At 44.6% G+C, this 144,179-nt stretch overlaps 4 protein-coding genes, 1 long non-coding RNA gene and 1 pseudogene across 6 annotated transcripts in view; 3 read left to right on the plus strand and 3 right to left on the minus strand.

The window, feature by feature from the left end:
- Positions 1 to 54,123: 54,123 nt before the first annotated feature.
- fam20ca (FAM20C golgi associated secretory pathway kinase a) lies at positions 54,124 to 86,422 on the plus strand. 2 transcript variants are annotated; one of them, XM_062452142.1, is made up of 12 exons: positions 54,136 to 54,982; positions 55,139 to 55,253; positions 55,357 to 55,613; positions 57,186 to 57,367; positions 60,363 to 60,441; positions 79,777 to 79,869; positions 81,892 to 82,007; positions 82,941 to 83,121; positions 85,300 to 85,409; positions 85,647 to 85,728; positions 85,967 to 86,026; positions 86,149 to 86,422. In XM_062452142.1, the coding sequence occupies exons 3-12, from the start codon at positions 55,396 to 55,398 to the stop codon at positions 86,405 to 86,407; spliced, it is 1,380 nt and encodes a 459-aa protein (XP_062308126.1). In that variant the 5' UTR covers positions 54,136 to 54,982; positions 55,139 to 55,253; positions 55,357 to 55,395; the 3' UTR covers positions 86,408 to 86,422. The 2 variants fall into 2 exon arrangements, with proteins under 2 accessions (XP_062308119.1, XP_062308126.1); XM_062452135.1 differs by having other exon boundaries at positions 54,124 to 55,613.
- LOC134012373 (microfibril-associated glycoprotein 4-like) lies at positions 83,676 to 84,878 on the minus strand (annotated as a pseudogene).
- A 213-nt stretch (positions 86,423 to 86,635) lies between the features above and the next one.
- LOC134012405 (uncharacterized) lies at positions 86,636 to 87,872 on the minus strand. The gene is made up of 2 exons (XR_009928587.1): positions 87,751 to 87,872; positions 86,636 to 87,644 (listed from the first exon to the last, which is right to left on the minus strand). It is a non-coding gene; the product is annotated as an uncharacterized LOC134012405 (long non-coding RNA).
- An 8,500-nt stretch (positions 87,873 to 96,372) lies between these two features.
- On the minus strand, positions 96,373 to 97,627 carry LOC134012358 (microfibril-associated glycoprotein 4-like). The gene is given in 2 exon segments (XM_062452152.1): positions 96,373 to 97,405; positions 97,407 to 97,627. Coding segments are annotated over 2 exon segments (699 nt in total). The 5' UTR covers positions 97,541 to 97,627; the 3' UTR covers positions 96,373 to 96,840.
- On the plus strand, positions 97,393 to 99,569 carry LOC134012389 (extracellular serine/threonine protein kinase FAM20C). The gene is made up of 4 exons (XM_062452153.1): positions 97,393 to 98,290; positions 98,528 to 98,609; positions 98,848 to 98,907; positions 99,030 to 99,569. The coding sequence occupies exons 1-4, from the start codon at positions 98,101 to 98,103 to the stop codon at positions 99,286 to 99,288; spliced, it is 591 nt and encodes a 196-aa protein (XP_062308137.1). The 5' UTR covers positions 97,393 to 98,100; the 3' UTR covers positions 99,289 to 99,569.
- Positions 99,570 to 126,223: 26,654 nt separating this feature from the next.
- The window catches only part of LOC134012416 (retinoic acid-induced protein 1), a 59,831-nt gene continuing 41,875 nt past the window's right edge, over positions 126,224 to 144,179 (plus strand). Inside the window, exon 1 of the mRNA XM_062452154.1 lies at positions 126,224 to 126,530. The gene's annotated coding sequence lies outside the window, so the exon portion shown is untranslated. The remainder of the gene's footprint in view (positions 126,531 to 144,179) is intronic.

Genomic DNA, 144,179 nt, shown 5'->3' on the forward strand with positions numbered 1-144,179 from the left:
CCTGTACAACCGACGCAAGCAAGCACACCCTACAATTGCCCAGAAATTGTATACCTCTCTAGTTGTCTTTGTGCTACTCTGCTGCTAATCAAGGTATATTATGGATCATAGTAAAGTCTACACTTCACCTGCATTTGTCTCCTCGTTCATACCTTACAAAGATATAAGCATCTCGTCACAGAATTACCCACCGAATATGAAGACAGCAGCCAACGTGACGCAGTCTTTGGACAGCCACAAACAACTCCTGGCCCACCATCAGCAGATCCTGGGCGAGTTAACCGCCCCCCTGTGGAACATCGAACAGACCTTGGCTAACATGCAGAGGGCCGGAGGCGCCTCTGGGTTATCTACAGACGAGAACGTGGCTCCTTCCACACCACCGCTACCCGCTCCTCACACAAATTCACCTGTAGCGATGCCTGATCACTATGACAGGAACCCATCCAAATGTAAAGGATTTTTGACAGTCTCGCTGTATTTGGCTGCGCAACCCGGTTTCTACCCCGCCGATCAGTCCAAGGAGGCTCTTTTCATATCCCTGTTACGTGGACAAGCTTTACAATGGGCTACGGCGGTGTGGGAAGGAGCTGAAGCAGCTACGGTGACCTACGCATCTTTCCTGAGTCATTTCCAGGCGGTGTTTGATTATCCATCAGAGGGCAAGGAAGGAGGTGAGCGTCTGCTGCAGCTCACTCATGATGACCAACCGGCGGCTGATTACGCTCTGGCCTTTCACACCCTCACAGCGGCATCAAGATGGAATGATCATGCTTTGCGCACAGCTTACCAACGGGGGTTACGCGACGACATCAAAACCGAACTAGCCTGCCGGGATGACGTCATGGATCTCAACACGTTAATGTCCACGTCCAATAAACTGGATGATATGCTGCGGGAAAGACGGAAAGTGGGCAGTCAGGCTTCGTCAAGATGCTCACCTCACCTGCACACCACACCGCCCTGGTACTGAAGACTTGCCGATGGAAATGGGAGGATCACCGGACCCCTCAAAAGGACGACAATGGCAACGACGGGAGCGTAGTGCCCCACGTCAAGATCACGTGAGCCCAAACCAAGTTCCAAAGTCTTAGCTTTGTTTGATACCAATCCAAATCCATCATTTACCTTCTCCTCTTATGTCTACTGCCCTTATAGACTCAGGAGCGGCGGGCAACCTAATAGACTGCGGTCTGGTGACGGACTTTGGTCTTCCCACACAAAGGTTGAAAAAACCGAGACCGGTGACGTCATTGGATGGAAGACCACTGGGCACCGGCACTATTACGCACTGCACCTCTCCCATCACAATCACTATTTCCACAACACCTCCTCACCAGGAAAAGATTGTTTTCCTGTGCTTTCTTTTCTAAAAAGCTTAACTCTGCAGAGAGGAACTATGGAATTGGAGACCGGGAATTGTTGGCGGTAATACTCGCACTCGAAGAGTGGAGACACTGGCTGGAGGGCACCGCACACCCGTTCCAGATCCTCACGGACCACAGAAATCTGGAACACATATGGGCAGCGAAGCGACTCAACTCCAGACAAGCCAGGTGGGCGCTATGTCTGACCCGATTCAGATTCACTATGTACTACAAACCCAGTACCAAGAACGCCAAGGCAGATGCTCTCTCTCGTATTCATGAGAAGGGAGAGAACAAGGACCTAGGGGGTCCCATCCTCCCCCCAGATCTCATCGTGGCCCCGGTGTCATGGGATATCGACGAAGACATACGGCGGGCGTTACTCAATGCACCTGCACCCCGAAATGCACCACCCAGACGCACCTACATTCCAGACGCCTTCCGAGAAAGCCTCATCACCTGGGTTCATACAAATCCCTCGACTGATCATTCAGGTACTGCCCGCACTATTCACGCACTTTCTCATAAGTATTGGTGGCCCAACAGGTCAGTGGACGTCAAACGGTATGTCGCCTCCTTCTCTGTATGTGCGCAGACCAAGGCCCCCCGACAAGTGCCTGCAGGTAAGCTCCTCCTCCCTGCCAGTGCCTCAGCGACCTTGGTCCCATCTCTCAGTGGAGTTTGGCACCGATTTACCCATCTGACAGTTATACTACTGTACTGGTGGTAGTAGATCGTTTCTCCAAGGCGTGCAGATTCATCCCATTAACCGGTCTACCCACATCATTCCAGGTTGCTGAGGCACTGTTTTAACAGGTCTTCCGACATTATGGTCTTACGGAGGACATCGTCTCGTACAGGGGACCTCAGTTCACGTCGAGGGTATGGAAGGCATTTTGAACAAAATAGGAGCCACCATCAGGATACCAACCACAATCCAATGTGCAGGTGGAATGGACCAACCAAGAACTGGGGAGGTTCCTGCGCAGCCATTGTCATGACAGGCAGGGTGAGTGGGTGGGCAAGATTTCTGCCTTGGGCAGAATACGCTCAAAACGCTCTTGTCCACTCTTCTACATGGCTCACTCCGTTTCAGTGCATTCTTGGATACAAACCAGCCCTTGCACTTTGGACACCTGCCGGAACTGATGCCTCTGCAGTGGATGAGTGGTTTAGACGAGCTGGAGAAGTCTGGGATTCCGCTCACGTTAGACTCCAACGTGCAGAGGCAACGCAAGACTCAAGCAGATCCTCGATGGGTTGAGGCACCTGTGTACCGCCCTGGGGATCGAGTATGGCTGTCCACACGGAACCTCCCTCTCCTGCAGCTGGAAGCTGAGTCCCCTGTTCATCGGAACCTTCAACGTCCTCCGGAGGATCAATGAGGTGGCCTATCGTATACAATTACCGCCTCACTACAGGATCACACCAATGTTTCACGTTTCCCTCCTTTGGCCTGTTCTCCCAGGACCCCTGGTGGATGACGTGCCTCAAGGCCCACCTCATCCTCCTCTGCTGCTGGACGGCCACCAGGTCTACGCCGTGAGGGACCTCCTTGACTCCAGGATCCGACAGGGTCGGATTCAATACCTGGTGGACTGGGAGGGATATGGCCCTGAGGAGCAGAGTTGGGTTCCTGCTGGGGATGTCCTGGACCCTTTTCTTATCTGGGACTTTCAACGCCGCCGCCCGGATTGCCCCTCTCCGCGTCCTCGGGGTCGCCCTCCTGGGCAGCGGCGTCCAGCGGCGTCCAGTGGCGGGGGTCGCGTGTCCGAGGGGGGGTTCTGTCACGGATCCTCCTTCTGCACCCCTCAGACGGTCTAGTTCCCCAGCCTACTGAGTACAGCAGCGGAACACGGACCGAATCACACCTCATTGTTGCACACACCTCATTACCAATTACACACAGTATTTAACCCTGTTCAGACCCAGTACAGTTGTGGGTAATTGTTTTTGTGCTACGCTGCTGCTATTCAAGGTATCTTGTGCTATTATTGTATCGTTTAAGCATATTATGGATCATAGTAAAGTCTAGACTTCACCTGCATTTGTCTCCTTGTTCATACCTTCCAAGGATCTAAGCGTCTAGTGACAGGCAGTCTTTGTAAACTGCATGCTAAACTGAACAAGAACAGTTACTGTGTGCTATTTGACCTACAGTGTGTACAGTGAAAAGGTAATCTCTTAGAGCCTTTATCTTTGTAGCAGCTTCAGAAGAAACCATCAAAGTAGAATTGGATGGCAGGGACAAAGAGTTGGGTTCAGGCGTGGGACACCTCAGTGCTAGTCATCTTCTGGGGCCATATTAACATTTTATCTTACCAAGAGCTCTCTTAAATAGCTATAAAAAAATATTTAGCTGACAGTTTCTTCCTAAAACCTATTCACAAAGCTGCTGAGACAAAAGAAAGGGCGAGGGTTGACCTTGTTGCTATGGATGATATTTACCAGCTTACTTTGCCTACAGTGATGGGTTGATAGGGGAGTGGTCTATGTTCAGGATTTCATCATAGAAATATTGTAAAACAAGGTATCATGTTGCCATATTCAAATACATAAACCCCTCAAAAAAAGTTTGGAAACGTTATTTCGGTCGATTATTCCTCCCCTTCAATAATACCAATTGGTATTGTATTTAATATCGTTGGAAAGCCTGATTAGTCACCTTTACAACAAGGTACAACTTGTAAGGATCGTGCATTCGTGGAATGAGCAACACAGCTAACCGTGTGGGTAGCGGCCCAGAAAAATGTGCCAAAATCCCCTGTAATATTCTTCTGTTGGTATTCACTCTCGTTTTGAGTTGCTTGGTGGATTGGATAATTGTACTCTCCCACAGTAATAAGGTAAAAACAACACATATTGGCCATTTTTACACTTTATTAATTTTACACTGTCAGGGACCACAGTAGTGTGTGGAAGATCCATAGCAGCCACAACAGCTTGGCACCTCCTCCTCATGCTGGTCACCAGCCTGGTCACACACTGCTGTTGGATGGCATCCCATTCCTCAACCAGGATTTGTCGCAAGTCAGCCAACATGTTTGCGTTGGTCACTCTGGCACATACAGCATGCCCAAGCTGATCCCACTTGAAGCTCAAAACGAGAGTGAATAGCAACAGAAGAATATTGCAGAGGATTTTGGCAAAAGTTTTTGGGCCGCTACCCACACTGTTAGCTGTGTTGCTCATTCCACGAATGCACGATCCTTACAAAGCGACGTCCTTTACACCAACGGGAACGTTCTGGGAACGTTCTTGGAACGTACAATTTCTAGATGGGTAGAATCATTTGCTAAGTAAGGTATGTTTATGTGTTTAGAAACAGCATTCTACCTATGCTAGATACAGGAGACGTTAGCATTGCTAATAGGCTAACTGTTAGCGACAATATCATACTTACAGCTTGCGTTTGTGATGAGCATACGGTTGGAACAGCACCTCTTTTCAGCAACAGCGGCTTAGCAAATCCTTCTTTAAATTGTCCAAGGTTTTCATTCAAAACTGTCTTTGGTGAAATGGTTCGAGCAAATTAATAAATGAGTATCGAACTTCACAGGGATCTTCTCATAGACAAAAATCAGCCATGCCCGTCGAGTGTTTGGTTCTGTGGGAAGACTATGACTGTCAGCATTCCCTGTACAGCCTGGAACACTGCATTTACGACCGTGGTTCATTTTCAATATCCTTAGGAAAACTTGGAAAACTTTCTTCTTTCAATTCCCGTGGAAGTAGGCTACACAGAGCCGCGCGCAGATAAACTAGTGTCTGAGATCTACGTGACCTCCATTTATGTTCCTGGGCCAGAACACCGGTGGGCTGGTCTGTAGGTAAATGTTCGGGCGTGACAAAGGGGCCAAAAAAGGTGGAGCCCCGTTGGGACTTCACAGCGGGGGATTTTTTTGAAACCTATCGTTTCACAGCAGCAGTTACAAATTGTGAGATTTGCATAGGAAAGAGGCGTCAATGGACTTTGAGGTTCACCGTATGTCTATTTTACACACCAAACTGTCATTTTTCAATTATGACAAGAAAACAGACCGTTTTCTGATTTTTTTGGTGCGGCGTTCAATCGAGGGCGGCGTTTATTTGAGGGCGGCGTTTAATCGAAGAAATACAGTGTTTTGATTTTAGTGACCAAATCACATTAGGAGTCCTCTTGACTACCCCTAACTTTTCACAGTTTTAGGAGCTGGTTTTATCGCTAAAACCCTTTGTGAAATAGCGAGAAAGAGCGAATCCTAAAATTTGACTGACACGCCCATTATTTTAAAGAGTTTTTCCTAAATCAGCAAGTTAGGAGCTACCATTAGCCTTAAGATGTTTTGTGAAAATGGCCCCAGATGTATAATTTGGTCTCCTACCTTTGTGGCTCCTTTTCAACTGATACAGAGTCAACATGTAGTGTCGCCTGAATGCTAATTCTTTCTGTGTCAAGTCAAATATAAAAATCCCTCAGCACCCTCCTTCCCTCACTAGTCTTCTCTTGTTGTTGGATGAAAGTTTGGATTGATTCAATGTCCTTTTTATGAGACGGGAGAGGCGCAGAGTGGCCTTGTGAAAACATAAAAAACTTAACTGTAGAGCTAACTTTTAGGGATTCTGAATACCCGAGACTGTAATGAGTTATTCCCCAAGCAATTGGGAATCACACAGCACATTTAATCTGGAATCATTTTTGTGGATTCACTTTGAAAATAAATTCCAAACGCAAAGAGAGAAAAAGTCTTGAATATTTAATCCACAGACTTCATCGTGCTTAAACCCATCTTTGAGATTTTGAGATATAATGAAAACATTTAGGAGTCATTGGGAACTCGGCATGGACAAGACAGTTGTTGCCTTAAAAAAAGAGTTTCTGTCGTCCTTGTGTAGTTGTATGTCATAACACAATCATTGACCTCAATCTAATTATTGTATCTGTGGACATATGAGCACTTAAAACTTTCCCCCAGCTATGATTATAGAGCACATACAGGCTTTGTGTTGAATAACAGTAGTATGTCTTAAAACAGAACAAAGGACAAAAAGGTTCCGACCTGCATCAAAGTGCATCAAAGATTTTATGGTATGTCACAAGAACACAACATGCTCAGAATTAATAAGTGCACCTAGGGCTTATGTAGTGGCTCTTTTCACCAAAGACAAGATCTTCAAAGAGCTTTTTACAGAGCATTCATTTTTTATGGAATACATAGTGGCTCCAGGAAGCGGCCTTGCTCCAGACAAGACCTTGAGATTGACAATGAAAATATTCCCAGAATGAAATTATTCCTTTTTCTCTGCAATTTGAAAATAAAATAGATGTTCTTCAATCCAGTGGCACAAATAGTCATAGTGACGAGTCCTCAATGACCACAGCCAGTCAACAAAACATGTTAACCAGGCAAATGTGTACTTATTAATAGATGAACTCAAAGCACCAGTTCAGAATTCTTAACTGGAAGGTTGTGCTTGATTACATGCAACTCTGGAATCTACTACTACGAACATACCGATGTCTGATATTGGAATGTCCTCAATATGTCCTTATCCTTGCTACATCCAGCATAGCATACTCCCCATTACATTTACACATTCTATTTGAGGATACAGTGGAGTTTCTGGAACATTTCGATAAGGATTCTAATTTTTCGAGCCAGTGCACTTTGTGTCGACCACTAATGGCTAATGGAGTAAATAATTATAAAGCTACCCTGCGATAAATCTGATTAGTTTTCTCCCTCTCCCTCCCTCTCTTTCTCCCCTCTCTTCTATCTCCTTCTGTCGCTCTGAAAGTCTTCATTCTAATGTAGAATAATTATTCATACCATATAGCTTCATGTCAATCCATGTACTATTTTAAACACAATTTTACCAACACCTTCCTAAATGTCATAAAGAATAGCTCAGTACCGCTATTTCAAATGTGGTAGAACGTTACCATTACAGTGACCCTGAAAAGGCTGTTTGCTTACATAGCATATACATAACAGTGACTGAATTTTCCACAACAAGGAAAAAAAAAACATTCCTCACAGTGTAATGTTGCTATTGCAGACAAAAACACTAAACATATTTTGTGGACAATAACAATCGTCATGCAATTTATGAAATGACAAAACACTGGGTTTGAATCTGCTTTTGAAGTGCATAAAAGTTATGAATGCATGTGTCTGGCAATTGCAGAAGAGCAATATTATTAAATGCACATTGAAATGATGAGGAGTTATCCCCTTCTGTTGAATGAATTACGAAAAGTGGACATTGGACCAGACAACGAAAAGTGGACATTGACCAGACAACGGTTTAGAATGAATTAATATTGCATTAGCTTTGAGAGCACCTTATAATAGTACTGATGTCCAAAATGAGGGCAGACTTTAGTACGCTGCAAATAGATGATGAAACAATGTGAGAAAAAGTTCAGATTTCAATGCAGAGGTTGAACAAAGAGAGAGCAGAGAGCAGGGTCCATCCTGATGGGCCCAGGTTTCCAATGTGCGGTCAGGGCTGTGGAAGACCACCCTAGGGAAACCTCTGGGACTCCAACCTTTCCTTTGAGGAATCTGGATGATTGCTGTTGATGCTGTGGGAGTTCAGGGGAGCACAGCCACCTTCACATTCCCAGCTTCGAGGGTATGTTTTCCTGGGGGGTTTATTGTTTGTGCTCACACATCCCACTTTTTGCTGGAGTTGGGAGAGGCACCACAAAATAATTATTTTTACAAACGGTTTGGCATTGGAGCTCTGAGAAAAGGAGAGGCTTGTGAAAGTGAGACGACGGCACCCAAAAAGGAAGAAAGAAAGTGAAGTATAGAACAGAAATGGGGACCAGGAAAGACAGAGAGAATGAACAGAGTAAGAATATGATAGAGGGACTAACAGGTGTGAGCACCAGAGGGAAGAAGGGCGGGGATGAGTCTGCTTTATAAATTATGTTTACATAATTATCTCAGAGCCACGGATGATCAAAACAGTCCTTTAACATTGCATGTGTGTATTTGTGTGTGTGTGAGAGAGAGAGAGCATGTTTGCATGGCATCTGCACATTAGCCTGGGGTAGATGGTGCAGTATGAGATCAAAGAGAAGGGTAGAGTAAATATCCATGGACTGAGAAATGTGGACATGTAGTTCAATTATGATATTCACTATGCCCAGGTGACTAACTTTTCTTCAGCCAGCAGCCATGTCGACATCTCGATTTCAGTGGCTGCATATTTTACAGACTTTGATAGTGCAATCTTCTGTAACCTCACTATCATGTTTAACCCTCGTGCTGCCTTCGGGTCACATGACCCAAAGGTTCATAACGAACCATCGTTGTGTTTACCCAATTTTACCCAATACAAAAACAAATACAAATTATTTTCTTTTAACCATTCCAATGTGGGGGGTCTGAGACAGCCCGACAGTTAAAAGAAAATGCTTCACTTTGTTTTTGTATGAGGTAAATTTGTCACAATACGACGGTGGGTCACAATGACTGATGGGTCAGAATGACCCGAAGATAACACAAGGGTTAAGAGAATCGTTGCCATCAGTACTGTACTGTATCTTCCTGTGAAAAATGTTCAGATCCATATTCAGTATAGAACAAGTGATCCCCTAAGAGTTTTGAGTGTAGTTTGATGCAATCTACTTTGTGCTGCAAAGAGTTCAGCAGTAATGTATTTGTTTGTGCCGTCCTTCCTGTTGTGAGAAGAATGAAAGGACCATGTTACAATCTTTATTTATGTTGATGTCAGTCAGTGAACTGCCTAAAAAGCATTTGATTCATGCAAAACGCCCTGCTTGTACATTACACATAAAAACATACCCAGTTCTCCCAATGAATCCGACAGAGCCCAAGGCTCGATACGTGCTCTGCAGTTTGATGCTCTCTCATGTCAGAAATGATAGGGCGCAACAAAACATTTGAATTACAGTAATTTCTTACCAGCAACCTTTCTCGTTTGAATTCCCACGAAAAGGCCTCTGGCTTATCTTCCAATTGGTTCTATAGCCAGTTTAAAGGGTTCTCTCTCTTTCTCTTGTACAACCATCTCATATCTACCCTTTGAATAGGAGAGGCTGATACCAGGTCTTTCATGTTGTTGCTGCTGTATCTGCTCACCTGAAGCAAGATAGGGGGCCACATTTCAACCCAGTATTTTTCTGAATTTCCCCCCCGAAACAAGCAGTGTGTGTTCAACCGCCAAATGCATCCTGCAAAGGAGAGGTAGGGGTGGGGGAAGCTCATGTGAAAAGGAGGTTGCATTGACCTCAGCTCCCCTTCTCAACAGGGGAGAACAAACACTCGAGCGCCAGTCCGGTAGCCATTAGGAGGAAACACTGTGAGCTCTCTCCCTTGAACCCCGCTGCAATCAGTGAATGTTCCTCATTTCCAGCACTCATCTCATTAACACTTTTTGGAACAGGTGCACAAACACTGAAAACAGACACACACACTTCCGCACACTGTGAAAGCACTGTTACACGTACAGACAGTAGATTGACAAAAACACAAATAAAAAGCCAGAATAGACACACGATGACACACACACGTCCACACACCCGCTGAAACGTGCACACAAACACACACACTCACAGTTTGGACACTTCCTGTGCTCAGCAGGTCCATTCTCCCGCTTCGCGTCCAAATCCTTGAGGACACAACCTCCTCCTACAGCTTCCTCCTCCAAGACTTCCTCTGCCTCCGCACAGGAAGTTCCTGTGGTGAGGGGGGAAGGGGGGGGTTGATATTCCGGTTGTCATGACATGCTCTTTAGATATTAATATACTGCATTGTAATCTACAGAGCAAACTTTTCCTATTGTTACAACTGTCCAATATTACTCTTGTTCTGATAGTCTCACACCAAGACACCCTGCTTGAGTTTCTAGTTACACAAAGTAGTCACCAAAAATTGTAATACCACTGTGCAGTTTGTACCATGGCACCTATCTGTCCCTGAATACTGACAATAGGGAGCAGAGGAAATAATCTTGAGGATTTATTTTGATGGAAAATCCAGCTCCTCCATGATCTTAGATTTGTTCACAGCCTTGAGACTTGAGATTTGAGTGAGATGTGGACTCGTGCGGCAGCAAGGTCTCTGATTGTAAATCGGATATTGCCGAGGACATAGGATATACTGTATCCATGCATTTTTACACATAGTACCTCATGACTCACTCCTCACACACACACACACACACACACACACACACACACACACCATCTACAAACATCCTCCTGGCTTAATGTTTTCCTTTTTTACGGCAACATCCTGTTTTTCAGTCAAAGTTTCAGCAACTATTGTCTTGTTCTATTCTTCTGTCTCATTCTATTTGGGCTTCTCTCTCATTCAGAGTATGTTCTTCTATCACCTCCATCTTGAAAGCCAGCTCTGGCATGCCCATTATGTTTTCTTAATATACCTATGTTTGCATTTGTCTTATTAATAAATCAATGAGGTACAAACCTTTTCATAACAACCGCCCCTCGACACCTAGCCTCGCTAACTCCCACTGCACAGAAGAGATTTATGTTAATTCAAGTCCCCCACCGACTGCACCACTACGAGTCTATTGTCTGAAGAATAATTTGGAATGTTCTCCTGCACTCAGGTACACATTATTCCCAGAGCACCAAGATGCCATCTGTTAGGACTATATCTCTGTTTCAGTCCAAACATTGCCCCCCTTCATTTGTACACATTTGCTTTTGTTGAGTGACAGAGTACAGAGAATGGTATGCAATCACAAAAGGAGACTGCCAAAGGAGAGGAGTGAGAGAAATCTGTATGTAATAGGATTTTTTTATTTAGGTATTGCTTGACGTTCTGCACCAAGTTGGTCCATGTTTATCTCCTTCTGTGGATAATGATGTTTACTGGTACTCTTGATTTTACACCCAAAACACAACTGAGGAAAACAGCTTTATTGCTGTGAGTCATCCAATGATTCCAAATGTTTGCTTTGTCTTCAGTATGGGGATCACAGTAGAAGAATGTGTTTCATCAGTCCACTTATACGGATGTGGTACATCCATAGTCATCCATGATAGTCAAAAGGGGATCATTTCTCATGCATGCAGTGGGCATACACATGGCAGGATGTTGCATTCAAAGCCCTCCATGATGTGATATATAAGCTACTCTGTGCCCCCCACGAGACAGACAGGAAGCACGTCAACATGACTCTTTAGAGTTGTTCTCCTCATTAAATGGCCGGGAAAACAAAGATGCAGGGTGAGGAGCTCTCATGGGAAATTGTCCCAACACCTAGTATCAAATACTCCATTTCACCTTCCCCAAGGAGCAGAAACAGACTCACCTACTTACTGCTTGTTGTCTCTGACTGGAAATAGATTATGTAAAAAGAGGTTGCCTAAATTAACCACTCAGTTTGCGACCAGCCAGTGTTTTTTTTATTCTTCCCTGACACCTCAGAGGAACAGGAAGAGAATCAATATTGGCCTTCATAGCATCCCTGCCATATGACATTTACACTGCAGAGATGAGCGCTTTCCTCCTCCTCTTTCTCCCTGCCTCTTTTGTTGTCCCTCTCCCTACCGCTCTCTTCTTCTCTCACTGTATCTCTCTCTGTCTTAGACTCTCACCCCCCCCCCTTTACTGTCCCCCCTTTCCTCTCTCTTTCTATCTTTTTCTCGCCCCCAGCTTTTTAATAAACTCATTCTTCCCTTCTATTTTTCCTCCACGCGGTGGGGCAGACCAGGCCAAGTGGTCCATTCTTTAACATCCAGCTCTGACATTCGAGCCTGGAAATACTCAATTGTCTGCCTTGTTTGTTGGGTTAAAGCTTGACATTTACATGAGCAGAAAATCAATTTGGAGGCTTGGTATAAATCATAATCAATATTAATAAATCCCACACACTTGAAGGGTAGTTTTAGGGCATAAACAAGTGTTGGTCTGAATGCCAATGATTACCTGAGGTTGCATTCGGCACAGTTGGAAGTGCAAAGAATGGGCTAAAATACAATATCATGTAAATGTCTTCAGTAAGAATATGAAGACTGGTATATTATATTAATCCAAACTGGAGAATGGTCAGAGGTGATCATGAAGATGAAAATTGTAAAAAAGAATTGTGGGATTTTGTTGGGACCCTGTTTACAGCTTTCCAGTATTTGGAAATTAGAAGTTACAATATAATCGAAACCAAAGGAACCAAATGTAAATACTTGATTACAGCTGCGGTGTGTGTACAGGATGCCTCACATCATTTCTTTAGGTTATGATGTCATGGATTTCAGATTGTCCTTTGAAAGTAAACAGTCCAGTAAAATGACCAGTGTGCATATTCTGTCCATGTCCATGTTTGGTGTTCTTTCACATCAATATAGGATACATTACAGTAGTATACGTTTATAGAATGTCCAAATATAGACAACCTTACAAAGTAGTTACCTTCTGTACCGTGTTGAGATATATTTGAACTGTAGCCAGAACCCACTATACAGTATTTGTACTATGTGTTGTCTATATACTGTAATCATCTGAACCATACCACAGACCTCAAATTATACACCGCCAATATATTCTGAAACGGCCATTGAAAATCAAAACAGAAGTGTATTATTCTATGAATTATTGAAATGGTGCAATATAAGAGAAGTAGGTGACTAAAGGATCTATTCAAATCACATTTCCATGATTTGAATTTCAAGGAAGTCTGCTTGTGGAATAACCTTGTGTTGCCTTGTATCAATCATTGCTTTATTAGCTGTCAAAGCTTTGTAGCCACTCTCATTCAACATTATTAAACCATAAGGTCCCATATGGACAAATTCTACAGAACGTTGAATAAAGATTCTCGGTCCGCATTGTGTCTTTTGTACATGTATTAGTTATCAAATCAGCCTTTTGATTCACAAGTCTCTCCATCTGAAAACTCATTTTGCTCTATAATGACTCAACTCTCTTTTCTAAATGGTCACAGATTGTGTCTGGCAAAGAAAAGGAATGCATGTAAAATTAGTTTTAGGCAGATGAGTGAACTCATGTGGAGAGCCTATAAAAATGATCAGCTCATAGGCTTCTGAGGGGTCTTCTTATTGTAGTCATGTTCTCCTTTTGTTAATGCTAGTTCAAAGCCAATTTCTTTATAAATATTTTATCAACTACATTTAGTTGGAGGTAACCTTGGAGACTGCATAATATGTCCTGCATATATAGAGAAATAAGAAATGTTCTTATGCCATTAAACCGTCCAAAGTAGACCATCAGGACCAGATAGACTCCAGCCTGACTCTCCAGTGGATTTCAGTTTGGCTTCCAGGATGTTTGGGACACATATCAAACACACAGCCATCAGCAGTTCAGTTTGTAATGGCATCCAATCAAAAAGGGATGTGTTGCATAGGTAAACAAATTCTTCAAACGGATGTGTTTGATTGGGTGTAACCAGACTGTGGAGGAACTCGTCCTGAACACGGAGCAGGACTGTGAGAATTACTGACCCACAGTAAGGAAAGTACCCAAAGGACAGCTCTTCTCTTCTCTCCCACTCTCCTAACCCCCCAGTGAATTGCACTGGTCGTGTTAACTCCAAACTCTTCCAATGACACTTGCGCCTGTGCTGACCCAGTCAACCCCCCCCCCCTCCCCCCCACTAGCCTGCTGAATTGTCACAGACGATTGTGGGCAATTAATACAAACCTTGGGGCAGTTCAAGACAGTCATGATATCCTCTAGTTAAGGTTCCCTGGGTCTCTCCCTCAACCAATCATCCGATCAGTACCAGAGTCAGAGGGACCTTTGACCTTCACGCAGAGCCAATTGCCTACTTTTCTTCCCTCTGCAGTCATGCTTATCGGTTATGTAATTGGTCTGTGTTATTTGTTCATGTGATATAACCTTGTCTAGTCTGAAGTTGCGGATGGTTACTCCATGTGACTTCATCAACTGTGTGATGTTACGAGGACAAAGACATGATTAAAAAGTCTTCGATCTTTATTACGTTTAGAAAACACTCCTTTCCTATTTAAATTGCAGAACCTTGAAGGGCTTCAGAATGGACCAGAACCTATCGTGTTTGAGACAGCTAGCAGTAGACTTTTTTATGAATAGAGCCATCAGTGCTGACTGCACTGCCCCAGACATTGGTTGATTGTAAGCAGCTTCTGATCGTACCTCAGGGAATTGCACTGAAGAAAGTTCGAGCTAAAACAATCAAACAGAACCAAACAAAGAAGAGAATCGTCTCCCCAAAATGTGAATTATTTATTGAGAAGACAACACTGTCAGACCTTGCCAACTTACTTTGAGTGATGAACCCAAGATTTCTGCCTAAGTTCCAGGGCTATTTGCAAAACTTGTGTAGTTCAATAAACTGTTGACTGAATTACTGAAATAAGTATAGAAATAATTATCAGCTAATGTCTTGTAACAGTGATGTGTTGAGAAGGCTACTGTACCAGGTATCAGGTAATTAACTGTAATGTACTCTGAACACAATTTAGCAGTCAAAACAAGTGGTAATTATGGATATTTATATGGCCCTCTAAGTAGCCCTACTGGTGGACTTGAGTGATTGGTTGGAAACCAGTTATTTTTATAAAAGTTTCCTGGGATTTTGGCACTCTGAAGACAGGATAGTACTTGGACAGAATAAGATCACATCCACTGAGAAGGGAATGATTTAATATATATGTCTCTCTTCCAGTCCTTGTGTTTCCATCTATCTTTCTTACACTTCTATAGATCTGAGTGTCCTTCTGTTCTGGAGAACCAACAATTCCTCAGGGACATGTCCATGTTACCAATGGGTGACGTGGCCCGATGCCTAATCACTTCTCTACCTTCTCTTTCTCTCTCTTGCTCTGTCTCTCTGTCTTTTTATTTCGCTTTGTCTTTCTTTGTCTCTCTCTCGGTCTCTTTCTCTCTCTCTTCCCATCTCCCTCTTTCTCTCTCACACTCCCTCTCACTCTCTTTCTCTCTCCTTCTCTCTCAAAGACAATAGCTGGCTTCATTCTGAGAGGACACCTGACCTTTGAGCCCTATTCCAGCCTTGAGTGACAACATTCATTCTGTTGTCTTACATTGACAGGAGGCTACATGTTGAGTGACAGAGGACGCTGCTCTCTCCCATAGATCCCTTGGAGAGGGGTGACCGCAGGCAGAGTGCCATCTAGACAAACACTCTTAAATGGTGACCTTGGCGTTTCAAAAGAACCTTTATAAAGTTGCTTTGAAATCCAGGGCTGCACCAAGCCTGGTCCCCAGCTCTGCTGCCCTCTGAGGCCATGGCTGCCAGGAGACAAGGGTTCAAAGAGTTTTCTAACTTACATTTGTGTGAACTGAATACAGTGGTTGGAACTTGAAAGGCAAATGGCACACAAAGAAGAAGAACATCTCACATCTAAAGTCAGACGTGCGTTGTGCAAAGTCAACAACATTTTTCAAATATGCAGCATTTGGTTTGGTGCAGCAGTACTCTCAAAGCTATGGCATCATCATTGTTCCTTGTAAATTGAAAAACTGTTCTAAGACTAAACATCTTGAGCATTATTAATGTAAAAATGTGTCACTCAGCAGTCCTCTAATGCTTTTGTCCACCCACGTCTCCACTGACTTGTTGCTTGTCTGTCTCTATCAACAAAGGTGTTTCTGAAACGCTGCACAAAGTGTCAATATCTCATCTCTTACTCTGCTGCCAGTATATCATTGATAGGCCATGCGTGGAGGTGTCCCTCTCTGGGGCTTCCAGATTAACCATGTTCTGCAACACTCAAACAATCAAAATGGATGGCAAAATCAATGGGCTCACAAATGCAAAATCCCCCTCCACTTCAGTTTCAACCCACAGAAAAAGCTCAAAGTGGAAGTCACAAACTGTTCTCGATTCAGAATCTGGACACTGACATAACATGTGTCTCTCGATCATGAATTACTCAACTGTGGTTTACTGTCTGTTGTGTTGCCAGAGTGTTGGTCACATTGTGGTCAGATTAGTCTATGTATGTACTGTATTTACAGTTAATTGATTCAGACGTTTTCCTCATGGACTTGCACTTGTACAGTTGAAGGACGGGTCTCTTCAACTGTACATGTGTCAGTCTGGAATAGATTATTTACATCTACATTACTGTGTTACTGTAACAGGAACAGGCTGAAGATGAAGGTCACATTCACTTCCAGTGTGGGGTATTGCACAGTATTGGTCATTATTTACATTTACATTTATGCATTTAGCAGACGCTTTTATCCAAAGCGACTTCCACAAGAGAGCTTTACAAAAGTGCAAAGGTCACGGATCATAACAACGAGATAGCCCCAACATTGCGTGCAACCAAAACATGAAGCATACATTGTGAAAAACCAAATAAGTGCCAAAGGGACGAACCATAAGAGCATGCAGTTAATAAACAAGTCACAATTAAACAACATGAAACTCAAAAAGTGCAAGAGTGTACCTGTAGAAAAAACAATCAACAGTAAAAAATATTTCACAGCGAGTACAAGAATTTAAATCAGTTACAACTAACCAACAAGAGCAATAAGTCTCTCAATAAGAGTCATTGTGATCCTGGAGGAAAATAACATCAGGTCATTATTAGTATTTATCATCAACAGTTCTAATGTGTTTTCATTGCCTAGATCATTTTAGGGATATATGTTCGGCACTTTAAAATGACAGAAAAAACAACTGAATTAAACACATGGCTCGTGTTTAAAAAGAGAGAATAAGGAGGAGGAGAGTGTGGAGAATATTTCCCCAGGAAGACATTAACATTAGGCTTGAGGAGGTGCTTGACCTTCTCCCTCTCCTTCCGTCTTCTGCAGAAAAATTAATGGACGTGTTGATGTGGGCGAATCTCAACCCCTGCTCGTTATGAGTGATTAATATTCCTCGTCAACACAAGGTCGTTGTTTGCCCTAATAAACAGGTTCCTGAATAGTCTAGGTCTAATTACAATGCTTCCATGAACTCCTGCAAGGTTCTTCAGGATTCCAGAAAAAGAAATCAGTCTACCCAATGTTTTTTGTGCAAGCTGGATGATTTTGTTCTAATTACATACATTTTCATCGGAATTGTTATAGTCCTGCACAATTAAAAACATCACTGTGTGCAACAGGAAGTTGGCATTACACCCCTACTCAATCAGTCTACTGTACTGTAGCATAAATCAAAGAGGAATATCCGTAGGGGGGAGGGAGCTATAGAAATGGAAGTGGTCAAAGGTTGTGTTTGTGGGCACTGCATCACTTTTGTTGACACTCAATTGTGCCCAGAAGTAGTCATCTGTGACCCATGAAATTAGATTTACTTATTGTAAATGTCTAATGAGCTAGGCTAATGAGGCTGATCGCAGGCTCACAATGGTAGTAGCGTGTGAGTGTGTCTGTGTGGACACAGGAGCACCACTATCCCCCAGTACAAAACTGGAACGTACACTGTTACTGTAGGCTCTTCTGCACTAGTTGTATGTTGCTTTGTAGTTTGAGGTTTTCATGTTGGCCGAACAAAGAAAACGATGCCGCTTGATCTAATGGTAGAGGGGTAAACTAGACAGTGTATTACCATTGACCCATTTACTCTGTGGGTTAAGTTGGAGCAAGACTGGTGAAAAGAATGTTGGACATCTCACTTACTCTGCCATGATGAATGGAAATTGGAGAGAGAAAGAAGAAGAGAGCAAGGAGAAGCAGGAGTGAGCAGGAAGGAGAAGCTAAAGGGGAACAAAAGGATTGAGAACAATGGTCCACATTCCCTTTTATACCCAACCATCATATGTCAGAACAACCAATCAGACTGCATCTTGAACCTTATTTGTCATGACTACCAGGACAACAGCAAGTTCAGTAACATCCCAAAGTGTATTTCTCACCTTAACTGCAATACCTCACGATGCAATTGAAATGCATAGTCACAATCAACTTCTTTTACATCTAAAAAATCAGAGCTTCTAGGGACTTTCAATGTAGCTGTCTTTCCTTTCACTTCAATCTTACTCATTGTCTATTTGTGTGGCTTTGCTGTAACCTTAGTTTTTAAAATTCTCATGTGAAAAAAAAAGACGACTTGGAACTCAAAGGAGAGTTATTTTATTCAAATGTTCATGGGTCTGTTCCTAATCTCTGAACTGATACTACTTAAGAGATCGATAACTGGCAAACTAACAATAGACAAGGGGATAAAGACAAGCACGATAATTCAGTAAAAGTCATCCAAAACCAAAAATGTTGCCTCATGCCTTTGTACTTTTCCTCCTGGGACGAATCTGCTATTGTGGTGGATGTGGTTCAGTGCTGCACTTCATGGAAGACTGAGACAGTTTGAAGCGTCTTAACGTGCTAGCTGCCAGGAAAGGCAAGAACTTTGTCTCAGCAGGCTAACATTGTCTTTGAAAAGTAAAAACTTAAGTTCGCTAGCTTACCCGTAGCTCACTGAAGAGAGTATGTGTGTAAATCTTGAAGGGTATGCTGGGTTCAGCGAGTGGTCATTAGACTTGCAAACAATGTAGTTGTTTATCATAATGCCGAGGGATGCCGCGGTCACGGTCAGACACGCCTGTTTGTTTCCCCTTGTCGTCTGCCCAGTGTCCTCCACTGATAAATATTCCATTACCTCCAGGGCTCCGTTTAGGGGGTCGAGCCATGCGAGATTACAGTTTGGCCCCACACACACAAACACACACATACACGCACACACAAAACCTACAGTTTGTAGACACACACATCCACATGCACACAATTTACACACACACATACAAGATTTGTGCAGTCACAGACAGCCAGACCACAACACTAAACCCCACCCACATGAGGCCTCAGTGGTGTGCTACTTAAGAGTCGGCTGGATGGTGTCGTCCCAGAAGATGGTCAAGCCTCTCTCTCTCCACCTCGTTTACAGAGTAATATAGTACCTCGCTGCAGACATTATCGCTCTCTTAATGGAGATACTTTCCTACACCTCAGCCTGAGCCCATGCCCCCACACCACCCTGTTTGCTATCTAAACAAAACACGCAACAAAACCCAGAGAACACATTTCACACACTGCCTCTGTGGTCATTTATCTTTGTTGTCGGGCTACAGAATTATAAACAAGGGAGAAATTAATTTAGAGCCCAACACCTCCCCCATCCCCTGCTATCATGAGAGCACATCAAAAGCGTCAGCGAGCACTTGGGTTGTTTATGGGTTCCTTCTTGGCAGCGTTGTGTTTCAGGGAGATATGGAGATCCCTGGAAGGGAAGCAGATTTTAAAACTTTGAGCCATTCCAACAGAGGACAGAGGTTGTAAAGAAGTCAATACGCTGCTTAATAAAGAAAGATAATGAGGAAAAGAGTAACATATGTCACAGTTGGCTAAATATATGAACATTTGTTGGCAGATTTATGGGTCGAAATAAAGGACAGGGCAAGAGCATTTGTTATAAACTTTATGGGCTGTTGATTTGACTGGGAGTTCCACAGGCAGCAAGGTGATTGTGGTTGGGCAAGAATTATCTCTCCTGCATTCACTTCAGCGGAAAGTCTTCAGGATTAGTGAAAGAGAGGGAGATTTTATTTAAGGGGTATGTCTCCATCAGGTGTGTGTGTACATAAACAAACACACAAATAAATACCTTGAACAGGAAAGCACAAACATACACTTTCTCTCTCACACACTTGCACAAACACGCTTTAGAATACAAAACAACTGACACACTTGAAACACATGACAAACTGAAGCACCAAACCTTATAGCACACCAAACTGTAGACCAAAACATAGATATTTTGTGACATGGAAATAAGACTTTAGCTCTCTGTGGTAATTGTATAGTAATTTAAGACCACTTACCATTTTGTGAAGGTGGAGGTGCGAGTCAGTTGAAAAGCCTGTGGAGAGGAGTAACACCATCAGTAGCTTCCTGCAGCCAAATAGCAGGTCTCAGACCACCCAAATGACTATTTTGGGGGTGTTGGATAAACCCTGATGGAGTGGATGAGAGGGTTTCATTCTGTCCAGGATAAGTAGAGGCACACAACGCCCCAGACACCTCTTATCTCTTATTCTCTGTAAGATTCTCAGCCACTAGGAGTGTGTACTTTTATTTAAAATGACCACGAACATACTGTCACACTGGTATTTTTACCTACTGAATCTGCAGACAATTTTCAGTTAATTACCACCACTTTTCTCTAAAGGGCATTATTGTATACTTGTGTGCAATGTGGAAATTATTTTGTTTATTTTTAGTAGAGTTATCTTTGAAATGTTTAAATTAATGCATTTAGCAGACACTTTTATCCAAAGCGACTTCCAAAAGAGAGTTTTACAAAAGTGCATAGGTCACTGATCATAACAACGAGATAGCCCCAAACATTGCGGGTAGCCAAAACATGAAGCATAAATTGTGCAAACTAAATAAGTCCCAAAGGGAAGAACCATAAGAGCATGTAGTTGAACAAGTTACAATTAAACTATTTAACAACATGAACCTCAAAGTAATACTTAAACTCTTGCAGCAGATATCCTTTTGCCAGGTGTCCTTAGTGCAGTTCACATGCTTCACAATGCCACATGAACCATATGGGAACACAATGTATTGTGCATATCTTCAATATGTAATGTGTGTGTGCATTTGGCATTTTCTAATGCAATGAATGGCATTAATAAAGTCCCTAGAAGGATAGTTAACTCAGAATAAATGACCTTTTGGGGCAATTTTCTTGTGCCCCACAACTTCAAATGCAAATGACTTTTGGGGTTAGAATCATATTAGAGGTTAGGGTTAGGGGTTAGGTATGACACAATTCTGAATGGCAGTGAATTTAATCTGTGTGTGTGTCTTCATTGTACTCCAACTGCCTTCCAATGCACAGGGAAAAAGGATGGGTAGGATCTTTGTTTTCACAGAGTGTCTCGAGTCTGTCAGATGTCTTTCAAGCCAAGTTCCAGAGTGTGGATGCCCCAGTGTGGTAATTTAGTCCGACAGATGTGTTTGGAATACCCAATGAAAACATTGATCTGCCATGATCTGACTGAATTTCCATTTGGCTGGCTCTCTGCTGGGCCTGCTGTCAGTTAATGTGCTTTTTGTGGTATCAAGGCACAACCTTATTAGACTTCCCAGTGGTAACCCTGTCCCGCAAAGTCCCCCATTCCCCTTTACCATAGACATCTGCACATTTAATTAGAATCAAAGCAATTTGATAGTGAAAATGTACCGCATCGAGCTGTGCTTTTGCAGGGAGGCCCAGGAACGCGTCTGTAAAGAGAGATGTGCTTGGAGATAGAAACCTGAGGGAGACAGAGGGTGAGTATGTTGATAACTGTTGTATGTAATATTTTATGAGATCCAGCATCGCATCCGTGCCGGTACACTTTAAAAGAACAATCGATAGTGTATTGAAGTCCCTGCTTGTTGCTGTAACACATAAACTGTCTGTTTTACAATTGAAATGTGACCCTAGCTAGCTACACTCTTACTGTCAACTTTGGTATTGCAAAACCTACTGCAAAGTAGCATTGATTTTCTGGCGGTGGACTTTTCCAGCTACTGAATGGCCGAATGTTCTCAGTCCCTTATTCCTGTACGCAGACCAGCATGACTCTTTTATCAGATATTGATAGGGAGAGGTATGAGGGGCCGTGAGGGACATTATTCAGAATACCCTCTCACACACACAACTGAAATGCTCTCACACACACTACTGAAAAGCTATACGCTCACACACACTACTGAAAAGCTCTCATACGCACTACTGAAATGCTCTCACACACACTACTGAAAAGCTCTCACACACACTACTGAAAAGCTATACGCTCACACACACTACTGAAAAGCTCTCACACACACTACTGAAATGCTCTCACACACACTACTGAAAAGCTCTCACACACACTACTGAAAAGCTATACGCTCACACACACTACTCAAAAGCTCTCACAAACACTACTGAAATGCTCTCACACACACTACTGAAAAGCTCTCACACACACATATGAAAAGCTCTCATACACACGTATGAAAAGCTCTCACACACACACATATGAAAAGCTCTCATACACACATGAAAATTTCAGTTAAAACGGAAGGTGTTTCAGTTGAAACGGAAGGTATTTCAGTTGAAACGGAAGGTGTTTCAGTTGAAACGGAAGGTGTCTCAGATGAAACGTAAGGTGCCTCAGATGAAACGGAAGGTGCACAAGGATGTCAGCTCAACCATGTGCTCAACAGCCTTCAAGCAATTTAGCCGAAGCAATGGCGTTACTCAACATATTGGCCTCAGCAGAGACAATCAGAATGCTGTCTAACGCTTGGGACACACCGGCTGCGAAGCGCCTGGAAGCGCCGCGCAGCGCCACGATCGGCTACGACTGAACAAAAGCTGTTCACTCCAGCGCGCATTTCTCCGCGCCGGTCACCAAGCTTTTCAGCTACTCTGAGCTTTCCTTTACGCTGACATGGTACTTAAACATGGCATTGGCTATATCGAAGCATTGATCCTTATCTAGCCTACGTTGTCCTTGTAAAATTGTTGCTGGGGGTCATACGACTACCTATGCTTTTCAACTTCGAGAATTAATTTGATGTCGTCCATCTCCTTGAATTTCTCGCTGATTTTAGAAATCGACTTGGGGGTTCTCTCTTGGTAGGCTGTGTCTGAACGCGTGACAACTCGTTTCTCTCAAACAAACAAAATGAGAGCTTTTCAGTAGTGTGTGTGAGAGCATTTCAGTAGTGTGTGTGAGAGCATTTCAGTAGTGTGTGTGAGAGCTTTTCAGTAGTGTGTGTGAGAGCTTTTCAATAGTGTGTGTGAGAGCATTTCAGTAGTGTGTGTGAGAGCTTTTCAGTAGTGTGTGTGAGAGCATTTCAGTAGTGTGTGTGAGAGCTTTTCAGTAGTGTGTGTGAGAGCTTTTCAGTAGTGTGTGTGAGTGTATAGCTTTTCAGTAGTGTGTGTGAGAGCATTTCAGTAGTGTGTGTGAGAGCTTTTCAGTAGTGTGTGTGAGCGTATAGCTTTTCAGTAGTGTGTGTGAGAGCTTTTCAGTTGTGTGTGTGAGAGCATTTCAGTTGTGTGTGTGAGCGTATAGCTATTCAGTAGTGTGTGTGAGAGCTTTTCAGTAGTGTGTGTGAGAGCATTTCAGTTGTGTGTGTGAGAGGATATTCTGAATAAGGTCCCTCACGGCCCCTCATAGAGAGGTGGCAAACTCACACACACAGGTAATAAACAGTATGCTTGAGGCTCATTAATACATTGTGAAAGATTGCCACTCCCCACACACACACACAAATAAACACCCCCCCCCCCCCACACACACACACACACACAACACACACACATTCCTCACTACATCTCCTTAATTCACACCACCCCTGGGAATACAAGATAAATGGGACCAATAGCTCACCATGGTGCCAGACCTCAGAGACTCAATAGCTGGCCAATTACATGCCTGTAAAAGTCAGGCTGGGTGTTCAGTTCTAAGTCATTAAGACCCCCACCATGGGCCTCTTGGCATGGCCCAACACGGGATTAGCACGGAGTGGCAGGGATCCCTGAACACTGGAACGAGAGGTCAGCCCACCACTTTATTGCTCGAAAGGGGGAATGTGTGTGTGTGTATATGTGTGTGTGGGGGGGGCTGAAATTGCATTAGAAGGCTGTCATGGTCGACTAGAACTACACTGAATGGCCTTTTGTTTTCACCAGGATGGCTGGTCCTGCTGCAGAGGGTGGTTCATGAGACAGGAAATGGTACAGTACAGTGTACCCATGTTGTGTGCAATGTCTCCAACCAATCGATAACCTTCATTTTTCCAAGGCCAAGTAAATCATGCATTTAGGTTCATGTTTGTTGATTTAAAATATTTAGTAAGTTCATACTATATCTCAAGCTCAATAATCCACTCAGGGATCACACAAACAATGCAGCATCAGAAAAACTAAAATATGTGTAGTATTTACTGTATGCCATCCAAGCCAGGAGGTCACGGTCAGTGACCTGTCAGCCTGCAAGCAGTTTCTTCCATTTCTGAAATATCCTCAATCCAATCCTCATTGTCAGTCCTACACCAACCCACAAGCAATCATAGATAAACCACTAACGACTGTGTGCGAGTTGGAAGACTGCTTCTGTTTTTGAAGCTTTTTTTTCAAGGTTCACAAAAAGGCCATACATTTACATTTATTCATTTAGCAGACGCTCTTATCCAGAGCGACTTACAGTAAGTACGGGACATTCCCCCCGAGGCAAGTAGGGTGAAGTGCCTTGCCCAAGGACACAACTTCATTTGACACAGCCGGGAATCGAACCAACAACCTTCAGATTACTAGCCCGATTACTAGCCCGATTCCCTAACCGCTCAGCCACCTGACTCCCATAGTCTTACAACAGTTACGTGTGGGTGACTGTACTGTACAAACAAGCTTAGATAAGGGGTGATGTAGCAATGTGGTTGACAGCATGCCCTTATTTTAGTATACTGATATTAAATGTGATTGTTCGTGTAAGTGCACCCCACGTAACACTTTCATCTTTCAGACTTAGTATACTAATCAGTCCACCGAAGTGCCTCTAAGTGGATCAATCAGCACCCCATCCTAGTTGTTTGGCCGGATGCACCAATGGTATAAACAAAGGTAAGAAGCCACAGTGTTTATGCATGTGGTCATACTGGTTCCTGATCCTGTTCATCCTGAAGTGGGTGAGCTGCATAGTTGTTTACAGCCTATGGTCTGCTTCTCTCCATGTCACCGGCCATCTCCAGAGGAGGGGGATCCCTCACTGAACTGTTCTTCCCAAGGTTTCACACATTTCATCTTCATTTTCCTGGGAGTTTTTCCTTGTCTCCTTTGAGAGTCTTAGGGCCCTATCTTGCACCCAGCGCAATTGACTTTGTCAACGACTTTTTCCCTCCACAGACGCACGTCGGTAAATTAGGCAATGACCTTGCGCTCCCGGGGGCAGTTCAGCGAAAAAAGGAGGCGTGTTTTGGCGCAAACGTTCCCTGGTGCTATATTGGAGTTTCAGAAAAACAATTCCGCCACAGACCATGAAAAACGTAGTGTAAAGTCAATGGCGCGTTATTCAGATGCTATTTTACATTTAGTCATTTAGCAGACGCTCTTATCCAGAGGGACTTACAGTAAGTACAGGGACATTCTCCCCAAGGCAAGTAGGGTGAAGTGCCTTGCCCAAGGACACAACGTCATTTGGCACAGCCGGGAATCGAACTGGAAACTTTCTGATTACTAGGCCGCTTCCCTAACCGCTCAGCCACCTGACTCCATTTAAAGGGCGCATGCTTGGCCCGTGCGCACTGCGAGTGAGGCCAGGGTCTTCTTCCTGCAAAGCTACGTTACATTGTTTAGATTTATTGTATGGCTGTGTTACATTTCTTTCATGTCAATGATTAAAAAGATTTTCATGAGAAATCTCTATGTATGTGAACTTGATTTGTAACAATTGTGGCAATTTCCTCCCACGCCTGTTTAACCGAAGCTAATTTGGGTAGGTTTCTTCTCCCATGCCAATCAGAATCAGAATCAGAATTTGGTTTATTCGCCATGTAGACCTATGTTACACAAACACGGAATTTACTGTGGCAGGAAGGTACAAACAATAAACATATACAGGTCTTAAATTAAGTAAAAAAGTACAATGGTTAAACTAATTCTAAGAACTAAACATCTTACAAATATAACAATTTAAAAATATATATATATATAAAAATAAGACTAAGAATTTGAATGAGCACCATGAGTGGGCAACTTAGTGCAATGAGAAAACTGCTCTGCCTTTCCCGTACAATGTCACTTCTCTATCTTTTACGGTCCCGACGAGAACCTCGGTCTCCTTGGCTCTGAACCGCTCCTGGCGTGGGCCTGGCAAATCGTCCATTATAATAGCAATCCGCCATGGAACAAGCGCGCCTGCTCTTAAAGGGAATGTGAGATGACACTCTGATTGGTTTATAGCATGTTACGCCCAAACCACACCCATTTGTAATGTAGCTAGTTCAGACCAACCCATTTTAGATTTGCGCCAGGCGCAAAGTCATTTTTCCCGCCGGTATAATAGCAACAGCGCCGGAGTCCCGCCCACAAAGTTACTTGCGCTTTGCCTTTTGATACTTGCGTTTCAGATCGTTAAAATAGAGCCCCTAGAGTCTTAGCTCAGGTGAAGTTATATGGACTTATGTGACAATGCTTGAAAAAAGAGCTATACAAAATAACATTTGATTTGAGAGAGATTGGTTAGAGAAATTGGGATGAGCCATACACAGAGCACTGTTGCTGGGTGGGAGTGATGGTGGACATGAGAGGTGAGGTGGACAACATACACCCTAAGAGACAGAAAACAAGTGGGAGGGATAATTGTCTTAGCGGAGCCTCATAAAGCTCCGGTCATTAGAGTTAATCATCCCGTGCTGTCACCTGTGCAGCTGTGATTATTGGACTATTATTGTCACCGTGTGGGCACCGCTCAGGGCTACCTCTTTGTCTCTCTCTCTCCGTATCTCTCTCTGTCTCTTTGTCTGTCTCTGTCTGTCTGTCTCGGCCTGTCTGTCTGTCTCTCTCTCTCTTGCTTAAACTTTCTCTCTCTCAGCTTTTCTTTTTCCTTTCTTTCTTCGTCCTTATTTTGCTTAATAGCTCTCTCTGCCTCTTGCAACCCTGTTTCTTTTTCTTTCACTTTGTTCCCTTCTCTCTCTCTCTCTCTCTCTCTCTCCTTCTCCTTCAGTCCCATTGAGCTGCCTTCTCACACTCCATATTAGTTGAGATCGATGAGGGCCAGTTCTCACAGCCATGTCTTAAAGTGACACTGTGTCCTGTGCTCTATCGATGTAGTATGTGAGTCACTGTCACCATTGACAACAATTGATCATTCCGTGCCAGACAAGCAAGCTTATTTACGTTTTTGGGGGCATATTTTCAGTTAGCAGATGGTACTGTTTGAATCGCGATTCCATCTTCTGCTGGTAACGTCGTAGAATAATCTTCAAAGGGGGTTCTTTATTCATGAATGAATGCAATATGAGTAGGCTAAATGCCTTAAAATATCACGAGAAGGGAAAAACTTAAAAGGACGTTTAAGTCATAGAGATTAGGTCAATTTTTAATCAATTTTTGTCAAATTTATTCGTTTCGATTCAACGATGAGGCTGCCTCTTGCAGGGGAAATGAGAAGACATCTATTTCATTCTACACTTCACTCGTATTTTCAGTTGTAAATGAGCAGCAAAAAAAATCTTTTAAATCTATGTAATCTTTATGAATAATAAGTATGCATTTTTATATAAAATATACAGAAATTTCAGTTGTAAAAATGTCATCCAAAAACGACCCATGTGCAACCGACGCAAGCAAGCACACCCTACAATTTCCCCAGAAATTGTACCCTCTCTAGTTTATCATTGTTACAACAAAACCAAAGACTTATAAGTTGTGTTATTCTGTTAACATATTTAACCATTCATCCTGGATATTAAAAAAAACTCAAATGAAATCACATTTCTAGTGATAAAAAATTAAAAGGTAATAGTCAGCAAAACAATTGACTTTTAACCTCAAACATGTCCTTGCTGACAGCCATCTCTGCACAACTCTGTCTGGCTGAAACTGAAACCTCTGGTCCCCTCAATGCTAATATATAAAAGCTTCCATAGCATTTCATCAGTATGATACTAAGTACCCAAGTCGACAACATTCTTCTGCTGCAGTTCAATTGCCTGGGGGAACGAGGCGAACGGCTGGCCCGTCTTAATTACGTGATATGCGGTTGTTATAAGTCGTGCAATAACACGATGGGCATCTACATTTAAATTCCTGACCAGCATGGTCAACGGCCTCGAAGATGGATTGTCAACCATCCGCTTAGCTGTCACGCAAACCAGGGGCTGTCTGCTAGCATGGCTGGTCAGGTATTGTTTTCGAAAATTGTCGGTGCCTCTGTAAAAATATCCATTTTGTCTGCTTTAGACGGGAACATACGACAGACGACACAGTGCATCTTCGTTCCATAAAAAAGTTGCTTCCGTTTGAGCTCGTAGCTCTACTTCGCTGCCATCTTCACTTTTTTGTCTCACGCCAGTTGTTAAAAAATGTATCGAGATTAGAGAATTACAATTTGACAACCACTCGTCACTCACTACTCAACTCTTGATTTGCCAACTGTGCGCCCCACGAGCTGCAAAGTTATTTATGCATTTAGCAGATAGCAAAACATGAAGGATGTTAACTTTTACAATGCGATTTTTTTTTCAATCAATAATTTGCAGTGGCCCGATCGGACCAGTGAGTTGCTAGTTTAACTGTCCCGACATTACTTTTTACTGGCCCGATCGGGCCATCGTTATTGTCGAGCCCTGCTGTAAGTGCAAGAATTCTTGCAGCCTTGCTCGCTTACTGAACAATTGCCTTTCCTTCTGCCCTTCCAGTAAGAGAGTTAAGCTCCAAACAATGAATTTAACAGGATTATAAAGGACATCCGAAGCATAGAGCATCAAGCTATGAAAACACCTACAGGACAAGGAGGATCGTACACATTCAACAACAGAAGATAAGTCCTTGGGCTCGCCTAGTAGTTCTGCTCACCAGGCATCGGTCAGGTCTGGTCAGGTCAGTGTGAGCAGCTCTGGGACTTGTGGACCTTTGAAACAGGGTCAGGGAGGCAGTCTGGGTCCATGTTCTGGAGGCCTGAAGTAAAAACCCAATTATCCCGGCATTTCAGTCAGGCTTAATTAGGCTTGTCTGATGTGCAGCGGATTCATTATGTTTCTAATTAAGTCCCTATCAGTCCCAAAGAAATAATGGCTTTATGGCACATCAAAACCAAGCCGCAGCACCCTGACAAGATTACATAGCCATCTCTTGGCAATCTACCCACCGCCAGAGTGGAAGGGTATGGGGGCATGGGGGTGGGGTGTTTAAGGGTGGCATCTCCTTCAAGGGGGCAAGTCTTCATGAAGGTTGGGGAGGTCTCAATGAAACCGGGATAGGAGGCTCATCTATCCAACTACTCTAACCCCCCACTAGCCCCTTATGGATATGAAACAGACCCCCCCCCCCCCCCCCGACTCCACAGTAACAGCCGCCCAACCAAGAGCCCAAAAAAACAGTAACCCCCAACCCAGACCCCACAGAAACAGGACCCCCTGTTATCATTCGGGTCTTTATATTTGTCCTGGAGTGAAGACAAGACCAGCTTTACATCCTTCTGTTACCACTGTCTGGGGGAACTTCAATTTGATGCCTTTTGCTTTGGCGCTGAGTAATATTAATCTGTGAGTCCTATCCTGTGGCAGCATTTAAATGGATGTTGAAATGGATGTTACCGTTGGAGTCCTCAGATTGCTGGGCGGGGGTGAGGGGGGGTGGGAATAAACCGTTATTCTCATTTCACTGCAGAATATCAGTCTGCATGGTCTCCATGTCCAACACTATGCTAGTGATAGTTTTGATAATGCTCCCTCAAAGCTTTTAAGGACAATATGAAGAGGTGATGAAGAAGTCAGTAGAAATTACCTTTGCCAGTGCAGCTTAAGATCCATTGTGGTGTCTTCATACCCCATAGCGAGCTGAGCTTTACCAAAGCAGTAAACACACACAAACACACACAAAACATGTCACAACTACTCAACCATACACTGCAGCCTGGCAAGTCCTTTGGCTTCTGTGCAAATCTCCTGAGTCCTACACTGAAGGAAACAACAAACTAGGCTTCATGATAGTTCCAGGCTTGATGTAACAGCAGAAAGCTTTTCTCGCTGAGTGAATGGGAATGAATCCTGATTAGAATATCCCACAGCAAAGGAGAGTGGACTCCGGAGAGAAGAAGTGAGTTTTTGATGTGTTCAGAACATGTATAAAAGGCTTGGATGACGAACAGAGTGATTTGGCTTCTGCAGGATGAAGCCAACATCCGAAATGAGCACTCAACATCAGTGCTCATTTCAACCATAATATGGTCAACAAAGTGCCCCAATAGGACAGTAATAATGTAATTTTTCACACTGATTTTGTCAGTAAAGTTAGATAAACTAAACTTGGCCAGACTATGCATTTTGAGACAAATTGGTGGCAACAGTGGGAGCCAGCATCTCACAAACAGTGTAAAACATCAACGTTGTGCAAAACACTCATGTTCCCCAGGCCAATTTAAATTCAGTGAGTCTGGGGTGAAATCGAAATCAATAGTAGTGAGAATATGGCTCTGGTAATAGTGACCACTGGTCCAGTCACTACTCTAATGAGGAGACTAATTTTCTGCCTGATCAATCATAGTTGTAATAGAAGCCAAAGCATTAGACATACAGTACAGTACCTGAATACTGGATCAGCTAAAACACACTCTAACTCTTAACACACATACAATATTTTATTCAAAAGTAGGTACGATCTAAAATACTCAGGATTGGATGTTTTGCATACATTTCTGCACACATTTAGCTGTCTACAACTATTGACAAGAACAGCCATTTCATTATTGGAGGTAACTAAATTAAAGGGTACAGCATGCTTGGCAATCCGAATGCTCTGAATTGTGTGTCATACCTGTATTATAGCCTGCAGAGATGAGGGTTTGTGTATTTGTATGTGTAGGTGTGTGTTTGTGGGTGAGTGAGAGAGAGAGAGATGGTGGGGGGAGAGAGAGAGAAATGGGTTTTGGGGATATTATTTTATCGTCTACTGGAGCAGAAATATAAGCGACGGCAACTGCTGCTGGGTGACATTTTGTGGAGCGATATAGGAGAGAGAATTAGGAGTTAGATTTCAGGTGGAAGGCTGTAAGGCACGTTCTTGGGTAACTTAACAGCCAATCTACAGTATCTATGTCCCATTATTGTTTTGAAATGTAACTATTGCATGAGCTCTCGCTGTTCATCAGTTCACTTTTGAGAGGATTGAAAGAACTGTCAGAATCAATAAAATGATGGATATTTACAGCATGTCTGACACTCAAAACAGATTTCTAAATTGATTTTTCAACTGACTGTTACAAACATCAAAAACACTGTGAGTTGTACGGAATGAGACTTCACATCCCATCATGAAAACACAACACCAAGAACACACCACCGAAAGAATGTGTGTCAATCCATCAGCAAACAAGTTCAACAAAAATTCTGTTCTCATAAGTGGCTCTTTCTTAAGGGTCCACCTTCAGAGTATGTGCTTACATTTCTGGACATGGAGAAGACAAAGTGTTTATTGTTTGTGTTTTTTTTTTCTCACACCAGTAAGGCCAGATATACCATTGCATATTCTTGGAATGAGGTATGTTCCTGTAGAAAAGTATGGGGTTTTCAGTTTAGGGTGATGTTAGTCCATTCACTGCAACATCTCACTCTCTCCTAGGAAATCAGGCTTGGCAAAGAGGAAGGGAGTTATCAAGGTATTTTTCACTTTTTGGCCAGTGAAATGCTGTCAGAAGGCATTCAACATGAAAGGATACAGAGATGGAAGAATCATATTTCTTCCTTTCGACCGCCACATCATTCATCTGACCCAAGCCTCAGCTGAATGATTACAAATATATTGGCCTCCATGCCTGGACTTCGGCGAATGATGTCTTTTCAGTAGCTGTAATTCTATGCCTTACCTCATGCACTCGCCCTTTAAGATATTGATCTCTGTAATGAGGGCTGAGATTTCATAGCTTTTGAAATCATATACCAATAACTTTACAGATGCTCCGAGATTGGCTTGCTGAACGAAATGGCCTTGCTGTTGAGGATGGACACCCACGATAAATATCAGGGTTCAATGTTGCTTCAGTGTCTCTCTGACTGTTCAGAGAAGAGGTGAAAATCCATGACTCCCAAAAGGGATTGGTCTGTACGGGAGGTGAAATCAAACAATTTGGTTCACTTCAGATCAGATTGTAGTACAAGAGACTTAATGATGATTCACATTTTAGCTGCAACTCTAAATTAGGTAGTGAATACTACTCAATTATAAAATGATCGTTTTATCAGTCCCTTTTTGTTGAAGTAGTTAAAATACATTGTAGGGGATTGGGGGGGAAATGTTTAAATCCCAGACTATTACTTAGAATTACATAGTGAGCAGGTATTATCTTGCCTGGGAGACCACATTTACTGTGATTTAGTCAGCAAACATGGCTGCCTTTTACTTAAAAATATAGCTCCAAGTATGAAAAACAAAAACATGTGGCATTTCATTTTACACCTCATTTAGCAGGCAAAGCAGATAAGCCATTATTGCCTCGTGGCAGAGGGCTTGCTTCCTCAGAAAAGAAGGCTCCTTTAATGGCGACAGAATTAGCAGAGCTAAGTGTTTCACACTCCAAAGGTCAGGAGCATAAAGTGATGGAATATTAGCTTGAGTAACACAAATGAAATCAATTGCCTCCATGGTTCTTGAAGAGCGATTATTCTGGACATGGTGGCTGTGGCAGAGCTTTGAATGATGTCAGAATATACCAACTATTACTAGGGGAAGGAGTTTAAAGCCCTCTGGATCATACCATGTGTGCAATTTAAAATATAAAAAAACTAAAATCTATTAATTGTGTAATATTCTGTGTAAGTGACAGTACTGTGACTGGAAGTACATAGTACTTTCTTTTCAACCAGTCAGTAGCAGTAGGACACCACTGAGTCATTCTAGACCCTGCATGTACCTGCCCAATCAGAGCCTTCTCTGTGATCATTTAACCTGTCTTAACCATTTGTTTCAACTGGTTACAAATAAATTGCCATCATAATTTTGAAGCTTATGTTAAGTGACTTCAGTGCAGGTAAAAACACTTACCCAAGCTCCCTAAACCCCAGGGATTTTATGAAAAGTTTGTAGTGTTGTGTGGGACGTCATTACTGGTCCAATAATACAAAGCTGTTCAACTGAAGCCCCATGGACAGACTCCAGTAATGTCCTCATGCAGACAAGGCCTAAGATCATCTGTGAAATGGGAGACAATCGGCAATTACATTTTCAGAACCCGAACATGAATTGATTGCGGTGATAGAGGAATAAGGTACCTACTTGTTTGACATATTTGATATTTTACTGTACATAATGACGTCAGCTGAAAATGGTCATCTTTGTCATGACAGCTGGGAAAATGTTGCTTAACATGCATTGGACTCATCATATCTGATTGTGAGAGGTGGTTTGATGTACTACAGCAGCTGTCGCAACTCACGGTTCATCCGAAAGTCTTACAGTTAGTATCCATTCCTCAAAGGATTAAATCTTGTTTCAGTTTACTGTTGTTTAGACCCTGTTTAAATAAAACGCCTTCAAGTACCAGAGGACATGAATCACTTGAAACAGCAAACCTGTAACATTGAATCAATATCTGATTGCACAAATGTTGGCCATAAAATGTTTCAATGAACAAATATTGGCATCACCGACGTTGTTTTTACTTTTGAGAGCCATTATTCTGCTGCTTTGCCAGGTCTGTGCTGTGTCAATAAAAACTCTGACATCAGGGCCAAGTCCTGGTGGAGTCTCCTATCCTTCCCCATACCCCAGTCCCATAAAAAAACACAGTTGACAATTTATCATGGGTGAAACTGGATCCATCTCCCTGATGTAACAGTGAAGTGAAGCAAACCTATAAACGGGTTATAAGCCAATTCCAATTTCCATCTCCATCGGTTCAATGTTCAATGGCCAGGGCTTGAGACGTGAACAGGCCTGATGAAGAAACTGTAGGAAAATCCTCTGATCAGTTGTTGCTGTGGTCCCTCGCAATGCCACTATCTTGGATCCTTTTATGTACAAATTCAAACTGTCATCCCTCAGTTGGGGTCTAGATCCAAAGTCTGAGGAACACGCTCATGCTCTGTTAATTGCACAGTCATGCAGAGGGCCGTAGGCTGAACCATATGGGAAGTGAGAGAGTTATCTGCAGTGTGGTGTTACGGTGCTGTTGAGCAACGTCATCACTTCTTGAATGGTGGCATCTGGAGCTAAAGAATAACCAAAGGGAACTGAAGCTAAAAGTTGAGTTAAAGATCCTGTAAAGTAAATTCCATGTTTTGCTTCTAAGTACATTATATACGTGTGAAATGAGGTCCTGAAAGCATGTGCAAAGCGCTAAAACTTAGTCACACTGAAATGTGGAGTTAAACCGAAGAACAGTTTCTCTTCCGTTTTCAGATCAGGTTTTAATGGGCGGAGCCAAAAAATGCCCTATCTACGTCATTTCGCCCTATCTCTGAATGGCTCCTCCTGCTGTACTGTTATTGTAGCCTACATCAGCTAGCTAGCTAACTTCAGGATGTCTCCCACCACCCGCAACTGCATCTTCCCTGGATGCAATAACTCCAGCTGCGATGCAACGCCATTTAAGTTCCCTATTGATAATGAAAGGAAAAATAGGTGGATAGATTTTGTGAAGAGCCACGCTCACGGAAAGCTTCGGATAAACTCCAACAGCCGCCTCTGCACTGACCATTTCACGGCGGACAGTTTTAACATGGACCAGAGACAGACGGGGTTCACCAACACACGGCTTCTCTTGCAGCGCTGAGCCGTACCGAGCATCGCCCCTCCGGCCGTTCATCCTCCGGTCGCACCTGGACCATACACCGCCGCCAGCAGTTCATCACTCAGTTCTGTGTGCTTGTTATAATTATACTAGATATCTTTTCCAGAGGTATCTCTGCTATGAGTTAGTTTAAACCGCTAAATTGATATTAGGCTACTCGGTTTAGAATGATGGTATTTTGGTGAAATGGTAGCTAATGTGTTAGAAGTAGCCTAGTTGGAGAGCTCACTGTCTGCTGTCTCTGGTGTCCATTTTTACTGTTACAGCTCAGGGGAACATTTCATTTAAATGCATCTGTATGTTTCACTCGTTGAACAAATAAATTCTAATTCTATACGGTTTTGTTCGGCTTGACATAGCATCCATTATCTGGGTCGGAGGTAGGCACTAGGCAGCAAGGGGCGGAGCTTCAGCTCCTTCAGGCGACACGCCCCCCCAGTCTCAAGCAGAGAAGACTGCTGATTTTTTCACGATTTCAAACCCTAATTTAACATACTTGTCTGTGTTATTTTTTCATTCTAATTTGGATGGGTAGTCAATAACACATTATTATGTGGTGTGGCGAACTTAAAACTCGTTTCCAGGTCCACTTTACAGGATCTTTAATGAATAAAACCGCTAATGGTTATGTGAGTACGATCGATGCTATGGGAAAACAATGACTTGTGCACATTGTTTATCAAATTCATAATCAACTTTTTGCAACCAACCTACACTTTCCGTTTTTGAGCTACACTTTTAAAGGTCCAGCTTAAACCCAGCTGATTACTTTGAAAGGAAAACTAGACTTTTAGCCACTACTTATATGTGGTAAGAGAACAGCTTCCATTGACTTCAAAGTCTCACTCTGGGAGACTATAATCAACCTTCCGACGTTTGCTTCTTGAGGCATTAACGGTTGGATTTTAAGTGGGCTTGCTAGCACTTAGTGTGCCTCAAATCCTAACCTCTCACAAGAAAGCAAGCTGTGACATTTTGGTCTATATAGGCATACAGGACCCAAGCCAAGGCCAACTGTGCTGAGGCCAGGCTGGTTGAGTGTTTCTAAGCATGGAATGGAAATGCCATTCGACAGGGCTGAGAGAAGCTAGTCACTTAGCACTGCCCTGTGTAATTAAGGCGACTGAAAACTGTGCTGTGCGTCCTGTTTCCTCTCCCTGCCCCAACGCCCCACACACACACATACACACACTCACCAACAGGTATGTAAAAACCAAACATTATACACAACCACAGTCCAGACAGCAACACATCCTGTATTCTCGCAAAGAGAAATAGAGAAAGACTCAGACACAGATAAGTACAGAATTCACAATACAGACACCACACACTGCATCCAATACAGACACACACACACCAACACAGGGACAAAGGGGAAAGGTGAGCTTCTGATCAACGTAGAGCCTCTTTCAATCGCTGCTGTCTGACCTTGATGTTTCTCAACCATTTACATCACAAACCTTTCTTCTGTAAGCCTCGGGGCATGTGGAAAATGTCTCAGTGAGAGAGAAAGAGAGGCTAAGAATGAGGACATTACATAAGGTGCGCCCAAAAGAAATGTTGAAACAGAGCCATTAAATTTTCCGCCAGACGTTTTGAAGACGAAAACAATGCGAGAGAAAGAACTGGGATTCATTCACCAAAGGAGTGTTTTCCTTTATGGTGGCCACTGTCCAAGAAGAGTCAATGTGTGGTTTTCTTCAGTTTAGTTTGTCCCAAACCCTGAAGGGGAAATCCACCAGTTACCAATGCTGACCGCTCACACCCACTCGTCTGGATTCCAGAGGCCAACCTCAGACCGCACTGCAGCATGTCAACACAGCCCCACCATAACACGTCACACACACAAATACATGCCTACCTGCCACCCACACACCCCCAAACACTCACACACATACACACTGGCATAGAAGACTAATTTCTCTCTGAAATACGCACACACAGTGTTCATGCAGGTAGGTGTACTTACACACACACACGGCCACATAGATAAACACACACACCTTCCCTGCCCTCAGATGGCTCTATCTAGGCCCTCCCTGCACAGCTACATACTCTTAAACTGCACCTCAGCACATCTGCAAATCCTCATTTACAACAGAGCACTTTCCCATGAGGCATAAAACATTCACCCCTGTGCATGTACACATGCTAATGCTCATGCATGCATCATGCTGGCTCATGGCGCTAACACAACACACACACATACTCACACCAACACACAAACTAAGCCCCTTGACATCTGTCACTGCTCACTGCTAAACCCAAAGTCAGCATTTTCAACTGTGCCAGATAAACCACAAGGGGAACACACTCTGAGATCTCTGTTAAGGCCTAATTTTATGTATGAATTAACATTGAAATTCATAGCTCAGGGCACAAACTCACAATGGCCTAACTCATCCCCCAACGGGCAGGGGGAGACAACGAAGAAAGACAAAACTATTTTTGCGTCCGCAAGCACAAGTTTTCGTTTGTCACGAATCCCAGGCTTGATGGGTTCAGTTCTTGCCAAAGTTATTACTGTCATAATGGCTTGGCCCGGTTTCTATTCTGGGCCCGTGTTCTGCACCATTTCTCGATGGGTTGTTCCATGCCTGTCCACTTCTCCCTGACTGACTCAGCCAGCGTTGTCTGCTCTGTCACCCAGAGGATTCACACCTTCCACACACGCGCACATTCTTTCCACCTTATTGAAGAAGCTAATGGCTTTTCTCACAACTCAAGTGTTTTCTGCTCTTCTTTAATCCCCTCGCTCTCTCACTCCCTCTCTGCCTCCCCTCTCTCTCTTTCCCTCTCTCTTGCTGTCGTGCTCTTTTGAGATTTGAGATATTTCCTCACGTCCAAACCTATAGAGAGAAAGAGAAGTAGATGGAGAGGGAGAGAGAGGGAGTCATTTGCATACCCTGTTCTTTGAGTGTGTGCAGCAGAAACAAGCAGAAGTGTCAGGCTGATGCAGAGAGAGGCTAATGCACATTATTTCATTGAGTAACACATCCGCCCGCGGAGCCACCAGGGCCCACAGCCGGGGTAATGGCTTGACAAATCAGATCTGTCAGAATGGCCACACTCGCCTTTTCTCTCTTCCCCTCAGGTAAATAGCTAAGTCGACAGTCCTCTGGAGATCACGCTGGGTACGCTGTTGGCCACAGCAGGGAAGGGAAAATTGCAGATATTGCAGTTTCATTGCGTAATTACTTAATAAAAAATAACATAAAGGGTCACCTTTCTGAAACGCCCTCCCGATGTTTAATAAAAACTGGTTAGGGTAACCCTATGTGGTCCACAGGTTGTTTATGTAAATGAGCATCTACAAATCTTTTTTGTCACAATGCCAATACATACTGTACAGTGTACTGTACAGCATTTCACACATTTCTTTGATGCAAAAGCTTATTAATGGAAGTAATTATGTAAATGAGAATTGTGTTTTCAGAGTTCAGTCAAGACACTCACATATTGATTTAACCATTTATTGCAATGGAAGTATGTTTGTCTTTGGTGGTGTGTTCTATCTAAGGAGAAATCTCCCTGCCTTGGGGCAGATAGCATAGCACAAGTACATACAATAACAAGGCAGGGAGCATAGGACAGAAAATCAAATCAAGTTGGCATGTAGCCTATATTTTAAGCAAAATCAAAAGGCATCACAGAGCATTAACAACATCCTGTAGTAACAATTCAGAAAGATAGTATGGAGGTGCTGGGGATTGTGGAGTGTGGCAGTATTTACACAACATGCAGTTAGATAGCAATGCATGATGTGTGAGCATGTGGCCTAAACCTTCGATCAGCACACCTGCAGTGATTGTGAGTGGCGTGCCATGGCCCGAGTGCCATGATTGAACTAGCTTCACCAGCAAAGCGTACAATAGAGTAGAATAGAGCTTTGGCTACCACCCATTGACTATTTAAAATAAAAATGTTCCTGTCCCCTGTGAGAAGTAATGAGCAGTCACAGGAGCACCTGGGATTCTCATAATCCCAGGTGCCTCAGGGATTATGAGAATCGCTGGGATGCTAGGAGGCTGAGAATGCATGTACTCTAAGGAGGGCTATATTTGGCCTACTCAACAATACCAGCCCAGCATGGAGGCCCCTCCCTCATTCTATGCCCTCTCTCTGGGGAGGACACCATAGAGGAAGTTAGCCTGTTAAACATACCCAGCTCTTGAGCAACCAGAGTCTGGAAACTGAGCAGCTAGAAGATGCACAACACTGTTAGTGCTGCATTGTCCAGCACCAGCATTCTAGAGCGTGACGTAGCTGGTTATGTGACACTTACAAAACACATTATCCATTGCTAGTTAGCATAGCATTTCCAGGGAATCCCAGATATTCTTTATACACTTCCTTGCGTGTCTTTGACTCAATTAGAGGGCTCACATTTTCCCAGATAGAGGAGCGTTCTCATAAAATGAGCTAGTATTTGTGTGTGTCTGTGAGGAGTTTTTCAATCCCAAGGCCACAGTGATTTAGGGATTGACTGAAGATGGATTACACAAACATTTACTGATGTCTGTGTGTCAGTTGTTCTGGAATATGTACCAGTAGGATGAGAGAGAAGGAGACAGAGAGAGAAGGCAGAGACAAAGAGAGGCATGCTTATTAAAGTCAACTACTGGAGCTGACAAGGAGAAAGTGAGATATGGACTGAAAGAGAGAGAAAAAAGAGAGTGAAAAAACTGTGTCAAGAAAAAGTAAATAACTAAAAGAAGAGAAGAGACAGAATGTGGAGAGCAGAGCAGATGGTGGGGTATTACTGCATTGCTCTCATTACTTTCCTTTCCCGCCATTATTGTTTGGGAAATGGATATTATAGAAGACTTAATAGCCTTTACCGGCAATTTCCCCCAGTATAATTCCCCCTGTCCCTCTCCTTCAAAGCCAGATGAAACGCTGGCTGCTAAGATGAGGAAGGTGGTCTCGGTGCCGTCAGAGAGAGAAATTGTGCGCCTGGCCAGTCCCCCGGTGTGGTTTATTCTCCTTGCCGAGTGCAATGCATACAAAATCAATAGAGCAATCGGAAAATCCATGAGGGGTAAAACGCTTTCATTAAGTTCCCTTTTGTCTGGTCTCGCCTTGCTCGGCTGTTCTGTGGCATATATTTTACAGTGTCTGACGACTGCTCCAAAAGTAGTGTGTCGTGGACGCAATGTTTCATTTACAATATGTAGTTATGACGTTAGACGCTGACCTAGCTCGAGAATATATACTGGGATATGTATTCTATGTACGGTAGCGTAGCCTATACCAAACACCAACCTTCACTACCATCAGCTACAACAGGTAGAGAACACCAGCTCAGCTCTCTAGGCCCCCTGTGTTCAAGCTACCATAGCTAAGCCCTGCATTTTTTATTATTCAAGGCAGGCTCCTGTTGGTCTTTCATCGGCGGATTGCGAGAATTGGCACACCGCTACAGGCTTAATTGGAATCATTCAGCATCATATCTGTACCTTGAAGTGTAAAGTGTGCGTGTAAGTGGAGGGGTGAGTGGGAGGTCAGTGCTGGTTGTAAGCTATGAGGTATTGTAGACTGTACAGTACAAGGTAGACTGGTACAATTGTCCCATTGTGATGACATCACAACCAGATGTCCCATTGGTAGAATATGATCACAGATCCTCATGGTGTTGCTTTTGTGCCCATATTACCACCATCTGAGCACATTTTAAACAGTTTCCATCTGTTGAATTGAAACTACTGGTGCTGTTGGGATGCCTCTCCTGGAACTGTGGAATGAGTCCCAAATACATTAGGTAGAATTGCACAACTTGGAAGAATCAAAAATCTAGATTTCACATATCTTACATAATGGCAGGCAGAGTAAACCCACTGTATGGCACCCTCACACTATTGCTTTGATTGCCTCCAAAACCTCAGACAGACACACAGGTGTAGAGTAGAGTTAATAATCAAGGATTCTCATTGCCGAGTGAGTCCTTGAATGCTAGAGCAAGCTATGGTCCACCTTTAAGCTGTAACCCTCTCCCATCAGAGTTCACAGTACATTATTCGGATGTTATCAATGTCAGATGAAGAACTTGTTCTTCTACAAGTTAGAGGGCAAGGCTGTGACATTTCAAACAAAGGACTGTACGCCCAATGGACTTTTTCTTTACCTTTGGACATTTTGAATAAATCACAGTCAGTCAAGGAAAACAAACATGTTTGCTTTAGTTTTGTGTCTTCAGGTTGACTCTGAAGTGAATAATGACAACTAGAAAGGGTACCATTTCTGGGAGGTGTTCAGCTGCATGGGGCAGTTAAAAAACAAATCTTTATCACTTCCAAACCTATTGTTCAAACTAATATCAAACATCAAAATATTTGGAGAAAGACATTAATTTTCATGGGTGTACTTACATTTTACAACCCATATGTCTGTAAATTGTAAATAAGTGCATTAGCCTATGATTTATGAAGATTGCATAGATTTAAAAGCATACGTATGTTGAAAAACATAGAATGAACTTTCTTTAGTGCAAGAGGTAGGCTAATGGTGATATGTGGCAGCCTCACATAGTTTAAACATTAACTAAGAAATTGGGCAAAATAAAAATCCTTAAACGGTTTCATAACTTGATCTTCACCTTAAGTTTTCCCCTTCTACTGATATTTGTAAGCATTATATTGCCTTTCATTAAAAATAAATATCTTTGAAACAAGCTGATTCAAACAACATTGTCACTCCCTGGCAGTATCTTAGCTGGATTGCGATTCAAACAGTACCATCTGCATCTGTTTACTGACAATATGCCCCCAAAAACATAAATTAGCTTTAATTATTTTTTTACTGCCTAATAAAACACGTTTGCTGGAAATACATTTTTTTACGCAAAAAATTGAATTCTTCATAAACCTTTCAACAGAACTTTTGCAGAAGTACAAGCAACGCATTCAGAAACGATACGCACATTTTAACAATATACGCTAAAACTGAGGGAGGAGTTAGGGTGGGAAATACTAATAATAACAAATTTATGTGAGATAACAATTGGGAACCTTGCCGTAAGCAAGAACACCTAACTACAGTATGTTATTGTGTTTTGTCAAATTGAACAAGCAAAGAGTGAGGCTGGCAAAGTCATGATGGCTTAGTTCTGAGCACCTTTTCCACCTTAAGAAGTCTCAAGCTAGACCTTCCCAAAGCAAACAAGTTACATATCTACATACTGCAAAATGTCAGACTGCTGAGTTTGTTGGACTACAAAACATCCCAGTTCTTTTATTAATGAGAAAATAATGTCCACCAGCTACACATCTTAAACTTTGAAACACTGCTACCAAACATTTGCAGTATGTTGTTATTTGTGTTTGCGTGAGGTAAAATTATATACAATGGAACACATTCCTTAGGCTGAGAGGCATTGTTTGAATTAATTCTGTGGAGCTAAACCCCGGACAACAACCTTGTGATGGAGTTTAGGCTGAACTAAAAAAGGGCATAAGATCAAAACCCAATTTTGAAATTCCCAGAGGGTTCACTTCCGTCACTCCTACATCTCTTTCCAAATCTAAGGAAGGATTCAAAAACCATTCAATTTAAACAGAAACGTTTATTAACTGCAGGAAACACAATGTGGAATGAATACGATGTAATAATGAGCAATTCGGTAACATCTCAGAAAGGACAGGTCTGAATTATGGAGGATTTTTCTGGAAGAAGAAAGGCAAAGTAGAGACGGCTTGGATGCCATCCATTCTGGTGCATCAGGCATGGAAGCTGGAGGGACTTTGTTTCATGACAGCTGGGAACGATGTCAGCTACAGTATGGAGACCTGTCAGGACAGCTTGATTGCTATGATGCAGGAATATGGTCAAGCCTCAGTCATTAATATGGAGTGTTGTAGAAAGGCACACACTCTACACACACCTCTTTCCATCCAACCATTATGTAAAATGTATGTATTTCTGTGACAGAACATCTCCCTTTTCCAACTTTATTGACTGTGAGCCTTCCTCCTTTTGAGGCCACAGCCTCGGGGATAAGTTCTTGCTAAGCGGACATAAATCCTTGAATCAGACAAATTTAGATCTGGATATTACGAGACCTTTACACAAATTGTTCCAGCAGACACAGATAGAACTCATCTTGTCAGAACCATTTCCATGTATTCGATTAGACATTTTTAGGAGTCTCCAGTAGTTCAGATATAGATGCTATCTGTATTCAAGAGGTTGTTGGAGATAACTTTTATCGCTTCAGTGTAGCCAAGGTTACAGGGTGAACCAATTCTCTAAATTCTGTCAGTTTTTCACCAAAACACCACCACTCCACTCAGCCAATACTCTTTCCTTGTCAATGTATTTTAATGTCAACCACCTCACCTCAACTTGTCCTTATCATCTGTCTACCTCCCGACACCCATTTTTGTTTCTTTACTCTCCCTCTCTCCTCTGGATGTGGCCCTTGGTATGTGACAACTCATTCTGTGTATCAATCCGCCTGTCAATCATGCAACTACTCAATAATTCAGAGCCGTATTTCTCCCGCTATCAGATGGGGAGTGATGAGGGGCTGTTGTTGCGGGTGCAACGCAGCAGGCATCAGTCTTGGCCGTGAAATTGGAGTGCCAGGCAGCCATTAACCTGTGTGGGTATGTACATATTAATATGCTTATTACCTCGCCGTCGGGATATGAGGCCTGTAGAAGGTGGTACTCTCTGCTGGCACTTACAGTAGCACGCAAGGGCACATACAATCACACACACATGCACAAAGACACACACCTGTATGAAAAGCAACTGACACACTCACCCGCATACACACACAAGTATATAGAGTGCATGCACATGCATAAGCACCTCAGTATGCAGAAATACTCTGTACACATGTACACTATACATCTTTAAACACAATGTAGAAGAAACTACCTTATCCTAAATGCACGTTGTCCTCAGCAGGCTGGGGACGATAGCCATATTAATCATATTCTGGCCCCAGCAAAAAGTGTCGGGTGAAACAACCCGGGGAAATGTATTATTGCTTGTTTATGCACAGAATTAATTTCTCTCTCAACCACATCTTGTTTGTAAATGAAAGAAACAAGCCTGAGGTGAATGCGTAGCGTCTGCAGCCGTGTCTCTGTGCTGTGTACAAATCTATTTTTGGTGAGGTCTTAGAGGGCAGATTGAGACGAGATGAATATGCTCCACATACCAATGCTTACTGTAAGTTAATGGATGGGGAAAAAGTGTCCAGAGCAGAATAGAATAGTAGAGCATAGAATAGAATAGAACAGCATTAAAAATAATTAAGTGGAAGCTCAGCCTTTAAAGAGGCCAGTCGTTGCTGCAATGCAACTGTTGTAAATGGATATTTGCACATTAATATAGTGTGTTTCTGTGGACACAATACAGCTTACACCTATAGATATTCAATATAAGGTAATTCTTGTTGACCTAAATATGCGTCTTTATTTCATTGTATGTGCTTTTCAGTCTGTGCCTGCCACGGACAGTTTTTTGCATTGTTGCATGAAATGTATTATTCAACCACAGTTTGTAAGGCCTAGTCATTACACAATGTATTTTTGTTACACACCCATTGAAGGACACTCTCTAGGGACGCGCAGTGCGGTGAGGTCATGTCATTGGTTATCAGAGCAAGCTCAGCACAGCCACTTATGTTATCAGCTCACACTTTACCTCTGTGAGCTCACGGGTTAATGACTGACTCCCGGCCGTTCTGTCCTCTGAAACAACCACTTGTTGATGTTGTTGGGTCACGTCCAGAATGGCAGAGAGCAAAGCATTGTGGGAACTCTAGGGGACATGAGTACTTACTTTTCAGTTCCCTCATGCCTGGGTTATAATGAAGTATATCTGAAAGCCTGCCAGTTAATGAGTTGGTATCAATAGGTCTTGAGTTAGCTTCACTGGCCACCAGAAGAGTCAGTCAATCAAAACCATATTAAAAACATATTTTTCCCTCCAACTCCCCAACTCGAGAGGTCAAAGCAAACTCACTAGAGCATGCTGTTTTGATCAAACCAGGATTTAAAAGTTTCTTCAGCTTCTCAAACAGCCAGCATTGAAAAATGTATTCATTTGTTAAAATCATTGATGACTGTTCAAGGAATATAACAAGCATTATATGCCTTTTGCTGAAATAATTCCTTCAGGAATAAATGTCTGCAGGCCATCTACATTTTGCATGTACTCAACAGCCTTTTGTAATGATGCATTTTATGCAAACAAACTCTCTGTACAAGCCTCCTCGACTGGCATTAAAGTCGGCATCAATTCTGAGAAAAAGAACAGGAAAGAAGAACAACAATTTGCTCTCCCAAACCTATTCGGCAATTACCATCAGACACAAAAAGGTGTCCATCTCACTCTGGTGCCTGAGTGGACAGTCAGCTTTGGCCCTGTATTACCCCCCACCACCCACACTCCAACTCCCTTTAGAAACAGACGACAGCGAGAAGACCGGCTCAGTCTAACTGGTGTCAGACTGTGCAGGGCAAACTGGACCCAAACGCTCTGGAGGCCCCGGCGATTCCCTGTGTTTGTGCCTAATGCTAGCAAAAAGAGACCACTCAATTAAGGTTGTATAGCATACAGTACAACATGATTGCATCTAGAATAGTTGTATGACTGCATGTGGGGTACCTCATGTCACAATAATAATATGGACCATTCAGTAAGGTCCTTCCTGTAACTAACTATATTTTCACATTAATTTTCTATTATGTAAATGCTTCATTCAATATACTGAGTCATTATTAATTTCTGTTTTTTTCTCTGTTTGTGTGGAATAGACCTGACAAAGGAACATGGTTTTGCGATTAGATTTGTGACCCATATGGTAACCACATCAGCCGAACATACAGTTGATATTTCCTGTAGGGTTATTGCATTAACATTTCACCATCAGCCCCAGGCCTTGTATATGTGAGTGATGGTACAGCACTTTACAGCACAGTGCCATGCAACAAGACTTGCCATTGGATAACATTACCACATGAGACTAATGTGTTGTGATTATCAAGCATTCTAAAGGCTTCTATTTAATCACGTGTGAGAATTCACGTCCCATAAAACGTGTCATTGCAATTCTGTTCCAGTTGGAAATGTCATGGTGAAGCAGCTTAAGTCAAGATAATTCTCTTTTTTTGGTTGTGGTCATAGCATTGATGGTAGCAAAATGTAAAAGAACATCAATTCTTCCACTGACACACACCAAGACAGGCTCTAGAACAAGTTTCAGGCGTTCATTCTGGGAAATCTGTAAAAAGTTCCATTAAGTTTTCTTTTCCATCCTTACATCTTAGATAGGGGTTAGGTCTCAAGGTAACACATGACCAGCAGTACATTTCAGTCTGGTTTATGAGACAGTCTCTCTAAACTGACAGACAGACATAACCCCACTGTGCAGCATGAATGCCCCGAGTTGCCCTTTCTAAAAAAAACACACATTTTCCTCCCAATATCCCAAGTCCAGGCCATGGTGACCTATGGGCAGGGTGACATTCCCTGGTCAGCCTGCTCTACAGACTCTGCTCCTAGCGAGGGACACCGACTGGCTGACTTCCCAACAGAAACAACCCGGGAACAGGGACAAGGTCCAACACTGCTCCAGAAGACTACAACCACCTTGCAGGAGGTAGGAAAGGAAGTAAAGAGTGAGGGAAGCTACTGTAGGAGAAGCCTTCTGGGAAATGCGGTCCTCTGCAAATCTCTTCATGGATTCCAAGATATACTTTGTTGGTGATTTATAGAGAACTGTGTGATTTCTCGGTAGCCCACATACTCATCCCTTGAGACGTGCTTCATTGTTTTTCCTGTTGTTGTCCATGTGTTGTTTCTCTTCTCACAACGTACATGGGAGTTGCAGTTCCTGATTTCACTGTAAAGAGGAATAGATCATGTTTTGTGAAAAGAAGCTAAATCATCAGATACTGGGATTATCCCATATAACTTCAGATATTGTTTATATAGCCTCAGGGAAACCTGAGGAGATCAATGGAGCCATGGAGCGTAGAAGACCACAGACACAGCACAGACACCACAACCCAAATCCCTATTGATGTGTGACTGTTGCCCATGGTGACCTGAGGGTCAACAGGAGGTATATCGATCAGGATCTGCTCCAACCTTAATTGGCTGGTATAGAAAAACCGAGAGGAGGTTAAATTGAAAGGAACATTTTTTTTTTTTTAAAGCACTCGCCTGAAGAAATGAACGTTTGTTTCTAGAAATATGGGGACTTTTTCCATCTGACAAACAGACAGGATGAGGTCAGTGTGAGAGGTGTGAGCTTTTTGCTGACTGTCTCAGTCACCCAGGGTCAGACAGAGGGATGTGGGTTATCTGTAACAAGACACTGTTGATGTCAACACGTTGCATCTGGTCTACTGGGTTTGATCGCTCATCGTGGTTGAAGTGATTCAGAAGGACACACACACATGAAACACACATAAAACACAGTTGTATGCATACTGTACACTCACACTCTCAAATCATTACATAAACACACTTTAAAGCAATTTCAGGATTCATACATAAATGACCATAGCAAACACCTCCCATTGGTAAGTATCAATGTGCTCATTAAATCTTTGTTTATTGTGTGACTCATGTCTTTATTTGATTAGCAAACCTCTCAATCTCTTTGGACAAGGGGTGGCCTGTTGCCATTCTGCTCAGCAGGGACACCCCAGTCACCAGCCGCCAATACTGAATTATTCAAATGTAATTAAACATGACTATTCCTCTACCCCCCCCCCCCCCCCCCCCCAGGATCAATAGCGATCATTTCCTCTAATCAGAGGAAGTGTGTCATGTGGTCCAGCAGGGGCGTCATCCTTATAATCAGGCCATCGTTCTGCATCCGCATGGAAACCGCAGATCAAACACACCGATTGCTCCATCTTAACCTCCTCCTTCCCCAGCATCCTCCTCATCGTGATCCGGTCCTGTCTAATTATGGCCTTCCAGGAAGCTGCGGCCTGGCCAAGCATGACAGGCCAGCCACAGGCTGGAGGCCGGCCACAGAGACCTGTTCCCCAGTCCAACTGGTCACCTTCCCCTGTTTACCTGTCTGTTAGCCCCTTAACTGAGCTGTGACATCCAGTGTGTGTTTGTGTGTGTGTGTGTATGTAAGAGAGAGACAGAGAAAGAGAGAAAATAATACGCATGTGTATCGTTTGAGCGAGTATGTTTACGGGAGAGCAATTTGCGTGTGATGTGAGAGTGCTGGCTTGTGTGTTTATAAATGTTTGTGTGTGTGTAGGTGTAGCCAACGCCCTAGACTAACCAGCACATAAACAGTAGTGAGTAGCAGCCCACTGGCTACAGCCCACTACAGATCCTGCCGCACACGTTGTGCAATGCCAGCCTGTTATGTGACCCAAACCTGTGGACAAGAAGTCAGGAGCAGCCAGTTGCAGCCAAGGGCATGTGTCCCGCCCCCCCACTAACTGACACCTCAACCAACCAACCTCTCCATACATCTCCTACATGACCCTGAATGTGACATTCCAGCCCAGTGAGGCAAAGGCTCTTGGGATTTCAACTGATCCTGTCTCATCTCTTCCGACTGAGAGGATAAAATGGAGTCCGAGGGTGGCCAGATTTATCCAGGCTCTTTTCCAGGTGAGGGTGTAGCACTGTGGCTATTTTTGAAATGTTCGCCATATGTTAAATGCAAGTTTCAGGACAGCATTCTTCATGACTGTATTTGATGACATTATGTATATTTTTATTCAATCCCTGAGGTCCCAGAGTCTTGAAATCGAACAGACATGTGACCTTGTTCCCATGACCTTTTACTAGACTAACAAGAGTACCTGAGGGACTTGGTCTTTGGACTCTGTGACCACATTCGCTTTCCATTCCCCTCTAAACATCATAAATTGGCTATTGATTCACTCATTGGCTAGAGAGTTGCTTCAAAATACTAATTTATGTAATTTATGTCCTATGTCATTGAAAGCAACTGTATAAAATATTAAACAAATGTAGAAAACATTCTATCATACAGTCTTATCCAAAGCGATATCCAAAATATATTAGAGTACATATTGTACCAAATTGAAACTGATTGAAATGGAAGATACACACACCCACACGCTCTTACACACTCACTGCACACACACTTAGTACACATTACTCTTGTCTGGGTGAGCATTGATCCAATGTAGCTGGCGATGGGAGCCAAGCAGCTCGGAGCCTCCCTGGAAGGCAGCAGATGCCGTGGGATGACGTCCAGAGACGGCTAATATGACATGGTATTACCACGACAACAGGGCTCATAAAGCCACAATGTAGCGTCTGTCACTGCCAGGGCAGTGCTAAACAGTAGAAGGCTCAATCCTACCTTATTGTCATGATTTTGGCTCTATTGGTATTGAAGCACCAGATGTTGGCCCTTTGGCTGCAGTTTATGTGTATTTGTTGCATTTGAACATTTGATATTCAATATTGTTAGATGGGACCTGTCTCTTACTGCATGCATCAATCATTACTGATGATCAGGAAGTAGTTATGTTAAGGGCATGGCCAATGACAAAAAAATGTACACATCCCTATCAGGAGGGACAGGAGTCATGCTGGTTAATTGAGGGCAAATTCCACTGTTAACCCCCTAAAATCCCTTTCTCTCTCTCTTTCTCTCTTGCTCCCACTTAGAGTGATTCCAACCACCTCCCCCTCTTGTCTTGACATGTAAATGTACTCTAAAGGACCCGACAAGATAGCGCTGTGACCCCTAGCTCCGCCCTACCCATAATCCCTGGAGAAGACACCCAGTCGCTCAAGTCGTATAATGCAGATCCACACGCGGCTTATCTATTGCACCACCCCTGCACTACCCCCCCCTTCCCACACACACCCTCATCACGCACACACACTCACTCACACACACACACACTACATACACACTCTCACACACACACACCAATGTTGCCATGGTGGGTTTTGAAGAGCACAAATCCCTAGCCTGTCAACAGTGCTATCATAGAGCTTCAGTCTTCTGACAAGATCATGCCCTTGCACACAAACAGGCGTCCGTATCGGTGCCTGACGTCAGTGTGCGGGTGGGGAGATAACACCAGGGGCAGTTTGATTTGATTGTCAGGGCGGCTCCTAGGCAATAAAACAAGAGTCCTCTTCTTTCCCGTTGGGTCTCTGTGGCTCAAATCAGGAAGCTTAAGGGAAGGAGCCGCTGTGTGCGATGTGTTTGTCCTGGCCTGAACTGCACCCTCAAAGACAATTTCAGATACAATGTACAGTAATATGAAGGACCTTTGATTGACAACAAGCTGAAAAGACAACCCGAGACCTGATACTGTACATATACATTCCAGTATCAAATCAAGTATCAAATCCCCCCCCAAAATTATAGTCATACAAGCAATGTCACAGAGGGCTTCATATATGCCCAAAGAACTGCACCTAAACCAACCTAAACCCTGAGGAGAAATTCAATACGGAGTCAGAAATGGATGGTGACATTGCAGACTATAGGCCCGTCATGCATCAGACTAGAGATAAAAATACAAACACATCTGTGTTGGTGTGTGTCTCTTTCTATCTTTGTTCCCCTCTCAGTGTTTTCAAGGTTATACTTATACAGCGTAATTTACATGTGCTAGACTAATTGTGCATTGTCTTTCAGATAAAGAGATCAACACAGCAGGACCATGTTGGCATGGGAGTTTCAGTTCCTCATTCTAATTCTCCTCTCCACTGGAGCTGGCACAAGATAAGTTTAAAAGCACAGAGTGTCTTCCAGAGAGATGGCACCTATGGATGACCTAAATTGTCCCTAATAAGCCTTGAATTTTGTCGTTTTTGCTCATTTGTTCTGATGCTAATTTGTTCCCAAGTCAAATAGAGAGAAGCTGCATACAACTCTCTTCAACTGAATGTATAGGATACTATCAAAGTGAATAGTATCTGTAGTTCCATATACAGTATGTAGTACCATACAGTACAGTATTGCTAAAGATTGGACATTACTATAACAGAAACACCCCTAGACTTGACCATACAGATAGCGTATCTTCTGCGTATCAACGAAGCTTGGATGTTGAGCACAGAAAAAGGCAAATCTCAACAGAGAGAGCAGAGATTGGGGCAGGTTCTTTTCCTCTGAGGTACGTGGAGGGTCCCTGACAGTCATCATCAACTTCAGCCTCTTGATTCAAACACACTCTAAAGGGCAATCAAGACTTAGTTTACTTTCTTTGTTTGGCATTATACAGTACATTACTCTCTTTATTTCTCTCTGTCTCTGTCTCTCTTTTTCCAAGTTATGAGTCACCCTCCCAAACCATGCCCTTGTAGTCAGATGACAAGCCATTTGTCAAAACCACATTTTTTAACTGCAATCAGTTCCACACATTATCCGCCAATTACGACATGTTCTATAAATGTAACAGTCACTCATCCTTGTGCTCACATCTTGAAATAATAGTCATAAAACAAATCATTGTGGTCATTAAGCCGCCTAGCCCATCTTGTGACTGGAGCCTAATGCAAGAAAAAGTGTTCCTTCTTGTGTGTTGTAGCGGGTCAAGGGGTGTGGGGTTTCCGCAATAACAAGTTGAATAAGACTTCAGCACACCCAGTCCACTTTCCATGTATCAGCCACTTTAATTCGTAACATACATCATTTTATAGGCCATCCCACAAACAATCAACCTCCCAACGAGACACAGCCTGTCTCGTTGAAGCAGGAAGTCCCTATATGGCTCGGGGGTGGATCCAACGGGCGGCCAGATACCTGCCCTCAGCCACCACTCCCCTCACCTCTCCCTGCCGTCTGCCACAGTGTCTATACGTTTCGGCTGATTCATTAAGATTATTGGCTTGATTAAGGCTGTTTTGGTGAATTTAATTGAAAGACAATTTGAACTCCTGAAGACGGATAACTTTAAAGTTATCCTAATCCACCCTTCTCTTGAGGTATAGCTGAATTTGTTTTGTGAGTGTTTTTCTTTCCCAGCCAACTGAGTCCTGAGGTCAGGCAGTCAGACACAGACACATTCCTCTGTGTCCGCTGTTGGTCACAGCCTGTCTTGAATCTGGAATATGATTCGATTTTCATAAAGCCACAGTTTTTAGTCCACTTTGGGGCCTCTCCTCCTCACTTGCCCTGTCCTCGTTCTGTTGTTCTGGACAAAAAAAGAGTGATCGTTTCTCAAATAGCTCTAGGGTCTGGCCTAGTGTCCTGAGTCCAGCAGCCAGATCAATGCTTAGAACGGCTGCAGCCCACCTAAGCTCACACTAGCCCCGTCAGGGTCAAAGTTCACCTACCTATGGCAACAATATGAATATAATAAAGTTTTGTTGCCAAGGTGACAACACTTGCTCATTCTAATTTTCCTTTTCACTGGTTCTAAAGTTAACCTTGCTGAACCTTGTTGAATGTGTTAAATCAACACAATACAGATACCTCACAGGCTTTCAAAACAATAGCTGTTTTAATGTGTAATTAAATCCATTCATATCCTTTGCAGCATACTCAAAAACAATTGTGTTGATCTGATGATTCTTTTTACACTAGGTGCACATGTGGCTAATTTGCAAAAGCAACATTACTGGGTGCGCAGCACTACAATTCTTTGCTTTTTGCACTGCATTACAGCTTTTTACACTGCATTACAAAAATTGTATCTTGTACATTTGTATTTTTATAACCTAATATAGTTTCAAACTACACAGTTCAGTGGCTGAACAATCGTGTGTGTGTGTTTACAGTTTACAGTTTGTGTGTGTGTGTGTGTGTGTCAGTATACCTACAGGATCTGTGTGTTTCACAGTTGCACTTTCCATACATTCATTCAGAGAGAATCACCCAGCCTGTCACCCCCCTCAACTCTATTCCAGATTTACTTGATAAAGAACCCTTAGTGTAGTTGTCGATGTGATTTGATTTGTTGTAGATAAACCTTTGGTACAGTTTAACTGCAAGAACATCTAAGAGCCTGTTTCTGTATGCCTGGCACAGGATGTGCCAGTCATTTGAGGTCAATTTGTGGACTCAAAGCACAATTCAGAAATGTCCTGTGTTACTCGCAGAAGAAAATTGTTAAAACAAAAGACCATAATTTTTCTATTGCAGATATTAAATGGGTTAATGTCAGTCACAGTTAACCACTGTACTGTTTATATTGCAAGCTTGTTTGGCTGTAAGCAACTGTGGATTCAGTCTACAAGCTCTGACTGGCCCAACTAAAAGTAGCTCCTTGTCTATCAGGTGGGGATAAAGGTGGATGTATTTCCCTGTCTTAGAGCAAAGTACATGCTGAGACACTGACTACCTTCAGTCTTGAACCATAACATCAGTGATGCTGGCGCACAGCTAAATGTTTTGTCTGGAACATAAGATGAACTGGGACGTCGGGCTTGCCTTTGGGAGAGCAATTTGTTTGCTTGTTAGCTTTAAGATCCTGTTTTATTTAGATACACAAATCTGGCAGTGGCATGAACTCTGAGTGGATGCCTCTGGGAGAAGTGACAGAAGCCAAACGAGACTCTCTCTCTGTCCCAGTTAGCAACACGGCCGTGAACAGGCTGCATTTTTCACGTGAAATATTTACTACATTTCAATATCGTTTTATTTCTTCTCTCTGTTTTGTTGTTGTTTTTCTATTGTTGACATTTCACCCTTAGGTACTTGTTTTTATTGCTCAGCAGCCCACACAGTTGAACCTGACTGACATGTGAGTAGGGTAAATAGATTTTCTGCATGAGGAATGTGTTGTATATTTAGCCTCCCAGTCAAAAGGTCTATAATTGGCAGATTGAATAAACTCCATGGCACTTAAGCGGTTATTCATTTAAACCTCTGATGTCTGTGGACTTCCACAGTTCCAGCTTCATCAGCAGCCTGCAATAATTACTTAGCATTTTCTTTTCTTCTTCTTTTTACTGTCATAATGAAAAACCGAGTCCCTTTTTTTTCTCATAGAGGATAACACGGTTCTCGTTTCCGCTTATGAAGCAGGTGTTTGGTATTATTACTGCCAGTACTTTATGTTCAGGTGAATATTTACGTTAATGTAATAAAAATGTGTTGGCAAATTGGCTGAGAGTTTTATAACAGGACAATACAAACTCTAACCCCACTGTAATATTTTCCTGAGACACAAACACAAGCATCTCATTAACCTGTACAGTTCATATAAAACATGTTCTGTAAATCATTGATGAGTCGAGCTGTAGACTAATCCACCGACAATCAGGGTAACAAAGAACAGGTCGTCAGAACGTGGGGCCTCGAGCATCGAACATCATACTGTGTAGTGCAGTGTACGGCACTACATTCAGTAAACGAAGACGCCCTCTTCCAGCTGTTCGGAGAGCTGCAAGCTGAACGTATATCGCTTAAAAGCGTTTTCTCAAGATCTCTTTTCATGCCACTATCGCTCCTTGTATGTGAACGCAGCCAATCTCGTCCCTATGACGCCGGCGAGGCTGGACTCGGTGGAGTTTGATTGTAATATTTAACATACCCACCCAGAAAGCGCACTAGAGTGCCCGACTATCGGACGATGTCAGGAGACAGCCTATAGACGGTACGGGACAAGAAAAAGCTAAAATCTCCACCTGCCAAACAGACCTAGGCTATTCTCTGATTCGACTTGAACGCGAGACAGTCAGTGTCAGTTTCCCTTCAGTCGGCTCGCATCCAGACATATTTCCAGGGGATAGGTGATCACCTGTTATTTTGTGGACTGCCGGGCATTTTTGACACGCAGTAATTTGTTTCTTTCTGAGCATTTATGCTTTGATACTGGACACTGAAACCTCAATTTTGAAGAGCGGCATTGCTTGTATTCTATTCTCTGACTTTTGTCAACAAAAAAAGAAAACTGAACAGCACGCACACTTTCATGCTCAGCATTTTAGAACGCAGGTTTTGAGGATGGAACGGTGCTTCTGATATCCTATTTTAAAAACGACTTGTCTATTTCATCTGGGCACTTATACAACGTAATGAAAGACTACTTATTGAACCATTTGCAACGTCGGCTTCTTCACCTGGCAGAATATGAAGAATTCCAGTTTTTGTAAAAGATCAACGCTCTGTGCGTAAGCACGGAGTTCCTGACATAACACGGATTATGTGCGGAATGATCAGAGAAAATCGTCAAACGAACCGCACATCGTTTTTATTGCGTATTTCCATTTGACATCACCATAGTCTGTATGCCGTTGTTGTGCACCGCTTCTGCGGCTTGAACATAGCTACAGAAAAGTATTTGTATCCTGTACAAAATGATCAAGATGATAATGTTTCGTAAATTTCGAGTGTTGATACTAATGGTCTTTTTGGTGGCTTGCACCATGCACATTATGATAGACTTGTTACCGAAATTGGAGAAGAGGGCTGTAGGACCAGACACCGGGAACGGAGGCTGTCTGTGCGCTCACAATCCTAGCGAGGAGCCGCAGAGCTGGGGGAAGCAACGTGTCAGGTCTGTAGCAGAAGCGGGCTGGCCTAACAAGCACACTCTGCGAATCTTGCAAGATTTTAGCAACGAACCGAGCTCAAATCTCACGTCCCATTCCCTTGAAAAGATTACGGCCACTGGAGAGAGAGCAGAGTCTTTCAAGCGGATGAAACAGTATGTTGGGATCCCGGAAAACGGCAAGCCGCTCATAAGAGATACAAACGGCGGTAGGACCGTCCCCGCTTCCAGTGTCTCGCGACTCTCATCTCTGTTCGACCATCCCTTATACAAGACTGGCCTGCCGCCTCTCACAGACGATGACACCTTGTTCAACGTCAATACTGACATCAGGTTCTATCCGAAAGCAGCGGGGAATCAAGAATGGTAAGCTAATAAGACCATCCACCTAGTCACAGGTGCATTTAACCCTCCTGTTGTGTTCGTTTCACGTTAACTAATACTGTGTTCCCAGTCCAAAATGACCGCCCCATTATAGCTGATTATGAATCCATCATTTACACATGTATTATCAACTAATGTTGTGTTAGATCTTTTTATCAACTTAAGTTCTTGTAAACATCACAAGGTTTGAACTTCTTTTTATTATTAATGATAGGCCTCAATGACCTGAGCTCATACAACTAGTTTTAGAGTAAAAAAATAATGCATGCTAAGATGAAACATGAACATGCACGTGAGGGTCTGGTGTCCATCTGATGAATGGTCATGAACTCAATTGTATACACTATACATAGTCTACCTGATTCATAAATGACCTGTCATTTTAGAATTGGAACCCCATAGGTGTAGTTAAATAAAACACCCAAAATGTCATGAAATCATCAGCATTTATTTTGTGTGTTCAGATGTGGACAAAGTCATGTAACAATCAAATCTAATTCTAATTAGACCGGAACACAACAGGATAGTTGAGAGGTCTGCACAAGCAAATTAGTTCCATTCTGTAAAGTGGCCTTTGACATCATCTTGCACACTCATGCAATGGTTTCTCACTCAACCTACTCTACATTATTAAATAAAGTTGTAACTATTATTTGTTATTGTCACCATAACAATATTAGCTAAATGGGGTATGCTACATACATAAATAACAGTTTAATATGGCTGATGACTCTTCTGGCTGTGCATTACTTCTAGCACCACTGACAGCTTCAGAGCTGTTCTTCCTCAGCTCCATCATTATTTCCTCCCTTATTTCTTTTGTCTTACATTCTCAGGGGACATCATTAACTGCCAGACAAACCCATTCATCTAGTCAACTGCTCTACTCTGTCTTTCAATCTTTTCTATTGCGGGGTGATTTATTCATCCATGTACAAATTGTACTATGCTCTTTTAAGCTCTCTATCTATCTCTCTCTCTCACACACACACACACACACACACACTCACTTTCTCTTTTTTTCTCTCTCACTCACTCTCACTCTCTTCCTCGCTCTTTCTCTCTCACTGTTTCGCTGTCTCTCTTTCTGTCCCTTTCATTTGAATGTAATGGTCTTATGTAATTCTTTCTTATCGGATATGCTCAGGTTGTTATGGATCGAAATTACCTCAAGTTAAATTCAAAATGTTTGTGTTGTGCAAATTTATGATAGTGTAATGATACTGCAACAGCGTTGCACTGATCTGATACTGAGCATCTCACAGCTGTCATGTTGAATGTCTGCTCTGCCTGAGGTAATAAGAAAAGTAAACAATCAGACAATTATCCCGTAAGGTAGCAGAGATAATGTTGTGTAGATAAGTCTGTTTGAAGAGTTTCTCAGCACACAAAAATCAGCACGTTCCCCTATGGGGAATCAAAGCCTACTACCCCAGAGTTGCAACCAAGTTTCACGCTCAAACAAGAGGCAGCATGTGGCTCCCTTAGGCTCTCTCTTTTGGAGAGGTCAGAGTCATCTTCCTCCCCTCTTCCCTTCCCTCTCTTTGTCCCCAGGCACGACGAGGGTAACGATGAAGAGGAGGAGTACCCTCCGACGGGAGAGGTGACTGCAGAGTCTTACCCCAACTGGCTCCGCTTCCACATCGGGATCAACCGCTTCGAGCTGTACTCCAGACACAACCCTGTGCTGGATGCTTTGCTGAAGGACCTGGTCTCCCAGAAGATCACCAGTGTGGGTGAGTCTCCCAGGGGAGAGTCTTCACAGTAAAGGTGAAGGCTTCAAAGGTAACAGATAAAGTGCTCTGTAAAGTAAATGTGTCTCTATGGTTGTGGAAAATAATCTGTCACGCCTTAGAGCATTTATGATGAGTGCGTTGGTGACATTTTGTTGCTGTTGCCAGCCAAATGGGTCAATTTGGTCAAAAACTTGCCACTACACCGTGAATTACTGCAATGGAGTACATCGTAGTATCTTTGAAAACATCTTCAAATCTTTTTTTGTGTTTGTGTGTTTTTGTGTGTACGCGCATGTGTGTGTGCATACCCAATATTACACACATACTTACATCAACACGCTTAAAATAAACCTTGTTGTAGCCATTAAAGCTCCCCTCCACGGTCTCACTGATATTAGTCCCTCAATCACTCGCAGCCCGAACGCAATTGCTCATGCTTGCTAGCGCAGCCTGACGTCGGTGTGTGTATCCCACTGTTCTCCCCCGATCGGCCCATCAATCATGTGTGTGTCCCCGCTTGCTGATGCCCATTAGATGCTGCGTATCTTTTCGGAACAATTCGGAACCCCTGCCTGCCGCTCTCCTTCCCCCTTCACACAGACACACATACACACAAAATGCACACGCATGCAAAAACACATGCCATTATTGATTAGGGATATTGGAGAAATGGACGTTTAGCATTTTTTTTTAACGTTTGATGCAGAGTCAAATCAAACCCAATCATAGCCTTTCTGTACTTCCCTGTCCCTCCCTGAAATTAAGATCTAGGGGTGAGGGGACAAGAGAGATAGAAAGGGGGGGAGAGAGACAGAGTGGATGGAAGAAAAAACTAGTAAATAGAAGGAGCCAGAAAGAGATAGCGTGTGTGTGTGTCTGTGTGTGAGTGTGTAAGTGTAAAAGTGCGTTTGTGCATGTGTGTGTCAGAGAGAGACAGAGGCAGTGGCTTGCTGCTCTGTCTTCAGCATAGCTCATAAATCATACATAGGACACAGCACTCCAGGTGAGAGAAACATGGATTCATCATTACATTACAGACCAAGCTGAGATCCTATAGGATCTACAGAGCCTGGAAGCTTTGTAAGAAAGACCTGAGAGTGGAGGAGTGGCCACTTATTAATTCAGAGGGATGCCTGGATAGAGAGACTGTATCTCTGCTTCTTGCGTCATTGAAACTCATTCATGTGTTCATGCCACTCAGACTCTAGTCTGAGTTAGGCCTAGATTAGATCTAGTTGAATAATGGAGTGTGCTACGTTGAAGTCTTTTTCATCTGGGACTACTGGAAGTTTAGGTATGTATGTGTTGTTTGTGTGTGTGAGCATGTGTTTGTGTGTGTGTGTGTTTGTTTGGGTGCACCTGGTCCTGCTGTAGATGCTGGATCAAGGCCAGGTTGTTCTTATACAGCTTAAGACCACCAGCTACAGTAGGTCCCAGGGATAAACCTTTTTTTAGTTTACATTTAATTTGAAAGCAATTTCTCAAGGGCTTTGGTTAGGTCACAGCACAACAATGTCTGAAAAGGGAGTCAGGTGGCTGAGCGGTTAGGGAGTCGGGCTAGTAATCTGAAGGTTACCGGTTCGATTCCCGGCTCTGCCAAATGACGTTGTGTCCTTGGGCAAGGCACTTCACCCTACTTGCCTCGGGGGGAATGTCCCTGTACTTACTGTAAGTCGCTCTGGATAAGAGCGTCTGCTAAATGACTAAATGTAAATGTGAAAACAGCTAGATGTGATTATTAGATATTACTATCAACATGGTCTGATTGCCACATTGCACATCAGATTAAATGATTATTGTTTTCATAAAAAATAACTAACCTTACACTTCTTACCATTTGCATCTGCTCTGTGAGAGACAACGAGGGAGAGAGATATACAGAGATAGAAATAGATAGAGAGATAGACACAGACACAGATAGATATAGACATGCTGTGCAGAGAAAGAAAGGAAGATACATAAAGCATGAGAGAAATAAAGGGATAGAAAAACAGAGAGAAAAGAGGATATAAAGAAATAGGGAAAAATAGGAAGAAAGATACAGAAACAGTGAAGGAAAGCCGGAGGGAGAGACAGAAAGAGGGAAGGCAGCCGAGGAGTAGTCAGTCAGCCAGTGGGCCTAACCACAGGCGAGTGTTTTTAGTGGGGTTAGGCAGAGCCACAGTGTTGTGTAATATGCTCAAGTTAATGCTCTGTAATAGATGGACAAATCCCCCTGAAAGCCTGTCCATTATGAGCAACACAACCCATTCAGACAGGCCTCGCAGGCCCTTTGTCTGACAGAGAAGCATGAGGAAGCCTGAGTGAGTGTCACACTGAGCCAGCTCTGCTCCTTATCTGGCAGAGTGACCGCTGATATCCAGGGAGATAACGTCCCCCTCTCAGTCACTCTCGTACTGGAGGTCGCTCCTTCCCAGTCCGAGGTCATTTGGTGATTGAGAACCAGGGATTTGAACTCCTGCCCCCCCCCCCCCCCCCCCCCCCCCGTCCCATCCCGTCCCGTTAGAGTATTTTGACTCTGGAGCGATTCCAGGGCGGATTTGGTTTGAGAAATGGACAGTTTGTTGGTGGTTCTTCGTTCACAGAAAGACAACACACAAACAAACACAGGGTAGATCAATGCCTTTAGACCGCTAACCACCTAATCAACCACAAAGCCACCTGCAGAGAGCAGGTGCATATGGTGCCAGTACTCACTAATCTCTGCATGTAACTGCTGCAATCACATTGTGATCATGCACAAGGACCAGAAAATTGTCCAGCAGATGTAGTGCCTTTTTTTTTTTGCACTCAAATTTGTCTAAAAATTATTGAACAGGTGTGTGTGTGTGTGCATTTTTGTGTGTGCATTTATTAGCAGATGGGCACTTAAGCAGTGAGTGTGTGCATCCGTCAATGTGTGTGTGTATGCGCACAAATGGGATATTACAGCAGTTCAATAACCCTCTCTCCTCCCTGTGCTCTCTCTCTCTCTGTCTCTTTCTCTGTCTCTCAGCCATGAAGTCAGGTGGCACCCAGCTGAAGCTCATCATGACATTCCAGAACTACGGACAAGCTCTGTTTAAGCCAATGAAGTAAGTACTGTACTACCTAGCACTGCATGATTAGGCTCTGGAACCTGCACATTCCAGGAATATTGACAGCAACCATCAAAGCTCAAACTCCCCCAAAGTAGCTCATCTGAAGAGACTTTGTTAGTTATTTCCGTAGAAGAGAATTTTGCACTCCGGTTACATTTCACTCTTTAAGACTTCAATGTCTTGTCACCAATCTCGTAAAACACTCCCAGATAAAGGAAGTCGAGACATAGTTGTTATATATTTTGACAGAGTTTGAAACAAACCGGAATAAATGGCTGACATTATTTCGAGTGCTTTTCTTGCAATCAATTCAGATCCATCGTTTTCAGAGTAGTTGTTATCTTCTCTTTTGGGGGTATGATCAGCCTGGTTTTAATTAACATCAACAGGATTAAGTGTTAATTAAAAAGAGCTCTTCAGGGATTGTTTTTTTTCGTACTGGCGAAAGCTCAACACAAAACATAAAAACTGTCCTGCTGAGTTATTTTACTGTGAATTCCCTTTCCATTTAGACACACAGCGCCTGGGTCTAACTGGGCTGTGATCACTAGTAATTGCTTGAGAGCCTGTCTGATTGGCTTTGCTTTATTGGAGACTCCAGGATTTATCAGCATGGTGGATTGAATTCAACAAGGGTGTGCTGAAAATGAAGAATTGGGAGAGAGAGGGGAAAGGAAAGGAGGATAGAGATGAAGAGAGGTGGGGAAGTGTCAATTGTTTTGAGTGTGCTGCAAGTGCAGCATGTGATCGCAGAGTCATTCAATGTTTGGTATATTCAATTAAAGAATGGTTTAAACCAAAATCTCAACATGAGATCCATTGTAAAGTTTTATTACAGACCCACAAATAAGTAGTGGGATAAGGAGCGTGACTTGTCAAGTATAATGTGACAATGTTGTAAGGTTTTATATTTAGTCATTTAGCAGACGCTCTTATCCAGAGCGATCATAACCTTATTTTCAATCATAACCTTGGTCCGTCTGGAGACAGCCTTACGGTAAAAGATAACAACAAAAATAATTTGCAACATTGTATTCAGTTGGTGTTTCAGACTTACAAAACCACCGACTCACGAACTCACATCACTAACCTGGTGTTTCAGTGTGTGACTCTCCCAGTTGAGTTCACATGCAGCAAAGGGCTGCCTGAGGAAGGTGCTGTAAGTCAAGGTGCTAACATGCAGAAGAACAGGCTACGGCAGCACAAGGTGCTAACATGCAGAGGAACAGGCTACGGCAGCGCAGGGTGCTAACATGCAGAGGAACATGCTACGGCAGCACAGGGTGCTAACATGCAGAGGAACATGCTACGGCAGCACAGGGTGCTAACATGCAGAGGAACAGGCTACGGCAGCGCAGGGTGCTAACATGCAGAGGAACAGGCTACGGCAGCGCAGGGTGCTAACATGCAGAGGAACAGGCTACGGCAGCGCAGGGTGCTAACATGCAGAGGAACAGGCTACGGCAGCGCAGGGTGCTAACATGCAGAGGAACATGCTACGGCAGCACAGGGTGCTAACATGCAGAGGAACATGCTACGGCAGCACAGGGTGCTAACATGCAGAGGAACAGGCTACGGCAGCGCAGGGTGCTAACATGCAGAGGAACAGGCTACGGCAGCGCAGGGTGCTAACATGCAGAGGAACAGGCTACGGCAGCGCAGGGTGCTAACATGCAGAGGAACAGGCCCAGTCAGTCTGCTGGCATCAGTCAGATGCTCCAGCGAAGCGTGGAGGATGAAGGGAGATTCCCCAGGCTGAACCTCCTTGGGCTACCGCCGCTCTTTGGGACTGGCAGGCTATTATCAGGCCCCCAAACACGAAGGCGACTTCTGTATACTGAGAGCTGTACAAGTAAAAATAAAAAACCCAGCAAACAACGCTGCAACAGATAGTCATAGTAGATTTCAACGATGATCGTTGTTGCGCAGATGATAATAGGTTGCCTTCTAATAATACGTCTGACATTCTAGGAGACTCTTTCATGCAGTGCTGTTTTGAGGTTTAAATGTGTCATCTAATGACACATTTAATTAAACTCCACGCAAGAAACTGAAACTGCATTGCAGTAGAGCTCTCTCTGAATAGGAGCGTAGAAAGTCGTAGATCATTACGTCAAGTCACTCTCTGGGTCATCCATCTTCCGTAGAAACCAATTATATCATGTATTTGCTTTTGATGTTGTGGTGCACTCTGGGTAGTGTAGTTCACAGTGTTTCTTGCTGATGTTTGTCCTCACCTGTCCCATTGTGCATTAGCAATCTGCATCAAAGGAGGCTTTGATGTTGTGGTTCCTTTGAGCCCAATGCAAATGTTTCCACAGGATACAAGCAAGATACCAGAACCAGACTCCATGACTGTGTGAAGGAAACAAAGATGTTATGTATATAATGTAGTTTATGGAGATGTCCTCCACAGCAGTCCTGATTAGTTAAGGAAGCTAGCTGAGCCTTCAGCGTAGATGCTCTCTGACATTCTTCTCCTATTTCATCTTGCCATAGAGCCCTGACTAAGAGATGAGGAGAGGGGGAGTGTGTGTTTGTGTGTGTGCTCGGGAGGGGGGGGGGGGGGTAGAGAAGGGCTCTGTCACCATGGGTAGAGAGCCTAAGCAGGCCTGGAGGGCTTCTCAATCGAGAGCGTCATCATCCTACAGAGAGTCTGTACTGCCCAGCTCTGGTAGAGAGCATGGGGAGAACACAGAGAAGATGATGCAGAGAAGCCATACCATGTGGAGGATAGAAAGAGAGGGAGAGATGGGAGGAGCGGTCAGAGAGGAGTGGGTGAGGGGGCAGGAGGCAAGGAGGCAAGGAAGCAGTTGGCAGTGCTGCCTGTCTGGGAGTTGGCACCGCCAGCTGGGTACTGGGCTCTATCGCTGCAGAGCAGAGACACACCATGCCAGGGACATCCACCCTGGGTGCTTGTCTGCCATGCTGCCTCCCTGCCCCAAGCCTGGCACCCATCCTGGGCCCCCCTTTCCATGCCAGGGCCGGAGCCCAGGATCTGGGCATGGCGTGGAGCGCTGTAATGTCCATGTCATGCTAATTGGATTTGTCAATCGCGAGACAAGCAATGCTCACCCAGAGAAATGCGATGACAAATTTAGTTTCTCTTCAAACTAGATGACAAACCACAGTTTTCCCTTAGTTCCCCTCGTTGCTCGTCGCTTTTACTCCCTTCAAGTTTGACGATGGCAGTTTGGCTCTGGTTCAAAATGTTTGACATCTGCATTGAAATCGTGAGGCTCTTTGATTCCAAAGGCCTAGAAACGTCCCTTGTTCTGTCCCTGGGGCCGTGAACACACAGGCTACACTCCATGTACAGTTACACGTATGCATGCGGGGTCAATGCCACATATCTAGGGCGTGCGTCCACGGTATGTACAGAACGTGTGTGTGTGCGTACTGTGTGTGTTTTTGTTTGTGTTTATCTGACCCACATGAGCTCCATCGGTTGTGACAGGATGCTGGGGCTTGTACTCTGAGGCAGACTAAAGCAGATAGCTGTGTGGCATCCTAGCTGCTGTACAGCACAGCAAACATCTTTGTTTTCATCATCCCAGAGGTGTGACCAGAAGGCAGAACGTGGACTGATGTCTACTAACCAAATGTATCGCAACTTCCCCAAAAGTTTGATTGTAACTGCATGCTCTGGTTATGTAACTGTGTGCCGGGTGTCAGTGCCATAAGCTGCAGGAGATGCTAAAACAGCAATGCTGTTGTAGCCTAGCTCTAACACACATGACTTTGGACTGGACCGCCGTAGACTTAGCATGTAGGTCAGACTGCTCCTCTTGTACATCTGAGTCCAACCTTGGGGAGAACCCTGGAATCACAGCTGAAGAACATTGTAGTTCTTCACTCAGCCTACTAGTTCGGTTGGTTTCCCGGAGAGCTTTATTGACTCTCACACACTCACACACTGATGCTGTCAGGGGTGATCTCCACAAGCCCCAGGAGAGGGAGCGGATCACTGCTTCACCACCTTTGGCCTTTTTAGATCGAGATTTAAAGCTGATCATATTCTCTCCCAAGCTGCTCTCAAGCTACTCAGGTAAAACGTAGAGATGAGTTCTCTTTTCATGGATCAAAGCCATGGCGTACACACAAACCCATACACACACACGCAGAGAGGCACAGGCACTTACACACACATGCACACACACTACAATTCATTCCTCAGTGTTTGTACCACAGCTGAACAAAAACCTTTTTCCACGCCATCTCTCTTCTCCTTTTGTGGTCAGGAAGCATCAGCATTAAATAACGGGTGTTGAAACTCAACAAGGTTTGCTTTTCCTTCTTTGTGGCAGTCACAAGAGATTAATGTTTTTTTTTCAAGGAGCCTTGGAGGAGTGTAAGAAGGCCATTAGCTTTCATGAGTTGAAGGCCCTGCTGAGTGACGTTTCTTCTGTCCGATTATACCAGTGTGTGTGTGTGCGTGTGTGTGAGTGTGCGTGTGCGTACACACGTGTCTTATGCGATGAGACCGACCTGTCAGAGCGGATGGAGCCTGTTACCAGGGACAGCTGTCGGCACAGCTGCCGCTAACGCACACACTCACACACAGACACACACTCGTACACAGACTCACACAGACTCACACACACCCTCACACACACACGCTGCAGGGGTTACAGAGTTTGTGCACCCTCCATCACCCACACTTGCTGAATGCAGTTCTCAGGGAGCAGCAGGCAGCCCAGTACTAATCTCAGAACCTGATGACTGTGAGTCCGGAACTTCCTATTGGAAGCAGGCGGCACACAATCTAATCAAATTTGGTATAAGGGACACAGTCAGAGATGGTGGCAAGTGTGGGCCGAGAGAAGGACCACAGATACTGGTGGTGACACTAAGTGGATAATCTATTATGGGGTCTGTGATGGGCCATAATAAACTGTGGCCCATATGTCAGGGAACGGCAGGTGTCACCTTGACTCACACTCAATGAGAGAAAGGGAGTTGGACAGAGAAGGGGGTAGGTGGCAGGAGAGTGAAATAGAGAGAGAGAGAGAGAGAGAGAGAGAGAGAGAGAGAGAGAGAGAGAGAGAGAGAGAGAGAGAGAGAAAGGGAAGGAAAACAAGGGTGAGAAGGGTGAGATGATGAAGGAACGGCAGGGGGGTGAAGTAATGGAAGACAGAGAGAGAGAGAGAGAGAGAGAGAGAGAGAGAGAGAGAGAGAGAGAGAGAGAGAGAGTTTAACTGTTCAATAAAGCCAGTGGGAAGAATGAATGGTAAATGGTCTGTTTTGGTTTGGCCTGGATCTTGTTATGCTGTTTCTAGTTTCCTGGATTGTGTATTAAGATCGCTCTTCCATGAGATGTGTGAGCTTGACGTGGCAAAATGCAGAGGATGCAGTTTAAAGCCCTACACAGACACATACACACACACACACAGACATACTGTACACACACACCATCTCCATGGCACTGGTCCCATGTAATGCTTTGAAGACATCTGTTCCCCAGCTCAGCCTGTAGCCAGAGCGGCCCTGCTCCAGGACTCTGCCGTCTCTCAGGAAATACTTTTTTAATATCACCCTTAAGCTGATTTGATGATGTAAACGTGGGTTGCTCTTCCTAAATGACCCCCCCCCCCCGCCCCCGCCCACCCTCTTTTCTCTTTTCATCCCTCCCATTCTTCCTCCTCCTTCCGTTTTTTATCCTCAGTTTGACTGTGTAGAAGAGTGCAGTCAAAACACAGGAGGATAACAACAGCTACATGCTCCCCCAGGCACTCTGGCTGGAGGACAAAGGCTTATACCCCCCCCCTCTCTCTGTGTCTTAATGTCTCTCTCTTACTCTCTCACTGTCTCTCTCTCTCTCTCTCTCTCTCTCTCTCTCTCTCTCTCTCTGTCTGTCCCTCTTACACAGAGATACATTTCTTGTGTGTTTTCGAGAGACAGTCAAAAAATGGGAAACTCCAACGAGAGAGAAGGGAGGGAGAGAGATAGAGGAGAGCAAGGGATGGAGAGGGAGGAAGTGTGTTTCAGTATAGTGATGAGTAAAGACTGAGCTCTAGGCCCGGGGGAGATCCCAGTGGAGGTGATTACTGGTGCATTAAAGCAGACAGCACAAGGACGTTCAACACTGAGTCATTAGAGCAAAGTTCCCTAGCTAGCTCTGCCTCAAAGTCAGCAAAACGCCCTAATGTTGCACAGTCCTTAATTTGGTTGAATAGGTTATTTGTTGTTTCATAGTTACCTTATCATGGGGTCTTGAAGATAGTCTCAAAACCGTTTGATACTATTTGAATTGCAGGTGGAAATGTTCCAGCAAATGCATGTTTATTTTTATACTGTTTCGTGGTGCTTCACACTTCAGTGTGCTTACTTCGGGGGAGTTGTGTATGTGTGTGTGTGGGAAGGGGACAACGGTTCTGCGTTCAATCCTTTCCATCTGTGTTTCTGACACATTTCAGTTTCATTTGTCAAGGCTCAAGAGGATGTAGATAAGAATAGGTGTCCTGTCATCTGTGTTCTCTCTCACACCTATCTCTCCCTCTCTCCGGATCGCTCTGTCAATCCCACCTCTCTCTCTCTGTCTCTCTCTGGATGTCTATGTCAATCCCACCTCTCTCCCTCTTACTCTCTCTGGATCACTCTTCCAATCCCACCTCTCTCCCACGTTCTTCTTTGATTTTTGTTCTCTGTTGCTCCCTCTCTCTCTCCTGTCTGCCAGCGCTGTCTTCTGTGTGACAGTTTATCCTCGACTCGGGAGGTGGGCACACAGAAGCTCCTATACCTGGCACTCAACATGTGCCCGTGTCTTCTCCTACTCCAACAGTCCTTTTTTTCGTTGACATGCACAGACACAGACACACAGTGTGTTTTTATAGTCAGGCCAGGCAAAGACAAGAGAGCCTGGTGCCACACACACAGACACACACGTTGTCTCTTACACACATTTTAAGGCACAAACACTGACACACACACATTTATGATGCCTCTCAGACAGCCCTTATGAATGTTTTACTAGGTCAGCTCTGGCGGTGAGCGTCTTCTTTGGGTCTGCATTTCCCAGAATGCCTCTTGTTGGTCTTGTTTATTCGATTCGCCGCGGTGCCGCTGATCCTAAGCTGGCCTCTCGCCTGTTACACAAATGCCTCCACGTTCAATATTTTTAGAACCCTCTTTTTTTGGTCCTTTGACAAGTGTTTAACTGCGCCACCGATGCACTCCTTATGCGCTTTCCTTAAGAGTCTCACTGTGATTACAACCTGGTGGTCTGGACTCATGCGAGGGCTGGGGATTGGGAGGAGGGAGGAGGGAGGAGAGGTTGGGGGCTAGAGGGACAGTTATGTAATGCTGTGATCCGTCCAGGATTTTGGATGGTCATCGGTTTGCGTCCTTCCCCACAGGTAGAGCTGGCGATTTTCATCTGTCCAGCATGTTAGTGATTGTAATCCTCTAACAGACAAGGCATGGAATTAAAAGGGTTCCTGTTTGGGGGCAAGATTATGAATTGTGCATTTAGTGTAACAACATGCAGCGTACAGCATGCCGTGGTATTCTTTCTCCTGTTTCCTTTCACACACACCAGCAAACATGTTCAGAGGCTGAGGCACCGGCTTTAAACAGCAGTACCTAGGGGATCAATTAGAGCATTAGATCTTTTTCTTTTTTCTGGAGGGTAAACTACCCTTCATTTAAGGATGACCCATGTTCCATCCCATGATGGATGGAACATTCCAGTTACAGTAGCTTTCTGTATTCACTGCCATTGAGCAACATAGTATTTCCACCATAATCCGTTTTTGCCATTATGCCTGAATGGTATGGTATGCCTACCACAAGACCGAAATGGGAAATTCTTCCACCTCGTCTTGAGATGTGTGACAGGCCCAGTGAGTCTGGAACTGTGGAGAAGCCTGTGTTCTTCTCTCCAAAGTGGAGGGTTTAAACCAGACATTCCTCCAAGTTTTCTCCTTGTTTCTAAAAGAAGGACTGGATCCAAGCCTAAAATTTGGGTAAGCCATGGTGTCTGAATACAGTAGACAAACTAGCACAGGTGGCGAAGGATAAAACCTTCTGGGCCTAGCTACTCTGTGTTTATCTGAGAAGGATAAAACCTTCTGAGCCTAGCTACTCTGTGTTTATCTGAGGAGGATTTCAAAGCATAATTGCCATCTTAATTGGTTTGGTGAATCTAATATCTATGATTAAGACTAGCCATTTTAGCAATTTGTCATGCCTAGGTGGAAAGGAAGTTAGTGCGTGCAAGTTCAATCTCACTAATGGGACTGGCATTTTCTAAATTCCTGTCTGTCTGTTACTGTGTAATCTCTCTAATTGTTTTGGCTGCACATTTTCATTTCAACTGGGGCGAGAATTTTTTTCGAAAGAGAACAATGCAGAGTTGTAGTTCCTTCTGTCTAAATCCCTCTAGCAGGTGGTACAGTGTTTAGGATCAATAGGGAGCACTCTTCCCCAAATTGCTTTTCTCTACATACAGGCAGGTAGATTTATATCCCCAAACCAACACTGGAGACTTAAAAAGATGAATGAAACAAATATTTGCTTTCTGTGACACAGAGAGCATCGTGGTTGTGTAACATGGGTCATTATTGTGACAAAACAAAGGTTAATAGGTTTCTTTGTGACCAGCCTTCACTTCTCCAAGCTGCCTGATAGACAAGATGGCGATTAGACGATGTGTGACTCTCATGTCCCCCAAACAGAGAACAGCAGAGGGACAAGAATGGCGGCATTGTCAGCCAATTAAACCGGACCCTGGGTCTCTCTCCCCGGGCTTTGTAGGAGGCAGGATGTAGGAGGGGTTCTGCTGAGAAGGTCTGGTATCAGGGGGCCTGAGAGGTGGGAACCTGATCTGGGAGTTTGTATGGGTCAACCCCCACCTCCCTACCTGGGACAGAGGAGCGTCTGTGTCGACATGTGGAGACTCTCTACCTGTATTTCATTCTCTTTACCTCCGTCTCTCTCTTTTTCTCTCTGTACCTATTTCTCTCTCACTACCTATCTTTCTATCTCTCTGTCCACCTCCTTTTCTCTCTCTTTCTTTCTACCTCTCTTTCTCTCTCTACCTATCTCCCTCTCTCTTTATCTCTACGTCTGTCAACCTCCCTCTTTGTTTATATCTCTTTCTCTGTCAATATCTAGGCTGGTCCTTGGTCCTTGCGTGAATTGTCCACAGTGTCTTGGTGTCCTTGGTGTAATGGGTAAAGGGTTTGGGTGTTGGTGAATTGATGCGTATGGGCGTCTGTATGTCATGTTGAAGAGAAGGGCCGACTGGATCAGAGAACCTTGATGGGTGTCATGGGTAGAGGTGGGTCACTGTAACAGAACCACAATGCATCACACTGTAATTGTGTTATGGGATGATGCATTGCTAGTGGTATTGATCCCATTACCACATCAATACTAGCTGTATGTGTGTGTTTGTGTGTGTGTGTGTGTGTGTGTGTGTATGCGTGTGTGTGTGTGTGTGTGTGTGTGTGTGTGTGTGTGTGTGTGTGTGTGTGTGTAAGTAATGACTGCAAATACTGTAAAATACTAGATAATGCAGAAACATTATTTGTTCAGGTATAGTAAACATTAGGGCCTAAAACTGTTGGTGAAACCAGATTGTTTACGAATCTCAAATCCCCTTTTTCCCACATGCGTTCTAGAACCAACTTTGTTTTTGAGCTAAATCCAGCGCTTCAAGTGTTGGATGAATCCAGGGCAGTTCTGACAGAAGGACATATATGGCCCTCCAGATGTTTTTGAAAAGGCTTCACCACTTCCACACCCACCATCACCCACTCCCTGACCACAATGCCATCCTGAACCCGGCACTTACCACTGAAAGATGTGTTCTATTTAAGACCCTCCACAATAAAAACATAACAAGGATGTTGACGGATCTAAATCGAAAACTGCCACTTTGGGAAAAACACGAACGCGAACACCAGACCACGATCAGAGACCTCAACCGCACCTGACGTTTCTAGAAAGATTGTTTTATTTCCCCCTGCTTTATCCCTTTAACCGGCTTGGAGTTTGGGATCATTTCTCTGTGGCTGGTTCTGTGAAATCTAGCCTGAGTGCTGTGAACCAGCAATGTTGAGAGCAACTGACAGATTGCAAATAGAGTTGCTGGCTTTGCTCAACACATCATAAAAGGGTGCAATAATGAAGGAGAGAAGAGAGAGCATGTAACTGCTGTAGTCCAAGATATGGTGGTTGGACAGGTACAACAGTGTGTGCTAATAAACACATTCATTAAGAGGCTAAATAAAAGACGGCGCCATTAAATCAACTGCAATTCTGTCATCGTTCAGGCACTGCTGGTAAATGGCATTTTAATGAGACTCACGTTGGATTAATTAGGAGAAAATGGCTAGCGCTACCGAACCTGCCAAGCACTCAGCGCTTGTTGTTGAAACCATTTAGAGACTAAAATAACCGCTCGCCCAGTCTCCTTCTCGCCACCACCATGCCTGTGTGTGTGTGTTTGTGAGGTTGTTGTTTGCCTGTTTTTGTGGCACGTCCAGGTTTTCTAAGTAGACACAGATGGAGGCAGAGCTGCCACCCGGCAGCCATGTTTTATTTGAGGAAAGAGAGAGAGGAGAAAGAGGAGGAGAGGGAGGGTGGAAGTGCTCCTTGCTTAGCCCTTGTTGACTGAGCCGGGGACACTGAAGCTGCCAGGATCCAACTGACCTGCTCAGCTACCATACACACACCGGGTCAGGCTGAACTGTCTGCAAGAAAAAACAAAACTGGAAAAAAACTATAGTGGGGAATAAAGAAAGAATCTCTGTACAAATAATTGAAAAAAGAGAGTGAAAGAGAGAGAAAGACAAATATTAGACAGTGGGGACTAGTAGATCGTCAAGCTCTTATCATTAGGTCAAGTCAATCTAATTCATTTGTATGACATTGTATGGATTTGTATCTCCAGATCTGCATCCCTCCCAGATGGATAATAATTAACGTCCAAATGCTTAGTCACACGACCCAATTAACTGCCACATACAAAGAGCTAATGCTCCTAGGATTCCATTTGGGTAAGGAAAATATTACAAGCCTGGAATTATCATATTTGCACTCATTTATAACTGTGGTTAAGAAAGCACTTCAGCTATAATTGAATCCATTCTTAAATGATCTTTACCAAAGGAATGTGGTTGAGAAGGCCTTTTAGAGAACCCCTCACAGAGAAATGTTGATGGATTTCCAGCTCTGGAACTTACTGGATTCTGGCTGGAATCACTCACAACCCCATTCTATTTCTAAGCTGGAACTCTCCTATTCACCTGCCAATTTCCACTGAAGAACCTGCTTTGGATTTTCCCCAAAGAATGAGAACATGATACTGGATTAGAAACCACATTTGTTTTCCCTGGTTGGAGATTTCAGTAGCCCTTGCGACCCCATATTATTTGTATTGTAGGAAATTTTAAATTTATGACTACAAGTATTGCACACTTCCCCACAAGGAGACCGGCCTGAGGACAGAATAATTGGAATAACAGTCATGGGTCCTCACCTTAAGTGGGAGTCTTGAAACACATATGCTCTCACACCGTATATTCACAGCTGTGCACTACGACTGCCTAGTACTGCATATAATTTTTTATCCATATCCTCCCAGCACACCTTTTTAACAATGGCTCTCGATGTGAGTTGAGAGAGAGACAGGGACAGAAATGCCTGACGCATGGTTTAATGTGTTTTCTCATCTACCAACAATCCTCTGCGTCTGAGAAACTCTGATGGAGAAACCTTTAACTAGCTCCTCAGTTCAGTGACACACCTTCACATGGGCTTTTTCTCATCGACTCCATCTGGCATGTTGTGCTGAATGTGTGAGCCCAGCATCCGGGCTTGTGTACTCAGCAGCAGATTCTGGTGAGAACCCATTGATTTTATGTGCGGGGTTAGACACAGACACACACAGGGAAAGTGCTTAAGATCCCTATCACAGCTGAGAGGCTGAAAGCCATCCAGCTTGTCCTCATTACCACAGTGATAGTCCTTGTGCTTTCTCTGTGATCCTTTGTTGCTCTTCTAAGCCCAGTGTCATGGTAGATGACATCTCTTAGTATACCCGTTCAGACTCCATTAATGCCAAATATGGATGTTGAGCTGTTTGAGGTGAAAGGGGGAGCCCCCCCCCCCCCCCCCCCGCGCGCCTCCCTCTTTTTCCTCTCCCGCCTTCCTCTCTCTCCTCCATCTTCTCGTCTGCACGTCCATCCTAAAGACATGAAGGAATGAAGCAACTGGCCAGGCTGGATGAATTCCTCACTGTGTACAGTGTGTTTGTCCTTTCCTATAAGTCCAGTATGCTGAAGGAAGAACTCGGCAGCCTGGTTACATTTCTACATCCCTCCTGCATTCTCATACAGTGGTGTGCTTCTAGTACCCCAAAGGTAGACCTAGAACGTATTATCTACACATTACACCAAAGATGCTATAGACTCCATGTAGATAAGCATACAGTGTACAGGCACATCCTGTACTTTGTATAAATAGCCACATTTCAACCTCTATATGGAAGTCTTCAGTATAGACACTGAACCTTGTGTATGTGGTTACCTAAACACTAGTGTTCGTTGCCCTGTGCATGTCCTCATCTGTATGTACTTTTCCTTCACATTGTTCATCATCCCTCAACAAAGCCATCATGAAATGTGAATCCTTAAAATTATCTTGAAAGAAGACTTATGCAGTTTGTTCTATTGCTAGCAGGATAGAAAATCACTAATCCAGTGTCGGTAAACACAGCAAAGCACCTCTCGCGTAGAACACTTGTCATTGTTGTGGTTTTCCTCTGTTTTTTTAGGATGCTGGAGACAGGGTGGCTGAGCGAGTGGGTGAGGAGAGCGAGAGAGACATTAGGCAAAGGCCTACTGAAGCCTAGATAATCCCCCTTGATAGGAAAAAGTATGAAATAAAAACATTGGCAATTTTGGCTGCAGGGTTCCACCTCTAACTCAGGGGTTGTCTTAATCCAAATACCCAACCTCCAAAGGCTATCCAACCAACCTGGATTCAACCCAGTGCTGACCTCTTGGCTCCATGTACATCTGTTCTAACACAGGGTTTTATTCCCCTTTGTGGTATTCTCCTATGGAAATGGCATCAGGCTTGTTTTCAAAGATTATCTGCGCCATTGATGAGAATTCATCTCCGTGTCATTGCTTATTCAGTGACGCCTCGCCTTATTTTTCCTGTCTCAACTGCCACACGAGCTCCGCCATGAGAAGAAAGGGCAGAATTCACTCCTAATGCCCTCTAAGAAATCCTATTCTAAAATGGGGGATTATGGATTATGTAAAGAGTGGCGGTGGATGTACACGGTTCATCGTTTCCACTGAGGGAGGCTGAGTGGTGTCCTGGGGTATTGTTTTCACTCTGAGAAGTCTCTCAAAAACACTGGCAAAGAAACAGAGCCATACGATATGACTGTGCCAATGCACTGGACCTAGAACTGATCCTGGTCATGGCGGGTTCAGTGTGATTTATAAAAAACGTTATTGTCCTTTTCATGGGGACATACAGTACTTGTATGCAGTATGTATTCATTTGATAATTTCTTTAGAAATACTCAACATAAGACATCATACATTTAGTGAAAGTTAAATTGAAACCACAACATTAAATATACTGCTATATTTGCTTAGGCTTTGTTAATGGCAAATACATCAACATTTGTAATCAGATTGGAACAGATGATCAGATTAGATTATCCTTTCTAGCTCACTGCAGGAGAGCGAAATGGAATTGTAATTATGCTGAGCTTTAATTAAGTCCACATTCACACACTCTACTTTTGCCAATGGTTTTTCATGGATTTAGTCAAATCTCTGTAAAAAAATATATATATATATAAATGGAACGATAAAAGACTCTCAAATTGGACATTTCATTATTTTGGGACACATTACTTAGTATAATTTAAATCCTTTCTCCTCCCTAATGATATTTCTTAATAATTTTGTGACTTGTTTTAAAAAACAGACCCTAAAATGGCCACATATAACTGTGTATACTGTAACCAGACACCATAGTAGTTACAAATTGTGCTTATCTCCACTGTGTATTCATGTTAGTAATGTGCTAGCCTTGGATGCAGTATGTTACACATTCCACCTGCACCAGTAACACCAGAGATTCCACTAAGATGATTTTGTAGTGATTCCAAATGATCCCTAAAGCCTACAATATTTCTAGAGCTTTGAGTTGCATCCTCAAAGTGATTTCAGGTATTTTACGGAAAGCGGTCGTTAAAGGCGCTCTCTGTGGACAGTTAAGCCCTGGGGATATAAACTGAATATGCTGTGCCGGTCAATTAAGGACAAAAAAGAGAAAAGAGCCAAACCGGTCTGGAAATGTCTTCTGGCTCACACAATATATATATGGAGCAAATTAGAGCACATACTTTGTTTTTCTATTGGTGAGTTACAATTACATGTGAGCAATTCACAGCTTGAAATCACCTCATCTCAGAAAGATGGTTAAGATAAATGTCCCCAAAAGTAGCTGACACATTGTAGCTCTTGTTGAATTGTGGCACAGGCTTTGTTGATGCATCCAGACCCCTGCAGGGTAAATGCATGCACTGAGAGTGATTATCCAGCAGGGTGGGGATGTCCCATATGTCCATGCCTGATCCCCCCTCCAGGGGCTATGGAGATGGATCGGTGGGGTGGAGGGGGTTGGGGGTCAATGAGTCTGGTCTGGTTGGGTCCTTTCACCTGGGGGGGGGGGAATATGCACAGCAGTCACTGATAGTGGTCCAGCTCATGCCTTGGCCCCACACATGCACAACACGTCATACCCTTCTCTCTGTTTTACCTCACTGTGGTCTTCTGTGTGCAAACTGGGCCAGGGGAGATTGGTTGGAGCAAAGGACTGACGAACAGGAGAAGGAAGGAGAGAAAAAAAAGGTTACGAGCGGCCCTGGGAGGAGCGCCGTGTTGATGACGGTGTTGGAGACGAGTGTTGACGGCGCAGGGAGAGCAGGAGAATCAATGTTCAGTAATCCTCTGCAGTCACAGACCCCAGGGCGGCACTAATTAAAAAACACAATGACCTCCGATTCTCTTCACTCAGGAATGCAATTACCACAGCAACATGTACCACTTGTAATTATGGCAGGGTATTGTGGTGTGGGGGAGGACTCCTTGTCGAGCTGTAGAAACCAAATACACTAAATAGTGGGATTAAAATGAGGGTGTCAGTTGTCAGTGTAGCTTGGACCGAATTGAAAACAAGCATCTAAGTGTTTAATTTGAAAAATAAATCATATGAAGAGTGTGGTGGGTAGTACATCTCTGTGTGTGTAAGTGTCAGACGACCACTGTACAGGCGAACATCTCCGAAAATGTATTCACCACCCTCATCTCATCAGCATCTATTACTGAAACATGAAAGAAACTCTTACCTCTGGGATCATTTCTCATCTACTCCAATTCAACCTGTTCTATCCAGAACAGGGTACAGTTGCAGTGTTGCAGTCCCTGACATGTAAATAGCTCTGTTGTCCATCAGGCAGCATCTCATTCAGAGCATTGCAACTATCCATGAGTTGTGTAACATTGATTTGAAATTCAATCCAGCCATATCCATAGATTTACGTTGATACGGATGATAAAGGGATCGGAAAGGGTGTTATCTAGGCGAGAGAGGAAAAAGGATGACGAGATGTGGAAAGACTGCAAAGAAGACTTATCAGACAGACACATGCATTGCTTGTGTGAATTCATTTTTTACCTAGATTCCGTATTGGATGCAATTCACTGAAATAGTGTTTACTTGGGACTGACATACATACATGCCTTCACTGACACAAAAGGATGGCTTATGCAATGTCCCTTCTTCACTTTAAAGGGATATTCTGTGTTTTACCAGGTTTTGGTGAGAACATTCGGCACATATGTGAATAGATAAATTTACTTTGTGTTTGGTCCTGCCTTCCCCACCGGAACCCTCATTTGCTTGTTAAGCAGTTGATCATCTTAATATTCCCCTTATCGCAATATAGACTATAGAGCCTCTTTCAAAATGAGAAATAGTTTAAAAAAAGATTCATGATATATTTGGGTGAAATTTGTCTGTAAGCAACATAATCCTTTTTTCATGCTGCCACGTCATAGCAGAGTGGTTATTAAATAAATCTAAGCAGGGATGGGTTAGAAGGAGAAAAATTAAATGTGCAGCACAATATCCAGCTAGATTTGGTGAAGCAAAGCAGGTTGGGACCCTCAAAGCAGAGCAGAAGTGTATAATATTCTTACCATAGATTTATTTAAGCCTCTCTTCCACTTTTAGCTGTCAAGCTACTACTAGGATGTGCTAGCATGTGGTTGACTTCTCAGTCCTTCCAGTTCTGTCTGTCTCTCTCCATACTGGTACATGGGAAGATGGTACTTTGGCTATTTTCTCCTGTTTGGCTGAGTAGGGGGGGAACTCTTTATGGCCTTGTTGACTGACATTTCAGAACCAAGCTCTGACAAAAATGTGTGTGTGTACTTCTGGGCATGCTTTTGCGTGCATATTGTTACTCATATGTGTCAGTATGTCGATACGTATTCGTATGTGTTTGCACTTGTGTGTGTCGTTTGTTACATGCGCTTTTGTGGGAACAATCAGGTTGAAGCTTCATTATATGATCATATGATATGTCTCTGTCAGTCACCAGACAGACTTGCCTCTTAGCTGCTCTCCCCTCTGCCTCCTCCTCTTTCCCTCCTCTTCTCCTCCCTCGCATCTTAGACTCGTCTCCCCCTGTTTTTGTCTGCATGTGATCCTAGACAAACACAGGCCCAGACAAAGATACCTGGCAGAGAGGGCCTGAAGTCAGCTGTGGATTATGCATAGCTGATGGATCTCACTCTCCCTACTGTGTGTGTGTGTGTGTGTGTGTGTGTGTGTGTGTGTGTGTGTGTGTGTGTGTGTGTGTGTGTGTGTGTGTGTGTGTGTGTGTGTGTGTGTGTGGGTGTGTCTGTGTGTCTGTGCGTGTTTGTGTGTGTGCAGCCTGCTGGCAAAAACAGTAGCATAGAGATGTCATTACAAGGTCACAGTGCAGTGTGGGAGAGCCAAGGTCGTTCTGCACAGGGCTTATCTGCTGGGGGGTCTTGTTTGTTTGTGTGTGTATGTGTGTGTGTGTGTGTGTGTTTGTGGCCGGCCAGCCTTTGTGTCATTTCAAAGGTCACTGTAGTTGTTGAATAAGCTTTGTAGATTGTAGCTACAGTGTATTTAATAATAAACTCAGCAGTGCACTCAATACATACAGTAGGTGATGGAAGAAGGCTGCTTATAGTCATATGCTAACCAGCTGGCAAAGCAACCACATGTGGTAAGGAGATTTGACCAATAACTCACGAGGAGCAAGGCCTGTTGAGCAGGTGTGATTGTACTCTAAAAGAGAGAAAGGTAATGTTAGAATGTATTTTGCAGTGAATCATGCGAGAGTCAGAATGATTCCACATTTTGAAATCATGTTCACACATGCGTCCCACAGCATGTACAGTCTATATATTCATATCTGCATGAATATTATTTTTTTACTGTAAACTACATGACTCACAGGCTGCTAGCATTCATTACTGTACTTTCCTTGGTCTCTCTCTTTTTATCTCTCCTCTCTCGCCTCCTACCTTTACCTCTCTCTCCTCCTCTCCCTCTCTCCTCCTTTCCTTCTCTCCCTCTGTCTCCCTCCCTCTCCTCAGTTCCCCCCTCTCTCTTCCCTCCCCTCTCTCTCTCTAGCTATCTCTCCATTTATCAATCCCTCTCTCCCTCTCTCTCTCCTCTCCCTCTCCCCCTCTCCCCCTCTCTTTCCCTCTCTCCCCTCCCCCCTCTCTCTCCTCCTCGGTCTGTTGTAGATCTCCTCTAGTATAGGGAGGTTCCAAGGACAGCTTGTCTTGTTGTCACATAGAGAAGCTTCAACGTTCTGTTGGTAGGCTTTTAAACCTTCCACCCACACACACATACCTTGTGTAGTGTGGACTTTTCAAACACACATAAAAAAGACTTTTGACTGCATAGTTTGTGCCTGTCCTTCTTGAATTGTCAAAGCTCTTTTTACTGTAACATTCATCTATGCAAACAATCAAACTGAGTTATGCTTCTGTTTATGGTGAGTAAGGGGACAGCAAACAATCCCTTGTATTCTAAAATTAAGATGATGTAAATTCCATGTAGTAAATCTTGTCATGACAAACTCATATTCAACAGCATGAAGTCTGCATTGTAGACTTTGCCGAGACATCTCTGCTGCCCCCTTCCTCTCAGACTACACACTGACAGAGATAAAAAGATAAGCAAATAGAGAGATATGCACACAGACAGAGAGAGAACGAGAGAAGAAATAATGAAGAGTCAAGAGGTTCAGAGTACTAAAGAAAGAGAGAGAGAGAGAGAGAGAGAGAGAGAGAGAGAGAGAGAGAGAGAGAGAGAGAGAGAGAGAGAGAGAGAGAGAGAGAGAGAGAGAAAGCGAGAAGAAAGAACGGGATGAGAGCAGGGCAGAGAAGGTGAGAATAAGAGGAAAGGAGAAACAGAGTAAAAGAGAGGAAAGAGTCAGCAGCCTGGGCCACAGCTGGCGAGTCAGGCACACCCTCCAGGTCTCTCCCAGAGATACAAGGCCCGGGGGGGGTAATGTGCATTACTCTCATTGGCCTAATGGAGGGAGAAAGGGAAAGGAGGAGAGAAGTGAGGAGGATGAATGTGGGCTGCGGGTTTAGCTGACCTGGTTGATCGTTTGTGCAGGCGTAAGCTGGGTGGTAATGGGCACGCTTGAGGCCAGGTGCGTGCGTGTGGGCGTGCGGGCGTGCGTGTGTGTACACTCATGCTGACCCTGTGCACCAGCAGTAGCAGACTCAGGCCTGTGTTAGACTGGGTGTGTATATGTGTGATACAACTGTGTAGCCTCAAAAACTGTGTGATAATGTTTTTTGATTAGAAATCTAAAATGGACTTATAAATGGTGTATGTAGTGACTTAATTTGAGTAAACGACACATTATTTTATTATTGAAATGTTCTTACTGCCCTGGCTGCCAATATTACTTGTGATAAGCATGAGCCAGCTCAAAACTAATATTTTTGCGTTTAAATTTGATGATGTGGACTAGCCTACTTTGTAGCCTGCAGTCTAGAGACTGGGGAAGAGAAAGAGTGAAAATGAGTTCCACTCCAATGCAATGAAATGAATTACGCAACTGTCAGTTCCTCTGAAACAATCTTCAATTGGAGATTGAAGTGTTGGACCCTTAGCACTGTTACTGTTCTACACCTGTCTCTTTACACACATCTAGAGTATATATCGTATTCTTTTTGTTCGCATTGTCCACCTAAGATTGCCCTAACATTGTCCCACTCTGTGTTCCAGACAAACCCGTGACCAAGAGACACCCCCAGACTTCTTCTACTTCTCGGACTTTGAGAGGCATAATGCAGAGATAGCTGCCTTTCACCTGGACAGGTGGGTTTCAGGCTGGTACGTTTGTGTGTGTGTGTGAGCAACCATCTGTGAGAGAGATGTAAGCACAAGTAAGCAGGACCTGTGTTTAGTAAAGTGTGTGTAGAGATGCATTGATGCATAGTACTCTGGCTGGCACAAACCTGTATCCTTTATGCAGACAGTACACACACACACACACACACACTCACACAGTAACACGCAAACACACACACTCACACAAACAAACACCAAATCTGCAGGTGTCCTATGACCAGGCTTTAACCCTCACAACACAGTGCACACACACACACACAAACACAGCCACTCAACAGGTGTGCTGTGACTGTGGGTGTGTGTGTGTGTACCGTATTCAGAGAGCGACAGCTCAGCACCCATTATGTACGTGAAAAGCCAACACTTTTTAGCGGCAACAGTTGGATGGGATTTGGTAGAATGGAATGACATAGTGCTGTGAAGTGAAATCTTCATATGACCTGCCTCAACAATTACACACACTCCAACAACAGTTACCTAGGATGACGGGTACTAGTAAGTCTATGTAAGGTACAGCTGCTAGGCATGGTAGATGCTCTTACACATTGTGAACACACATGCCCACACACATGAAAATACCCATGCAAACACACACACACGTACAATTTTGCACGCACACATACACACAGACGTACACTCTCTCACACTCACACCAGCCTATGGGGAATGCCCAGCCGGATCCAGTGGCATGTGTTTGCGTGGGCGAGGGTAGAGCGGAGAGGAAACCAGAGGCATGCCAGAGCCAGCAGGGCATCATTCAGAGGGCAGGGAGGAGGAGGAGGAGCCGACCGCCTAAATGTTTTTAGGTTCTGGCCCTGACTGACGGTTGGCCCAGTTGTTTGGCCCCCGGCCACCCGAACCTAAGGCCCTTGGGGAGTCAGCCTGGCCTCGCTGGAGACTGCGGGCTGAGTAGGAATGTGGAGGAAGAAGAAAGAAGTAGGATTCTGCTTCTCTGACTAGCGTCTCCTTACATTTGTCCTGAGATAGCTCTGCTGCATTGTACTGTATGTGGTTGTGGCTAACGCATAATCCCAACATCATGTGCTGGGGATGACAGGTAGGTTGGGAGATAGAAGTTGACAGGAAGAGAGTCTGGGACCATGACACACAGCAGCCAGAGTGGTTTTAACTTCGCACCCTGGTGACACTGTGTCTGAGTTTGACCGAAGTGTAGGCGCACACACGGCACACACTCACACACAGGTGTTTCTTTGTAAGCCGTCCCAACATGACTGAATAGTTTGCAGCTCCTGAGTGCTCTCACCTGCAAGCTTGGGTTTCATCCTCATTGGCTCTGGTGTGTCTCTCTGTGTGTGTGTGTGTGTGTGTGTGTGTGTGTGTGTGTGTGTGTGTGCGTGCGTGTGTGTGTGTGTGTGTGCGTGGGGGGGGGGGGGGTGCGTGTGTGTGAGTATGCTCAAGTGGTGTGCGTGAAGAAAGAGCCATTCACTGGTAGACGGCTTCAGAGAGCGGGGGCCAGAGTGAGTCAATGAGAGCACTGCTGTAGCAGGAGGGCAGATAGAAGAGGACCAGGGGGTTTGCTGGCTCTCTAACCGTGGAGTGGAACGGAAGCGGCTGGAAGGAAGCTCAGAGAGAGAGGTGACGAAGCCTGATCAAAAAGTAGAGAAAGGATGAAAAGAATCCTCCCCTCTTTATTCCATTGAAGTCTCCTCTCTTTGACCGTACACTGCCCGTCTTTAAACAGCACTTCAGACGTCGATTCGAACAAAAGATGCATTTGAGAAACGGATTAATTATTTATTCCTCGTTTATTGGGGAAACAGCAGACATACTGTATACCAATCTGACAGCTTTAAGTCTGGAAGTCTGGAATCAAGTATCCTTGGCCTCCGAAGTAGTATGGGTAGTCAGTCCCACAAGTGGAGTTTTAATTTTCACACATAGTTCTGTGTGGCGTCATTGCAGTATAAATGTCCAATTTAAACATGTTTTTCTCTTGGGTTATTTTAAATTGTTCCTCTCTTCTCCCAGAATCCTTGATTTCAGGCGAGTGCCTCCGGTGGCGGGGCGGCTGGTCAACATGACCCGGGAGATCCGAGACGTGACTAGGGACAAGAAGCTCTGGAGGACGTTCTTCATCTCCCCTGGTAAACACAGTCTCATACAATTCATACCTTCTGTCTGTCGCTGCGCTGTTGTACGGAAACCCTGATTTGGATACAAGATTCACATTCAGCAACACAGTCTGGTGTATAGGATCTGGGGAAGCTCTTGCTCGTGTTTTCTGCCCTGTAAGTCAATACTGAGGGACCCAGCTTTATCCGTTTATTATGACAGATTCGATTTGTCAGTTCAGTTTCTGGGATCGTACTTTATATGCAAATGGGAACCTCGCAACTCACAATATGTGAAGCATTTTGTCCTCCCCAAATTGTTTTTAACTTTACATTTTTTTGGGGAATAATGTTGGTTTCCTCACCTGTTGATGTTGAGCACATGGTCTGCACTTAAGCCTCGCTACCACTTGGTGGCAGCATTGAACCAGGATTCTCAATCTATCTCCTCTTTCTGACAGAGACTGATAAACTCCTATGTATCTTAGCTTTGCATGAATAAATACATGATGGCATGGCAGGGCTGAAGTCTTGGTTGAGTTGTTTCTACTAACGAGCATCTCCCCAACCTCAATTGTCAGGACCCAGACGTTCTGACAGGAGTATACAGAGAGACTTAGACAATGAGTCTAAGCGCTCTCCTACCTTCCTTTGTGAACCTCACTTAACCCCAAAAATAAGAAGCCAGTACCTACATGGCTGGCTAGTCCTTTCCTACTCGTTCTAATATCCTTTCTTTTCCTGATTCCCTATTAACTTTCTCTCTTCCTTGCATGCTCTCTTACTTACTGGTCTTCGTTTTTGTCCTGTGTATATTTTTCTTCACACTACCTGTCATCTTAACCCACTCCTCTTCTCTCTTACTCTCCCCTCCTCTTCCCTCCTCTCCCAGTGTCAAATTGCTGCTAAACTGAACTCACTCTTTCCTCTCTCTTTCCTCCTTTTCTCCCCCCGCCCCCCTCCCAGCCAATAACATCTGTTTTTACGGGGAGTGCTCCTACTACTGCTCCACTGAGCATGCTCTGTGTGGGAAGCCTGACCAGATTGAGGGCTCACTGGCTGCCTTCCTGCCTGACCTGGCCCTCGCCAAGCGCAAGACCTGGAGGAACCCCTGGAGACGCTCCTACCACAAACGCAAGAAAGCCGAGTAAGATATGATGACTTCTAACCCTTTCAGCCCAGGATCTCTCCAGTCTCTCTCGACTTCATCATCCCTCTTTTTCCTTTCAGCCCTTCCTTGTAGTTTTCATTCTCTCTGTAGGTTTTATTCTCTGTCACACTAGTTTTTTTCCTTGCTTTAGATTCATTTTTAACTTGTTGATGTATTTCTTACTAGTAACTCAACACTAGGATGGGTTTGTTGTCTTCTAAGGTCGAGTCTTATTAGTTTCAAGAATCCCCTGATGACTGCCCCCATTGCTCTACAATGTATGAGATGGAACTTTTTGGAGAGGAAACACTTACATCAACTGACCGGCTGAAACTAAAGTGTTAAAAAAAAACAATATAATACAGATTAAGCTGTCCAGTGAGGTAGACAATATACAGGACACACATATCACTCTCTTGACTTTTCTGGGAAATTGTTGGCATTATTGATGACTGACACAACATAAACACATATGACTTACTTGCAAAAATCTTTTTATTTGAAGAGAAAATTAATTGAAAATAATTGATCAAGTTAGAATACTGCATATCAGTCAGACCAATATACGTTTCCCCCACACCCACAATTCTCATCAAATCCAGTTAATTATAGGTTTTCACATTATCACAACAACGAGAAAACTGAATAGAGAAACGAGAAACAACTCAATATGCCACGGATTCTAGTAAGAATCAGGTATGCATGATAACCACAAACAGTTACAGTAGACAACGGCTTGTTAACCTCTCTCTTGGCTTCATGCAGTCTGAAGTAAACAGACAAGAGCCTAGACACTGCTACACAGGTGGGGAAACCCCACTGAACATCTCCAGTCTAAGACACTGGTCTTATCTTCATGGAGATAGCTTTCAAGGAGTAATGATGACCCTTCCAGGTATACCAGTTAATGCTGGTTGCAAAATGAATCGTCGTACCCCACAGATATTCCCCATTAGGGTTAGCCTTATGGCAGTTATTGTACCAAAATGCACCATAAAAGGAAACAGCACAGTTACCAGGCCATGCGTCTTGGTCTCTGTCAAATGTAGAGAATTTGAAGCCGTTGTGGAAGGAGAGCGAGTCACCCGCTCCACCGTTCCTGAAGCCTGTGACAGTCAGCTTGTAGCCATTAGACTCTGGGCCCACAGAGAAGGAGGAGTAAAACGCAAACACCTTTCTTCCTGTAAAGTCCTCCATGTCCACTCTCAGCTCGTGCTTTCTCGAGTTGGTGAGGGAGTGCAGGTTGTCCAGTACTCTCCGTTGGCACTTCCAAAGCCAGCTTTGTACTGACTCCAGCCTCTGTAGAAGTTGGTGCTGCCGTCCACTCTTCTCTGAAAGACGGTCCACTTGCCTTTTCCAGTGGCCATGTCACAGTAGACCTGCACTGGCTTGATTGAGGGGTAGATGGTGTACACGCCGCTGGCCTTTGAGACACTTTTGGAGACATCAGCGCAGTCCCTGAGCAGTTTGAGGTTACACCTGGGAGCTGCATCAGCAATCACAGCCAGCAGCAGGATGAAGAGCAGACTTGCCATTTTGGTATCAAGTCAAAAGGTTTTAGCTTCTAGATCAAAGCAGAGATGTCCTAGATGTCCTGTGAGCTTTGGTAAGCCTTTTGGTGTCCTTTTATAGCATCTAGCAGAAATGTTGAAGGAGACTCAACCAATCCCATGGTGATCAAATGTGACTGGACCGGTTTAATGGAATGAATGCAAACTCTGGTACCACTAGAATTCTTATCTGATCTTCTTCCAGATAACGTTTTATTGATGGGGGTTTCACAAAATAAGCCAAGGAGAAAGGCCTGATTGTTTGAGACAAAATCTTTTTTTTACTGAAAGAATCATACCTTTAAAGATTACTAATGCCTCCACTTTCAGGACCATTCTAAAATGAGGTATTACCTAGGTAATTAGGTACATGGCACAGTGATATCATGGAATCATTAGTGACATCATTAGTCAGACAAACCTTAACCACGGTCAAACAGCCCTTTGTAAGTATCACTTTCAGTCAAAAGTCCCACCGATCTAAGATCAGTGATAAGTAACAATTCAGAGAAGTAGAAACCAACACTTGGAGTGGGGCGACAATTATGTTGGTGCTCAAATGTATCAAATGTGTCCATCCATCACTGAGAAAATACATTTGTTGTGTGTGTGTGCGTGTGTCTAGATGGGAGGTTGACCCAGACTACTGCGATGAGGTGAAGCAGACACCACCATATGACCGTGGCTCTCGTCTTCTAGACATCATGGACATGACCATCTTTGACTTCCTCATGGGTAAGAAAGAACCTCACATTTACTTTGTAAAACAAAGAACAAACCATTAAACCCTTTGAGAAACATATTGATAGTTGAAAACAATGTCTCCTCATATCTGACTATAAAGTTTGTTCACTGAAGTTAAGAGAATTGATTCTTCAAGGAGCTGAACTATATATAGGAAACAGAAGTCTTCCAGAAGGCCAAACACTTAACCTACCATAAACAAACTCCCCCCATCTATCCCACCCCCAGGTAACATGGACCGCCATCATTACGAGACCTTTGAGAAGTTTGGTAACGAGACCTTCATCATTCATCTGGACAATGGTAGAGGGTAAGACCAGGACCTATATATATATATATGCATGCACACATACCCCACAAGCATAATGATGACATACAGCACACACACACTCAGACAAAAACAAATTGGGGGCATCGATCTGCTGCCAATGATGGTGTATGTTTAGGTGTAGGTCTATGGGTACATGTGACACCATGTGACACTGCTTGTAAAAAGGGCAATACAAACAAAAATGGGGTTTTATTCAATGCTGCTTCACTCTCTCCAGGTTTGGAAAGCACTCACATGATGAGTTGTCCATTCTGGTGCCCCTGAGCCAATGTTGCAGGTTAGTATGCTGTCAGTATGTCCTCTCTCTTTGACACATGCTGGCTCTGAGATTGTTTGAAGATGAATTGTCTTAGTTAACATTTTGTTCCTCCTCCACCTCATGGCTGTGCCTGTCTCCAGGGTAAGGAGGTCGACCCACCTGCGTCTGCAGCTGCTGGCCAAGCAGGAGTACTTGCTGAGCTCCCTGATGGAGGAGTCTCTGCTCTGTGACCGCCTCTCCCCCATCCTCATCCAGCCCCACCTCCATGCCATGGACCGGCGCATCCGTCTGGTCCTGCAGGTGCTGGACGGCTGCCTGGAGAAGGAGGGATACGCTAACGTGGTGGAGGTTGACCGTGCCAGGGACAGTGCCACACACAGGAACCCGGGACACAGGTAGTGAGGTCTGGGATGGGGGAAGGGATAATCAGCCTCCTTCCTTGTCCTGCTCTGGGTCCCATCCTGGAGCTCTGATGGGAGGGTGAAGTGTGTGGCGGGACAGAGCCTGTCACTTACACCATGCACATCCATTTTGAATTCAGTGAATTCCAAGACTTGCCTTCAATGCCTCTATGGACCCGGCCCTATGTGTGTGTGTTTATAATGGAAGTACTTTTTGTTCACAGAATAGTGAACAGACTAGAGAGGCCTGGTTTTGTTGAAGAAACATATTTTATTATTTGTATATGAGAAAGTGTATAGAAGATACAGTACATAGAGGCCATGAATTTATTTGTCATTTGAGTGCAAAGTCTGTTGTTTTTGTGCTGAGCTGCGGTTTATTGATTCTGTTGTTTTAAATCAAGAGTGATATTTCCAGCAGAAGGCAGAGAAAATGATGGTCTAAAGCTTTATTTTAAAATACAAAGTGCAAGGAACGGATATTATTTATAAGATATTTAAAGTGACACATTTTGATAAGTTTCAAATATGTTTTCACGCTACAAGCATTTTTTCGTCTTAAGATCTGCCCGTTATGTTAAGTATCTATCTTTTAATTTCTGTAGATAATCAAACTAAAAGTTTATTTTTATGATTCTTAGTATGTTTCCACTCCGGATGATAAACAAGGAACAAGGAAACAGTAGAACTCTGTTGTCTTTTCCACAAGAACAAGTTTTCCTGTCAGTGTCCATGGTAGTTGCTAAGAAAATCAGATTCTGTGGCACACATTCCATTATTCTCAAATTAACACGCACTTCCAGCGTTCTTTGTATAGACTTTGAGACAATTCATCAACACAAGGAACATAAGTATATATGATGTGTGTACTTGCAGCTAAGCACGTGCTTATCTCAGCTGTTCTGCAGTCCATATGACATGGAGTATTAGGAAAACAAATGATTTGTGCTACAGTATATACAGAAATATTCATCTTTGTCAGCATCTCTGAAGGGGAATATCAAGAGGGATTTTATTTGATTCTTCATACAGTGCTTTAAACACCTGCCCTTTTGTGCATAACATATTTGTGTCACAAATCCCAGTGATAGGACCCAAATGCAGACCGGGACTGGTAGGTGGTGAAAAAAAAAGGTATTTATTGGTGACAGGTGGGTACAGGTGATGGTAACAAACGTGCAGGTCGGTGGTGAGGGTGGCTAGGCGGGAGTGAATGGGTCTCCAGGGTGCAGAGGCTGAAACAGAGGAGCAGGAGTCCGGTCAGAAAAATAAGGTAAAATTTGCAAAGCGAACAGGATGACTAGTGGTATACTGTAATACGGGCACCAAAGCGCAACGTACTGGTACGTCTAACGATCCGGCAGAGACTGGATGTCAGGCCACAGTTTAAGTAGTGGTAACGGTAACGATGATCAGGAGCAGGTGTGTAATGGAAACAAGCTCAGGGGGGTGGGGCCATGACAATTTGTATTCTTCACCATTTTGCCCTTTTAGGTGAAACTATTTTGTAAATGAAAATAGGCTGTGGACATGCAACTATAGAGGTTTGACTGCACCATGTAAAATATGTTTATCAATAACAACAACCACTGGTACAGCTTGAACACATGCTAACATCTACATAGGATGAAAGGTTGTTTTCTGTTACACTTCCAGCAGGTACAATAAAAGGTAAATCGACAAATTATGCCTGTGAAGTACTGTAAAATACTTTGACGTTATCATTAATTCACGTGTAAAAAACTGTCAATTATTAAAGTCATAATCCGGAGTTGCTGCAGCTCGTTGGCCTTTTTGTGCCGGTGCACCATCAACATCACCAAACTCTGAATGTTTTCATTCTCAAAACTACTGTACATCCAGCAACCCCCGGGACACTCAGAGCTAATTGATGGCACAACTCCAAATTATGGTTTTAAAGAAATATTAGGTTTCTGACATTGCTTAGGTATTTCAAGCTTCTTTTCTGGTTGGCTATTATTTAGTGTCGCATCCACATCATTTTGGAGAGGAAACAGAAAAGTTGTTAGAATTTAGAAAGCAATGAGACGGGAAGCAGACATTTACTTTCACAGCAAAGTCCTAGAGTATGGTTTACCAGTGCCTCTGCAAAGATGGAAATACTTGAATGTTTTGGGTTGTTACATACTGTACAAACAGGATCTGTAAACTACTACACTACTAATCAGCCTGTGTGACTTGGACCGCCAGGCAGACAATAGTCTAGAGTGTGGACAGGGTTAAGCCACCCTTCTCCTGCCAGCGATAGCACCAGACCACGTACTTTGGATTTTCATATTCAGACTGTAAATATATATAAGTACTTTGAGGACATTAGAGGCTGCTCTGCTGCCCGTAGCCATACGCTTCTGTTTTCTTCAACTGCATTGTTACTGTGAAGATAAATCTGTGCAACAAAAAAAATTGAGAAATCATGTGTCTGTGTCAATACTTATTCTGGAGTACAAAATGGAGACGGTTTTGCATGGGCCTTTCCAGGATTTACATATACATTTATTCACTTTTATCCAAAGCGACTTCCAAGAGAGAGCTTTTCAAAAGTGCATAGGTCAATGATCATAAACAACGAGGTAGCCCCAAAAACATTGCAGGTAGCCAAAACATGAAGCGTACATTGTGAAAAGCAAATAAGGGCCAATGGGAAGAAACATAAGAGCATGTAGTCAAACAAATTAAACAACATGAACCTCAAAAGTGCAAGAGTGTTATCTGTAGGAAAGCAAGCAACAATAATATAATTTACAGATTTGCACTGATGTGATTGCGAAGCCCCCTGTGCCGGTCTCCAGTGTAAGGAGGTCGACCCACCTGCGTCTGTAGCTGCTGGCCAAGCAGGAGTACTTGCTGAGCTCCCTGATGGAGGAGTCTCTGCTCCGTGACCGCCTCTCCCCCATCCTCATCCAGCCCCACCTCCATGACATGGATCGGCGCATTCGTCTGGTCCTGCAGGTGCTGGACGGCTGCCTGGAGAAGGAGGGATACGCTAACGTGGTGGAGGTTGACCGTGCCAGGGACAGTGCCACACACAGGAACCCGGGACACAGGTAGTGAGGTCTGGGATGGGGGAAGGGATAATCAGCCTCCTTCCTTGTCCTGCTCTGGGTCCCATCCTGGAGCTCTGATGGGAGGGTGAAGTGTGTGGCGGGACAGAGCCTGTCACTTACACCATGCACATCCATTTTGAATTCAGTGAATTCCAAGACTTGCCTTCACTGCCTTTATGGACCCGGCCCTATGTGTGTGTGTTTATAATAGAAGTACTGTTTGTTCACAGAATAGTGAACAGACTGGAGAGGCCTGGTTTTGTTGATTTTTTTTATTTATTATTTGTATATGAGAAAGTGTATAGAAGATACAGTACATAGGGGCACTGTCATTATATCGGCGAGTCGGCCCAAAAGTGTGTCGGCCCACCGGGCAAATGCCCGGTATGCCAGATGGCCAGTCCAGCCCTGCATCATGATATCATGATGCTCCTGAACCACATAGAAGCAGACCTGCAGAGGCTAACAAGGAGGTCCTTTGCACTGCCCCCTGCAACCCAACTACTGGCAGTGTAAGGTTCTAAGCCACTGGCAGTTTTCTGGAGGTTATTGGAGATGGACATGGGCTCTCCAAGGACTCAGTGTCAAGATCTGTGCATACTCTCACAACTGTATTACTTTGCCACATCCCAGACCACATCCAATTTCCCACAACCAGAGGGGACAAGTCTGCGGTGCAGGACTTAGGCTTCAATCTTCAATGGCTTTTATGATTTTTGTATGAGTTTTCACTCCCTCCGGTTTTCCAGCCCTTGGTCCGGACCGCTGTTGCGTGTCCTCCTTTTCACCCTTTTGTCCTCCTTTTTGACCCTACCTGCCCACCGACGCAAATTACCACTCGCGTAGGCTTTCAGATGCAAAAAAGAAATACCTCTTTCAAACCTACGTGGAGTTCAGAACTCCACTTTGCCACTAAGAGCAGCAAAGATCAATATCATGCCTTCTGTAAGCTCTGTCGCATTGATATAGACGTGAGTAGTAGGGGGAAAGGGGCTTTAGAGCGGCATGCCTGCGCTACGCAACGGCACAAGGCTAATGCTAGTTCTGCCGGGCACTCTTCGTTAACATCATTTTTTGCTCTGAACACAACAACAGTGGATGATAAAACAACCGCTGCTGAGATGATCACATTTTTAAATTTCTATTACAATTGAAATAGTTTGGGGAATGGTACTGTCTTATTTTCTTATTTATCTTTTGACTAAACTTGTCTCACCAAAGACAACAGAAAATCAGTGCACTTGTATTGAAGTATTGGATTTGTATTCAATGTTGACTTACTAAAATGAGAAATGTTATTGTCTTAATTTCATACTAATGTCCCCCCTCCCCCCGCATACAATTTGTAACTTTGACTAATAACTAATTAACAAGAACCAAAGTAGTAAGGTAAAGTTTTTTATGAGCAGTTACAATCACTTCTCTTAGCAAAGTTACAAATTGTATTAGCTAGCTGGCTTGCTATCTCACTGTTAAGCAAGTAAGGCAATTTCAAGGGATTTTCACTTAGGCCTACTGTCGAAGACACACCATCAGCAGGCGATCCTTCTTGTCCAGCCATAGCTAGATAGCGCCCTAACAGAGCGAAATCCCTGAATGCACTAGACAGCCATCAATGCAGAGAACAACACTGCCCCCTATCAGATGTCACTGTCTAAAGGGGGGGGGGGGGGGGGCTTGTGTTTGTGGATCAAAAAGCTATTTGTGTGTGGATTACAAATTGATCTTACGGCACACAGTTTGGAGCCACCACACTTAGAAATCCCTCACCGGGCCGAACAAGGTGTACGAGGGTCTGTCACTTGGACATCCCCCCTTACATAACCCCCCACGGGGCACTGCACGCATATCCCACTACAACCCCACGCTCACATCCCCTTAGGTCACAGCACACAATTGCCACGCTGTGATATCTCGCCCCACTGCACCGCAAACTCACGCATGTCTCAGGACCGCTGGCATGGTATATCTATCCGACGCACAGGTACCGGTACTCCAACTGCCTCCCTCGCACTCTAGCTATACGCGATATACAGCTAAAATTTGTACCTATAAGCTACCGGTGAGCAGCACACATAAGACAGTTTGTAAGGATTAATAACACCAGCTACTTAACTCTCCGGGATTTGAGACCCTCCCCTGGGGTCTGCGCTTGTGAGGCCGCTGCACAGACAGCAGGAGAGCCTCTTCAACAGGCTGGGAGTGGACAAAGGTACGCCTACAGCCCCACTGTCTAACGTCACCCTAATTCCCTGTACATTGCCTTGCCCAAGACACAATGTCATTTTGCACTGCTGGGAATCGAACCGGCAACCTTCTGATTAATAGCCCGATTCCCTAACCGCTCAGCAATCTGACCCCCCTAAACTGTCTGCGAACGCAACCACCCTCCAATCGCAACGCGCGTACAGTCGTTTTCACTTGGCATGCTTTCCGCCCCGTGATGTCCGCCAGACACCGGCTCCCAGACCAACTTCGAGCCCCCGCTCACTTCCCTCTTTTATACTCCCCCCCGACACTCCCTTACACAGGTGCAGTCACTTTATTAATTGTCAGCGCAGCCACTGACTCGTCGTCGTCGTCGTCATCTGCCGCTTATCCGGGGGTCGGGTCACGGGGGCAGCAACCTAAGCAGGGAGGCCCAGACTTCCTTCTCCCTGGCCACTTCCACCAGTTCTTGGGGGACCCCGAGGCGTTCCCAGGCCAGCCGAGAGACATCGTCCTCCAGCGTGTCCTGGGTCTTCCCCAGGGCCTCTTCCCAGTGGGACGTGCCCAGAACACCTCACCAGGGAGGTGTCCAGGAGGCATCCTGATCAGATGCCCGAGCCACCTCAACTGGCCCCTCTCGACGCGGAGGAGCAGCGGTTCTATTCTGATCCGCCTGTCGATCTCGCGCTACATTCTTCCCTCACTCGTGAACAAGACCCCGAGATACTTGAACTCCAATATCTCCTCCCCGACCCGGAGATTGCACTCCACCCTTTTCAGGTCGATAACCATGGCCTCAGATTTGGAGGTGCTGATTCCCATCCCAGCCGTTTCGCATTCGGTTGCGAACCGCTCCAGTGAGAGCTGAAGGTCACGGCCCGATGAAGCCATCAGGACCACATCATCCGCAAAAAGCAGCGACCCGATCCTGAGGTCACCAAACCGGACCCCCTCAACGCCCTGGCTGCGCCTAGAAATTCTGTCCATATATGTTATGAACAGAATCGGTGACAAAGGGCAGCCCTGGCGGAGTCCAACCCTCACCGGGAACAAGTTCGACTTACTGCCGGCAATGCGGACCAAACTCTGGCACCGGTCGTACAGGGACCGGACAGCCCCGATCAGGGAATCCGGTACCCCGTACTCCCGGAGCACCCCCCACATGAGCCCCCGAGGGACACGGTCGAACGCCTTTTCCAAATCCACGTGTCGTCACCTGGAGAAAAGTCTGGATGGTTCCTCACAAGTACCTTATTCTGAACAAGGTGAAGGAGGTTTCATTTAGAATTTTACACAGATACTACCCTGCTAATCATTATATGGTTAAGTATAAAAGAGACATAAATGTGAAATGTGGCTTCTGCAAAGATCACTCTGAGACTGTCCTACACCTCTTCTGGCACTGCTTACACACCCAAGCATTCTGGCAAAACTTCAGCAGTTTTGTAGTTGATCATATCTTTAATGATTTTGTTTTAATGTGCGAAAATTTTGTATTTTTTTCTACAAAAATCAGAGAGAAGAAAATGAATACTTTGTAATACATTTATTGATCTTAATGGCAAAATTGAACATTCACAAATGTAAATTCAGCAATAAGAAACCGTATTTTATACTTTTCCTTTGTGAGTTTGCAAATTACATGTCTTTACTTTCTAAATACCACAACAAAAAGGCCTTAAGAACGTTTAATATATGTACATCATTTAATATTCTTTCGTAATACCCCTGGCAATCTTTTAAATGTTTCTTATTTCAGTTGTTTATACACTTGTATACTGACCTGTGTACCATTATCTGTATACTTTGTACTTTTCGAGCAAAAAAAATCTATAAAAAGTCGAGCAAAATGTCCGAACCAAGCACCAGCGAGGAGGTTGGTAGCTAGGAAGATTAGACAACCCTTCTACATCCCTGGCCGTACCTGGAAGAATTTTTCGACATGTTTGGATGCAAAAACAACTCCTTTCGAATGCGCTGCAAGCTCTGCTCACCCAAGTAGGCTACCACAAGCTAATGGCTTTCACAACGTCGCCGTCTAATTTGAATAAAGGCTATTGATAACATGCCTCTGAAGTTTGACTTTTTGCAGCATTACAATACTTATAGGCAACTAGTCATCATATCTTACGCTCCATGAAACACATGGTTAATGCTTAGTAGTAGGCTACACATATATGGTTCTTTAATGTATTTGCATTGTACTAAAATGCGTTCATTTTCAATGGGCATAAACAGGTGCAGACCACATTTTTCAACATTAACATTTCAATATAACAAGTCATTATGGCCTTTGGAAACATGTTTTTTGGGGGGGAGGTGGGGTCGTGCATTAAAGACCCCTGTGCCTAAGCTTTTGTCCTTAATGGCATTTTTTTCCCTTACTACTTTTACTTTTATACTTTAAGTAGTTTTGAAACCAGTACTTTTATACTTTTACTTGAGTAAAAAGCTTGAATTGATAATTAAACTTCTACAGAAGTATTTTTAAACCCTAGTATCTATACTTCTACTTGAGTAATGAATGTGAATACTTTTAACACCTCTGCGCGTAGGCCTATATTTTCTATTCTGTAACCTATTTCTTATAGGCCTATCTGTGTTTGTATTTACAGAACCACACATTAAATATTCACATGAGAGATAAACCCGATCAATCCCAGCTCCAATCTTGTTATTTAATAAATAAAGAATAAGTTTTTTGGATACAACAGTCTGATTACTGGAACCCTGGATTCTATCACGGAGTTCTGACCCCACAGTGTTTTGACATAATCCAACCACTAGATAATTTTACTATTTTTCAAGATGCATTTGAGAAACTGATAAATTATTTATTCCTCGTTTATTGGGGAAACGGCAGACATACTGTATACCAATCTGACAGCTTCAAGTCTGGAATCATCGTCGGACTGATCTGTACAAATCTCTAGTTTGGCCTCCGAAGTAGTATTGGTAGTCAGTCCCACAAGTGGAGTTTTAATTTTCACACGTAGTTCTGTCTGGTGATGCAAAATAAAATATGTGCACAGGAGTCATTGCAGTATAAATGTCAAATTTAAACATGTTTTCCTCTCGGGTTCTTTTAAATTGTCCCTCTCTTCTCCCAGAATCCTTGATTTCAGGCGAGTGCCGCCGGTGGCGGGGCGGCTGGTCAACATGACCCGGGAGATCCGAGACGTGACGAGGGGCAAGAAGCTCTGGAGGACGTTCTTCATCTCCCCTGGTAAACACAGTCTCACACCCTTCATACCTTCTGTCTGTCGTCCACAACATTCAGAGTTTCGCTGCGCTGTTATACGGAAACCCTGATTTCAGAGATTTGGATACAAGATTCACATTCAGCAACACAGTCTGGAGTAGAGGATCTGGGGAAGCTCTTTTGTGTTGTCTGCCCAGTAAATGAATACTGAGGGACCAAGGTTTATCTGTATTATGACAGATTTGATTTGTCAGTTCAGTTTCTGGGATCGTACTTTATATGCAAATGGGAACCTTGCAACTCACAATATGTAAAGCATTGTGTCCTCCCAAAATTGTTTTTAACTTTACTATTAAAAATGGGAATAATGTTGGTTCAGGCAGGAGGACTCAATATAGTATTTACTTGATACTTTATTTCACACGGTACAACACATGATTTTAACACTTGATTTGGCATTATGGTTCTGCTTGCATCGGCTCCCTGCCGCACCCAACCTCTGAGCAGAGAGCAGCGACGCATTCCCCCTACGAAAGGAACACAGAACCAAGGGTGGAGGCCGGGGAGGCGGAGGCAGGAGATTAACAGAGCATCCTGTGTTGCACTAAGCAATGCAGAGTGCAGAGATATCCTGATTAAATAGCCCGCCCTGCTAGGAAGGTGTGCCCCTATTGCGTGCTGTGACCCGCTGCTGTGACGCGCTATGTCCTCTCCCTCTGTCAAATTGATGCTAACCTGATCTCACTCTTTCCTCCCTTTCTCCACCCTCCCAGCCAATAACATCTGTTTTTTTTACGGGGAGTGTTCCTACTACTGCTCCACTGAGCATGCTCTGTGTGGAAAGCCTGACCAGATTTAATGCTTGCTGGTCGCCTTCCTGCCTGACCTGGCCCTTGCCAAGCGCAAGACCTGGAGGAACCCCTGGAGACGCTCCTACCACAAACGCAAGAAAGCCGAGAAAGATTTGATGACCTCTGACCCTTTCAGCCAAGGATCTCTCCAGTCTCTCTCGACTTCATCATCCATCTTTTTCCTTTAAGTCCTTCCCAGTAGTTTTCATTCTCTCTGTAGGTTTTTCTCTCTGTCAAGCTAGTTTTTTTCCTTGCTTTAGATTCATTTGTAACTTTTTGGTGTATTTTTTGTCGCTCAACCGGTAACTCAACAGTAGGAGACATGGGTATGTTGTCTTCTAAGGTCCAGTCTTATTAGTTTCAAGAATCCCCTGACGACTGCCCCTATTGCTCTACAACAGGGGTAGGCAACCCTGTTCCTCAGGTGCCACTGTCCTGCATGTTTTAGATGTTTCCCTGCTCTAGCACACCTGATTCAAATGAATGGTCATTACCTGGCTTCCACAGAGCTTGATAACAACAACCTGAGGACCAGGGTTGCCCGACCCCTGCTCTACAATGTATGAGATGGAACTCTTTGGAGAGGAAACACTTCCATCAACTGACCTGCTAAAACTAAAGTGTATATAATAGAGATTAAGATGTCCAGTGAGGTAGACATTATACAGGACACACATATCGCTCTCTTCACTTCTCTGGGAAATATTGCCATTGTTGATGACTGAGAGACAACATAAACGCATGTGACTTACTTGCTAAAATCTTTTTATTTGAAGAGAGAATTTTTTGAAAATAATTGATCAAGATAGAATACTGCATATCAGTCAGACCAATATACGTTTTCCCCCACACCCACGATTCCTATCAAATCCAGTTGATTATAGGTTTTCACATTATCACAACAACAGGAAACTGATTAGAGAAACAAGAAACAACTGAATATGCCACGGATTCGAGTAAATATCAGGCATGCATGATAACCACAAACAGTTACAGTAGACAACGGCTTGTTAACCTCTCTCTTGGCTTCATACAGTTAGAAGTAAACAGACAAGAGCCTAGAGACTGCTACACAGGTGGGGAAACCCCACTGAACATCTACAGTCTACACTGGTCTGATCTTCATGGAGAAAGCCTTCAAGGAGTAATGATAACCCTTCCAGGTATACCAGTTCATGCCAGTTGCAAAATGAATCGTCTTACCCCACAGATATTCCCCATTAGGGTTAGCCCTATGGCACTTTGCGTACCAAAATGCACCATAATAGGTAACAGCACAGTTACCAGTCCATGCATCTTGGTCTTTGTCAAATGTAGAGAATTTGAAGCCGTTGTGGAGGGAGAGCGAGTCTCCTGCTCCTCCATTCTTGAAGCCTGTGACAGTCAGCTTGTAGCCATTAGACTCTGGGCCCACAGAGAAGGAGGAGTAAAACGCAAACGCCTTTCTTCCTGTAAAGTCCTCCATGTCCACTCTCAGCTCATGCTTTCTCGAGTTGGTGAGGTAGTGCAGGTTGTCCAGTCCCAACCAGTACTCTCCGTTGGCACTTCCAAAGCCAGCTTTGTACTGACTCCAGCCTCTGTAGAAGTTGGTGGTGCCGTCCACTCTTCTCTGAAAGACGGTCCACTTGCCTTTTCCAGTGGCCATGTCACAGTAGACTTGCACTGGCTTGATTGATGGTGTACACGCCGCTGGCCTTTGAGACACTTTTGGAGACATCAGCGCAGTCCCTGAGCAGTTTGAGGTCACACCTGGGAGCTGCATCAGCAATCACAGCCAGCAGCAGGATGAAGAGCAGACTTGCCATTTTGGTATCAAGTCAAAAGGTTTTAGCTTCTAGATCAAAGCAGAGATGTCCTAGATGTCCTGTGAGCTTTGGTAAGCCTTTTGGTGTCCTTTTATAGCATCTAGCAGAAATGTTGAAGGAGACTCAACCAATCCCATGGTGATCAAATGTGACTGGACCGGTTTAATGGAATGAATGCAAACTCTGGTACCACTAGAATTCTTATCTGATCTTCTTCCAGATAACATTTTATTGATGGGGGTTTCACAAAATAAGCCAAGGAGAAAGGCCTGATTGTTTGAGACTAAATCTTTTTTTTACTGAAAGAATCATACCTTTAAAGATTACTAATGCCTCCACTTTCAGGACCATTCTAAAATGAGGTATTACCTAGGTAATTAGGTACATGGCACAGTGATATCATGGAATCATTAGTGACATCATTAGTCAGACAAACCTTAACCATGGTCAAACAGCCCTTTGTAAGTATCACTTTCAGTCAAAAGTCCCACCGATCTAAGATCAGTGATGAGTAACAATTCAGAGAAGTAGAAACCAACACTTGGAGTGGGGCGACAATTATGTTGGTGCTCAAATGTATCAAATATGTCCATCCATCACTGAGAAAATACATTTGTTGTGTGTGTGTGCGTGTGTCTAGATGGGAGGTTGACCCAGACTACTGCGATGAGGTGAAGCAGACACCACCATATGACCGTGGCTCTCGTCTTCTAGACATCATGGACATGAAAATCTTTGACTTCCTCATGGGTAAGAAAGAACCTCACATTTACTTTGTAAAACAAAGAACAAACCATTAAACCCTTTTAGAAACATATTGATAGTTGAAAACAATGTCTCCTCATATCTGACTATAAAGTTTGTTCACTGAAGTTAAGAGAATTGATTCTTCAAGGAGCTGAACTATATATAGGAAACAGAAGTCTTCCAGAAGGCCAAACACTTAACCTACCATAAACAAACTCCCCCCATCTATCCCACCCCCAGGTAACATGGACCGCCATCATTACGAGACCTTTGAGAAGTTTGGTAACGAGACCTTCATCATTCATCTGGACAATGGTAGAGGGTAAGACCAGGACCTATATATATATATATGCATGCACACATACTCCACAAGCATAATGATGACATACAGCACACACACACTCAGACAAAAACAAATTGGGGGCATCGATCTGCTGCCAATGATGGTGTATGTTTAGGTGTAGGTCTATGGGTACATGTGACGCCATGTGACACTGCTTGTAAAAAGGGCAATACAAACAAAAATGTGGTTTTATTCAATGCTGCTTCACTCTCTCCAGGTTTGGAAAGTACTCACATGATGAGTTGTCCATTCTGGTGCCCCTGAGCCAATGTTGCAGGTTAGTATGCTGTCAGTATGTCCTCTCTCTTTGACACATGCTGGCTCTGAGATTGTTTGAAGATGAATTGTCTTAGTTAACATTTTGTTCCTCCTCCACCTCATGGCTGTGCCTGTCTCCAGGGTAAGGAGGTCGACCCACCTGCGTCTGCAGCTGCTGGCCAAGCAGGAGTACTTGCTGAGCTCCCTGATGGAGGAGTCTCTGCTCCATGACCGCCTCTCCCCCATCCTCATACAGCCCCACCTCCATGCCATGGACCGGTGCCTCCGTCTGGTCCTGCAGGTGCTGGACGGCTGCCTGGAGAAGGAGGGATACGCTAACGTGGTGGAGGTTGACCGTGCCAGGGACAGTGCCACACACAGGAACCCGGGACACAGGTAGTGAGGTCTGGGATGGGGGAAGGGATAATCAGCCTCCTTCCTTGTCCTGCTCTGGGTCCCATCCTGGAGCTCTGATGGGAGGGTGAAGTGTGTGGCGGGACAGAGCCTGTCACTTACACCATGCACATCCATTTTGAATTCAGTGAATTCCAAGACTTGCCTTCAATGCCTTTATGGACCCGGCCCTATGTGTGTGTGTTTATAATGGAAGTACTGTTTGTTCACAGAATAGTGAACAGACTGGAGAGGCCTGGTTTTGTTGAAAAAACATATTTTATTATTTGTGTAGCGCCCTCTCAGGCCAGTTGACTACGCCACCCCCTGAAGTGGGCTAATTTATATCTGAGCAAGGGGAACTCAATAATGCTATTGCACAGTTTTTTTTGGAGAAAGTATAAAAATAATCTTTATTAATAAATATTGCACAACAGTGGAGTTGGTTGGTCACCAGATAAAGAAAATAATAATAACATACATGGACAGTATGGGGGCTGGGGAACCTCTGCAATGGGCCACTAGAAGAACTGATGTCAGGCCAGGTCTCTAGGTCTCTATAACACACGTGGTCTTGTGCACACTCAATAATGTGTTTAAATTCAGGGAAAATGCACTACAATATTCACGACACTCGTGATACGTGACCAAGCAATTAAGAGTTCCACTACAAACACACCGCACTCTCTGTAGGCTACTAGGGTGAGAAAAACTACAGAGTCCGGCTATGGATAAGTCGCTAGTGGCCTTACCAGCACTGAGGTTATTAGCTATGAAGGGGGAAAGGGAGACAGACTGGAAATGAAGTAAAAAAAAATCATAATATCATAATCAGGGAGTCAGGTGGCTGAGCGGTGAGGGAATCGGGCTAGTAATCCGAAGGTTGCCAGTTCGATTCCCGGTCATGCAAACTGACGTTGTGTCCTTGGGCAAGGCACTTCACCCTACTTGCCTCGGGGGAATGTCCCTGTACTTACTGTACTTAGAGCTGTAAGCTCTGGATAAGAGCGTCTGCTAAAATGACTAAATGTAAATAATAAGTCCACTCTAGCTTGCGGCTCACATTTACACCTATACATATACGACACAGGCCGATAGGCTAGAGGAACTTAAACCGACACAATAAAGTAAAGAATCTATGAGCGGCACCAATGCATCAAACACACATTTACGAAAAAAAAGAAAGAAAGAGAACAGCAACTAGCACTCCTGTGTAGCTGCGAGGGTCTGACACTGCAAGCATATAATACACTGGTAAAAGATACATAAACACTACATCATGATTTGCCCATATTATACTACAACCAGAATAGTAAAAGAAAACCGCGGCTACGTTTAATAACGTACCTTGTTACACACAACAACACGGCGTCACTCCCCCACACGCACATCGACATACAGCGGCTCCGCTTTCCTATACAATAGGTAACAAGTACCAACTTAGCAAGCTAGTCATCAGTGACGGAAAAACTTAAAGAAACCTTTGCTCAGACATACCTGTCGATTTCACGCAGCACCCGTGACTCTGCTACACAGCCCCAGAACCAGTGGTGTTGATAATGAGCTACCGGCTTTAGGACCCCGGGTGTCTATTTATAAGCTTGTGGATAATACGTCAGGTATCTTAATTAATTGCATCCCCTTTCCCAATTAGTGATGCACTGCTGTATGACAGGAAGAGAGACAGAGAGAACTAACTGCAGCTGGAAAGGTGCAGGGAGTAGGCACCAAACTACTACTGCTTGCCCACTTGTTACATTTGTAAATGAGTAAGTGTATAGAAGATACAGTACATAGGGGCCATTAATTTATTTGTCATTTGAGTGCAAAGTCTGTTGTTTTTGTGCTGAGCTACGGTTTATTGATTCCGTTGTTCTAAATCAAAAGAGTGATATTTCCGGCAGAAGGCAGACAAAATGATGGTCTAAAGCTTTATTTTGCAATACAAAGTGCAAGGAACGGATATTATTTATAAGATATTTAAAGGGACAAATATGTTTTCAGTTTCACGCTACAAGCATTTTTTCGTTTTAAGATATGCCCGTTATGTTAAGTATCTAGCTCTGAATTTCTGTAGATAATCAAACAAAAAGTTTTTTTTTTATGATTCTTAGTATGTTTCCACTCCGGATGATAAACAAGGAGCAAGGAAACAGTAGAACTCTGTTGTCTTTTCCACAAGAACAGGTTTTCCTGTCAGTGTCCATGGTGGTTGAAAAGAAAACAGATCATGTGTCAAATGCCTACACATTCCATTATTCTCAAGTTAACCCGCACTTCTGGCATTCTTTATATAGACGTTGAGACAATTAATCAAAACAAGGAACAAGGAACATAAGTATATATGATGTGTGTACTTGCAGCTAAGCACATGCTTATCTTTGCTGTTCTGCACAGTCCATATGACATCGAGTATTAGGAAAACAAATGATTTGTGCTACAGTATGTACAGAAATATTCATCTGTGTCAGCATCTCTGAAGGGGAATATCAAGAGGGATTTTATTTGATTCTTCATACAGTGCTTAAAACACCTGCCCTTTTGTGCATAACATATTCGTATTCTTCACCATTTTGCCCTTTCAGATGGAACTATTTTGTAAATGTAAATAGATAGGCATAGGATAAAAGGTTGTTTTCTGTTACACTGCAAGCAGGTAAAATAAAAGGTAAATCGACAAATTATGCCTGTAAAGTATTGTAAAATACTTTGATTTCATAATTAATTCCATCCATCCATCATCTTCCGCTTGTCCGGGGGTCGGGTCGCGGGGGCAGCAACCTAAGCAGGGAGGCCCAGACTTTCCTCTCCCCGGCCACTTCCACCAGCTCTTCCTGGGGGACCCCGAGGCGTTCCCAGGCCAGCCGAGAGACATAGTCCCTCCAGCGTGTCCTGGGTCTTCCCCGGGGCCTCTTCCCAGTGGGACGTGCCCAGAACACCTCACCAGGGAGGCGTCCAGGAGGCATCCTTATCAGATGCCCGAGCCACCTCAACTGGCCCCTCTCGACGCGGAGGAGCAGCGGTTCTACTCTGAGCCCCTCCCGGATGACCGAGCTTCTCACCCTATCTCTAAGGGAGAGCCCGGACACCCTGCGGAGAAAACTCATTTCGGCCGCTTGTATTCGCGATCTCGTTCTTTCGGTCACTACCCACAGTTCGTGACCATAGGTGAGGGTAGGAACGTAGATCGACTGGTAAATAGAGAGCACTGCTTTCGACTCAGCTCCTTCTTCACCACAACGGACCGATGCAGAGCCCGCATCACTGCGGACGCCGCACCGATCCGCCTGTCGATCTCGCGCTCCATCCTTCCCTCACTCGTGAACAAGACCCCGAGATACTTGAACTCCTTCGCTTGGGACAAGATCTCCTCCCCGACCCGGAGATTGCACTCCACCTTTTTCCGGTCGATAACCATGGCCTCAAATTTGGAGGTGCTGATTCCCATCCCAGCCGCTTCGCATTCGGTTGCGAACCACTCCAGTGAGAGCTGGAGGTCACGGCCCGATGAAGCCAACAGGACCACATCATCCGCAAAAAGCAGCAACCCGATCCTGAGGTCCCCAAACCGGACCCCCTCAACGCCCTGGCTGCGCCTAGAAATTCTGTCCATATAAGTTATGAACAGAATCGGTGACAAAGGGCAGCCCTGGCGGAGTCCAACCCTCACCGGGAACAAGTTCGACTTACTACCGGCAATGCGGACCAAACTGGCACCGGTCGTACAGGGACCGAACAGCCCCGATCAGGGAGTCCGGTACCCCGTACTCCCGGAGCACCCCCCACATGAGCCCCCGAGGGACACGGTCGAACGCCTTTTCCAAATCCACAAAACATGTGTAGACTGGTTGGGCGAACTCCCATGCACCCTCCAGAACCCTGCCGAGGGTATAGAGCTGGTCCACAGTTCCACGGCCAGGACGAAAACCACATTGCTCCTCCTGAATCCAAGGTTCGACAATCCGACGGACCCTCCTCTCCAGCACCCCTGAATAGACTTTCCCAAGGAGGCTGAGGAGTGTGATCCCCCTAAAGTTGGAGCACACCCTCCGGTCCCCCTTTTTAAAGAGGGGAACCACCACCCCGGTCTGCCAGTCCAGAGGCACTGTCCCTGATGTCCACGCGATGTTGCAGAGTCGTGCCAACCAAGACAGCCCTACAACATCCAGAGCCTTAAGGAACTCCGGGCGGACCTCATCCACCCCAGGGGCCTTGCCACCGCGGAGCTTTTCAACCACCTCGGCGACCTCAGCCCCAGAGATAGAAGGGCCCCCCCCAATGTCCCCAGACTCTGCCTCCACGTCGGAACGCGTGTTGGTGGGATTAAGGAGGTCTTCAAAGTATTCCTTCCACCGATCCAGGACGTCCCCCATCGAGGTCAGCAGCGCACCATCCCCACCATATACAGCGTTGACAGTGCACTGCTTCCCCCTCCTGAGTCGCCGGATGGTGGTCCAGAACCTTTTCGAAGCCGTTCGGAAGTCATTCTCCATGGCCTCGCCGAACTCCTCCCACGCCCGGGTTTTTGCCTCCGCGACCGCCAAAGCCGCATTCCGCTTGGCCTGCCGGTACACATCAGCTGCCTCTGGAGTCCTACCAGCCAACAAAGTCCGATAGGCCTCCTTCTTCAGCTTGACGGCTTCCCTCACCTCCGGCGTCCACCACCGAGTCCGAGGGTTACCGCCGCGACATGCACCGACCGCCTTGCGTCCGCAGCTCCGGTCAGCCGCCTCAACAATGGAGGCCCGGAACATGGCCCATTCGGACTCAATGTCCCCGGCCTCCCCCGAGACATGGTCGAAGCTCTCCCGGAGGTGGGAGTTGAAGCTCCTTCTGACAGGGGATTCTGCCAGCCGTTCCCAGCAGACCCTCACATTACGTTTGGGCCTGCCAGGCCTGACCGGCGTCTTCCCCCACCATCGTAGCCAACTCACCACCAGGTGGTGATCAGTTGACACCGCCCCTCTCCTCACCCGAGTGTCCAAGACATTCGGCCTCAGATCCGACGACACGACTACAAAGTCTATCATCGAACTGAGACCTCGGGTGTCCTGGTTCCAAGTGCACATATGAACACCCTTATGCTTGAACATGGTGTTCGTTATGGACAAGCCGTGTCTAGCACAGAAGTCCAACAACAAAACACCGCTCGGGTTCAGATTGGGGGGGCCGTTCCTCCCAATCACGCCCCTCCAGGTCTCACTGTCATTGCCCACATGAGCATTGAAGTCCCCCAGGAGGACGAGGGAATCTCCGGGAGGAGCGCTTTCCAGCACCCCTCCCAGAGACTCCAAAAAGGGTGGGTACTCTGCACTGCCATTTGGTGCATAAGCACAAACAACAGTGAGGACCCGTCCCCCCACCCGAAGGCGGAGGGAGGCTACCCTCTAGTCCACCGGGGTGAACCCCAACGTACAGGCGCCGAACCGAGGGGAAACAAGTATTCCCAACCCAGCTCGACGCCTCTCACCGAGGGCAACTCCAGAGTGGAAGAGAGTCCAGCCCCTCTCAAGGAGACTGGTTCCGGAGCCGATGCTGTGCGTCGAGGCGAGGCAGACTATATCTAGCCGGAACTTCTCTACCTCGCGCACCAGCTCCGGCTCCTTTCCCGCCAGCGAGGTGACGTTCCACGTCCCTAGAGCTAGCTTCTGCAGCCGAGGATCGGACCGCCAAGGCCCCCGCCTTTGGCCGCCGCCCGTCTCGCACTGCACCCGACCCCCATGACCCCTCCTGCGGATGGTGAGCCCACTGGAAGGGGGTCCCACGTTGTCTCTTCGGGCTGTGCCCGACCGGGCCCCATGGGAAAAGGCCCGGCCACCAGGCGCTCGCCATCGAGCCCCACCCCCGAGCCTGGCTCCAGGGGGGGGGGCCCCGGTGACCCGCTTCCGGGCAGGGGCAACTGAGAACCATTGTTAGTTTTCTTCATGGTAGTTTTTGAGCCACGCTTTGTCTGATCCTTCGCCTGGAACCTGTTTGCCTTGGGTGACCCTACCAGGGGCATATAGCCCCTGACAACATAGCTTCCAGGATCATTAGGACACGCAAACCCCTCCACCGCGGTAAGGTGGTGACTCAGGGAGGGGCATAATTAATTTACGTGTAAAAAAATGAAACGGTTAAAGCCATAATCCGGAGTTGCTGCAGCTGGTTGGCCTTTTTGTGCTGGTGCACCATCAACATCACCAAACTCTGAATGTTTTCATTCTGAAAACTACTGTACATCCAGCAGCTCTCAGTGAACTCAGAGTTAACTAATGGCCCTGACAACTCCAAATTATGGTTTGAAAGAAATGTTATTAGGTTTCTGACATTGCTTATTTATTTCAAGCTTTTCTGGTTGGCTATTATTTAGCCAATTATTACACAGCGAAGTCCTAGAGTATGGTTTACCAGTGCCTCTGCAAAGATGGAAATACTTGAATGTTTTGGGTTGTTACATACTGTACAAACAGGATCTGTAAACTACTACACTACTAATCAGCCTGTGTGACTTGGACCGCTAGGCAGACAATAGTCTAGAATGTGGACAGGGTTAAGCCACCCTTCTCCTGCCAGCGATAGCACCAGACCACGTACTTTGGATTTTCATATTCGGACTGTAAATATATATAAGTACTTTGAGGACATTAGAGGCTGCTCTGCTGCCCGTAGCCATACGCTTCTGTTTTCTTCAACTGCATTGTTACTGTGAAGATAAATCTGTGCAACAAAAAAATTTGAGAAATCATGTGTCTGTGTCAATACTTATTCTGGAGTACAAAATGGAGACGGTTTTGCATGGGCCTTTCCATGATTTACATATACATTTATTCACTTTTATCCAAAGCGACTTCCAAGAGAGAGCTTTTCAAAAGTGCATAGGTCAATGATCATAAACCAATGCTGAACAATCACAGAGTTTGCTACATTGATGGATTGACCATCAGAAGAACCATTTGATCTAAAGTTTATATAAGGCAGGGTTTTAGGGTTGTTCTTCATCACTCTTGCGAACGATCTGTGGCTAGCACCTCCTTCGTTAGACTGATCACAAAGTACTTTGTTAAATCCTATGCTAATGTACAAGCTAAATAAATTAAATTGAAACCACCATCTCTTGACTCAAATCTACACAGTGCCACTAGAATTTTTCCACAACATTTGGTGCCGAAACGCGGGATCCTCGTCTGCTCAGCGTATCTCGGACAAGGACTCCCTTAGAAAAGGTGATGATCAATCCGGCATAGCCGCCTTTACCTCTATCCAAAATTTACAGAGAAAGCGGGACCGATTCGGGGGGGGGGGCTTGGCTGGTTGCGCTGTTGCTGACGCGGGATCCTCAAAGAACCGGTGAGATATTCTTTTTGGTCACTGTGTGATATTGAATTGTCTAAATGTGTGTTTTTTAGGCTATTGTCAATAATTCGGTTAAGTAAGTAATTGGGCAGAGGTAAAACTGTGTCCTGTACGTGTAATTTCGTATGAATTAATAAGGTAAGGTTGATGAACCTATCTTTTACGTGAAAGTCGTAAAAAACGTCTGCAGAAGTGTGTCAACGGACACACATAGAGGTAGTGTGTTGACGAACACACATAGAGGGAGATAAATTCACATGTTATATCGTGTTATGTGTCTTTTTGAGACCCTATAGGATTAGAATATGTTGGGTTAGTGATAGTTTGAGAAATTGTATTGGCTTTGGTGGTCATAACAGTTCTTATTTATTAACGTGGCCTAAACGTGATTCTAAGTCCCGAGAGAAAAGTATACTAGTGAGGTAATCAGCTGAGTGTTTACAAAGGGTTTGAGTCCCTGAAGGTGAAGTACAAAAAAAAAAAAAAAGTTAGGATGTATTCTGAGGGATTTTCAAAACAAAGGTTTGAGTTTTTTACACGAGTGTTCATGTTCATTTTTTGTTTTAATTGCAAGTTATGTTTTTTGATGTTAAAAGAAGTATAAGTAACTAATGGTGTCTACTATTCAAGCTATATACAAATTACAAAAATCAAAATTTTAATTATTTTTCGGTTTGAATATTTGTAATTTATGTGCAGTTGGGGTATATTTTCATTGAAAGTTGTGAAGTCGGAATTTAATTGTTTTTAGAAAAGAAAAGGGGTAGTAATTGTGTCTTTATTTTCCGACGTTGGTTATTGTTCGTTTATGGATTGTAATTCTAAAAAATGAATGGTCTGGAGGCAGAATTGACCTGTCCAAACATCGATTACATGAAACAAAAGTATGGTAACGATAGTTTATTGCAAATGCAAATATGGATTGATAAATGTGGATTTTCGAGTGTGGGGTCGTTTTGTTTTAAGGACCTTATTGAATTGCGAAATAAGTTTGTGGAGAGAAATAGATACACGATTTTTTGTGTGGAGAAAAGAATAGATTTTAGCCTGATTGGAGAGCTTTTTCTGATTGGATGGAGATAGGTCAGATGTCTTCTGACATCTGCCATCTTTCCTATATCTAGGAAAAGTCAAGAAAGTAGGATCCTGGAATTTGTTTATAGATTTGCTTTGGATTCCCGCAAAGATTGCGGCTTGTGCTTTGACTTGCAATTGCCTATACTTATTATTTTGCGTTTCAAAGAAGGAGAGGTTAAAGTCCTCTCCGGTACAAAGGGTTTGAGTCCCTGTTGTGTTTGGAATAAATAGTGTTGTGGGCTATGTTGGTCAAAGCTAATGCAGAGCGTGTTGACATGCTGTTGAAAAACATGTAGGCCAACACGAATTGCTAGGTATGGTCAATCCAAAATGCGTGCTTTAATTGTGGGAATTTGAGCAAAATGTATGTGAATGTCCGGAGATGTGTCATCACTGTTGAAAGTTTTCTGGAAATTGGGGGCGAACTCTCGCAAATCAGAGGGGTTCGTGACCGGAAGTTGAGTTCCGAACTGGTGACGTACAATGTTTATCGGTTATGACACTGTTGGTAGAGGAGAGACGATTGACTTGTTATATTGTTTTACAACTTTGTGTTAACCGTTATATATTTGATGTTAGACTTTACATCGGTCTGATTACCGCCAGAAGGCATTTGTTTTTGAAGACGGAGACATTCTGTTTTGAAAATGCTAATGTTAATTCTTTGACTGAATTCTCCACTTGAAAAGAGGCGCATGCGCTTGAGCCTAGCGGAAGTTGATTCTTTCATTGAAGCTCATTCTGCGTGTAGTGGCCCACACCCGTCATGAGTGCAAAAAAAAAAACAACAAAAAACAACACTTATTTTAGAGAGAATTTGACGTTGAATTGAGAAATATATTGGTTGGAAAACAGATGTGTGTTTCTGTTTCTTTGTCAAACTTAAAGGCCAGTTTTGGCAACAAAAGCGGTATTCATTTGAAGAATTACAATCCCGGGGTTATTGAAACTTTTATAGAAAGTTATGTGTTCAAACGGAAATGTTATGTTGTTTAAGGAATATTTTTGTTTATGTCTGGAAATGTTCAAATGGTTTTTATTTTTAATTTTGTGGGAGTTCACAGATGTTACTGTTGTTTAAAGAAATATGTAAAGGGTTATGAAGAAGTGATTAGAAAGATTGAGCCAGTCCGAGGGACTGAAGTGTATACAAGGGGAACTAGTTCGAGAGACTGAATTGCGATTGTTGTTAAGGGCAAAGGTGCTACATATGTGTGTTTATTGCTGCTGAGATGATTTGTTGAAATGTGTTGGGTTTGGTGGTATTCATATTTACCTATTTAAATGGACTTGAAGTTGAAGCTTTGTCCAACCAGAATGCTAATACATATGTAAACTGTCATTCTCTGACGAGTGATATTAGGTGCATATGTAGATTTCGGAGCCTAATTTTTATGTTGAAATTAAAATAGTACTAATGGTTGATAGAATTGTAAAGGTTCTGTTGTAAATATAACTATGGGTAATTGGTTATGTTGTAAGAGGGTAGAATTGTCCCTAGAAAGAAGTCCGAAAGCTGACATGATTCTAGCGAATTTGCCAGTCCGCTGTCTGTGAACCAAGTCTTTTACAAATTGCTAGGATTGCTGGGATCTGAGGAAAAAATCCAGGCTGTGACTTTGTTGGCTAATGGCTAATGGTGAAAACGTGGAGGAAGTGCATTCTGCTCTGTCCTGAGACAAAGGAGAGTCCAGGAAGTTGAATTTGCAACTATGGCAACGACATTAGCTAACAAACTAACAGACCGACAGGCGGGTACAGGCTAGTAAAGGAATTGCAGCTTGACATTTGAGATCCAGGATGAGTAACCGCATGACGCATGCGCAGACGGAAATTGAGAAATTGACTAAGACGCAAATTTAGAGAAATAGATACATTTGGAGCGAATTTTACATATTAATTTGGTTATTTTTGAAATATGTTGGGTGATGAGTATTTTGAGACATTTGCTAACAAGGTTTTTGTTTGTTTGAGGACATTTTAAATGAGTTTCAGAAATTCCGAGGAAAGGTGGGGGCAAAAAAAAAAGAGTCCCGTTACGTTGAGTTTTACAAAGGTGATCCCAGAGGGTGTAATTCTGCATAATTATGTGAGTATTAATGGTGAAAGATGTGTCCGTTTAGATGAATTCGAAGTTTGGTGGTTTACGAATGTATGATTAACATTTGTTCTAATTCCTAGCCAAACAGGGAGGTAGAAGCCTTTCAGACCAGAACTTGTATTTACGAGCGGAAAATCTGTGATGTGTGATGGTACTCAGTAAAATGCAGAAATTGAACCCCTGGTTCATAAATTAGTTCTAATTGGATTGGAAAAGTTATACTTTAGCAAAATTAAGTGAATAGATGGTAAACGCCAACCATCTGTGTTGTTTAAAAGAGAAAAAAAAAGGTTGAGAGTTTTTGCTTTGTTCCAGAGCGCGCTGATAGACATTGTTTATTTGAGTTGATTCATTGAGTACTAACAAAGAGTAATTGAGATAGCTGGTAAATATAGGAATATTCAAAGGTGTATACATTACATGCCTTGATAAGACTTTTGAGAAGTTAAAGAATAAGGTTTTGTTTTACGGGTTTATGTTAAATTGTGAATTTAAAGGTTTAAAAAGAAAAAGGGAGAGTTTATATTTTCTTTTGTCTTAAGGGCATTGTTTGATTGATGTGATTGCGAGTCGTAGCGTAATTCTAGCATGAATTACTTGTTCTAAGAGCAGTTTTAAGTGTGCGAACATGGATTTAATGAAACAAGAGAACGTTTTGTGGATGTGAAGAGATGATTGGTTTACACATTTTGATGTTCTGAAAAGGGAACTATGCATATGCTTTGAAAAGGTATATGGGCAAACGTTTTAAATCAGAATATTAAAATCTAGAGTTTTTTTAAGAGTTTTGATAAAGGTATTAGATGCAATGTGGTTATGAAATGAGAAAGAGAAAATAATTACAATGTACTTTTGTTTGGAGTTTGACTGTAATTTGATTTTAAGTTTTCTTTGAGAGTTTTATCAGGGCATGGTACAATGTTTTGGGATAAACAGTTAGGCTGTGATGAGGTTGTTTTATTATGGTATTGGTTCATAAAGAGGGTTATTATAACTTGGTTTTGAAATAATTTGGGAAGACTCATTAAGTCTGATAAATTGTGGTTGTGATGGTTGGAACTAAGTAGCTTGTTCTGGACTGCAGCCAAAGCAAGTTATGAAGTTCTACCTATCTAACCTATATAGAAATATAGATGGGGTATAAGTTTGGCTAATGGTTACATTAAGAACATTTTATGGTCTATGTTTCATTTTGGAATCCTACAGATAAAATTCTGGTTTGGGGTAGTGATTTTCCTCATGTCTTGGAAAATGAGAGATTTGATTTGGTGAATTTAAATACAGACAAAAAAAAAAAAGGGAATCTGAAATATAAAGGTATTCATTTGAACTGTTCCTAAAGGTTTTTTTTAAGAAAGGATAATAAGAGACTAAAAGTTGAGGTTATCCGTAATTTGGTTGTTTTCTAAAATAGTTTTATTTTATACAAATTGGTTCAAAAGTTGTTTGCTTCAGTGTAAGCTTGTTAATTCATAAAAGGGAAAAGAGTTAAAATATTTACTGATAGTTAAATATATCATAGGTGTTATATATGATTTTGGGAAAGGTATGGAAATAGGAAGTTTCTTATTTTCACTTATAGAACAACTTGCTGTATGCAAAGGTGGAATTCACTCTAACAATGATGATTATTCCACAGGGAAAATGCTAGTGCTGATACTAGCTGGAGAAGTTTCTAGATTGCCTGCATGCATTGATGAACTAACTAGAATATGTTTTTGATGTTGATATGGTTACAGGAAGTGATGAGATGATGTTGCTATGTCCGGATGAGCCTAACTTGACAAATTTGGGCTTACAGGACTCTTTTGAGGAAAATTGTTGTGTGACCTTGATACAACATTTGTTACAGATTCTTTAAGGGAAGCGCAGGCTTCTTAGATAAGAAGAGATGACGTTTAGGAATTTATGACTGATGACTGACTGATCCAAACAGAGAGTGACTATGGAGGTTTTATGGTTTTATGTCTTTAGCTTCAGTAGTTTGGCTTTGTGATAGGACTGTGAGGGTTTGATATGATACTGCTGAGTTGAAAATATTGGACTGTATTTAACCCAGAGTGAGAATTTTGTTTTTGTTTGAGTATATTTGATAAGAATTACAGAATACAGCGGACAGATGGAGAAAGGAATAGTGGAATGGAGATTCGAACTTGGACTAAACCACAAGAAAATGCGTTTTGGAAAAAGGAAGGATATGAGAATAAAAATGGAGGTTGTATGGTCTGCATAAAACATTTATCTTGAGATTTTGCTCAAACACATGGAAAGATCATGCCTCTACAGTTTGTGTGATATCAAGAATCCATTATTTTAGCATACAAGAGGATTTGTAATGGATGCATAGTCATGTTGTCAGTACTTCATATGTGGGACAAGTATTATGAGAAAAGGAATTGAAACACGATAAGCTTCACAGTTAAGGTTAGAGAAACTATTTGAGTATTGATAGATGGATTTTGTAGAGTTACATTTTTGGAGAAGTGATACTGTTTAATGATTGTTGATGGTTGTTGGATGGGAAGAAGTTTTAGACTTCTCAGGGGCTCAGTGGTCAAGTTTTGTTAATTTAGAATATTCTTCGATGGGATTTTTCTTTGAGGGTATGTAATGATAATGGGTCACACTTGTTTATGGAAGTTATTTTGGTGTTGATAGGATTCAACATTGTGTTAATCACTTCAGTTGAATGAGAGAACATAACTTTGAAGACTACGTCAGACGACAAGAAGTCAGTTACCTTTAACTGACCTCTGTGAGAATGTGCTTGCTTATCACTGTGCAACCTTTTGGAGTCTACTTTGTGTGAGATTCACAGGCAGGTGAAGGAGGCTATTCCTATGACTGGACCGCTGCATGTTTTGATACCAGATGACTGGATCGTGGTGAAGGACCTGAAACGCCTGGTAAAACCCAAGGTGGACGGGGCCATACCAGATTCTCCTGACGACTAATCCAGCGGTTAAAATCGGAGGGAAGAGCAACGTGGATACACGCTAACCATTGTAAGCGTGCACCTTGTCTGGAGACGGAAACAGAGGATACGCGTTCTGCGTAGGACCAAGGAAATTTCCGAGCTGTACGCAAAGTGCAGTGTCGTTGAAAGTTGCCCTGAGCAATTTGATCGTCGTTTGCAATTGGTTCGACTCGACTAAACTGACTGAAAGAAGTTTGCCTACAGCCAACTGAAGATGGTCACTACGGATGCACAATCATGGCATCCGTTCCGACAACCTGGACTTTGTGGTGTACGGGGTACAATGGGTTTTGTCTTGAGACTAGCATTTCTTATGTTAATGTTTGAATTTTATTTTTCTTGATTAACTGTTTGGGTTTATGGTATTGTAAAAAAAAAAGAAAAAAAAGAGTGGAATTGTGGTGGAAATTTGGAATACAGTTATAATGTGTGTGTTTTATATATGAGGAATGTGTTTTAATGGAAGTCTAAAGTTGGTTAAGAAGCTTGATACAGTGAAAGTTGAATCAACTCCATTTGGTAGAGATGCCATTTGCAGTTTATGACACCTGGGGAGGATGAGACAGCTGGTCTGGAGACAATGTGGATTCAATTGTATTGTTATTGTGATCTGAGGGAGCAGTTTAAGATAGATGAACTGACCAAGCTGCTCGGACCCTTCCTGTTGCATGGGTGGTGTTAATTAAATACTTGTTTGAAGATGTCCACACAAAGGACAGTTGACCATTTGACTGGTCAACTCCTGTGGCTTTACTATCTACTGGTTTGGGGAGAGATGCCACATCAAAGAACTGTGGGACACTTGGTATGGAGTCAAACTGTCACTGAGCAGTGCTGACCAATCACAGAGTTTGCTACATTGATGGATTGACCATCAGAAGAACCATTTGATCTAAAGTTTATATAAGGCAGGGTTTTAGGGTTGTTCTTCATCACTCTTGCGAACGATCTGTGGCTAGCACCTCCTTCGTTAGACTGATCACAAAGTACTTTGTTAAATCTTATGCTAATGTACAAGCTAAATAAATTAAATTGAAACCGCCATCTCTTGACTATTCAAATCTACACAGTGCCACTAGAATTTTTCCACAACAGTAGCCAAAACATGAAGCGTACATTGTGAAAAGCAAATAAGGGCCAATGGGAAGAAACATAAGAGCATGTAGTCAAACAAATTAAACAACACGAACCTCAAAAGTGCAAGAGTGTATCTTTAGGAAAGCAAGCAACAACTAGAGAGGGTACAATTTCTGGGGAAATTGTAGGGTGTGCTTGCTTGCGTCGGTTGCACAGGGGTCCGTTTTTGAATGACATTTTTTACAACTGATATTTCTGTATATTTTATATAAAAATGCATACTTATTATTTATGAAGATTAAATAGATTTAAAAGCGTTTTTTTTGTGGCTCATTTACAACTGAAAATACGAGTGAAGTGTAGAATGAAATAGATGTCTTCTCATTTCCCCTGCAAGAGGCAGCCTCATCGTTGAATCAAAACGAATAAATTTGGCAGACCGGTGTAAAAATTGACCTAATCTCTATGATTTAAACGTCCTTTTAAGTTTTTCCCTTCTCGTGATATTTTAAGGAATTTAGCCTACTCATATTGCATTCATTCATGAATAAAGAACCCCCTTTGAAGATTATTCTAAGACGTTACCGGCAGTAGAAGATGGAATCGCGATTCAAACAGTACCATCTGCTAACTGAAAATATGCCCTCAAAAACGTAAATAAGCTTGACATTTATTTAGTGGAAAATCGCTCATTCATAAAAAGCTCACTGGTAGCGATCATTGTCAGTAACAACGCAAAATGCGACATAGCCCTGTGTGGAGAAGCTGCCCCGGTAAATTGTACTACTACGGTACAGTACTAGTAGACTACTGCTGTGTTCTTTCGTCTTGGTAGCGATTGCGTTGGTTGAATTGGATTTAACGTTCCGTTGTACGGTTTAGGCTGAAATAAATTATTTTCATGAACAGATTGACAACGTTTAGGCTGTGGCAATGAAGTTCAGGTTAGTAGTTATATAGACTTTTGATTTAAGTAAGGGGAGTGCCGAACATGTTCTGTCGCCGTTTGACTTCCTACAGCTGTGTAGATGTTTTTGTAGTGTCTCGCGTAGGCTACAGCGTTGCAGTGAGCAACACTGGTTTGAAACCACAGGTAATGATCATTTCACCCACAAATCGTTTACTTGTAATGTAATGTCATAATAAATCCTACAACGAAAATGTATTTGTGAGGAATGTTTATTTTAAAGATTGAAAACAGATGCATCATAGACCACTGTAGTATGTGTTGCCCGGGCAACAGAGGCTAATGTCATGATGCTACTGTAATGCTTCAGTGAAATAGTAGACTACCGTTTCCAAAAGTAGATGTGGGCCTACTTCCTTAATAATATCAGCTAATATTGTACATTACATTTCATAATTGTGTTTCACATCACAAAGTAAAATGAGTAAATAGTTATCACCCTGGCCTCTTTGCTTGTGGCGTTCCTGCAGCTGCCTTGCAGTAAAGCTATAGTTAGCCTAGCTATCCCCCAAGTTAACAGATGTGAAACGAATGTTCTGCTACAGGTAGTCACGTGTGTTTTCGTGACGTTAGTGATGTAGTGACGTTAGTAACGTCAGTGACTGTGGCTAGCAAATTAGCCACCGTTAGCTTCACTTTTCACCACAAAAACGCAATTTCTACTTAAACCATGCAACGGAACGTAAATAAAAATACAACCAACGCAATCGCTACCAAGACGAACCTTTTGACACCGCCGTTGTGTATGTAGTCCAAATATTGACTGATCCTTAGGGGGGCGAAAATAAATAATAATAATAAATAAATATATATGTGAGAGAACAAAGGTTGTGCTCTCGCCGAAGGCTTGAGCACACCCAATAATATAATTTACAGATTTGCACTGATGTGATTGCGAAGCCCCCTGTGCCGGTCTCCAGGGTAAGGAGGTCGACCCACCTGCGTCTGTAGCTGCTGGCCAAGCAGGAGTACTTGCTGAGCTCCCTGATGGAGGAGTCTCTGCTCCGTGACCGCCTCTCCCCCATCCTCATCCAGCCCCACCTCCATGACATGGACCGGCGCATTCGTCTGGTCCTGCAGGTGCTGGACGGCTGCCTGGAGAAGGAGGGATACGCTAACGTGGTGGAGGTTGACCGTGCCAGGGACAGTGCCACACACAGGAACCCGGGACACAGGTAGTGAGGTCTGGGATGGGGGAAGGGATAATCAGCCTCCTTCCTTGTCCTGCTCTGGGTCCCATCCTGGAGCTCTGATGGGAGGGTGAAGTGTGTGGCGGGACAGAGCCTGTCACTTACACCATGCACATCCATTTTGAATTCAGTGAATTCCAAGACTTGCCTTCAATGCCTTTATGGACCCGGCCCTATGTGTGTGTGTTTATAATAGAAGTACTGTTTGTTCACAGAATAGTGAACAGACTAGAGAGGCCTGGTTTTGTTGAAAAAACACATTTTATTATTTGTATATGAGAAAGTGTATACAAGATACAGTACATAGGGGTCATGAATTTATTTGTCATTTGAGTGCAAAGTCTGTTGTTTTTGTGCTGAGCTACGGTTTATTGATTCCGTTGTTCTAAATCAAGTGTGATATTTCCGGCAGAAGGCAGACAAAATTATAGTCTAAAGCTTTATTTTGCAATACAAAGTGCAAGGAACGGATATTATTTATAAGATATTTAAAGGGACTCAATGGACTCAATGATGGCTGTGTAGAAGTGCACCATCATTGTCTTTGGCAGGTTGAATTTCTTCAGCTGCTGTAGGAAGTACATTCTCTGTTGTGCTTTTTTGGTGAGGGAGCTGATGTTCAGTTTCCACTTGAGGTCCTGGGATAGGATAGCGCCCAGGAAGCGGAAAGACTCCACAGTGTTGACTGGGGAGTCACACAGGGTGATGGGGGTGAGTGGGGCTGTATTATTTCTGAAGTCCACAACCATTTCCACTGTCTTAAGAGCATTGAGCTCTGGGTTGTTCTGGCTGCACCAGGTCACAAGGTTGTCAGCTTCCCACCTGTAATCAGACTCATCCCCACCAGAGATGAGCCCAATGAAGGTGGTGTCATCCGCAAACTTCAGGAGTTTGACGGACAGATGACTGGAGGTGCAGCTGTTGGTGTACAGGGAGAAGAGCAGAGGAGAAAGGACGCAGCTCTGAGGAGATCCGGTGCTGATGGTTCCCAGCTTGACGCACTACTTCCTGTCAGACAGGAAGTATGTGATCCACCTGCAGGTGGAATCAGGCACGTTCAGCTGAAAGAGCTTGTCCTAAAGCAGGGCAGGGATGATGGTGTTGAAGGCAGAGCTGAAGTCCAAAAACAGGATCCTGGCGTAGGATGCTGGGGAGTCCAGGTGCTGTAGGGTGAAGTGGGGGGCCATGTTAACTGCGTCGTCCACAGACCTGTTGGATCTGTAGGCAAACTGCAGAGGGGCCAGTAGAGGGTCTGTGATGGATTTGAGGTGTGCCAGCACCAGGCGCTCGAAAGACTTCATTACTACAGAGGTGAGGGCGACGGGTCTGTAGTCATTATGTCCTCTTGGCCTTGGCTTTTTGGGTACAGGGATGATGGTGGAAGACTTGAGACAGGCTGGCACATGGCATGTCTCCAGGGAGGTGTTGAAGATGTAGGTAAACACCGGAGACAGCTGGTCAGCACAGTTGTTGAGGGTGGATGGAGAGACAGAGTCCGGCCCAGCTGCTTTGCGGGGGTTCTGCCTCTTGTAAAGTCTGTTTACTTCTCCCTCCTGAATGGAGAGAATCGTCTCTGTGTTGATAGGGGTGGGAAGGGATAGTTCAGGACAGTCCAATTGTATGTCAAATCTACAGTAGAACTCGTTCAGGTCGTTGGCCAGGCGAGAGTCGTTAGTCGAGTGGGGGGCTGGTGTTTTAGTCTCTGAGTACAGTCGTTTAGCCTCTCTCACCGCCTTGCTAAACCTGTTCTTCGACTCCTTGAATCTGTCTCTGTCCCGACCTCTAAACGCAGCCTCTTTGTCCAGTCTCTGCCTTCTGAGTTTAGGTGTAAACCAGGGTTTGTCGTTGTTGAAGCTCACCCGGTCAATGCTGGATGGAACCAAATCAAAGAACACAAAAGAAGACGCTCCTGACTGCCTACCCACACTAAGCTGGCACACGATCAAGGCTCCCTGTCCAAAACAAAGAGGGTGGTCCGCCCAGATCTCGCCCAACTCGTCTAACATAGTAAATTGTCCTATGGGAGGTAAAAGAGAACAGAGTTAGTGACACAAAACAGGACTGTCCTGACACTCGACCTACCAAAAAAGAGAGAACGCGAACTGAACACTGATGGCTTTTTAAATTGTCCCAAACCAGCCTCAGCTGGCAGCGGGCTGATTAGAGGGTGGAGCCTGATGAGCACCAGACCAGAGACACGGGCTGGAAACGAGGCGTCCTCGCCGACCCGAATGGTTCCTGCTTGGTGACTCGGGTGGAACACACATTAAACAGTAACAGGCCCTCAGTCAACTGGGGAACGTGACACGCCCACAACAAAACGAGCAAACCACTTTGGCGGCTAAAACAGGTGCACTACAGAGCAAAGCTTAGGCTGCCTCAAAGGAAGCATTACACTCGGGGGAACACACAAAAGGTACCTTCGGGCTTAGAAGAGACCTGAGTGGCGCTACTACTGTGGAAAAGTTCCTATCAAACGTGCGGTAGTACCCAACCATCCCCAGAAACCTACGCAGCTCTCTGCGAGTGGTGGGAGCAGGGAACACAACCATCGCCTCCACCTTACTAGCTAAGGGACTTACCTGGCCCCGTCCCACCTGTTTACCAAGGTACTTTACAGTTGCCTTGCCGAACTCACATTTTGCGAGGTTGAGGGTTAGAGATGCCTCTTCAAACCGCTGTAACACTGTTTTCAAGGTGGACAGGTGGTCATCCCAAGTAGGTGAATGGATGACTACATCATCCAAGTACGCGGTGCAGTTTTTAACCCCTGCGAACACAATGTTAATGAGCCTTTGGAAAATAGCTGGCGCATTGCGCATTCCAAACGGCATGACAGTATACTGTGCAAAACTGTCAGGTGTCACAAAGGCAGATATCTCCGAGGCACGAGACGTAAGTGGGACCTTCCAGTATCCCTTCAACAAATCTGGTTTACTCACAAATCCCACAGACCTAATGGTGTCCACACAGTCATCGATCCTTGGCATAGGAAAAGAGTCAGGCAAAATTACAGAATTCACACGCCGGTAGTCCGTACAAAACCTAGACGTACCGTCTGGTTTAGGTACAAGGATACACGGCGAACTCCAGGCACTGTTGCTGGTTTTGGCTTTTCCATTTTCCAGGAGAAAAGTCACCTCCTTTCTTATCACCTCCCTCTTCGCAACGTTAGCCCAATAGGGGTGTTGGGGTATCGGGGCAGCACCTGCAACATTCACATCATGTTCCAAGATGGTTGTCACGCTGGGGACATCATTGAACACACTTGGGAAGCATTTGATTAGGGCCACAAGATCTTCAGTTTGACTGTTATCTAAGTGCTCGGTGAGAGAATCCAACTGTGTAAGCATAATTGAATTACTCAACCTCTCACACTGCGGGAGTGAATTGCGAAGCTGTAACCCGTCCTCATCTTGTTCCCAGGGCTCTCAAGTGTCACGCATTGAGCGTGACAGTCACTCATTTCGGTCTTTTGTCACGCCCTCCCGCCACACATTGTATGGCTTCAACATGTTAACGTGGCACAGCTCAGTCGTTCGCCTCCGTTCTGGAGTCCTAACGATGTAGTTGGTTTCACTGACTTTCCTGTCAACGGTCAGTGGTCCAGTATAACGAGCCAACAGAGACGATCCCTGAACTGGCAACAGCACTAGAACCTGGTCACCTGGGTTGAAACCGCAGCTCACTGTCATAGCGCTGCTTCATGCGTTTCTGAGCAGACGAGAGAGACCCCTGTGCTATGGCACACGCGTCATGGAGCCGGTTACGCATGTGGTGAACATTCTCAAACACATTTCTCGGAACACAGGTAGGTGTGTCTGCTGAAAGGATATTCTCCTTCATTACTTGTAACGGGCCCCGCGGGGTGTGACCAAAAACTAAGTCAGCATGGCTGAAACCCAGTGACTCCTCCGGTTGTACGTTTTAGTTATGCCAAGATGGCCAGACCAAGCCTGGTCATGGGCCACTGACAGCAACTGCTGTCGGAACGAAGTGGGCACCACAACCTGGGAAACGACTCCCCAATCACCGTCTGACTCGTGCGCTGTCCATTTACGCATGAGCACCCCATTCTCTGAATAGTAGGCATTTCTCTTTGCCTCAGCCTCCTTCTGGGGAAACCATCGCCTTAAAGCACTTATGCAGACTGTCATCCGCTTTCTGGGCCTCACATATCTTTTCATGGGTAGCAGATAACAGTACGTCGCTCAATCTGGTTTTGTCATCAGCTCTAGCCTTGTCACGAGGGCTTGCGCTCTTGTGACCACACAAGCGGGGAATACATGGGGAAAAGCTTTAGAGAGCTCGTCATCCTCAGCCCCTGTGGGTGGTCGATCTATGACCTCCAGTACGGGGGTTACCTTTCCACCGGCGATGTCATTTGCGAGCAGTAGACAACACCACTGACAGGCAACTCAGGGACCACCCCCACACGGAAACAGCCAGAGACTAAGTCGGTTTTCAAGTTAACCCAATGTAACAGCGCTGGGGTTATACCTTTTCCTATCCCCTGTAGGAGTACTTGCGACCCCAAAGATGTGCTGTTGGACCATGGCAGCACACTGGCGAGGATGAGAGATTGCGCAGCCCCAGTATCTCGTAACACTTTAACAGCCCTGGTGTCAGCCATTCCTACTGCTAAAGACACCCAGCCCTTTGACACGAAGGGTGAATAACTGGGATCAGGGTGGGTTCACACGACTTTGGACTGACGTTGGGGTGACCTTGGCTTACTCTTCAAGGCAGAACAGTCAGCGATCATATGGCCTACCCTGTGACAATAATAACACTCCCTCAGTTCAGGTCTCTGGCCTGCCTCGCTAGGCAGCGGACGAGTACTACGGGTCGGTGTTATAGGTTTTCCCTCAAAACGGGACACAGAAAACACTGTTTTATGCATCAACGCGTACTCATCGGCTAGAATAGCTGCCTGGGATAAGGATTCCACCTTTTTCTTGTTGAGATGCACTACAATACGGTCAGGCAAGTGGTTCTTAAAATCCTCTAACAGGAGCAACTCCCTGACTTCTGCCAACGTGTGGGCCTTGCTAGCAGCGCACCACTTGTCAAACAAGGTCTCCTTATCCCTGGCAAACTCAACATATGTCCTTGTCGGCACTTTCTTGTGGTTCCTGAAGCGCTGCCTATACGCTTCAGGCACCAACTTATATGCCTGTAACACCGTGGCCTTTACAGTGTCATAGCTCAGACTGTCCTCTAGGGAGAGAGAAGCCACTACTTCCTGAGCTTTTCCCGACAGCCTACATTGCAGCAAGAGGGGCCAAACCTCCTTAGGCCATTTCAGAGCCGTTGCCACTCGTTCGAATGCAGAAAAATAGCTATCCACCTCTGCCTCACGGAATGGTGGAACAAGAGCAATGTTCTTGCTCACTTCGAAGTGACCCTGCGCACCGCCAGGCGGAGGAGCCCCGCCCAAACCAGCGTCCAGCTCCATCTGTCTAATGCACACCGCCTGGTCTACTTTTATCCTCTGACACTCCAGTTCGAACTCATGATGCCTGGCTTGTAACTCAACCTGTCTAGTGTGTTCTCTGTCTTGTTGCTCTGCCTGCAAACGGGCCAAGCGTAGCGCGAGACACGCTCTATCAACCGGGCTACTCGCCGGGCCGGCAGGAGAGGTCGGATCGAACCTGGGGAGGGTATGAGGAACTCTATCCTCACTTAAGCTATCCCGCGATAGCACCGGCGAGAGGTGAGGTGGTATCACCTTCTCCTCCTCGAGCCCGTCTACCTCCTCTTCCTCCCCCTCGTCCTCCACCACAGTCAGAACTCCCTGTTCTAACAAAGCAGCCTGCACAGCCTCGAACAATTCCATCTTTCGGGCCTGCTTCCTAACCGCTATCTGGTAGTGGTTCGCAAGCACGCACAAGTCAGCCTTGTGCAAACCCACCAGCGACTCCGGGGAAGGGGTCTCAATGAAAGTAGCGACCGCAGACTCAGCCATCCTGAGCGCAACTACGCCACCAAACTACAAGACAAAACGAAACCACTGAACACACACGAACACACTAGCACCAAAATGCTCTTATCCAGAGCGACATTCCCAGAGGCAAGTAGAGTGAAGTGCCTTTCCCAAGGACACAACGTCATTGCCAATTGAAAGGAATCGAACCGGCAACCTTCTGATTGGTAGCCCGATTCCCTAACCGCTCAGCCATCTGACCCATATGAACAAAAAATTATTCCAGATCAGGAGAACAGTCCTGCAGAATCACTGTCACATCTTCACACCAGCCACTGTTAGTGTAAAGACAAACACCGCCGCCTTTCTATTGTCGGAAAGCACTGAGTCTCGATCCACTCTCAGCAGTTTAAAACCTGCCAGATGTAGCGCAGAGTCCGGGATCAGATCACTCAGCCATGTCTCCGTAAAGCACAAAACGGAAGATGAATGAAAGTCTCTGTTTTTCTACACCAGTAGCTGAAGTTTGTCCAGTTTGTTGCTCAGCGAGCGCACGTTGGAGAGGAAATTGCTCTGAATTCATTTTTCATTCAGAAAGATTACATAATTCTGTGATCATCTTCAAAAAATTCATACAAAATGAAAAGCTTGCTATTTAGAATAGGGTGATTTAGAATGAGACATTATTTCTACTCAACCATGATGGATGAGTGAGGGGGGTTGATACTCTCATACTACAATGACTAATTAAGTGTGAATTTGGTGTAATCTGTCCTTAACCCCCTTTGTTGAGTTTAAAATGCATGTTGGCATTCTATACAGTTTCTTAACAGTTGTTTGTACATTGATTTCTTAATGTTGTTACAGCTAATATTTCATCTACATTACCATTGTGCATTTGTGCAAGTGTAGCCTACACAGGTAGCCTGCATGTTGCATGTTTGTCAAATAACGTAAAATAGAATCGTGTTCACACCTTTTTGGTGCCGCAGGAATTGTCCAGGAGATGGAGCCCGAGTCACACGATTCATTGTGTGAGTAAAAGCGAGAGACGGAATAATGATGGTCAACCCAAACGAGACAAGCTGTTGTGAAGGTCAGGCATCACGCTGTGACAGAGTCGCAGTGTAAACAGATTTAATTACCAAAGTATATCCCACACTAAACCAGTAATATGCCACCGGCTCAACTGATGCCCTCTCAAAAGAGAGCAGATCGATCCGACCACTGCCAGGGGGCTGACCTTTGAGGGCTTCGATGATGCTGGGCCTACACTTCATCAAGATGATCGCTAGATGGCGCCCCAGGTCTAGCCAATGTGGTCCATGCTGTGCGCCCGCTCAAGTGATGATCTCCTCAGCCATTATCTACCGCGAATCAAGACCTCCATGGCAACGAAACAAAAAACGAAATTTATGGAAACTACTATCTCTGTAATAATATGGCGTAGACTAGGCTATATGAATGACAATAATGAAAGAAGGCTTCTATTTTTGAAACTTAAGTTTATGAAAGTAAAATTGTTGAAGGACATTCCGTGGTTAGGAAGGAATTAGGATTTTTTAGCGTTTTTGGGGGGGTTGAGGAAAATAAATAGGCCTATTCTATTTGATCGGTTAAGTCGACAATCAGTTGTCTACTACAGTAGCCTATATCTATCCATCACTCAATCTGAGACGTAGGCCTATAGACCACCTCAGACCCGCTGATTACCCAGATCCTCCTAAGAAGCTAATCCCTTGCCTAGTAACAGTATCTAAGACCACTGTCCTCTCGTCTCTATGGTAACAGAGAGCCCACCTCTACTCCCGCGCGACCCTTCCTCCCTCTCACCTCGTGGTGCAGTCGTCAATTTCGCTGACCCCGCAGGGACACCCTTATCTTCTCTTCTTCCTCTACCTCCGTTAGACTTGGAGTTTACCTATTTAAAGAGATAAACTAATCAGTGGACGGAAATGACCACTGTCAATGAACCGGTTGAAGGATGTGGTAGCCTAGACAGTGAAGCCCAGTCTAGTTTGTGTAGGTTTGTAGCCTAGTGTTAGAGAGGGAGCCGCGAGTCAGTATTGGAAGTGGACTATGCGACTTGGAGACATGCCCTGGACCGTGAACGTGCCTCTGCGTAATTCACACCGGCCTATGCTAGAACTATCCTTTCCTCGATACGTTTGTTTTGAGCAATGGGATTCTGAGTGGAACGTGATTTAGACCCAAGCGTTTACATCAAGGGGGGTGGACTGGGTTAAAAACCTCCTTTTGGAGATGCCTCCATATACCTCCTTATCTTTGTTTTACACTCGTGAACGTGTTCGAACATAGTATAGCCTAAACTTTATTTATTCCATGGAAAGCATGAAATAAACCTATAGGCTGGATATCAGATTTAGGCTCCAATTTATTGTATTGTTGGATGATTGTAGGCTATTTATGGTTCGCCAAGAAAGACCATTCCGCGCCAGATTGCAATTGCATTGAATACCCATACAAGATACATGTTTGCCTTAGAACTTGACATCTTTCTTGACTGGTACCCCCTTACCACAAATCAAACTCGCTCTTTTTGCTGCGAAAACACCCTGATATGATATGATAAGCTACCCGCGGCAAATGTTAATGACGATTTAAGACATAATGCACACACACACACACACACACACACACACACACACACACACACATACAGTATATAAATAGCCTCAAGTTGTACCTAACGACGGAGACAGAATCACTCTCTGTCCTCAAGGTCAGACAGACCAAGGGTGCAGGGAGAGAAATTAAACTCAGAATCAATCGCCCTTGAACTTGCGTGCGCGATTGTGTGTTACTGCGTCTGGGTAGTCTGTGTGCGCGCTTCCCTGCGCTTGAGCCGAAGCAATAATTACGCAACTTGTGATAGGGTACGGCGAGGGGGAGACGCATCCATATAGCTAAACTCCTGAAAATATATCGTTGCGCAACAATAAGTTGGAATGACCAAGATATGCTCCAACGGTCTGAACCGCGCAAGGTCTCCTTTCTCACAGAAGATGGATTGTAAAATAGAAGAGAGAAGAGAAAAGACAGTGATGAGCTATTTGCAAAAGCTAGCCTTCAGATGCGTGAATCCAAATTATCCACGGGCACCTGAGCAGGGCGCTAGCAGCCTGCACCTCATCTAGCACTCAGAGGGTGACAGAGAGAGAGAGAGACAGAGAGAGACAGAGAGAGACAGAGAGAGACAGAGAGAAAGGAAGTTGGTTGGAAAGGAGGAGAGAGACAGCCCCGTTTCCTTATTTTCATTCATGGCACAATCAGTGAGACACACACGCTCTCTATCTCACCCGCACACACACAGTCTCTGGCACAGTCCCTCTCCATCAAAACAGCCCTCTCTCTCTTTCTCTCCCTCCCTCCCTCTCTCCCTTTCTGTCTCTCTATCTCTATCAATCTCTCCCTTTCTCTCACACACACACATATGATGCACACCTGTATCTTTCTCTCTGTCCATCTCTGTTTCTCCTAACACGCAGACACACTTTTGTAAAACAGGTTCCCTATTTCCTAATGGTACAAGTGACTACAGGTGACTCTCTCACCTCATCTTTCTTTCTTTCTCTCATTAATTCACTCTCTCTTACACATACACACATGCAGATGTTTTGCCACACACTCTGTTAGAGAGAGAGAGAGCTGACCTAGAGAGAGAAAGAGAGAGCGAGATTGGGAAACAGAGATAGAGAGAGAGGGGGTTGTAGAGAGATAGAAAAGGAAAGAGAGAGAGAGATAAAGGAGGCTTTGAAGCTGACATCCTCCCTCTCCCCCTGCCTGGTGCTCGTCAGCAAAGGGAGGGAGAGAAGAGGAAAGGGGAGGAGAGGAGGAGGGAGCAGGTGGCCCCGCAGCTCAGCCCCTCCTCTCCCTGAGCCCCCCTCATCGCCCCCCCCTTCTCTTTCCAGTGCATCGGCAATCACTCTACTCCTCTCACACGCACACACACACGCAGACACACACTGTCTCTTGGTGGCTGGCGGACAGGCTGCTAGACTCCCCCAGCCAGAGGCTGAGGGAGAGGCAGCCCCCCTGAGCTAATTCCATTATACATTCCCGTCTGGAAGGGAGAGGGGCTGCTTTCTAATTGCTTTCTTATCCCCCCGAGACCCCACCCCACCCCCTCCACCCCAACCCACCACCAACCTTCCTCTCTTCCTCCCCTCTCTCTCCTATCTACCTCTCCTCTTCCACCATCTCACCCCCCTCCTTCCTCTCCTCTCCTTCGGCTCTCTCCCCTCGCCTGCCCCCTCCCTTTCCCTCATCCCCCTCACCCCCTCCCCCCTCCCCACCCCCCCGCCCTGCTTGCACTCAACATGGCAGCCCGGGGAAGGAGGGGGGCGAGCTAGAGAGGAAAAGAGGGAGGCAGTGTGAGTGAGTGAGAGAGAGAGAGAGAGGGAGCAGGAAAGAGAGAGAGAGGCAGGCAGCCGCTGTTGCTGTCAGGGAATACTGGTGCCATTTTCAGCATCGCGGAAAGGAAAGGATCGAGCCCTGCTCCGCTAGGCTCTACTCGGCTCGGCTGGAGAAAAAAGGGAACTGGAGAAAGGAGGAGAGAAACGCTGACCACTTGCACAGGTATGGCGCTTCCACCTTCTCTTTGTCTCTCCTCTCATCTGTCCATCGCTCTCTGCTGTCTGGTCACACAAGATGGACAGTGGTCTGTCTTCCTGCTACGAAGGATGGAGCCTGCATGAGTGGCAAGCGAGAGGGGGCGTGTGTGTGTGTGTGTGTGTGTGTGTGTGAAATAGAGGACAGACAGTCCCTCGTGTGGAGCCGCTATATTTACATGGGTTAGTCTCAGCTGTTTCTGACAGGGAATGTGGTTGGTTTTGTGCGATGCAGTGATGTTTGTGTTTGGTTTTCAATAGCTGTCATAGTGTTGTCGCAATTCCCCAACTTTGTTTAATTTATGCGTCAATAAATACGTATTAGGACAGACAACCCAGTATATAAGTAAATAAAAAATTTATACAAATGTGATTTCTGCTAAGCTACGCTAAGCTGCAAAAAGACTGACTAACCCTGGAAATGTGTTGTGTGGTTCTATAACAGGACCCTGACCCTATGTCAGTCCCGACCCATGGTGTGTCATAGCACGCTGTTATCAAGCCCTTACCCGGTTACATAAGTAGAGAAATCTTACAAAACCAGCACAGCGGACAGACTTGTTCCCAAAACCCTTGTTTACATTCAGGAATTAGATGGAGATCGTTTGATCCCCTCAACCCTTCTGCGGTGGCGTATCAGTGAGAGGAATCTGACTCTAGTCTGCCGCTGTTGAACGCATCGCGTATGGGTGTTTAGTGTGTACTACAGTTGTCCTTGATGCTAATGCGCTGCACGGTCCCTGTCGGAGGCTGGCGTCTCCCAGCCATTAAACGTTGCACCGAGACTGCAGTGTCACAGCTGACTGAAACTGATGCTCCGGACACACTCCCTCACTGAGAGAATCCTTTCAGGTGGGGGGTGGGGGTGGTGGTGGGGGGCGGGGGTGGGGGAGCAGAGATGAGAGAGGGAGAGAGAGAGACAGAGGGGAAGGGAGGGAGGGAGAGAGCTGGAAAGAGAGCGAGAGAGACATGGAACATGGAGTGATAAGAGAGGGAAGGAGAGATAACAGAGATAGAGAGTGGGATGAGAGGGAGGAGGCAGAGGTGTGAGGGAGAGAGGTGGGTGTGTGTGTGAGTGTGTGTGAATACGAGATGGGTTGAACAAGAGAGATAAGGGAGAGAGGCGTGAGAGAGAGAGTACAGAGGTGAGACAGAGAATAAAGATGCTTCTGGTTTGTGTATGTGTGTATGTGTGTTTGTGCGTGAGTGTGTGTGTGTGTTAGCGTGTGTGCGCGTGCATGTGAGCAGGAAGGAGGGATGTAGAGATGAATATAAATTAGTGATTGACTGATCCTTTATCATGATGCAGTGGCATGTATATAGTAAACATAGGAAAAAAAGCTATTGTATAATGTTTGTGTCTCAGAATTTTGTTTACTGATAAGATACCAACACTCATTTTGCAAAGCATGGCATGTCTGGACATGGCAACGTTCTTGGAAAACCCTATTAAAACAACTGAGACACACATACAAACACACACACATACACACGCACACATACACACACACACATACACCACACATTTGGTCATGGCCCTTTATCTGATGGGCTGATGCAACACAATGAAAGGGACCTGTTTATCATGGAGAAGAGGTGTGTGTGTGTCGGAGAGTGTATCTGTGCATGTAGAGTGTGTGTTTGTACAGTGTGTGCGGTGTGTGTAAGTGTGTGTGTGTGTTGGTCAGTTAAAGGGCATGCATCCGTGAGGATGGCAACCCGTTGCCGTGGTGAAGTGAAAGGTGAAAGCATGCCTCTCCCTCTTTCCCTTTCTCTCCATCTTGTTCTGTCTCTCCCTCTCTCGCTCTCTCGCTCTCCTCTCGCCTTCTCCCTCTCTGTCTCTCTCTGTCTCTCTGGACGTCACAGGGTTGCTAGTCTACATGCCGTCTGCCTATCTGGCTGGCAGTGCATAGCAGATCCATAAGGTCAACATGGGGCAGAGCAGAGGAGCGAAGGAGGGAGGTGAGAGGAAGACAGAGAGGGAGGGGGAGGTGTGATTCTGGGAGAGAAAAGGGATTGAGTGTCAGTCGGAAAATGGACAAAAATAGATAGAGTGAGAGAGAGGGAGCCATAGACAGATAGAGAGGAAGAGAGTGAGAGAGATGGAGAGGGGTCTATTGATCTTTCTGTCTGTCTGTCTTGTTTACCTGCCTGTCTGTCCTATTTACCTTTTTGTTTGGTATTCAGAATGACCATCCTCCATCCATCCATCCCTCTGTTTCACCAGTCCAACCCTCAATCTCTCCTTCTTGATAATATCATCCTGGTAATCCACAGTGCCATTACCACACCTCTGAGATCTACAGCATGAGTCCCTAGCCTCCACCCACCCTTGAGGGGGAGGGTATTTATAGGAAACGGGCTCCCAGCATGCAGTTGGGCAACAGACCCGTGGATCTGCACCAGCCACGGCCATGGTGCAACCAGGCCCGAGCCCAGGGCCATTATAACTCATAAAACTTTGGTGTTAGAAGTTAGAACCTTGCCATTGGAATATCAACATTAATATCTTAGTTGATGTAATTATATATGAGGTGTAATACTAGAAATGTCATAGTTGGGGATGACAATAACAATGGTCAGTAGAATGTATGGTGATGGACAGTATGAGGGATGTTTGGTGTGTATGTGTGCATAGTGCAGGGGCTGTTGCTGTTGTAGATTCATTGGGTTTGGGAGATGAGGTAAAGGGATCCGAATTGTGCTCAATGAAGAGCATCCAGATGAGAGGATGGAAGTGCAGATCTAAGGTGACACAGTGTCAACTACATGTGACATCCACACAGACTGCCTCCCACACCCAGCTACAGAACCTCCACTGACCCGGTGGGATAACAAACTTATTTTGAACCCCACCACCAAACGCATGGAAACACGCACACACACACACACACACACACACACACACACACACACACACCTCAAGCACCCCGGGGAGCAGAGAGACAGAGATGCAGGGTACACTCTGTTCTTCCATCAAGGATGGGTCGGAGGTGTGTGTGTGTGCGTTGGGGGGGAGTGGCAGGGGGGGACTCAGATCTAATTAAAGCTAGCGAGCGTGAAATGTGTATTGTTGTTTAGACGGGAGGATTTGGAAGGAAGAAGGGGAGGGGGGGGGCAACTACACAGGAGACCGAGGGGTACTCTGGACTGAGGCTAATGTGTTTTGGAGCTAATGTGTTTTTATTGCAGAGGACCAGAGGCCAGTGTTAGGCTACTGCAGATGCAGTGGTAGGCCAGCACATGTGTGTCAGTTGCGGGTGATGTATTTTCCCCTGCGGAAGAGAAGCTACGAAAGACAGATGAAGGAAGAGAGTCGGGGGTAGATAGAGGGAAGGGGAGTTAGATAGGAAGAGGGAAGGAGGTAGGGAAAGAGGGAGAGAGAGGAAAGGGGGGCCAGGTGGGAGGTAGTCAGAGGAAGAGAAAGAGTGTGAGAGAAAAAGGGAGGTAGCGAGGGAGGTAGAGAGAGAGAAAGCTACAGAGGGAGGGAGTTAGGTGAAGTCTCATCAGTATGCTAGTTACTGTGCTGCCTGTTTGATCTTGAGGGAGTGCTTAGTGGTGTTTGTGTGTGGGGGTGTGTGTGGTAGGAGCAGAAAATAAGGGCCCCGGTATAGTGTGTGTGTGTCTGCATGTGTGTACGTGTGTGAGTGTGTGTAATTAGGTGTGAGGTGTTGGTAACAGCACTTTGCTCATTATAAGGCCTTGGCTAGTGTCCAGCACTGTGAAGATCATCAGCTGCCTCTCCAAATAGATGTTCCTTCCCCTTCTCTCCTCTCCTCTCCTCCCCTACCTTCCCCTCTCCTCCTCTCTTCTCTCCTCTCCTCCCCTACCTTCCCCCTCTCATCTCTTCTCTTCTCCCCTCCCCTCCTCTCCTGTCCTCTTTTCTCTTCTCCTCTCCTCTTCCTACAGTATCTAGACCAGTGGTTCAGAACATTGGATCCTAGACCAGCAGCCTACTTGAGAGGACAGCAGATCTGTCCTCCCTGGCTGTCTCCTGCTCCCCCTGCTCTCTCCTGCTCCCCCTGCTCTCTCCTGCTCCCCCTGCTCTCTCCTCCTCCCCCATGCTCTCTCCTGCTCCCCCTGCTCTCTCCTGCTCCCCCTGCTCTCTCCTCCTCCCCCATGCTCTCTCCTGCTCCCCCTGCTCTCTCCTGCTCCCCCTGCTCTCTCCTGCTCCCCCTGCTCTCTCCTGCTCCCCCCTGCTCCCCCCTGCTCTCCCCTGCTCTCTGCAGCTCCCCCATGCTCTGCTCTGGCTGGGGGATTTAAGCAGCTCATTGCCCTGAGTGCTCTGTTCAGAAATAAGGAACTAATTAGCTATCATTATATTTCCAAATCCCTTAAAAAAAAGCTGGATGCTGTAAATGTGTTGTTTGTTTGAGGTCCTCCCTCATGTATGGACTCCAAACTGGTTGGGGAGAAAGGGGGGAGGGGCCAGTGATGAGGGGGCGGGAAGATAGTCAGTGTAGCGCAAACGATTGGTTGATCGGAGGCGCTTCTCATTAGATGGACTCTTTGAATGCAGATGAGATGACTAACGACTGCTTCCATGCAGTGCTGTTTAACCTTGGGCCAGATGTTGTGTTTTATACTGGTTTTACAAACCTGACAGCTTGTTAGGAGAATGCACCTGTTAGCATGATACGGATTGTGGCGCTAACGGTCAATTGTTCTAAACACAAAAGAGAAGGCGTGCGAGTGTATGTCATTTGTAGAGAGATGTACAGTGTGATTGTGTAAATATTTAAGTGAAATGTATTTTTTCTGCTTTATTACCTTTCAACTCCTAACTTTTTTGTGGGATGAAATCTGTAGATAAATATAGATTCTGTTTATTGACAGCTGTTGTGCGTTCAGCAGAGTAACAGTATTACAGAGACACGCCTGCCACAGCTGCTCGGGGCTAATGAAGGAACCAGGGTGAACTTCAGTTTAGGTCTTCACACTACAGTCTGTGTGTGTTTGTGTGTGAATTTGTGTGTGCCTGTGTGTGTGTGTGTATGTGTGTGGGTGAGAGTGAAAGAGAGAGAGAGATAGAGATGCGAGAGGAAGCGAAATGAGTGAATTTAACCCTGGGCTCAGTGTGTGTGTGAGAGAGAGAGAGAGCGACGGAGAGAGAGAGAGAGAGAGAGAGAGAGAGAGAGGAGAGAGAGAGAGAGAGAGAGAAGAGAGAGAGAGAGAGAGAGAGAGAGAGAGAGAGAGAGAGAGAGAGAGAGAGAGAGAGATGAGAGAGAGAGAGAGAGAGAGAGAGAGAGAGAGAGAGAGAGATAGGGGGGAAGCAAAATTAGTGAATCTAACCCTGGGTTCAGGCTGTTCCAGTCCTGAGTAGGCGTCTGTCAGAGAAAGAGAGAGAAAAGATGGAGGGAGGGAGGGACAGAGATGGAAGCAGAGAATGAGAGGAAGAGACAGAGGAAGGTAGAAAGAGACAGATATGGCTGATTGGATGGGGGTCGGGTGTCAGGATGGAAAGACAGAGAGAGATAGAAAGATAAAGGCAGAGAGCGATAGAGAGATAGAGAAAGACAGAGAGAGATGGAGAGAGAGGTTTGGAAGATAAAAAGAGAGAGAGAGATATCAAGATAAGTGGACAGACAGAGCGTTTTAGAGTGTGCTGGCTGGACGACACAGCCTGCAGATGGGCAGGGTTTGATTGTAACTGCCACCGTCATGCAGGCATCTCCTCCTCCCTGATCACAGAGGAACAATCGCTGTGAGAAGTTTTCGCCTTCTTCAAACGGCCGCCTGCTCTTACGTAAGGAGGGAGAGGCGTTAAAAGAGAGAGAGAGAACGGAAAGAGGGGAAAGAGGGGAATGGGGGGATAGCGGATGTGTGTCTGTGCGTGTGTGTGCGTCTGCCCTCGCTGACGATCAAACGCGCACACGTTATTTATAGAAACAGCGCGTATACACAAACGCACCCACGTCGCGTACGCCATGTTCTCCCAACAGGTGTCTGTCACAGCATCAACACAGGAACCATTAGCAAGGCCGCACTCCAAGGAAACCTTGACAGGGTCTTGTTAGCTTCATTTTGGTTTGCTGTCTATGAAGACAGAGAGAGGAAGGGATAAAGCGAAGAGAGAGAGAGAGTGTGGGAGAGAGGGGTAGAAGAGGAGGCAGGGGTGAGCCTGTGCTGCATCCAATAAACAAGGCTCTCCGAGGGTCTGAAAGTCTGTGGTGGAGTGGGGGAGGGAGAAGAGATCAGAGATAGGACAGTGGAGGTTCTCTCCAGGGAAGTGTGTGGGGGAGGGGGGATTTGGCGTGTGCGTGTTTTTGGGGTTGGATTGAGGTGGCGGGGTCGTGTGTGTGGATGTTCATGAGTATGTGTGCGTGTGGGGGGGAATTTATTCCCACAAACCCATCCTACAGACAAAGGGGGTGGAGAGAGGGCAGGCTGCACAAGATGGGAAAGATGTGTGTGTGTGTGTGTGCGTGCGAGTGTGAGTAAGAGAGAGAGAGATATGAGAGGCCGTATAGGCCTTAATTCATACTTGATCTCACATACACGCCATGACCTCACATATATACCATTATACTCTCACGTATATACCATTATACTCTCACATATACACCATTATACTCTCACATACACGCCATGACCTCACATATATACCCTTATACTTTCACATATATACCATTATACTCTCACATATACACCATTATACTCTCACATATATACCATTATACTCTCACATATATACCATTATACTCTCACATATATACCATTATACTCTCACATATACACTATTATACTCTCACATATACACCATTATACTCTCACATATACACCATTATACTCTCACATATACACCATTATACTCTCACATATACACCATTATACTCTTGCACTTAAACTGGCATACTCTCTTACACACACAAAAATACCGTCTTATATGCACCATTATACTAAAGTATGACAATATATGTAAGAGACAAATAGTATGTGTGAAACAGAATGTTACTATATGTAAGAGAATAACAGGATGTGTAAGAGAGAATACTTGTCTATGTGAGAGAGAATACTTGTTTATGTGAGAGAGAATACTTGTCTATGTGAGAGAGAATACTTGTCTATGTGAGAGAGAATACTTGTCTATGTGAGAGAGAATACTTGTCTATATGAGAGAGAATACTTGTCTATGTGAGAGAGTTTGATTGAAACGGAAGGCAGTTTGATTGAAAAGGAAGTAGTACTGAATTCTCAGTTCCTGATTGGCTTACACATGAAGAAGGATTTGGGGTAGATGTAGCTAACGCCCACCTTCCCTATCAAGACGAGACTGAGTGACATGACAAGATGGCAGAGAGTGGGCGGCTTAATGAAGCCATTGGACTCATTAATAACATTTTAATAATTGTAATAATTTAATATATATTTAATATATATATATATATTTAATATTTTAATAATTTCATTTAATAATATTAATAACATTAATAACACATTACTCCAAATGCTGCGGCGTTATTGTAGGGAGGACAGACCCGTTCCTGAAATACGTTTTTACAGTTATTCCTGGGGAAATTATGGAATTAAATTACATATTAACTATACTAAAATACTTGTGCACAATAATATTTGCTAAATGTAGACGTTCACACAGGCATTGGCTTTAATTTAAATGATGGTTTGTTTCATCAATTGAAAAACTGATCTAGGACTTTTGACTCAAGTAGTGGGGGTCGGTATAGCTTCCTAAACAACTATGGAATTCTACATTTGAGTTTTTTAGTGGATTTGCTTGAATCGTTGTCAGAAATGTTGGAATCAAAGACGACAGCCATCCACAGTGGCTATTTCTAACGCTAACGATGAAATGCGCCGGCTCTTCAGACCTGGATCAGTTGCATCACGGAGCGGCAGCAGCACTCTGTCAGGAGTTAGTCTTAACCGAAATACTGCGGAGTTTGATATTGGGATTGCGCCATCACTTGGCTGGCATTAAGACTAGCTCCTGACAGAGTGCTGCTGCCGCTCCTTGATGCACCTGATCCAGGTCTGAAGAGCCGGCGCATTTCATTGTCAACGTTAGCGTTAGAAACAGCCCCCGTGTATGGCTGTCGTCTTTGATACAACATTTCTGACAATGACGCCGTAGGATTTGGAGTATGCAAAATGTTATTGATGAATCCATCTTGTCATGTCACTCAGTCTCGTCTTGATAGGGAAGGTGGGCGTTAGCTACATCTACCCCAAATCCTTCTTCATGTGTAAGCCAATCAGAAACTGAGAATTCAGTACTACTTCCTTTTCAATCAAACTGTCTTCCGTTTCAATCAAACTCTCTCACATAGACAAGTATTCTCTCTCATATAGACAAGTATTCTCTCTCACATAGACAAGTATTCTCTCTCACAAAGACAAGTATTCTCTCTCACATAGACAAGTATTCTCTCTTACATAGACAAGTATTCTCTCTCACATAGACAAGTATTCTCTCTTACATAGACAAGTGTTCTCTCTTACACATCCTGTTATTCTCGTACATATACTAACATTCTGTTTCACAAATACTATTTGTCTCTTACATATATTGTCATACTTTAGTATGATGGTGCATATAAGAGGGTATTTTTGTGTGTGTAAGAGAGTATGCCAGTTTAAGTGCAAGAGTATAATGGTGTATATGTGAGAGTATAATGGTATATATGTGAGAGTATAATGGTGTATATGTGAGACCAAGTAGTTTATGTGCAAGAGTATAATGGTACATATGTGAGAGTATAATGGTATATATGTGAGAGTATAATGGTATATACGTGAGGGTATAATGGTATATACGTGAGGTTATGGTGTTGTATGTGAGACCAAGTAGTTTATGTGCAAGAGTATAATGGTATATATGTGAGAGTATAATGGTATATACGTGAGAGTATAATGGTATATATGTGAGAGTATGATGGTATATATGTGAGGTCATGGCATGTATGTGAGACCAAGTATGAATTATGGCCTATACGGCCTCTCATAGAGAGAGACAGACAGGAAGTGAGAGTTAGAAGAAGAGAGATAGAGAGAGATAAAGAAAGACAGACAGACACACAGTAATCTCACCCGGGGGAAAGGAGTGTGGGTATTAGGGATTTGACAGAAGAGAGGGCAGTCTCCCAGCAGGTGTGCATGTGTGCCTGTGTGTGCATGTGTGCGTGTGTTTGTGTGAGTGAGTTTCGGATAGGGTCGGGGGTTCTCGCCAGGGAGCATACTGCCGGTATAGCTGACCTCAGTCCTCATAGATCTGCGATCCCATAAGAAGACACAGATAACCCTGCCCTATGTGATTTATGGAAAGGGTCTTATTACACAGAGGAGGAGGTCTTTCCATAATAATACCTGTCTGTAGGAAGTCAAACACACACAACGTCTTTTCCAACCAACCCTCTGACACTTGGAGAGAGTATTCTATCATTCTGAATCTGTTTAGGATACCCCAGAAACATCTTAGAACCACCAGTAATTAGACCACAGCTGGAGATTTTCCATCCCCCCCCAAAAAGCTATGAAACATCATACTCAATCATCGCTTTGTATGCTATACAGTATATTGTTCTTGACAGTCATCTAATATGGAGGACTACATATCCCATGGTTCGGTGGTACCCAAGAAGTTGGAGGTTGGATCGTCATGTGACTCATTAGGGGAAATCATAAGGATGATTATTCTTGACCCTGTCCTTGGTGTGTCCATTACCTGATGTGCTCGGCACATCTAGAGAACCGCTGTTGCTAGGCTGTGTGTGTGTGTACACGTGTGTGCACATTCATGTAGAATCATATGTGTTTGTGTGCAGATCTGAAAGTGTGTACATGCGCAAGTGTGTGTGTGTGTCCCGCTTGACTGCCTTCATGCTATGGACACAAAGAGCGTTCCCCACCGGTGAATTAGCCTCCATGGCAACTAGTGCCACATAGCCAGCGAGTGCAGCTCTCTGTGTAGTGGGCACAGGCCTGCTGCCAGCCCACGGGACACCAGGCACAGAGGCATGCCTACGGTCATAGACAATGGGCATCACCATGGCGACAGGGAGGGACAATAGGCATCGGCATGCCGAGGTGCAGACAGGCAAGTGAACAGTCAGTGGTCGCTGCGATAATGGAGTTTCTCTCTCTCTCTCTCTCTCTCTCTCTCTCTCCCTCCCTGGGGGATCATATTTAAAGACAGGATGCAGCAAAGCTTGTCACCCACAAACACTCCACTGACGTCACACAAGCGTGTGACAGATGACACATAGAAACAGTAAACAAACAATACAGAGGCTAAAGTTTGCACTTGGTGTACATGCGTGTTTGCATCCGTGCGTGTGTAAGTGGTTGTGTGTGTGTTTGTATGTGCATGAGTGCCTCTCTCTCCCCGTCCTCCCAGCTAGCCACAGCAGAAGGCTAATTGCTAATGTTCCAATAGAGGAGGACATGAGAAGGGTGCTAATGGACCCACATGTCTGTCCACTGACCTGCCGTATCCATGGCAGCCACAGATTAACACACACACTCTGCTGCCTGTGAGAGAGAGACAGAGAGACAGAGAGAGAGAGAGAGAGAGAGAGAGAGAGAGAGAGAGAGAGAGAGAGAGAGAGAGAGAGAGAGAGAGAGAGAGAGAGAGAGAGTGAGGAGTGTTTTGATGGAGAGGGACTCTGTCAAAGACTGTGTGCGTACGGGTGAGACTATCGGGCACGAAGACAGCAGGGTAATTTTTTCATATTTCAGATGCTGGTAAACAAGCTTTACCGTTTGTACGGAGTACGCCTAAAACTATTATTCACCTTGTCTCTCCAATATCACCAAGATTCACACCCTTCTCTGTTTATTTGAGTCTATCCATACCTGAGTCTGCATAACCTGAGAAGGAAAGTGTAAAATAGAGGGAAAGAGATAAAGAGAGGGAGAGATCAAGAAAAAAGGGATGAGGAGAGTGGGGGAGAGAAAGAGTCTGCTGAATCACAGCAGCACCTGAATGAGGATGGGAGTAGTGATCGATCACAGCTGCGTGCACAAGCACAATTGTGCGCACACACGCACACAGACACCCACACACACACATACACACACACAGCAGCTGGGCTGCAGAGAAGCCATCTGTATAGCCTTGCCACTGCCACAGAACAGCTCACGCTGGTTTACCATACTGTACTGTGCGTGTGTACGTGTGTGTGTGTGAGAGAGAGAAACAAACAAAAACAAACAAATGTAGACGGATAGAGTGAAAGAAAGAGAAGGACAGAGAGAGAGAGAGAGATGAGAGAGAGAGAGAGAGAGAGAGAGAGAGAGAGAGAGAGAGAGAGAGAGAGAGAGAGAGAGAAGTAGCGAGAGAGAGAAAAAGAAAGAGAAACTTTCAACCATGACATTTTTCATACGCAGACACACAAGCACAAAAGCACAAATGTACATACAGTAGGCCTACATACAATACTCTCATATGGAGACTTTACCACATACAGGCAGACCTGTGCTTTCCAACAGCGACACACACACACACACATACCCAACCTCATGCATACACCAACAGTCACCTGCAGCTAGCCAACACAAGCAATGAATTACCAACCAAGCAGAAGAGGAGGAGGGGTAGGAGGGGGTGGAGACGGAGAGAGAGATAGAGATGAAAGATGAGACAAGAGGGGATGAGAGAAGGATGGAGAAGCTGCAGGAGAGATGAACGTGCTTGTTTGTGTGGCCAGCTAGATCTGTAATGAAATCTCGGAGACGTAGACTGGCCGCTGGAATTCTCTGGGGGAAGAAAATGGCTAATGCTAATACCATGCTAATACGGCTACTGCCACAGAGTTAGCCTAGCATGAAATGCTCATATCAAATGTCAGCCTGGCATATTAGCTTTGCGTATAATCCATACGGTACCTTGTCTCTTTCATCATTTTAACCCGACTATAGAATGAGCTTGGCTAGCCATGCTTCCAAGATAATCATTTTTAAGCTTCAAATTAGTTTAGGATAGTATTAGCCCTCTGTTGAACTTCATAGCATATCATGCTAGCTACACTGCAGAGAGAGAGTGAGCCCAGGCCAAAGAATGTACAAAGACAAACATCTTAACATCACGGCAGTAAACAAACAGCCTGTGTGTCCATATTTACTTATGCGGTCTGACACCAACACACATACACACACATGCTCCATTAAAATACACGCAGCACACATGTAGCACATGATCGATAGTAGACTGAAAAATATTGTTTTAATGGAGCATGTGTGTGTATGCGTGTATGTGAGCACATACAAGAGCGACAGCCAGTTGGAATGACACCCCTGCTTCCTTCAACTCCCCCTCCTTCCGTTCCCTCAGTCTCTCCTCCCCCTGCGTCACCCCCCTTCATCCCTCCATCCCTCCTCCCCTCGCTGACATCTCTCAGCTCATCCTGAACTGACTGTGAGCCCAGACAGCCTGTCGTTCTCGCTCATTCTCTCTCTCCCCCTCTGTTGTTTCCCCTCTCCTTTTAGCTCTCTCTTTCCTCTTTTCCTCTCTGGATCTCTTATCTTCTAACAGCTCCATATTTCTATCTTCACTATGTCTTCCCTCCTGTTCTCCTGCCCTATCTATATACATATCTATCTATCGTATATAGCTTGATCCCTCTCTTTCATAATCTCCATCTGTTAGCCTCCTTTTCTATAAACATAACTGTTATCCCTCACTCCCTTCCTCTTCTTCTTTCTCTCTCTTCCTCCCTTTTCTCCCTTTGCCTCTCCATCTTGAGCACATCTGTGAATCTAACACCAATCTTCTCTCTTTCGCGTTCTCCCCTCACCCCTATTGCACTCTCATTATTCCACCTCTCTTCCTCCTCCCTCTCTCACTCGGTCTCCCTCTCTCTCTATCCTCTTTTCTGTCTCAGGAGATGACGCACGGTTGCACCTCCCTCTTTCATTCAAACAGACTATCCTTCCCTCCTTCTCTCCTTCTCTATGTCTCTGTCTATGCCTGTCTCTCTCTCTCTGTCTCTGTCTCTGTCTTTTGCACATTACTTTAATCCGATAATTTATGCAGTGTGTTTGTGCCAGAATCCAAGGTTAACAGCTGAGGTGCTACAGGAGGAAAGGAGAGCATGTGCCTTGGGTAATGTAGTCCGAGTGCAGTTGGCATAGTGTTTAGTCTGTGACACGGAATTATGAAGAAGACTCAATAACCCATAACACTGTGATCCTTTATGTGATGACACTGCTCCCTGCTAATGGGAAATGTAATGTTGTCCTCTTAGCATTACGTAACATATTCAAACATTTTTTAGATGTCTTTATTGTTACATTTTCATTAACCTAACTGCATTTCATGGTTTGTTAGACTTGGCCTTTTGACTTAATTGACTTAATTTATGTGCATTACTGTGGGAAAATGACATTTCTCTATAGATAATGCATTGATATGCATGGCAGCCAGCAGGCTAGGGTATGTGTCTGTATGTTATGGAACAGGAGGAGGATAGAAGGAACAGATGCCAAAAAGAAACCACTGGAGAATAACCTTCTACCTCTCTTTCTCCTTCCATATCTCCCCTTCTATCCATTTTACTCCATTTCTTTTGATGTGACACACCTTTCAATCACCCTTGCTTTCCCCCTCTCTGTACTTAATATGTTACCTTCATTATCATTATCCCCCCTGTGGACTCTCCATCTTTCCCCTCTCTCTCTCTCTCTCTCTCTCTCTCTCTCTCTCTCTCTCTCTCTCTCTCTCTCTCTCTCTCTCTCTCTCTCTCTCTCTCTCTCTCTCTCTCTCTCTCTCTCTCTCCATCTTTCCCCTCTCTCTCTCTCTCTCTCTCTCTCTCTCTCTCTCTCTCTCTCTCTCTCCCTCTCTCACACACACACACACACACAGACACACGCTGAAATTAAAGGTGAAAAGGGTCTCTCCCCCTCAATCTCCCTCGTTATCTGTTTCTTTCTCTCTCTCTCTTTCTCTCTCTCTGTCCCTCTCACACACCCCCCCCACACACACACACACATACTCTCTCTCCCTCCCTCTCGTTCTCTCTCTCTGTCCTTCAGTGTCTGCAGCCAGCTGTGTCTCTGGGCCATTAGTGCCCTGTCCTCCCCCCATTTTCCCCATCACCGATTCCCCCGGCACAGTCTCTCCCTCCCCCAGCCCTCCACTCCTCCCTCTCTCCTCTCCTCCTCTTCCTCCTCTTCCTCCCCTCCACCCCCTCTCTCTGTCCCAGGGTTGCTGGGACATGGTCACGGCTGCAGCAGATAATAATCCTGTCGAAGGTCCACTCTCGTCCACCACTGCACCAAAACGACATACGCACACACACAAACATGCATGCACACACGCAAGCAGTTAATATGCTCAACGGCATTTACACGCGCACACACACTATCACTCTCTGCCCCCCCATACACAGTAACTCTTATGAACACACACAAACACACGTCTGATGAGTAATGTTGCAATACGCCACAGCCTCCCTTATCCCCAGCCATCGTCATGATAAAGAACAGGCGTGTATCTGCTGGCCTGAGGCTGCAGCCCCTGGGAAAGCACAGCAGGATGCTACAGCAGCACCGGGGGGCTATTTTCTTCCTCTGGCTCATCTGTCTGTCTCTGGGAGAGTGTGTGGTCAGCAGAAGGGTACTGGCCCACCTAACACGTGACTGAGGGCTGGGGGGGAGATCTTGCTGGACTTGACTGGACTGGACTGGACTGGAAGATGGACTGGAGGGTTGTAGAATCTGAGATATGAAGACAAAACCTGTGTTTGTGTGTGTGTGTGTGTTTGTCGGACGGTGTTGGGGGGTGGGCGCGAGGGGAGCTTGGGAAATATCCCTGTGACAACTTCACATGCTCCACTTCCCCCACTCACACACATACACTCACACACATACACTCACACACATACACTCACACACATACACTCACACACATACACTCACACACATACACTCACACACATACACTCACACACATACACTCACACACGCACACAGGTATGCACACTTGCCATGCACTGACAAATTCACACCCTGCACACATTCATTCAAAAGGGTACACACATTCGTACACACACACATATACACACACACTATCCATTTTAGATGACCCATTCTGCGTCCCCTTTTATCCGTAGGAGGGAGATATAAATGGACCGTCTGAAATGACTGTCGGCGCACTCAGCCCATTACATCATCTGCATCCGTCCTGTGATCTAACACTCCTCTCTTCCCTTCCTCCTCCTCCTCCTCCCATCTCTCGCTCCCTCCCTTTCTCCTCCCAGAGAACACTTCATTGATTAAATCACTTGATTTCTTGCCGCTGCATATCGACTTTCATGCACTTGAATATGGAGATGAACAAATGAGGCTGGGCTGTGGTTCGGTAATCGCCCTGGCGACCACTCATCAGGTATATATGACATGAGGCTTGACAGGAACCCAACCCCAACCCCCGCCCCCTAAACACACATACACGCACACAGACACACTCGATTTTGACTCCCATACACCCAGAGGCACTGCTAGGTTAGGCGGCTGGGGAGCTGGGGGGTGGGTCTACGAGGGGAGTGCTGGGGGTGGTTGTTAAGCTCATAAGGGTGGCATCATGTGTCTGTGTGCGCGTGTGTAAATGTGCATGTATGCATGCATAAATGAAGCTCTCTCTGTGGCATGACGGTCTTGCAGGGCCCAGATGACCTCACTACCCTTGGGTGTGTGTATGTGCATGTGCGTGTGTGTGTGAAAGTGATTTGTGTTTGCCGTAGGAGAGCCGCTCTCTCCCTGTGCTCTTTGAAGAATATCTCCTCTCCTTTCCCCTCCTCCTCTCACTCCTCCCCTTCCACTCTGTCCCTCCTTCCCCTCCCTCCCTTCCCTCCCGTTCTCTCTCCCACCCTCCTTCTTTGCCCCCCTTGCCTCCCCCCCTCACACATGTTTCACACAGCTTCCAATCCCACTGACAGCGGCCTCGTGCTTAGTCTGGTTTCTGCCATCACACACACGCGGGGGGCGCACACACACAGGCGGCGCAAACGTTCCAACTCACGCTCAAGGAGACACACTCAACACATTTACCTGTCCTAATGAAATTTAGGACAGGTAAATTTCTCTCTCTCCCTCTCCCTCTCTACCCCTTCCCTCTCTCTCCTTTTCCTTTTCCCTCTACCTTCCTTTCTTTTCCTCCCTCCCTCCTCCCTTCCTCACTCCCTCTCTCTCACTCTCTCCCTCTCCTCCCACCTCCCTCTCTATGTTTGCAGTCCAGCTGAATGTCATTGTGATCATAACAACTCTCTGACACTCTTTGCTCCTGTTGAGAATCCCAGCAATAGTTTTTGGGGTAACTGGGCTTTTAGCAAATCTGGTGTGTGTGTGAGTCTGTGTGTCCGTATTTATGTGTTTTGGTTTATATGCGCAAAGGGATGTGTGTGTGTGTGTGTGTTTGTGTGTGTGTGTGTGTGTGTGTGTGTGTGTGTGTGTGTGTGTGTGTGTGAATGTGTGGAGGATATTAGGTAAATCAGATCTTCAGTATGCTGTGCATGTCTCTCTGAGAGAGATGACAGTGCAGTGATTGGGCTGATTTCAGGGACGTGAGGGGAAATCTGAAGTTAGCCTCAGGGCACAGGTGCTTATCACCTCTCTCCATGCAACATACACATATGCACACACACGCGCATGCATGCACACACACACACCAACACATCCTCTCTCTCCTTGCTCTTCTCAGAAACTTAATTATCAAGTCTCTCGTGGGTAGTTTCACCATGTTGCCTGTCTAGCCACATATTACTAGCCTACCGTGTGTGTGTGTGTGTGTGTGTGTTATGTGTCCATGCACCATAATAATTAGCATTCAGAAATGTTCTTAGTCTGTCTACAAATAGAACTTCTCCTTATGAATTACACACAGATGCTCTTATCAAAACGAACCACCTCATGTTTCATTATAAAAGATACACACATTACAGGCTGGCTAGAAGGTTGGTCAGGCTGGTTGGATGTTTGTTCAGGCTGGTTGGCTGGATGGTCAGGTTGGTTGGATGAAAGTCAGGCTGGTTGGATAGTTAGGCTGGTTGAATGGGATGGCAGGTCAATCTGGTTGGATGGGATGGAAAGTCAAGCTGGTTGGATGGAAGGTCAGACTGGTGGGATGGAAGGTCAGGCTGGATGAATGAATAGTCAATCTGGTTGGATGGAGTTTATACAGAGAGGGAATCATAGGGTTGGCAACATTGCTGCTGCTACTGCTGCTGTGTGGTAAATTAAACATCCATATCTCTCTCTCTTTCTCTCTCCTTCCTCTTCTATTCATCTGTCAATTATCCTTTGCTCTCCCTGGCTCTAACTTTCATCCTTGTCCTCACTCTCTTTTTCTCGGGGTGAGACGGTAGGGGGATCGGGGGATGGGGGATAGGAGAATGGAAAGAGGAGGAGGGAAGGAGGGAAAGGAGGGAAGGAGGAAGGGAGAGATCAGAAGAGAGATGGGGTTGTATGGCGCGGACGGATAGACAGATGCATTGATAAGGACTGCAACCTGCACTCGTGCTGCATAGCCACTCTCTGACTCTCTCTCTCTTCCTCTCTCTTTCACTGTTCATTGTCTATCCCCCGTTGTTCCCTCCAGACACATTCACACACACACAAACATGCACACACACAACCTCACTCTCTCCCTTTCTCTCTCTCTCCA

The sequence above is a fragment of the Osmerus eperlanus genome, chromosome 2 (genome assembly GCF_963692335.1).
Source record: "Osmerus eperlanus chromosome 2, fOsmEpe2.1, whole genome shotgun sequence".
Taxonomy (NCBI): domain Eukaryota; kingdom Metazoa; phylum Chordata; class Actinopteri; order Osmeriformes; family Osmeridae; genus Osmerus; species Osmerus eperlanus.

Coding starts and splice junctions, on each gene's coding strand:
- fam20ca (XM_062452135.1), top strand. CDS start 55,054: ATGATCAAGATGATAATGTTTCGTAAATTTCGAGTGTTGATACTAATG. Junction 60,442..79,776: donor GCTCTGTTTAAGCCAATGAA/GTAAGTACTGTA, acceptor TCTGTGTTCCAG/ACAAACCCGTGACCAAGAGA. Junction 85,729..85,966: donor CATCTGGACAATGGTAGAGG/GTAAGACCAGGA, acceptor CACTCTCTCCAG/GTTTGGAAAGCACTCACATG.
- LOC134012389 (XM_062452153.1), top strand. CDS start 98,101: ATGTTGGTGCTCAAATGTATCAAATATGTCCATCCATCACTGAGAAAA. Junction 98,291..98,527: donor AATCTTTGACTTCCTCATGG/GTAAGAAAGAAC, acceptor TCCCACCCCCAG/GTAACATGGACCGCCATCAT. Junction 98,610..98,847: donor CATCTGGACAATGGTAGAGG/GTAAGACCAGGA, acceptor CACTCTCTCCAG/GTTTGGAAAGTACTCACATG.